The sequence below is a fragment of the Rhea pennata genome, chromosome 3 (assembly GCF_028389875.1).
Source record: "Rhea pennata isolate bPtePen1 chromosome 3, bPtePen1.pri, whole genome shotgun sequence".
NCBI classification, from domain to species: Eukaryota; Metazoa; Chordata; class Aves; order Rheiformes; family Rheidae; genus Rhea; species Rhea pennata.
Genome location: NC_084665.1, coordinates 70217592 through 70361770, shown reverse-complemented (window position 1 = coordinate 70361770; position 144179 = coordinate 70217592). Strand labels below are relative to the sequence as shown.

The 144179-nt window shown below is 40.8% G+C and overlaps 2 protein-coding genes across 6 annotated transcripts in view; both read left to right on the top strand.

The window, feature by feature from the left end:
- The first annotated feature begins 52424 nt into the window (after positions 1-52424).
- RSPO3 (R-spondin 3) lies at positions 52425-115750 on the top strand. Its single transcript, XM_062572577.1, has 6 exons — positions 52425-52676; positions 52932-53077; positions 88885-89076; positions 90109-90255; positions 92678-92875; positions 115276-115750. Exons 2-6 carry the CDS (start codon positions 52981-52983, stop codon positions 115467-115469), a joined length of 828 nt encoding a protein of 275 aa, XP_062428561.1. The 5' UTR covers positions 52425-52676; positions 52932-52980; the 3' UTR covers positions 115470-115750.
- Positions 115751-138730: 22980 nt separating this feature from the next.
- Positions 138731-144179, top strand: part of RNF146 (ring finger protein 146) — a 10303-nt gene continuing 4854 nt past the window's right edge. The window contains exons 1-3 of one of the 5 annotated variants that reach the window (XM_062572572.1): positions 138731-138809; positions 139734-139825; positions 143770-143924. The gene's annotated coding sequence lies outside the window, so the exon portion shown is untranslated. Of the gene's footprint in view, positions 138810-139730; positions 139826-142156; positions 142976-143769; positions 143925-144179 lie in introns of those variants that run through there. The other 4 variants (XR_009957942.1, XM_062572571.1, XM_062572573.1 and 1 more) reach the window with 4 other exon arrangements.

The window sequence follows — 144179 nt, the reverse complement described above, 5'->3', positions numbered from 1 at the left end:
ATCTTACCACTTTGCTAGATCTTTCTTTTTAAAACCTCGAAGGCCAGACCCAAAGTCTACTCAAGGCAATGGGAATTTTTTCAGGGTTTGTGTCAGGACAGCCTAGTCTGATCATGAAGCAAATGCATTTAGGTGAATGTGCAGTAGGGCACCTGTGATGGAAGCCAAGAAACATGAAACACACACCCATTTCTACTAGACAGAAGACAGAATCAGCAAATAAACCGAACTTTAAGGAACCATGATAAAGCATGACTATCACATCATTCAAAGTAAGAAGCTGGCTCTATATTTTCACAGCAGGCTCAGGGAGGAAAAAATATCATGTATGAAGCCATACATCTACAAATCAGATAATCAGCCATATCTTTTCAAAATTCCCTGTCTGAAAAATGAGCAAATTCTGCCTATATAGATTTCCCCATTTGTCTCAGATACAATGTTAGGAAATACTGTTTCAAATTTGTATGTTAGTTGTACATAACAAAGTGTAATAAGATGAAATGTTATTTTAGGAACAGAGACAAGTTCCATGAAATATCTCTGCAGTGATACATGTATTTGCTCAGAAAAATATGGAATAAATCATTTGGGGGGGGGGTCTTTTTGTTTGTTTCCTGCCTGGCTTTCGTATCTCATCCCAGATCCTCTGTGTATATTACCATACTGTTTTTGCTTTAGGTTTTGCTTTGCATCATGGGCAAAGGGAAGGTAGTGTTGATGAGGCCAGAACACATTTTGTGCGGAAAACTTCTCTTCCTTTCCCTTCATGATGAGGGAACATGCTGAATTTTCAGGGAACTTGAATGACTTCAGTGGAGCTAGTCTGAAGGCAGAAGTAAAGTTTATATATAGTAACTAAGAACAGGGAGGGAAAGCAGCATGTGTGCACTGGAAGGACAAGGACAGAGCTACTCAGAAACATCGTAAATCAGAAGAGTGTGATGACATATGAAAAAAAGAAACCTTGTTATGGAACCAGATTGTTATTGCAATGAATGTTTATTTTTAGAGTTACAGGAGGTACATTTTAGAGGCTATTAGTACCCAAAAAAAAAGTGTGGGGGTGATTTTGTTCAACATCTAACCACATGATTCTGCCCTGCAATGCAGGGAAACAAGGAGCGCATTGGATTTCACAGATAGCACCACAGACAGCTATTAAGGTCTAATCCAGTGTCACATTTCTGCCCAGTGCTGGCTAACTACCAGCCCAATTTGCTGGCTTCTCTCCGCCTGTGTTTCTTCATTGTTTCAAGCCATGCAGAGACTTATCCTAACAATGGGTCAACCCTCAGCCAACTGTGTTCAATTGAAGGCCACCATGGGAGAATGGCAGGATATTGTCTTTCCAACAGCAAGTGAATTTCAGGCAGCTTAAGGCAGTATCCATTTCACTATAATGCTGGTTTATGTTACAGCCCTTTTCAAACTTCTAATTGCCCTGTACTGCTGACATTTATAGACATCCCCTATTTTAAATGAAAACACAACACTGAGGTCAGGAGGAGGTTCTGGGACAGCAGAGATCCCAGGTGAGGCCAAGGGAGGAAATTACTTCAAAACTTCCAAATGCCAAACATGTTTGGGGGAGGCATAGGGAGGGAGAGTAGAAGAGAGAGGAAAAAAAAATCCAGAGGTGAAGGAGACCTTAATCACAGCCCCAAAGGTATAGATGAATAATAGTGGTTCTTACTTATCCAAACAGTTGAGGCCTGGAGCCCTGGAGTCCTCTCTCTCCTCAGTTTCCCCTCCCAGATATAAACATTTTTAAATGTTTATTCATCTGGTTATGCGACTCTGTTTTGGGCCAGCTCTTCAGCTGTGTTAAATTGGTGGCACTCCAGAGAAGCCCATGAATTTATGCCAGCCGGGAGTCTGGTCTCACTGGAGTGACAAAGTTCTCTGCCTATTACAGAGCAGAAAAGTCACAGATTTCCTTTCTTCTGTTCAGGCTTTCTCACCTGCGGGAAACTGATTTAACTGCTGCTGGTGGTAGGAGATATTGTTGCATTGGTCTTTGCTTTCCAACATGCTGCACAACCTGTCAACCACAACCATAATGTGAAACCTGAGTTAAAGGGCCAAAAGTGAAGAAATACGACATGCGTTTTATTCATATAGGGATCTGTACAAGTGATGGGTTTTGTCTCTGTGCTTCATGCTATCTCAGTAATGTAAGTGGCTCTATTATTTTGGAGGGAAAATATCTTTTAAGGATAAAAGTGAAGGGGTGCCACTGTGTTTTTACAAAGGTCTATTTGTTCCATCGTACCTGCAGACACTGTTATGCACTTTCTGAGAGCAGAAGCTGGTGCTGTCCTCTGCGACTGCTTGGCACATGGTGGGAGCTGAGCTCCACAGAACAGGCAGCAGAAAGAGAAGGCCCATGCCAAGGTGTGTTTCATTCAAGGGGAAGGAATTGGATACTGAGGGGCTCTCCTGTTCCTTCTCTGCAGGAATATGGACCACAAAAGATCTAGCAAATGGGTTGCATGGGGGATGGCTACAGCCTAAACTGGGTCTGCTAGTTTCCAGTAACAGGAGCCAAAACCCAACAAGTTTGGAGAAAATGAAGAAAGTCTGCCCAGATAGTTATTCACTGAGAGGCAGATGTGCAGGATAAATTGCTAGCCATGGAAATGTACAGGAGGCATAGCCTCTGCTACTGTCTGTTCAAAAGACACTTATACCTTAGAGAATCATCCCATTCTATGCAAAGGAAACTTGGATCAAGACAAAATGGTAGGCAAAAAACTTTGCAGGGCCACACTTTTTGCCATTGAGAGGAGCTGCTGCTCCTGGATGGGGCACAGAAGCAGGGCGTGATACCAGGAAAGCGTGCAGATCTGTGGAGCATGCACAGGGTGAGAAGACACATCTGGAAGGACCCCTTAGCTCCTTCAAGCACAAGTGCCACAGCTCCTTAAGAAATCTTAACATACCATCATTTCATTCCTGAAGGAAGATTTCTTACTGCGTCACCAGAGGAGGAAGCCTTCCTGCTATTGAATGAAAAGTTCCTACGGAAAAGTAATAGGGAAGAGACTTCAAAGAAGATGACTTCTTCATTTGCTCATTGCCACTAAGTAGAACATATACTACTAAATGATGTTGCACTGGGGCTCACATTTAATTTATTTTTTCTGTGTGAAAAATATGAGAAATTTCTATGTTGTTTGATTTGTTGCTTGGTGGTATCCTTGAGCAGACCATTTCCAGGACTGCAACTGATCGAAAAATTTCCCTCTTTGTATCACTGTCAGTTTTTGAAAGGTGAGGTTATGAACTGTGAGGCTGAGATGGAGGTAAACGATATTGGCCTAGAACTTGGACTATAAACTCAGATTAATATTCTAGAACCCTGGACATAGCTAAGATAATTGTATATCAAGTACGTGAAAAAGATTCTAAATGCACACAAAAATATACACAAGAAAGTGTAGATAGATGAAAATCAGAGAAAATATAGCTTATGACTCAAATATGTTGTTGCAAATATCTTTAAATTTTTTATTTATATAATATTTTTGACCTAAAAGTGTGTTTATATATAATTACATATTTCAGTGGTTACAAATTGATATAGCTAATGAATACATTTTTTTTTTTATGTAACAATAGAAAACCTTCTAGACCTAGTCAGCTGTGTGCTGACTGTAAGTCTTGTGTTTTATTGTGCCCACAGATAAACAGAACACCTTTCCTGGTATCTTTCAAATTATCTGGCAGAGTTGCACTAGCTATTACGTAGGATATTCAATAGACCTGAGGTGATGGGTTAGAGTACTCTAGGCCAGTTATTTGGGTTGCCCGTGGTTCAAATGCACCTCCAGCTGACTTTCAGTGGCAGCTAAGTGGCAAAGCTTTTTTGAAAATTCCGTGACAAATGTTTTAGCAATTTTGATTCAGTTGAATGTACATCGGTACTTAATATCACTGCAGAGACTTTATGATATCTGAGATGAGATATCTGTCACATAGGGGTGGCTGATATAAATAGGACCTCCAGGAGATTTATACATTTCTAGACCAACAGCTTGAATAACTCTGTGATAAGTGGGAAGATAATTTCCTATGTTTAGGAGGAGAACCAAAGCCCTGGGTCTCACAGTGCTTATTAATGTGATCTCTTCTGATTGTGGCAAGTTTGAATTTTAAGTTATCTAGCCAAAAGTAATTTTGATAAAGAAAGAGTACTTTCATTGTATAGCACCAATTTTACTAACTTTGTTTAAAAATGGAGTGAGGGAGTCCCTTTCCACTCCCCATGAGAAAGAAGCATGAGGGTTATGTATTCAGCCAGGAAAATTCAGAGGAGATCCACTGACTTTAGAGGAGAGATGTTAATCTGCACCACTCAAGGAAATGGCCCTGCAAGATTCCTCTTTCTAGGTTTTTTGAAGTTAGGCCACTTGATCTGTCAGAGAGATAGAGAATCATGAGCAACTCAGAATCCTTTGGCTTGATGATTGCTTCAATTTTGATAATATTTGATAACAACATTAATAGAATGTTTTAAATAACATCCTTTTAACACATTTTTTTTTTCTTTGTCGGGAGGGGATGTGCAGGAAGAACAGCTAGGTGAAGTTTAGGGCCTCATCCAGCACACTTAGAACTAAAATAGCTCTTCCTCCCTATGTTTGTCTCTGTTCCTATCTCCTGGCATCAGGAGAAGATACTATAATATCTCCTTAGATAGGATAGCCAAGTCCTGTAAAACTGGTTCAGTGTCTTCAAAGGTAGGTGGGGATATAGGTATGAAAGGGACCACTGAGCAGGATGCATGCTGTCATACGCATCTTTCTTCTCCTTCACTCCTGGAGCTGCTTGTCCTGCTTTTCTCTGGGCCTCCCTTCAGTAGGCAGCTCTCCCTTACAGAATCAAGAATTAAAAACCTTGTCCTTCTTTTAGCATCCCATCATTGTGTCAAGGTTAATCCAGTAATATTCAACTATTTCAAGCTTTCAGTAACTTTCCTGCTTATATCTTGGAAGGCTTGTGCCACAACAAACTTATCCAGCTTCCTTTTCTCTCCAAGCCATCTTAGTCCCATACTGTGCAGGAAACTCCACAGAGCTGGAGAGGGGGAATGGAGGAGGAGATATCTTGCTAATGAATTCATGCAATGTCCCATCTTTCACATTTTTTTTTTCCAGAGTGGTGACAACCTGAGTACAGGTTATTAATAGCTACAGAGACTGCAAATAAATCCACACTTTTTTGAGAGAGAGGATATTTCTGTTAAAAATTTTCCAACTCAAATTTATTGCTAGAGTATAGATTACATTTTATATTTCTTCTCTCTCCTCTTAATTTCTGCCAAATGACAATGCTATTTCAGAGAGAAAAATGTCATTCTCCTAATAGGATATGTCAGTACCCTTAAGCTCCAGTAGGTTTTCATTTGATGCTTTTGTTCCTATCTGACTCTAGCTGTTCATGACAAAAAAGTCTCTTCCAAACTATGCTTACCATAAAGATATTTATGAATGGGAAAACCATTTCTAATGCAGTTCCTTGTTCTCACACTATCGTTCTGAGCAGAAACTCTGACCTATGTTTCCACTGTTTTCAGATTTCAGCTTGTTAAAGGGAGTATTCGGTATGCAGCACAACGTTCTGCCAACTTTTCATTACATTTTGGGATCCAATTACTCATGTAGAGTTTTTTTTTTTTTTTTTTTTTTTTTTTTTTTTTTTAGCTTGGTGTAAGTTTCCTTTTCCTGGGGAGGTTTTATTTTAATTCCCTTCAGTCTGCAATCTTCTGCGAGTATTTAGTGATATTTTTTAAATCATGGCAGAGCTACAAAACAAATATCTTTTTTTTCTTTTTCTTTTTCTTTTTCTTTTTTTTTTTCTTTTTTGAGCCATTCTGGAAAAGAATCAAATCCAGATGAAATGCATCTCCAGGATTTTTGAGTGAAAGTAACTTTAAAGGATATTTAGTTAGACCTACAGTAATAACATCACCGTCCTTTTTATGGGATATACATATATATATCTAAAGGTTTGTGATCTGCTGAGTTAGGAAGTTAGCAAGCTGGAGGGTCTACCACAATTTCTGAGGGCCAATCAGCTACACCACATATTACACACACCATGGAAATTATAACCTACTCTATAGCTTTTGTGTAATCAATTTGGAATGACTAGATTTGCTCTCAAAACAAGACTTCCAGGATGCAAAAGCCACAGATCTGAACAAAACCACAACTCCCTATATGCAAACTATCACATTTTTATACAGTACAGTGAATCTAAAGAATTAAAAAAAGAAAGAAAGAAAAAAGATGGAGGAAATCTGAAATGCCAGCAAACTAGTTATACTCATTGCCTATGACCACAGATAATGACCCTGGATGTCCCATACAGCCTACAACTTTTTTTAAGAACATTTAATGAGCATACTGGAATTACTGTCTATGAATGCAGGCATATGGCCTCACCAAATTCTAATATAGTATCTCTTCTGCTTTCTATTGCTTGGCTTCTAAATTCCAAATTAGTGTTTGAATGATAAACTTCCTTACTCTCTTAAATGTTGGTCTGTGCTCATGAATTTTAAGTAACATCTGTTCTTAAGATTTTCAATTACTTTATTCTGCATTGATGTCATTTTTCTAAGCTTTCCTCTTCTACTACATCTATTTTCCATTTTATACAATGTTGAATTTTGATGCCTTTATTAATCTTGGCAAAATCAAGGAAATAAAATATTGTAAGTAAGTAAGTACAGTCAATTTGGAACAGCCTGTGACTGTCATACACTGTAGTAAGCATTATGGACCACTACTGTTCAAATAAAGATAAAAGGTAGCACCTTACCTTATAAAATTCCCATCTATTTTTCCATGTTTCTGTTGCCTTATCCCATATGTCATGAAGCTAGTGACCGAAAGGAAAAAGAAAGCAGAGGATTAATTTATCCCAGGTGTTGCAGAATTTGCATTCAGCTTACATTCTGGACTAAATCTTTTTCTAGACAACCTATTTAATAGCCTTTCCGTGATGATGTTGTAATGGGGAACACTACCTGTTTCCACATCCAGCAAAGTATTTTTACTGATGAATTTCCCCATAAATCTCTCTCACTTTCTTTCTTTCTTTCTTTCTTTCTTTCTTTCTTTTTCTTTTTTTTTTTTTTTTTTGCCAGATTTTTTTTATCCAAATTTTAAGCCATCAAACCTAAAGATCAAGAAACTTGGAGCTAACTACCAGACTCTTAAATAGCCCGCTTGCATAGCCTGGAGACAGTCCCTCAGTCTTTATGGACATGGGCAGAGACAGGAGATGAATGGAAAGCATTGCTTTCTCTCTTCCCTCCCTCACCGCCCCTCCGACTGTCCTCCTCCAAGCATTGAGTTGAACCAGCCAACCATCTCTATTTTAAATATGCAGCCACTGCTGCTGCCTCGGAACATGGACAGATGTGCCTCTTCAGTGCTTGTGAGTGTGGTTAAAGAGCTATAAAGTAGGTCTAACTTAAAGGGCTGGCGAGTCTTTGAGATAGACCAAGAGAGCTTATAGAGGCTGTCATGTCATTTCAGCAAGGGATGTGCTAATTTCTGGTGGACTTGTGATAACAAATTGATAGAGCAGTGAACTGATAAACTACTCTGGCTAGTTAAGTAAAAGCACATCCATGTATATCCTTGGTATCCCATAAAGGGAATTCTAACATTTCCCTCCTTAACACAAATTAAGAATAAAAATGGTGATATTGCAGTCAGAGTATGTACAGATGCAGCGAGGAAAGCTAAGGCCCTGTTGGAACTGAGTCTGGCAAGGGATGTCAAGGACAACAGGAAGGGCTTCTTCAAATACATCAGCAGCAAGAGGAGGACTAGGGAAAATGTGGGCCTGCTACTGAATGGGGCGGGGGCCCTGGTGACAAGGGATACAGAGAAGGCAGAATTACTGAATGCCTTCTTTGCTTCAGTCTTCACTGCTAAGGGCAGCCCTCAGGAATCCTGTAGCCTGGATGTGTGGGAGAAAGTCTGGATAAGGGAAGACTTTCCTTTGGTTGAGGAGGATAGGATTAGAGAGCTTCTGGGCAGGCTAGACATTCACAGCTCCATGGGCCTGGATGGGATGCACCCACGGGTACTGAGGAAGCTGATGGATGCTGTTGCCAAGCTGCTCTCCATCATCTTTGAAAGGTCCTGGAGAACCGGAGAGGTGCCTGAGGACTGGAAGAAAGCCAGTGTCACTCCAGTCTTCAAGAAGGGCAAGAAGGAGGACCCAGGCAACTATAGGCCAGTCAGCCTCACCTCCATCCCTGGAAAGGTGATGGAACACCTCATTCTGGATGTCATCTCCAGACATATGGAGAAGAAGGTGATCAGGAGTAGCCAGCATGGATTCACCAAGCAGAAATCCTGCTTAAGCAACCTGACAGCCTTCTATGATGGAATGACTGGCTGGGTAGATGAGGGGAGAGCAGTGGACATTGTGTACCTGGACTTCAGCAAGGTTTTTGACACTGTCTCCCAGAATATCCTCCTAGAGAAGCTCAGGAAGTGTGGGTTAGACAAGTGGACAGTGCAGTGGATTGAGAACTGGCTGAAAGGCAGAGCTCAGAGGGTCGTCATCAGTGGCGTGGAGTCAAGTTGGAGGTCTGTGGCTAGTGGCATCCCCCAGGGCTCAGGACTGGGTCCCATCCTGTTCAACTTCTTCATCAATGACCTGGATGAGGGGGACAGAGTGCCTCCTCGGCAATTTGCTGATGATACCAAGCTGGGAGGAGTGGCTGACACACCAGAGGGCTGTGCTGCCATTCAGAGAGACCTGGGCAGGCTGGAGGGCTGGGCAGAGAGGAACCTCCTGAGGTTAAACAAGGGCAAGTGCAGAGTCCTGCACCTAGGAAGAAATAACCCTAGGCACCAGTACAAGCTGGGGGCTGACCTGCTGGAGAGCAGCTCTGCAGAGAAGGACCTGAGAGTGCTGGTGGATGACAGATTGACCGTGAGCCAGCAATGTGCCCTTGTGACCAAGAAAGCCAATGGTCTCCTGGGGTGCATTAGGCAGAGTGTTGCCAGCAGGTCAAGGGAGGTGATCCTGCCCCTCTCCTCAGTCCTGCTGAGGCCTCATCTGGAGTGCTGTGTCCAGTTCTGGGCTCCCCAGGACAAGAGAGACATGGAGCTACTGGAGAGAGTCCAGCATAGGGCTACGAAGATGACCAGAGGGCTGGAGCACCTGCCCTATGAGGAACGGCTGCGAGAGCTGGGCCTATTTAGCGTGGGGAAGAGAAAGCTGAGGGGGGATCTTATCAATGTGTACAAGTACCTGAAGGGAGGGTGTCAAGGGGACGGGGACAAACTCTTTCCAGTTGTCCTGTGTGACAGGACAAGAGGCAATGGGCAGAAGTTGAAGCACAGGAAGTTCCGCCTGAGCGTGAGGGGGAATTTCTTCCCTGTGAGAGTGACGGAGCACTGGCACAGGTTGCCCAGAGAGGTTGTGGAGTCTCCTTCCCTGGAGATCTTCAAGGCCTGCCTGGATGCAACCCTGTCTAGCATGCTCTAAGTGACCCTGCTGAGTGGAGAGGTTGGACTAGATGATCTCCAGAGGTCCCTTCCATCCTTACTGATTCTACGATTCTATGATCTGTGGCAGTACTTCTATAATGTAGGAGTGCAGACTATATTGACTTCAGAAGAGGTCTTCATTTTCTTCACAGCAGCTAGTCCTCACATTTTTGAAGCCTTATAAAATTAATCCATACTAATTTAGTCTTGCTAAAAATTAATGAATTCACACCATACTACTACTGTTTACCCTCATTTTCAGGCTATTTTATATTGCTACAGGAATTGGAAGTGACTTAAAGTCAATTAACTCTAAGGTCATTTGACTGTAGACATCTACACAGTAGATGCCAACATTTGAACTGTTCATCTTTGTTTTCTTTCAGAGCCATTCGGGAGGAAAAAAAGTACATTTATGATGGAATTATTATATGACACACTTTAAAATTGCCTATATGCTTCCAGTGAATATAAGGAGAGTCTCCAAAACCTAGCTGGCAATTGTCTTTATTTAGCCAGATGAATCTTACCCATGGAGACAGTTAGACAAAGGCTTTCACAGTGTTCATGGAACAGTGATGTGCTAAGGATTCAGACCAGGGATAACCGCGGCCCTGATCTGTCTGGAGGAGGCACATAGCTATGTGGCCACAACTGCATCATGTAATACAGGAGCAAGTATTACCCTGGATGATGGTTCAGGGAACTAAAGCTCTCTCCTCTCACCTCCGTGATAAATCCATGAATGCAAGTTACAGCTGCCTGAGATCACAGAAACAGAAGGTAGGTAGCAGGAAGTGTCTGGTAAGAGAAACAGTTGAGTAAGTGAATCAACTGGCAACATGGATCTGTCTATTTTGATACGTACTAGCCCAGTATTTATGGCTCCTCTCTAAGCTCCAGGAAAATGTTCTGCTTTTTGTTGTGCTCAGTGAAATAGATCTGGATACTGTGCACCCCTTGTTTTATCCCTCAGGTATTTAAGCACCTAACCCCTTATCCCCATCGTGCCTGGGATGAAAATGACCAAGTGAATCTTCCAAGACTTTAAGCTACTAGGCTGAAGTTGTTCCAAACGCATTTGCAGATAAAGTCCATAAGGAAGAAGATTTACAGTTTTTAGGAAAATTGGATGGAGGGAAGGGGGCAAGGTTTCCTTTAGTGTTTTATCCATACTCACAGAATCACAGAATCACAGGTCAAAATAAATAGTTAAACCCAAATCATCTCATTCTGCAACTATTTAGAGAAACTGATACATTTCTCAAGCAGTAATAGTAGGTTTTGTAAGTTCACTGTTCACAGACAAGACCAGCTGTCCAAGGCTGGAGAATCAATGTTCATGTCTTTGGAGCAGAACCACGAAGAATGAAGAGAACTTGTAGGACTCTTCTTTGTTGTGATGAGAGTTTGATGAGAGGGAACGGAAGGGAAAGGAAGGCAAGGCAAGGCAAGGCAAGGCAGGGGGGAAGAGGAGGCAGAGGAGGAGGGGAAGAAAGAAAAGGAGAAGGAGAACGGGGAAGGAGAAGGATTCCAGCAAATAAGAACGAATGTGTTCAACGTGTAGTTCCCCCTCCCCCCCAACAGAAATCAAGCCCAGGTTACAGATTGTTGCATGCTTATTTGTTCATGATGGTCAGTGTTGCAAATTAACCTAGCAGGTAGTCTTGCGGGGAATTTCATGATCTTCATACCTTGACCATGTATCCTAAGGCTTTTTCCTAGCTTTCACACTGACAGAGTAGCTAATTATAAGAACAAAGTGTAAACCTATCTGTTTGGCCTTGCCTGTTGCCAAGTAATACTTGGTTTGATGTGTGACACTAGCATCAAGATGCTTGAGCCAAGGTTTATATATAATAAGAGAATGATGTTGAAAGAAAACAATTTCAATAAGTAACTTTTTATTCTCCATATAAGGAAAAGAATCAGAAAAGTATGAATTGTCTTTACCTTTTAAATGCTCTGTCACTTTAGTGTTAGGTATTAATATCAGAAATAGGTATGCATATTAATAATGCATATATTAACGTGTATTTATATTTATATGTATGGATGTGTATGTGTATGTATTAATATGCATACTGCATAATATTAAGCTGAATATTTATATTAATATGTATTTATATTAATATGTGTACATATTAGTATTAGAACTCTATATGGATATATATTAATATTAGAACCATAATTGCACTTTACTGGATATTCATAATAAATAAATAAATGTGTAGTTCTCTTTATAGGATTACAGGAAAAAACAATTTATTCAAGGGTAGATATCCAGCCCTGAAAAATCAAGTGAAATGATTTTTTAAAAGAGAAGAAAAAGATGAAGAAGATAATATATATATATAAAGTATCCAAATAAAGTTTTGGATCCTTGATCCCAGAGTTATGTGGCTACTTCATCTGTGTCTCTGCTCCAGCCAACATCTACTGCTATACTGAATTCACATATTTTGACCTATATGCAACAATTGACAAAGAAGATTTATTTTATGTGTAACTTTTTGCAGATTCACTTTCTAATCTTGTATCTCAAAACATGAAGTCAGTATCACACTACAACAAAGATTATTCTTTTCATCTTCATACATCTTTTTGAACTATAATGATTTAACTGAAATTAAGATACTTTCTAAGTCATCAGAGTGTAAACAAAAATGAAGCCTTGCTCAGATATCTGTTAATACAATGCCTTCTAGAGTGCTAGACAACAGCTAAATCCACTGATTCCCCCAATCTGAAATTTTTTACTAGTTGATTGTTTTTGTGTGTTATGTTCAGCTTCATATCCTAAGTAAACAAATTTTGAAATAGAGTCATCTAGAAGCATCTGGGGCACTCGAGCTGATGTTCATATTAATGCGACTCCAGTAGTGACGAGTTCCTGATTTCTACTTTATAAATTTCTCTTGGTTGTCAAAGCTAAGCATAGGTTGCAACAGCCTGTCAATAAATATCCAAAATTCTCATTCAGTAAATAATATTATGATCTTCTGGAAGTCCTAGGATTTTACAATAATTATCATTTTCCCTGCTCAGCAGTAAAGGTAATCTCTATGTCTTCTTGATGGAATGACTGGCTGGGTAGATGAGGGGAGAGCAGTGGACATTGTGTACCTGGACTTCAGCAAGGTTTTTGACACTGTCTCCCAGAACATCCTCCTAGAGAAGCTCAGGAAGTGTGGGTTAGACAAGTGGACAGTGCAGTGGATTGAGAACTGGCTGAAAGGCAGAGCTCAGAGGGTCGTCATCAGTGGCGTGGAGTCTAGTTGGAGGTCTGTGGCTAGTGGCATCCCCCAGGGCTCAGGACTGGGTCCCATCCTGTTCAACTTCTTCATCAATGACCTGGATGAGGGGACAGAGTGCCTCCTCGGCAATTTGCTGATGATACCAAGCTGGGAGGAGTGGCTGACACACCAGAGGGCTGTGCTGCCATTCAGAGAGGCCTGGGCAGGCTGGAGAGCTGGGCAGAGAGAAACATCCTGAGGTTCAACAAGCGCAAGTGCAGAGTCCTGCACCTAGGGAGAAATAACCCTAGGCACCAGTACAAGCTGGGGGCTGACCTGCTGGAGAGCAGCTCTGCAGAGAAGGACCTGAGAGTGCTGGTGGATGACAGATTGACCATGAGCCAGCAATGTGCCCTTGTGACCAAGAAAGCCAATGGTCTCCTGGGGTGCAATAGGCAGAGTGTTGCCAGCAGGTCAAGGGAGGTGATCCTGCCCCTCTCCTCAGTCCTGCTGAGGCCTCATCTGGAGTGCTGTGTCCAGTTCTGGGCTCCCCAGGACAAGAGAGACATGGAGCTACTGGAGAGAGTCCAGCATAGGGCTACGAAGATGACCAGAGGGCTGGAGCACCTGCCCTATGAGGAACGGCTGCGAGAGCTGGGCCTATTTAGCGTGGGGAAGAGAAGGCTGAGGGGGGATCTTATCAATGTGTACAAGTACCTGAAGGGAGGGTGTCAAGGGGACGGGGACAAACTCTTTCCAGTTGTCCTGTGTGACAGGACAAGAGGCAATGGGCAGAAGTTGAAGCACAGGAAGTTCCGCCTGAGCGTGAGGGGGAATTTCTTCCCTGTGAGAGTGACGGAGCACTGGCACAGGTTGCCCAGAGAGGTTGTGGAGTCTCCTTCCCTGGAGATCTTCAAGGCCTGCCTGGATGCAACCCTGTCTAGCATGCTCTAAGTGACCCTGCTGAGTGGAGAGGTTGGACTAGATGATCTCCAGAGGTCCCTTCCATCCTTACTGATTCTACGATTCTATGATTCTACTCAAGTCACTGAAGCACAGAGGAAAAAAAAAAAAGAAGTATCACTGTTCAATATTCATGTACCTTTAAATATCAAGTGACACAAGTGAACTTGCTTTAATGAAAGAGTAGCACTGATATCAAGCTGCTAGGTGTCCATTAATTTCTAACAGAAACAGACTTTGGCTTCAAAAAAAGAGCAGGGAACTAAATCTCTTTTTCATTCACTCCAGTTCATAACTATTCTGGTTGTTCTTTCTCCTCAACCTTCTGGAGGCATGTTTGTTCTTCGTGACTCCCCAGTGCTTTTTCTGGATGCCTCTGCATTTAAAGAAAGAGGTGAAATTGATTGTTGATCGATCTGCTGAGTCACTGATGAGAATGAAAATACTTTCCCTGTTGTGGGTGGAGGAGTAGTCTCAACGGATTGACCTCCCCTCACATCTCTCTAGGCCTCCTAACTTTCTGAAACATTTGTTTCAGGATATCTGCCACTTCACTCATTCCACATGGAAATTGTTAATAGGAAACTACAGGAAAACAACTCTCCACTATAACTATCTTACCTTTAAATAAAATGAAATTGAAAATGAAAATGAAATTCTTTACAACCCAATGGAGAAGACTGAAGTAGAATGATTTATTTTAATATTGTACTCGCTTTATTTATTATTGGGCCCTGCTTAATTACATTTCTAACTTAAATGAAAAATAAAGTTGTTGTTGCATCCAGAAACAGAATATTTTAACTTCCACCATGTTGTGTACATTCAAAAGATATTATGAATTATTTCTGGATGACAAATGTTCTGCGGTGTAGTCTTTATTCTTTGGGCACACGGATTTTCAGGCAGGCTGCCAAACATCTCATGTACCTCTGCTTATTGCCACATTTCTAAAAAGGTAAGTTTTTTAATTGGAAAAGGGAGAGTTCATGTGTGATTTGGTATATAGTTCCTGACAACTAGCTTTCAAAATTAATGCTGTGTTATTTATTCGCATGCACTGAACTTTGGAAAGAATGATATTCTCAACATCCAGACACTAAACTCCTCCATTTGAACACCAGTGCTGAAAAGAAAACAGAAAAACTGTTAACTAATTGCACAGTGGACTGCAGTTCAGGCCCTTGGATGAGTGCACACAAAATGTAACACGTTTCTGCTATAAAGGACAAGCAGTGTATTCGCTAACATGTTCCTTCTCCAAAAGCAAGTGTTCTTACCACTCTTCACCTCTGCATTAACCTACACTGTCATCTATACTTTGTACAGTATGCCGCTGCCATATAGCACTGGATAAAACACAGATCTCCAGGTGAGTCTAATTCCAGGATTTGATGAGCATGGCAAACATATAGTACACACATTCTAGACTCCACCTAAGATTTCACAGCTGTCCAGATCACCACTTTATATCTACAGGCCTTGCTCTGTAGATATGAGAATTATCCCTGTGAGAACAAAATTGTAGGATATTATCTTAGAAGAACTAAAATATGGTGACATGATTAGTGTATTTCTGCACTGCAAATGTGAAAGGCCCAATTTTCACATCTGAGTGTCTAGAACCAATAAATCCATTTCTAGCTTTGGGGTAATTTTAGGCATATAAGAGCTAATTTCAGAACCTCCAGAAGAAAATGTCATCAATATATATACATAGATGTCTTAATAGGCACCTAGTTGGGATTCATCTGACTTCATGTATGTGTCAGAAATGTAAATGTCTACATCTGAACTGATCATGCAAACTCTCCTTGTAGACAATGAGAGGAGCAGCTGCTTGAAAGGTACTTCTTGTCTCTCCCTGAAGTAGATTTCTAAAGGAAATCCATTAACTACACCCTGAAATGCCTATTTTGGGTACTGACTATAAAGAATAGTTGGGACCTACCCCCCACATAGATATCTGCATTGTAACACACCTTGAATACTAGCCCAGAGGACTAATGAAACGCAACTATGCTTGAAAGCTAGAAGCTGGAGGGACTACCGACGAGGAAAGACTAGAAATGCTAACACAATAATACAGCCTGGTTAAGTTGTGTCATGAGCCCTCCTTCATATTCTTCAGCATCACAGATGACAAGTAAGAACAGAAAGTTTCAATGATGTGCTGGAATTGGTCGGTCATGTCTACATCAGTTGACAGGCAATAAAACTGCACTTGCATGCGGACTTCTGGGATAACCTAGTCTCTGAGTGTTGGAGGAAGCAAACTGAAGTTACCAGCCGTCCATTTGCACTGCAAAGAAGCCACACTTAGTGTCTCTGCCATCCTGGTGTGGGTTTGCATCTATCTTGTCTCTCAGCACTGTATAAAGATCTTGTGATACATCCCAGAGGTCAAAGTCTGAACTAAGACATACAGTTTGAAATAATGAAGTAGAAATAAGTACATACAGAATAATTAAAGAGAGAGAAAAAGAGAGAGAGAGAGAGAGAAGCATCCTAACAGTGAACTTTCAACAGGCACAAAAGAGAAGCAGCTCATTACTTACAGACATTTTCTTCAGTGTTGTCAAGCCTGACCATCAAAGACATTACATGGCAGTCAGACACACAGGGCACTCACAGATTCTTGGACCTAATGGAAATCAAAAAGTGTTAGGTTCGCTGACACTTCCAAGCATCTCTCAGGTCATCTGCAGCTTTAACTACTTTAATAGCTTTAGATATCTGACACTTTTCTCCACCTTCTTTAACCATGCTAATGAACCTTCTCAACCCTCTTCACAAGATCTCCTGTGAAGCTCCATTACATCACTTCTTTCCACAAAGTTACCACAATACAGATCATCATCTCTGATGCTCACTCCCTCTTTGACTCATTCTCTTCTTGTAGGAAACCTGTCTGCCTGAAACTCGGTTTAAATTAGGTAGACCAAAACTGCTATGTCTTTCAAGTAGTATTTTATGAGTAGGTGCTTTCCTACCATTTGAAAGACACCACCTTGGTTTTACTCTTACTTTTGCACCATTCTGTTAAGATTAGATGATACTTTAATGGAGATTTTTTTAGACCTTGTAAGAGACCTGTGTGTTGGGAACACTAGGAATGCCAAGCTGCTGCCCCTGCTCCTCAGCTCCACCAGCTAAATAATGTGGCAAGTGGGGCTGAGATTTTTAGGAAGAAAGGAAAGGAGTATCTCCAAATAAAACAGCCTGCAAAATGCTCTCAGATATCAAAGGAGTTCTTGGAAAAAGAAAAAGAAAAAGAAAAAGAAAAAGAAAAAGAAAAAGAAAAAGAAAAAGGAAAAGGAAAAGGGAAAGGGAAAGGGAAAAGGAAAGGGAAAGGGAAAGGGAAAGGGAAAGGGAAAGGGAAAGGGAAAGGGAAAGGGAAAGAGGAAAAGAAAATAAAAGTTTGGAGGTTTTCTGGTCTGGATAATTAAGCAGCTTTTTCCATCTCTAATTTCTATGACTTCATATTTGTGTGTTGAAATCCAGACCTCATTGAAACTTTTGATGTAACTCCCACTGAATTCCAGGAGCCAGGATTTTATCTGTAGTGTCTAAGGAAAACCTTTATTAATTTTAAAAGTCCTAGTTGTTATTTGAGGAATTTCACAGCTGCCATAAAAGCTATTACTGTCTTTCCAGTACTGCAAGACCAGTTTCATTTGAAAATCAATCCATACAAATATAAGTATCGAGGCAAAACACTATACTAATGTCCAGTCAAATTAACAAAGAAAAGCTGAGTATTAAGAATGTCAAAGTTAGAATGAAATGAAAAGCCATGAGTACTGCTCAGCTCAGATAAACTGGGATGCCCTAGGCGTTGTACATTGTTTTCCTGAAGTAAAGTGACCATAAGCATGGGCTGATGCAGAACAATACATCTATTCTAGTTAATCGTGTTGTGATATGTGCTAATACACACAGAAGTTCTGCTACAGGCGGGAGACAGATATTTATCTTTCTTGTGTTCCTGCCTGATTTACAATTGCAGAAGTGAAGCCAGGAGAAAAAACATAAAGTGTGCAGTAATAGAAGAGTTCATATATTAAGTCTGTATCTTTGTCTCCAGACTATGGTCTGCAAAGTTCTAGACATTTGTGTGTGGTCTGCAACTGTTTCAGCAGTTTTTTAAGTACCATAATAAAGGGCACTATGCTAGAGAACACGCTTCATTACTGCAGTCCTTTCTCATCCACAGGACCCCAATGCCCCTGAATATGAAGTGCCTCTCTCCTCCAAACCGCTACCAGGCCTCACTGTGACATGCTCTGTCTTGCTTTTGCAAGGCAGTCTTCAGGAAAAAAAAAAAAAAAAAAAAAAAAAAGATGTTTGAAAAATGATTGAGTTGGAATTTAAATGATCTGCGTAGTTTCCATGGAATACTAGACTCCTCTTACATACAATCTTTGTTCATGGAAAAATGAAAGATTTCCTCTTGCTGCCAACTCTCTCATCACCATTCAGACAAGAAATAGGTCACGGTTCTCTTGACCATTTGGTCTCTTGTCAGGCACTACAGATGTGGTGCTTCCAAGCAGAGGCAGAGCTTGGGAATGCCCTTCTGCAAATGACAGAATAGTTGTCTTAGAGGTATATTCAGTCATAAGAATAGAAAGGAGAATGAGGTCCCATTCAGCTCACAACATTTAAGAAGGGTAGGTGTGACCAAATGGACTATCATAAAATCAGAGAATCAGAGAATAAAGCAGGTTGGAAGGAACCTCCAGAGATCCTCTGGTCCAATCTTCTGTTGAGAACAGGGCATTAGATTAGCTCGAGTATTTCCAGCAAGTGAGATTTCATCACTTCTCTGGGCAGCCTACTCCAATGTTTAATTGTTGTCACGGTAAACAATTTTTCTTATATCCAGACAAACTTTCCCCTGCAACAACTTGTGCAAAGCATTTGGTGGCACTCCACAAGACCCATTGCTGGTTTTCTGTGTCTCCCTTGAATTGGAGGGACCAAAACTGGACACTGTATTCCAGCCAACAAGTTAACAAGCTAAACTGGCCTAACAAGTGCCGAGTAGAGTGGATCTAGGAAATCTTGTACAGATTGGATGCTCTTTGGAATCAAATTCAATAACTACTGTCCTGTATCTTGAAAGCATGCCACGGACTGAGCGACCTACAGGGATTTTTTGAAGGAAGAGAGGAGGTCATATACAATGATGCAAGAAGAGAATAATAGTGGTTTTGTCATTGCACTCTTTTCCTGTGTTCAAGTGTCATGTTTCTAAGTCAATTCACATTAAAAATGTTGATTTCCTAACTAGTTTGATGCCACAGAAAGCACTATGTGTAGATAACGATTTGCTAAATTACTGGCTTATGTTAATGACATGACTTCATTACATTTAAAGGAACGGCAGTATTGATCTTGTGAATTTACAGGGCTCTTCCTGTTTCTCATTGTCTTTAGCAAGAGATGTTTCCAATAATCACTCTGAGACAGTGACTAGTTATCTAAGACCTAATGAGACCGAAACTTGGATCTCTAAAGTTTATATGCTAGCCATCACCTTTTTTATGCTGACTGTTCCTACTATCCACTACTGACAGCCTGAAGTGAAGGACGCAGGCTCGACAGCTCTATTTCTCTGAAGCAAATAAGTGAACTCTGAAGGGATTTGGAGAAGACAGTTTTGTTTCACACACTTGCCTTATGCAGTCAATACAAAACACTGAAGGCAGGAGCAGAGCAGACGGCAGAAGCATATTTCAAATGCTCCTTCTCCCTCCACTTTACACTCCTTCCTCAGCAGCACCATGGCACAATTGTCCTTCTGAGTTTGGTTTCTTTCCCTGTTGGAGGAGGAATCAAAACATACCTCGCACTTTCTAGAAGTGTGCCATTCGAGGAGGAGTGGAGGTAGACAGGAGGCTTCAACATGTCCTTTCCCTTCTGCTGCAGCTCTTCAGTGTTTCATTTTAGGAATGAAACATTCATGAGCACCATGAGAAAGAATCATTGTGTGCAGATCTCAGTGGCTTAGTGGCTCTCCCTTGATGATGGAAAGGTGACTGAGAATCTTCTCTGGTGCAGGATTAAATAAGGCTCTTGCTTGTCAAATGCCGCCACCCACGGCATTTTCTGTAGAACAGGTGAGAGGCACTCTTACTCCTTGCAGTTGTGAAGAGAACTGGCTATCGACGCTGGCACCCTGCGTAGATGGAGTTTGTGTAGGTATGTCCCCACCTTTGGGTGAGAGGAGCAAAGGAACATCTAACCTGCAGACCCCAGAATCCCTTATAGAAACATGCAGGCTTTCTGGCTTTTATAGTTATCATTTTCACAGAATATATTTCATTCTCACTGTCAGTTCATTTTCTGGTATAGAAGCAGACATTGCAGTGTTTCCAATCCACCCTCTGACACCGGCAGTTTGAGTCTGGAAGTACCAGGCTTTTGTGAGGATTAGTAAGCCTCAGCAGGGATGGAAGAAAAACTCCCTGCTTGCTCATCTGTGCCCAGGTTTCTGTTTTCTCTCATGCCACCTGTGTGACTTTGAATAAATTCTCAAGCTTAGCACCCAAGAAAAAGCAAATGCCTTAAGAAGGTCCAAAAGTTAGCTGTTCCAAATGATCTTAGTTTGCAACTAAAGAAAAACAGGAATACATGCATAATGAGGGTCACAGGTTGTTCTAGGGCAGTCCAGCACGGTTGCACTTGCTGTTGGCTTTATTCAGGAATCATAATTTGGCCAGAACTCTCTGCACATCATCTGTTCAGCATATTCAACATTGCTCACTGTCTTTTGTCAATATGCCAGTTTGGGCAATGTCCACATAGTTTTATGTATACAAAATATTTGTGGTTGATCATGTTGCTTCTTTGCAAAACACTTTTCCAGGTTGTTTCATTTTTAATTTATTCTTTTCATTGACCACCTTGAATTTTCCTATGCAGTTATAATTACTTTTAGCAGATCCACACTTGTATAGCTCACAACAGACAGATTGCAAAGATGTTTTCATATTGGTTAAAGTTTCTTTGTCAACTGACAAAACTGGAAAGGGATGTACGAATAGAGCAGAGCTATCTTCAACAAATCATGATGACAATTGTTCCATCCTTCCAATACCAATTTAAAATACCATACAATACTATATTTTCTTCATCTGATGTGTAAAATGGCAAGAGGAATTGGATTTGATCATAGCTATATGCACAGCAATACGAATAACAAATTATATGAATAACATTAAAACTCTTTCAAAAGTTTGTGAATTTTTTTCTTTAGTTTTTCATTTTATATAAATTACCATTTTGCCTGTTCTCTTTTTCTTGTTTTTCTCTGTTTTTGCTTTTTTTTTTTTTTTTTTTTTTTTTTTTTAGAAGTCAGATCTCTCAAAATAAAAGACTTAGATAAGGGTTGAATTTAGTAATCATAAACCAAGGCAGATAACTGTTGGAACTGAAGTAGAAGGAATGTTACTATGCAAAAAATAATCTTGTATGGCAACCAGCCTTCCATCTTCAGTTCCCAAGATAAATAAATATAAGATTACAATTTTTGACACTTACAAATTTGTTCTTGGATCACTGTTATTTAGGTGTTCAACATGATATATATATGAACTGATCAAAATGATGCATACGCATCAACTTCCACAGGCTGTGAACTATTAAACTTAAAAGAGTTAGATTATCACCATGTAAATTAGTAATGTTTCATTATGTTCAATTAATTTATATGTGAGTTTATATGTGAATTTATAAATCTAGACAAAAAGAACCCCAAAAACTCTCTACTCTGGGGAAATTCCTTGGCATCATCACTGCCCATATTCTAAGAATAAACAAATAGCTGCTTGTATTTAAAACAGCAAAGAAAAAAATCATGGAAACAAATAGCTCTTGCTCACAAATACTTACAGAGTATTCTGAGAGAGTGCCTCTTACATGCTTGACAATAAAATAATACAAGACAGATGAGATATTCTTTTACCGGAAAAATCAGCAAGAAGACAACTAAAATGATGCCTTGCGTGTAACAGAAGTAGACGTTTTCTACCATGTAACAGACTGGTTTCCAGGTAGAAGGAATAGCTGAAAAGTGATAGTTTATGAAGCAAGTCAAGAAAATAGTAATAAGTGAAATTGAATTAACATGGAGTATAAATAAATCCTTTGTATTTGAATGCTGCAAAAATGCTGGCACTGCAAATGAAGAGGTAAGATTTTTTCATTGTTATCTATATTACAATACCATGGTAGATTGCTTAGAAAATCATGAATACAAGATAGCAAAACCTATCTGTGCTTTCTGGAATCATATTTACTTGAGAGAGCAGGGGTCACACTATTAAACAGAACTAAAGCTACTGTAGTAAGTTGAAAAGATAAACAGCAGAGAATATATTGGCAATACACAATATGTTTGTCAACTCCACTGTGGTTTTCTGAATACTTCTTAACTATAGATATGGAAAAAAACCTTCCAGGAAATAAGATCTTATTATATTTCCCCTCCAAAAAGCCCAGACAAAATATAAAAAGATATTTATGAAGAGCTTGGATTTCCTCCTTTTACAAATTAGTATTCGGACTCCTAGACCCATAAGAAGTCCCAAAGAATACATAGCTTACAAACTAATATGTCATCTTCATATGCAATGAGTTATGATATGGATAAATTTTGTAAATCTCTGTGTAAGAAAATGTGCTCTTATCTAATCAGTGTTGTCTGGGAGAGCATTTGACTTACTTTCCAACGAGGTCATCTTTTCCCTGCAACCGCTTTCCTTGTTCACCACAACTCATCAAATTCTGCAGCAAAAGAGCCAGGAACCCCAGTGGATAAAAATTGTGTTTGTACCATATGATTCTGTTTCATTCCCAGTGTGGTTATCACTGTCTTTTTAACATCTTCATCTGGTTTAGCAAAAAATGGAAAAAATGAAAGAGAAAAATTCAATGAAATGAAATGAAATGAAATGGAAAAAATGCATTTGTGGATATATTTCTTAATGTTGTCTTAAAGAATAGCTTATGGTAGAAAGCTGTCACATGTCTGTGGGATTTTTTGTTTGTTTCTTTCTTTTCTTATTGAGCTTGATTGTTTTTTTAATTTGAATAACTTCAGTAACTTGGTTTATAATGTGGACACAAACTTATAAACAGCTGCCTTGGCCTATGTAAAGGAGACACGTATAGTATTGCAAGAAGAGAAGGCTGAGGGCAGGAAGGCGAAGCAGAGAGTATTCGTACATTGACTTTGCTATTAAAGATGTTGAACTATGTCTTGATATTCTAACTGTTCATTTCAGAGATCCTTGCAAACAGCTGGAGAGGCTGTTTTTTATGTCACAGTGTCATGATTTTCAACTCCATTCTCCTGGGGATTTCCAAAGCTACGAGCAACTCCATGTAACTTCCTAGAAACCTTGAAGTCTCCTACCCTAAATTATTCCCATTCTTGTCCTAATAAATAAAGCTGAGAGAAAATTGGAATATTCGCCTTATAAGAAATGTGAATATTCTGCTATTTGTTCTCATTTAGAGTTGCAATGAATGCATTCTTTAGTTTCTTAAGAAATGTGATTTTTAGAAAAAAGGTCTGATACTTATCAGCATGACAAAATGTCATATCAGAAGCACAAGAACTTTTCACGTCTTTACTAAAACTTGGGCTTTAGGCAACACAAGACAAAGCTCAGTGGCAGCTGTAATTTGTGTAAAACTAGTAAACACATTGTCCCACACTCAGCAAATAGATACTTCATCAGCCTCAGGAAGACCTCCTATAAGAGTGAGAGCTACTTTACTGATTAAAGGAAAGCTAAGTAGAGTTCTATTTTCAGATATATTAACTCAAATCTGGAATGATGCCAGTAAAAGTCAATCAAATTACTTTAGCCTCACAAAGAAGTTTCACTGTGATGCAATTAATTTCATTATTCTCATTCTTACTTCTGTTGAACATAAGAATATTTTCCACAATCGACAATTGTCTTCTAGAAAATTTGAATGAACCATTACCCAGGATTTAGAGATATATCAGTAATTTTCTTGACTACTCGTGCAAATCTATGCACAAAAGGAAAAGATTTTTATGCAATTTGCATTTAATTCTTTTGCTCTCTGAACTGTAAACTTTTCCTGCCTTATATCACGGCCACACTTTTCATACCAAGAGATAATACTAATGGCCATTAAAGTATCCTGTTCTTTAAAAACACTTTACAAAACAACCACGACATTTGACAGGAATATCTTTTGCAAGAAGTGAATTTCACAAATGCAAGAAGCTGAAAGGGTAGGTGCTTTCTTATATTTCTTCATATTAACTTCACTGGATATTAATTTCTTCCTAGGGTGTTTTCAACACAGGGTTATTCAGGAGGGACTGTCAAAAGTGTTTGTTGTCTGCTAGTAATTTGTTTCTGTTGATGACCACGAATTTAAACATTTACTTTAATAGTAGACTTTGTCCAACATTAAGTATGTTGAAAATTGCTTCTGCAAGCTACAAGTGATTGTGAAAGAATGTTTGCTTCAAATTGAGCCCTTCTTTGGTTGAGAATTTTCTCAAAATAGATCCCACAGTGCAACAAATGTGTTTGTTGTTTAAATATGATCTGCCAATTTTTCATGTGGAATATTTCAATCTGAGGAGAGAGAATGACCTGTTCTATGTAAGTTCTTCATGGGTGTTTATCACCCACAATTTGAAATTCTAGCTCTGTTTATTTTCTCAAATAAAAACCAAGTACATGTTTCTGGGTCCTAGGTTTGGTCTAAACCTTCCTGCCAGTGAGGCCTGGCAGGAATTACTGAATAAGTAACCACTTTTGGTCATGCTAAAGTAACCCCATGTGACTGTCTGGTGATAGCAGCCAGTATTTGCAGTTACTCCTGGTCTGATTGACAACTGAAGCCTGTTGCTACTAGCCTTTCCCCTGAGCTTCAGCTTGTCTTTCAGCTGCTCACTTTGTTTCAGTCCCTGAATCTAGATCTTACCTAAACTTAGGCTTGGACCATGAGCATCCTGTAGCTTAAACAAAGATTATGTGATAGGTTTTTCAGAAATGGTGAGTAAATCTTAAGAGTCCCACATCTTCTCTTAGTGCTTCAGAACATGCCATCCTCAGAGAATGTAACTCAGGTGCTCCCCGATATCCGGGTTAGCTGAGTCTGGATGTGAACAGCTACAGCAGAAAGCCATCCTCTAATTACTGCATCCAGATGTGCACCTCTCATATGAGGTGCTAGGACTCGAAGGACATATCCGGTAACTCACAGTGCTGTATAAAGTGGCACTACTCTGAATTGTTTTCATTATGTGTTAGGAGAGAGAGACTGTTTTTCCAGATGCCTACACTGAAATACTCGCAGCCCACCAACTCAGTAACATTTCCTTTCTATCTGTTATGCTCCATATATCCGTCTAGGATTTTTATTCAAACAGATGGCAAGACACAGACTCAACAGAAGGTGTAGACCTGTTCTAACTGTTGACATTAATCCAGCTTTCTAGTAGCCCAAAGCAGACTAAATGATGTGAGGTATACAGCAGTGTAACATGACATCTGAGGAAGGCAGCTCGACTTTGTTAAGAAGATCACACAGCCTGCAAGTGGATACAGTAGGTTTTAATAACTACAGCATTTTTCTGTGCTGATTGTCATTACTGGAACAGAGTGCCAGGATTATATCACCATGCTTTCTGGATTGCCTTTAAGAAAATGCATGAGGGATATACTCCAACCCAGATAAGACAAACAAACCAGAAAGACCCAATCAAGCTAGTACATCTGTCTAGCAATTGATCCTCTAAACAGCTAAAGATTTCTGATTTATCATGGTTCCTGGGGCTGTAATGAAAGACTTTTTTTCAGGTAAGCTATTGCAGTGGTATTCCTATGGTTGAAGACTTCTAAAATTCCTGAATTCCTCAAACAAATCAAGTATTGGGGTCTCCATCTAGCTTGGTGAGCTGGACTTTGTGAGGGAAGAGTCAAGGAATTTCTTATGAACCTACAGCAATAGCGTTTTTTGAGTCTGTGGTGGCACTGGAAGAGCTGAACTTAGCTAAGGATCTTGGTAGGAGTGTATCTGCCTGAGTTTGTAGGTCTTTTTGAACTCTAGTGGCTGAGCACACTAAAGACTGAGGGAACTTGTGAGTTACAAGGACACTAGAAGTTCATTCTGCCAGCAGATTGTCTTGACATTTCTGCCACTAAGGAAATTTCCCTGCATCACTATGCAGGAGTGGAGAAGGGAGGGGTTGAAATTTGAGCTAACAGGAACAAGATGCTAAAAGAGGATGCAGAAGCTCCTGCTCATTGCAAGCAGCCTTGCGATCTGTGCACTTTGCAAGTGCTCTGGGCTTAAAACAACCTCAGGTTACCCAGCAGATTCATGTTACACACCAGTCTTTGAACCTAAAATTCTGCTGGAAACTCTACTGAGGTAAAAAAAAAAAAAAAAAAAAAAAAAAAAAAAAAATCAGATTAATATTCCTGTGCTTGTGCAGCCTGTACTTGCATCTGAAAAAGTTCTATGTATTTGATTTTTTTTTCCTCTTCTTAGGCTCCATCCTGAATGACATATGCCAGGGAGCAAACATAAAGCAAAGTAAATGGAAGTTCTACTGCCAGCTAAAATTTTATGTGAAAAACCTCACTTAACTCAGTTAACACTCCTTCAGTAGGTGATTTGTCATCAATAGGCAAAATCTAAACTACTTAATGGCCTCACAGGAAGAATAAAGGCAGTGGTCCCTGGGCTGTTGTGTGGCTGGCTCTTATCTGATGTTGTTTCTCATCAGATCTTCTTTCTTATCCTTAAAAAAGCTCAAAAATTCCACTTCAGGATTATTGTGACTGAAAACTGCTTCCTTCCCTCTAGTCCCAAAGCTGTCAGTGACTGATCTGGCTCTTCTTGTTCCCTTGCTCTTAGTTGAGTTTTGGTAGCTCCTACTTCTAAGAACGAAGATGGGCTTTTTCTTAGGGTAATGATAAGCAATTGGTCCAGCTCATCATACTGTAAACTGTTTTTTAACAAGTCACCAGGCTGAAACACTAATTGGGCTTATGGACACTAAAAAGAATATCAGGTGCTACAAATTTGCAGTAACATACCGGGGCAACTTCAAGTGCAAGACAGTGCAGACAGATCACTAGAACAACTCTGAGAAAGTCTTGGATGGATTTCAAATCATTGAAATGACTAATGTATTACAGATTTGGCCAATAAGCAGCACTGAGTCTTCATTTTCAACAGAAAGGTACCTGACATTAAATAACATGTTCTCTCTGGCACATCACTTTTTACCAACTTTAGTGTTGCAGCAATTTAATCTGCAAGCTGTTACGTGAAGCTTGTGTGAAGATAGGATGATTTGTTTCATATGTCCAAAATATATTTGCTTCAGGCTGGGTTTGCTGCTAAGTAGATAAACCACATCTGAAGCACTAATGCTCTCATAAACTGGCTTGTGCTTTCTGATCATTTCTTTTAAACATAGCTTCTACTCAGCATCAAAAAACATTAGCACTTTTCAGAGGAACCAGATCCCTCAGCTTTGACACATGATTTAGCACCCTGATCATTACACAACACGTGGTTTCAAAGCGTCTGCTGCAATTTTAAACATGTGTGATGCTACTTGAACTACACTGTCTTTTTCACAAACTTCCCTGGGGAGTTTATTGAGCTTATTTTCAATCAGGTTTCCTGGCACTTTAAGTATAGTTTTCTCAAATAGCAGGGAACATCACAGTACTACATGAAACAAAATACTGCAGTGTGGACTAAGCAGGTGCAACTTTCATGGCTTGTACTCAGAGGTGCTGCAAATTCCCAAGTGGTTTGCATTATCTGAAGTCAGGTTTGATCTGTCTTACCCCATTTTAGCATTCCAGAGCAGTATAAAGACAAGGATAGCACAAACACCATGACTGCCGGAAAGTAACAAGTTGCTTCCTGCTATTTTTATTTTCATTTTCAGTATCCTGAGCCATTTATGGCAGGCAAACTCCTAGCACAGACACCTCTGAAGTAGCCCTTGCTTTTATTGGTAGAAGGTCTTTCGCACTCAAAGGAGTGGGTGAGCGAGTTCACTTTGCAGTGGGATCCCTTCTTTGATCCAGCTAGACACAGTGGCACATAAGTGCTGGTGACAGCACTAGAGAGGGCTGTGGGAGAGAAATCCTGGGCCTTCAGGGCAGGATGAGATCATTGCTTTCAGCAGCAGAGTAGATTTATACCAGACTCAACTGATCCTGGAAGTACAGCATGAGCTGCTCACAGCCACTGGAAAACTAGATCAGCATAGGCTGGGCTTATTGCTGAATCAACTGCTTTCTTACAGCCTCAGAAAGTACAAGTTTGTGCTGACTGTCAGCAATAGAAAGAGCAAAGTGTGGATGTGAAATGCCAGGTGGACAGACGATGAAGAAACTGAAACTTTCTGCTGTTTCCTGAGCAGCACTAATAGGAGTACGAAGGGAAGAGGAGGCATGATATTAGGGCTGATGGGAGCTGAGCCTCATTGCTGATGGGAACCTGTTGGGCAGAGATTTTGCCTTCATGGTAGACTTCCATACTCACTATACTGACTACTCTTCCCTTCCAGTGGCAGGTTTGGTGAACCCACAGCACTGTGAAACAGGCATCAGGACAAGCTCCCATATCGCAGGCAGCTCAAGGAGAGAGCTTGCACCTCCACTTCAGCAAAAGCAGCTGCCTGGGGAAAGGGCTCCAGGCAGTGGGTCAGTGGCATGTAGTGGCCATTTGAAAGCTGATCAGGTACCTAGCAGCTGTGACTTGTGCTTTTCTAGCAAAGCCCTCTGTTCATGTCAGTCTTACTCCCTTCAGACAGATAAAGGAAATGGCATATGAAGACCACTTTTCCTAGGGAACATATTCAGTCATGATGTGTGCACTGAAAAGAGGCAGAATTTCATCCTGTGTATTCTAATTCAAGTAGATATTATTTCCAGAGCTATTAAAAAAAATAGCATGGTATCTGCCAAAGTAACAGCCCCTTTCACCTTGTGATCACTCACTGATGTGTCCCTGTTTCAGCAGGAGGATGTTAATAAGGAAAGAGTTTGCTACATTACCTTAACCAGCTGAAAGGAGGATATGGTCCCTGGGGGCTAACTCCAGTCATCAGAGTTTTCCCACAGACACTAATACTAATTGGCCGTGAAAGGGAAAGACATACCTATTCTCCCGAAATGTTGCTTAGTGAGATAAGCAAATCATCATGGGTCTCTTCAAACCCACAGTTCCAGATCTGTAGACTGACAAAGGGAAATCTCTTTCCCTGAAAAACAAAGGTAAATCGCATCTCATAGGTAAGTGGATGCAATGGTATCATTATCAATGTTATTTTACTAGACTTGTGTTATGAAGACTTGACTGGAAGACATACGCTTGCTTTTATGGAGACTGAAAAGATCTGGTTTTAAATCACACAAGAAATAGAAGTTGCAGAGAGCCACACAATGAAGAAAATCCAATACTCTTAAATGTAGAAAAAAAGATTTGTTAGTCTGAATGCACAAGTAACATCAATGTCAACGGATTTTACCTTTTCTTAAGGAAGCGTGTTCTGCCTGTCTGTCTTAAGCATGACATATAGCTCAGGGATCTGCCACTGATACACTGACAGAATTTGTATTATGAGTCATGATAGCAAAGGCTCCTAGGCAGAATAAGCTATAGTATTTCCAAAAGGTGATTGCCTGACCTTTGGAAACACTCCTTGTCATGCTGAAATTTGTTATCCCATTCATACTTTTTTATTCTCTTTCACTGTTTTTCAATAAGGGAGGTGTCGCTATCATAAGGATGATGTACAAGGATACATACAAGTTGACCTGGCATTTTCTTTGCCACATAGGAGAGCTGTTTCATTGTAGGCAATCATAGTGATCTAAGACAATGTGTGGTCCAGAAAATAGCAGATAAATCAATGAAATCATCATCTGGTTAAAGTAGAAAGTAAAACATATGTGAAATAAATTTTAGACCAGCAGAAAGAAAATCCAGCGCTGTCATCACTATAGTGCTCTATCACCTGCATAGAGACTGTGGATGTTCTTGCCACCCACTTCCTAAAAATGTGTGCATACTCAACAGTCCTACTTCAATATTATAAAGTGGAACTTACATGTGCTACAACAACTGTGAAAAGAGTGAAAAACACCCTGGTCCAATGTGCTTCCAGTGAATAAGCAGAAAAAATAATCAAAGGCTTTGGAAGTTTTAGGATCAGATTTCTGAGCAAGCAATAAGCCTATGTTCATGAGGAGAGTGTTCTTTGATATAAGTAGCTTTATATCTCTGGAGACTCCTTCCCACCTTTTGTAACCAGTTCCCTGCTATTGAGGATTGTTACTGTTCTATTGGGAATCCAACATCTGGGCACTGGGTTTTAATTATGGGAGAACTACTGCATAATACAGAAACAGCTTTTTTTCCATGCTTTGTGTCATATTTTTTTACAAGTGCTGTTACAGGATGACTGTGTGGCTGGAATTCCCCTGCTAATGTAAAAGTTCTGATCAAGTGAGTTAGGGGACAGCCAGAGAGAGCAGCACTGCAACACTGACCATAGTGTCCACCTGAGACCAAAGCCAGCTCCCAGCTCCCACACAGCCATGTCTCTGTCCCCCTCCGAGGCCTGCCGTGTCTGGCCATGGGTCCAAAATGCTAACACTGGATTGGAGTGCTATCAGATGATCCAGCACATGTTTGATCCAGATAAGATGTGGACATGCAACCCTTCTTCCAATGCATGGACTGGAGCACATTATTTAAAATTTGTTAGTTTAAGGTTTCCGAGGCAATAGCTGCAGGACAAACAACATCTGAGCCACGAAGCATAATTTAAGAAAAGATAGCAATTTGCTCAACAAATAGGTACTAACAAAACTATTTTATTCACTAGCAAGGCCAATCAATACTTTGCCTCATGTTTTCGTGGTACTTCTCCATCTGGTAGGAGGAGCATTTAAGTTGGAGTTGCTACACTGAACTGCAGATTCCATCAGAATACTGCTGTACTCAAGCCACAACAAGCCCTCTGGACCTCAATAAGCTGGAAGTGCAGAGCAGAGACTTTCTTTTTGGCTCTACATTGAATCAGAATAAGCTTGTCAGGGCTCATTATTTGGGACAACGTCAGAAAACGGCTGCATGGCCTTGGAAGTAGTATGGCTAGATTTGCATATAGCCAAGCTTGAATTAATAAATCCTGCTGGTCTTGAACATGAATCTGCTCTGGGTGTTCTCTATCTGTGGTACAGCTAATTAATTGTCTAGATGAACCATCCATAGATAAAGGCTGACAAGGCCAGAAGAACAAGTTCAAACGCCTTCCAGTTCAACCTTCCGATTCATCATTTTCCTGATGTTTCATGCCTCTTCCACAGCACTCCTACATCACTAGAGCACACTTGTGCAGTATGCAGTGCAATTTCTTTGGCATACAAGAAAGAGAGGCTGAGTAGGAAAAGACAGGCAGGCAGCACATGCTTCTTGTCCAGTCATTTCTCTTCCCCAAGGGGGGAAAAAAGAAAAAAAAGAAAAAGAAAAAGAAAGAAGCATGTACTTTGGTACATTTCATTTTGTGTTGGCCTGGTCTACAGTCTTCTGGGAGGTCATATCAAATGTGCGGGCCTGCAAGTCTCTAGGGGGGCACCCCTGCTATAACTGTTAGCAAAATCACAGACTCAAAGTAACAGAATGGTTGAGTTTGGAAGCGACCTCTGGAGATCATCTAATCCAACCCTCTGATCAAACAGATCATCTACAGCAAGCTGCCTAGGACTGTTTCCAGTCAGGTTTTGAATATCTCCAAGAACAGAGATTCCACAGCCTCTCTGGGCAACCTGTTCCAACACTCAGTCACCCTCACAGTAAAGCTTTTTCTTATGTTCAGATGGAAAACCTTACTAAATAAATACTTGGATTTTGCTTAAACAAGGGGAATAAAAGAAGAGAAAGGAAACAAATCCTTCTACATTCTACAGCAAAATGCTGTTTGAAGTAACCCATTGACTTTGCATTGACAGAAATGAAGGTTGTTTCCTCTTGCTTTTTCATCAGTTCTGCCTGGGTATGGTACTTCTAGCAAGGCTTTTTGCCCATATGTTATCTCCGAGCACATTGCTGCATGGTACAGAGCAGTATCGTGCAAAGAGATGAGCGATGATCCTGGAAGCAAGATAAGCAGAGCACCAAAACCTGCACTGAGCAGGTTTTCCCAGCATGGCTGATTTGCTTGGGATCAGCGTCACACTGATGTGATGATGCTGTTTCTGTTTCTGGAGCAAGTTCACTGAGCGTATACCATCGCAGACTTGTGTTAACTGTGAAACTTATGAATGGTAATTACCCACTCACATTTCTAAATCTCTTTGCTATTTATGCATCTACTAAAAAATTAGGAAGGGTTAACCATAGGCCTTCATGGAAGGAGTGAGATTGGACTTATGTCTGAATCTGGAGTGTGGTGAGCACAATGAAGGCTATTAATGTCTCTTTCACACTTCTTTGTCACCCCTTTCTCCTTCTCCCAGTATGTGCTGGGCAGATCTTCATGAAATAGGTCATGAAAGGTGGATCTGGCAGCACTAAAGGTCTGAAAGTTTAAGAAATATGCTTATGACATTCCCCAAGAGCCTCAACATTTTACTGCCTCTCTGAAGAACCCAGCAACAACACAAGCCCAGAGGAAGTAGTGTTCCTGAAGCGCACTCTGTCCTTAGGGCTTTCTTTTTCCTGTTGACAGTAGCAAGGCTCATGTTCTTGAACCTGAAGGCAAACAAGCTTGGAAACATCTGAGAAATTTGGAAGTAGTGGCAGCGTTTTGTGGCACTGAATGTCAGTGCAACAAATTCATCCCTGCAAAAAGTTTCAACTTTGCAATATTTCATCTACACATTACTGGAAAGTATCTAATATTAAGCTATACATCACCAGCAGCCGACTGCTCATTCCTATACTGCAAAGGCAAAACTAGGTAACTTGTGCCTGATTTATAGGGAAAACTAAGTAGGTGAGTGCAATATATACCCTGTGCCAGCAGCAGTAAATCCAAGCCCTCTGTTCTCTCAAGGGACTGTTTCAGGCAAGAAACTAAAAAAGATGTGCAACGCCTTTGAAAATCCTGTGGTTGAGAGTTGGTAGAAAGTTCCTCACTACTGTCCTATGTGACTACTTGTCTGTGCTAAAGCCTGCAACAGCAGCAACTGCAAAAACTGTCTAGTGTCAGGCCTTATATCAGACCACCCCCCCAAATCACTTTTGCATGTACTCAGATGGTTACAAGGCTTATCTTTGTTAAGAAAGTCTGTCTGACTAGCAAAAAGCAAGCAAGCTGATTAAGTTTACCCTTGGAAAGAGGGGCACTTTAATCGCAGGACTTCGGTGTTTAACAGTGTTATTCCAGGACTTTGGAAAAGTGCTGTTCAAATTACTAAGAGGAGAGCAAAACAAGCTCTGAGATAGGTAAAAGACTAACCAAAAACCAACATCAGTAAAACAAATTCTTCAGTACAGTCCTGAGAACGCATGACAAATGAGCTGGCAAAGTGACTGGAGCAGACAGGCTACCTGTATCCAGAAAAAGGAAGGATTCTACTTTCTGTCATCAATTGTGAGCTGTTTGACATTTTTATTTCTGGAAATGACTAAAAGCTCCCTATTAAAACACTGTGCTAAATAACCCACACATACAAAAAGTGGAGCAAAACAGAGGGCATCAGTGACTTGCTCAAAGTCAAGTTACAGATAGCAGAAGAGCTAAAGCGAAAGTAGACCCTCTTGGTGCAGATGGTAATCCCACAAATGCCCTGATTTGGGATTTTCTCTGCCACCTTCCAGGAGGAAGGCTGCAGAAGGGCTGGCCATCCTCGAGGGCAGAGAGGGAACAGGGCAGCTACCTCTCAGGGGCCCTGAAGGAAACATCCCTGGATGCAGCAGTCTTGGCGAATTCAAGGGCTGCCACCTGCCACTTTTGCTCCAGGAACATCGGTTTATTTTTCCTCATACTCTGAACAGAATATTTCATCTACAGTCTCCCAGGAAGTTAAAATAGATGCCATTCTTCAAAGTAGTGGTATCTTTCTCTGCTCTGAGTGATACAACCACCATTACAGAAACAAAGGAAAAACTAAACCACTCTCTTGAAAATTTGGGAGAGAGCAGGTTTTAGCTTTTTTAATAGGAGTAATTAAAAATAATGACCTTTATTAATATCAAGTATCTGATTTCCATTGTTGAACAAGAAAAGTGCAATATCTGCCATTGTTAATTATTCTCTGTCATGTTTTTAGTCCCTCTTTGCCCCCTGGGATTTCAAAAATTTTGATGAAATGTGTATGCAGTCTTTAAATATTTCCTGAGGTCAGTGGGATCCATATGCTCTTTAGAAGAAAATTTTCACTCTGCAGGTCATTCCTGATGACATTTAGATTTTCTGATTGGTATATATCTGCAGCACACTGTGGGAAGATGGCGGGGATTTCCCCTTGCACATATAATACGATATCTGATATACTTGGAGGCAGCACAAAAGTAATACAGTATTTTGCAAAGATTAAGCAGAACAATTCTGTTTGCATTTGTAATCACAGAGATGACTGCTAAATTGGGATGTCATTTTCAAGGTAAGAATGATACTTTATTTCCACTTTTGCGTAACATATGGTGTTATTTATGTATCAGACATCCACAACATAAAAAAATTCTAAGTCTAATTTATGCTTTTAGTGGGTAGCCAGCAAAAAGATGAGACCTCGCTGTTTTCACTAACTAAAGGAGTTCTGTTTTAGATTAAAATAGTTGAGAGGTATTTTTTGAAGGAAAAAAAATCCACACAGATTTGTACAGAAACCATGACTAATGTAAATGCAGATCTCTCTGAATCCTTCCTCTACTGTCAAATCTTGCCCATGACACCATCTTTGCTTGTCCTTAGTCGCCCATTGCACATCGTATCTCATGACCTTCTCCTCAGGCAGCAGTTTTTGATGAAAGTATTATCTGAACAGGTTGGGATATGCGTTGGGGGGGTGGACACATCTGTGTTCATCTCTGTATGCACTGAGAACTATATGACATTGCTCTTTTGCTTATATGGGACATAAGACTGCACTGAAGTCAAATTTCAGCTCATCTTTACTCCAAACTTGTGAAAATATGTAATAGTTATTATGGACAGATGCACTCTGGGGAAAAATTTTAGAAAGTCAGGAAGTGAGAGAGTCCTTTAGGGAAAAGTTTATTCTTTTCTTAGATATTTAAAGATATATCCTTTCTGAGTTTTCTCTCCCTTCCTCATCTCCCCAGTATTGAGGAAAGACCTGAACCTATATTCTTCAGCTTAATGCACTTAATTCAGCTTTGCAGTTGGTCTTCAAAGCTGTTGCCTGCACAATGACATAGGGAAAAGTTTGCTTTATTTAAAGCATGATCCACTGCATTGCTCCTTCCTGTCATTGCCTGCTTCCACCAGATAGATTTCTTTTTTTTTCCTTTTTTTTCTTTTTTCTTTCTTTCCTTTTTTTCTTTTTTTTTTAATATTAGTACTTGGAGTGGTAGATCAGGATCTGCAACACAGCAGAGTATGTTGGAGAAATGTTTGGTACAAAGTTTCAAAAGTAGTCATTCAAAGGGAGCTGCTAAGAGCGCTAACAGGTCGGAAATTAACATAGTGATCTAGTGTTTCAGCCAGCACTGTTAACTTTTGCCTGTTTTACATTTTTTTGTATTTTAGTTATGTGGAAAAACATACTTATACTGAAAAAAGCTTTAATTTAGATTGTCCATTTTACCATTTATTTGCATCATCTAGAGGCTACCCCCTATAAGAGGCACTGTAAAAATGGTGAGTAGAGCATGGGCCCTGTGCTACAACAAGGCCAGCACTGAAACAGAGTGGAGACTGAGGACGAGTCACAGAAGTGAAGGGAGGAAGGCTAGGTCATACATCTGGCAGCAAAACTGTTTGTGTTCCCCCTTCCTCTTTCCCTATCTGCTCATTTTTGCCTCCAGACAGCCCCTCCAAGCCCTGGTGCAGCTGCACGAAGAATTGGATTAGATGCTGATATGGCTGAAAAAATAGCTTGTCAGAAAAAAAAAGAAAAGGAAAAAAAAAAAAGATAAGAAAAAAACCCATCAGGTTTTCAGCAGGAACCTTCCCTTCAGCAGGAAGGTTCCCTGCACAAACAGACAGGCAGCGGTGCTGATGCAGCCCAGTGGGCTGGAAGAGGATGAGAAGCAGAAGCAAAGAGCTCCTTTGCACACTTCTGCTTTAAAATGGGTCCGTGAAACTGGGCTTTATTAGGGCACATATTATGTCAAGGACTGAGTTAGACGTTACTCTCCTCTTACCTGACTGCCAGCTGATGGATGAACCTATCTTCTAGACACAACGGTTTTTAGCCTTTTTCCATCTGCAGATTTTAAGTCTTTTCCAGCAAAAATACAGAACCCTTCCAAAATGTCACACAAGTCGGCTGCTGTGCTGCATACATCAGATTACTTTCCCGTGCCTGCTTTCACAGACTCCTTGCAAGCAGCCCGCCAGCCTCCCCTTCTTCTCGCCAGCAGACGTGAGCGGCCGGACGGCAGCGCACAGCCCCGGGCCCCTGACCCTGCCAGTGCTGAGCCCCACGGGAAACACAACGAAGTACAACGCTGACAACAGGCACCGTGTCGCCTCCTTCCTTGATCAATACAGAAAAAAACGTGAGTGGGGAACAGCCAAAATAACCAGCAGGAGAATTTAACTCAAAGTTTCTAAACTATGTTTTGTCAAGAGAGCTTATTTGTAAAAAATAAGTACAGTTTTTGCCTGTTGTTTAAAGAAAACACACATGTTATTGCCACTTATTTCAGCTAATCTTTGCAAAGTGCTTAAGTTTCTTGTTCAAAGACATTAAACACATGTTTATATCCAGTTCAGCACCATTATTAAGAATTTTCAACAGGATATGAGCAAAGTCAATAAATCTGGAAAGCAGCCGTCTGACAAGTCCTCCTACTTGAAGTAAGGACATCCAGTAATAACACAAAAAGGGGCTGTGATGCTTTTAAAGTCAGTGTACAATAACAGCAGCCTACATATGTAGATAATGTTATTACTCCAACACCCAAGTGGGCCTGCATCGGAATGGCTATGTGCTATCTCTTTCTCACAGCATCCAAAGATAAGGAAATTATTTCTTAAATCATAGCAGTGGATGAAGTGACTTTGGGCTAACTTCTCCAGCCCTTCTCTTAGCAGGCTCCCAGATGCATCAGAGGTGATTCTGCTCAAGTACCAGAATGAACAGAAGACAAGATCTGAAATTCCACCAACTCTGAATCTGACTTCAGCTTCCCCCAGCTCCTTTACCACCATTTTCTGTTTTTTCTCCTATCTTTTAAGTTCTTCTTCAAAGTCTTCTAAAAAGCTCTTTTAATATCTTTAGAAATCATTTGTTCAAAAATCTAATGCATAGGAAATATTCCTTAAGTCATCAGTCCTCAACCCTGTGTATACACATGCATGTGTGAGACAGATGTGTTTCAGTGCCTGAAAGAAACGTGCACCTACAGACTGGCGGAATTCTCTCAAATCAGTATTTCATACATGATGGTTCACATGAAATAAACCCATTTCATCACAATCTGCAGTTTTATTTATGACAAGACTGCTACCTTTAAAAACATTTTATTGTTTTAAACTCTACTAAGTGTATGATTTTAGTTTTACCTCTCACTTAAGTTGATGTAAATCCCAAATTAGCTTCACTGAATGAGACATGCGGGTGCAAGTCTGGAATAGGTCAGATCTGACTCTGACAAAACTCCTTGGCTGAAGAGGCTCTGATAGTTTAATCCTATCATGAGGTGATGGTTTCTCTATTTGCTTCCCTTAGGTTGATGAGTGGGGGTGAATCTGGGGCTTTGTTCTGACAGCGGAGGCCTGATAGTGCTAAAGCCGTTTCCAAACAGCTCTGTCACTGCCACTGACTTATATGCTACAAAACCTCAGACATTCTCATCCTGAACTTCCCTCCAACAGATTCTGCCAATCATGACAAATTGTGTGAAATTTGTGATGTGGAGAAAAGTCCACTAGGGACTAATTTGACACCATCAGATGCAATTTTCCTTTATTACCCTAAGGCAAGATTTAAACTAGTTTCCAGGGGTGAGAGGTTACTCCATTAACCCACTGAGCTCGCCCCAGTAGGCTGCTACGTAGATGCAGTCTTGAGCATTTTTAAGTGAACATATTTTTTTCTCTTGTCTTTTAAATCTTTGAGGGCATTTTTATTTTAGGGTGACACTTTTATTCTTAGTTTTTGAACAAACACCCTCTTTCACAGTAGGACCTATCTCTGCTAGAGCCATTTCTGCAGCCCTTTCTTGCACAAGAAAACTGTCTTCCCCTCGGTTGTTCCAACAGATCCAACAGGTCAACCGTGTGCTGTGTGGAGCAAGGTGTGGGAGGAAAGGACAGTAGGGGGACCAGGGCTAATGATAAAACCTAGACAATACAGAAACACAGAGATGGGCTGGAGTGGGCGCAGCAGTGGCTCCACACAGGGTTAGCTCAGGTCCTGCAACTGGGGTTGGCTCTACACAGATGCACTGCCAGGGGACATCAGTGCCCGGAAGGAGATAAGACCTTTTGCATTGTGTCAGAGCTCAGCTGAGCTCAACCTCTGCATCACCTTGTGCCTGTGGTGCTTTGCCCGCTGCCAATTTGGGCCAGCACAAGGCTACCCAAACAGGCTCTGCACAGTGCCAGTCCAGGCCCAGCAGGGTTTTCTAGCTTGGGGCTCACGCTGAATCAAAGTAACTGCTTTGCTCCTGGACCCTGGCCAGCTGCAAAGCAGTAAAGCCATATTCTGTCAAAATTGTTCTTGAGTTTATAAACTTTCAGCATGGAGTTTGCCCATGTGTCTATATATCCCTGGCACAATTACCTGGCTACTCATACATACTGCACGCCAATAATGAATAACTGTACTGGTGCAAATGCTGAGTAACACCAGATGAGATTGCAAAATCATGCCTAAAACCCATGTTCTGCTTGTACAGGACCTAGTTACATCAAAGTTCACTATAAAAAAATCAACAAGACTATTAAGAGTGGAGTTTGCAAAACAGCTCAGATTGAACATGATATTTTTTCCTTATCCAGATTTTTTCCAGATATACCTCTCCTCATCCCACATATGACTTACGGAGCCCTGAGCTTAGAGTTCATAACTCTAGATGAACCGAATAGGAATATTTACAGAGAGTTATTTTGGCACAGCTAATATGCTTGATTGTGGACAGGAATGTTTTGCTGTGTCAATATTGATTTTAGTCCAAAGAACATTCCCACTGCTCAGTTCCACCAATAAGTAGCAATAATGGTAACACTGCTATGGACTCATTCCTGCCATTTCAATGGTGATGCAGTCCAGTCTTAGCTCAGTGCAGAGATTAGCTGAAATAAGTGGCAACCCATGCTGGTGGTTGTTGGTGGCTTGTCTACACCAACTCTTTCATCATCTTTACTATGAGGGAAGGTTGGCTTGTAGCAAACTTATAAGAAAAAATGTGAGTTTAGACAGGCACTCTGTGTCTCAGCTTTGTTCATGGACATGATGATAAAGGTAATGATATTTCTCTAGGTTACTGTGAAGACTAATGAGTAAATGCTTAGAGATGCTTTGAAGATGAAAAGTGTGAAATATTCTATTCAGTTATAAAAGGGTGGATGCATCAAAGGCAGCAGCCAACCATCTAATTTTAGTAAAGTGTCCTTTTATACTGTTCTACTGATGCTGTTCTTTGGCTATGAGAGAGGCAATCAATCATTGTGTATGTAAGAAAGACATCAAGCTTCTTTGTAGGCTTCAGAAAACCTAATTTATCTCATTTAATAACAAAAAAAGAAAAATATGGAAAGGAGAGAGAGAAAGAAAGAAAGATATAGAGAAGGAAAACATGCTATCTGAGCCATGTGAGATGTAGGGCAGTGTTTCACTTTAACTCCAGCTTCCTCTTCACCCATTTTCTTCATTGATTTCTTTAAAAAACATAGCTATAGTTCACCCACCAGTCCTTTAGCCTATTTTGTTCCTCAGGGAAGCTTGTTGTTGTGGTTAGAAAGCACCAAAAGGAAAATATTACTGAAGAGTATAACTAGATTATTCAATCTAGCTGCTTTGTAAGAAAAGGAGATGCATTGAAACTGAAGTTTCTCATAGAAATAGGTTTTTATTAATGCTATCAAGAAAGGCTGAGGAGTCAGACCCAGAAAGAAACCGCTGCAGTTTCTCTCTAGAATTACAGAAAACTTGTGGATTACGTTAGGTGAGGTTATATTAGGGGAACTCAATCCAGCCTTCTCCTTCTGACACTGTGGAGAACTGGGAATCAACTCCCTGTCCCTCTTGACTGGAAACAGGAAAACCAGCTTGGCTCTTCCCTGCCTTAACCAGTGATTTCTGACCAACGACTTCCTCTTCCTCACATCAGTTGGGACTTTTCCAACAGGGGGGACTATTAAAGAGGGAGAAAGATGTCACAGCTTGCAGCGACCAGGCTGCTCCTCTGCTGCACAGAGACCTGACCTCCCTGGGGCCCATCAGACAGTCAGCGGGAGCTACCTGGGTTGTCCGAGAGACACGGGGCAAGGTGCTGGCTCTGGAGCTTAGAGGCAAGGAAGAACACAAAGTACAAGCTATAGACAAAGGGCTGTAATGTAAAAGCTCCAGTCAACATAATGAGCACTGTTAGGCAAGATATCCCCTTTGGCTTCTTACTGCAGTGTCCACAGCAAACTCACTAGATGCTGGCAAAGAGAGGAGTGAGCACTGTTTTCCCACCACACGTCCTACCCACTCTAGGAGGCAGAGGCATGGGAGGAAAGGCGAGTAGTGCTTTCGAGGGATTTCCTCAAAATGTGTCGGGTCTAAGTGAAACAAAGCCAATGAGAATAATTTTGGAAATCAAAAATATCAACAAAAGTTATTCTCCACACTCTGTCAGTTGTATAAACTTTCCTCTGCATGTACCTTTGCATGTACACAGCAGTGTAGAAGAGAAATGATTTTACCTTACTTTAGACACCTGGATATTTTAGGGCACAATTTTTCTCAACTCTTTTAGACATCTACCATAAGATGAATGTATCAGTCGTAGAAAAACTTGTGTCTTTCTGCTGACTACAAAACTAATCTAGATGACAAGTTCATATGCAAATATTTGGTCAGACTAATTCTACCTGTAGGTGACTACCCTCCCCCTCATGTCCTTCCCATTTCTCTCATCAAAGAAGTACGGATTCCCTCAAAACACAGGGCTCAGCACAAACAGGGCTCTGCTCTCAGAGTCGCTGTGTTCAGGCTGTGTTCATTGATGAGTGAAACCAGGTTGAAATTCAACTGCTAGCTCTGGCCTCCCCCTCATTATCTCTGCTTGATGTTTGGATCTCAGGGAATTTGTGGAGTTTCTGGCTTGCCAGATACCAGACAGTCTTTTCTGCAAAGCAGTAGGTTTAATTCCTTCAACGACTGTGGAGGAATCTCTTGAAGGGAGCTTCATAAGCATTGCACGCTCTCTCTCTCCTCTGAGGGAAGGGCAAATTGAATTCATAGGTATTCTAACAAATGCTTATTTTCTGCTGTTGTCAGAAAGCCAGGAGAGATTTAGCAGCTGCAACAAAGGAAGCTATATAAAAGCAGACAAGTTTCCAGTCTGCTGCTATGCTGGATATGTATGAAAAGTGAGGTTAAAGAGAGGTAGCTTTGCTCCAAAAGACAGACTGTCTCCCAGAACAACTTTTGAGGTGGCATAGCTGTCCCTCACCTCCCATCTCAATATAAGTTTAATTCTTAAAAACAGTCCAGTGACAACCGCACGCAAGAATAGTAGCGTATTTGTATAATAAATCAGTGTTAAGGGTGGATTCATTTTTCTAAATAGGATCTATTCATAGCCTTCATCTAGGAGACTGATGTGTAACTGATGGGATGTTATGGGATGGGATTCAGAGTTACATTTCTAATACCAGCTTACCATGTAGTAGACTTAAATATGTCACCAGATACTGAGGTCATACAAAACACTGTGGAAAATGATCTTCAACACAAGCTGTATTTCCATTTCTTTTGGATGTGAAACTTTTTAAACTTTCTTTCCTACTTTGTTTCCTCGGACTCTATTTCCTTCAAAGCTAAAAATGGCATTAGCTGGTTTCAAGGGCTATCTATTCCTGCAGCAGTGACACATCACTCCAAGTAATGTCTCTTAAGTACTATTAGCACATACCTGATTTGAAAATGTACAAACACAGTCAAACAAAAAGGCTATATTCATAGATATGCCTAAAACAAACAAACAGGAAACAAACAATAATTTTAAAGAAGGAACAGCAGTTGAAATACTTTAAAGATAAATAAACTTTTAGATTTGACTCCCTCTAGAGTATTTTTAAGGAAAAGCTTGATACAGGAGATACGAGTTTTGTTGTTAGGAACTCTCTCACAGCAGTCCCATGGAAATGTGGTTTTCTCTAAATGCAATCTCTTGGTGACTGGCCGGCTCTCCTATGCAGAGCTTTTTGCCCAGTGCCTGGCAGAAGTAGGTGCCCACAGGACTAAGGGTGAAGTGCATCCCTGGAACCAGAGCCCTGAGAAACAAGGAAGATCTTAATTTTTGATAAAAGATAAAGTAGCCGTAATAGTATATATCTATGCTTTCCAGTAAGGGGGATCAAATCCTACCTGTCTTGTTCAACTAAAAGAAATGGCATTGATTTAATTTCATCCAAAGTGACTAGTCAGAGCATAGTGGATCCCTTTCCTTTGGGGGCCTGTTGTAGTGCAGGACTCTTCATTTGCTTCAGCCTTTGGGAATAAGAGTCTCCGGAGATGAGGATTCAGATAAACTCAACATAATGTTGGAACATCTGCAGATCCCAAATGCTTGTCTTTCTAAAAGGGATAAAACCGCTAACTAGGTTATCTGTTTTAAAGCTAACAGTATCAATGAAGTTACTGAAGTCCTCATGATACTTTCAGCTGAACTTCTTCAGTCTAATTCTGCACCACACAACAGCATATAATACCAGTGTCCAGCCACACTCTGTATCTGCTAATGCTCCCACTACTGCTCAGTCTGGGAGAGCAAAAAGGAATTGCAAGTAGTAGTGAGATATTTAGCAGGAGAAAATGTAGCATAGAAAAAGCCACTGAATTTTCCAGAAAGAGCTCTGTGGATTAAAAGAACAGAATCTTTCAAAGCACTTATATCTATGTTCCTACTGTAGAACAAGAAGAACATCAAATAACTTCCATAAGTTTCATACATCATAAAAGAGAGGGGAGCAGAGGGCATATGTATTTTTCCCTCTCTCTTTACAGATCGCTAAGATGGAAAGGTATCTGAAGGAAAAAAAGTGCTTAAATATACTGTAGCTGCCTGGGTTCAATAATGCAGAAACTGTATTTCTTACTAACTCACTCCATCACTTTCCCACATGTGATGGATTCTCAGTTACTAACTATGAGAGAAGGGAGAGGAAGCATCTTTTTAACTGCAAAAATGTGTAGATGAATTCAATCTGACTACAACTCATGTACTGCACTGCAGTCCCTCCAGGAATAAATTTGGATCATTGTGCCATAGAATTCAAAGGGTCAACATGACATATTGCATCATATCCCCCTCCACGAAAAAGAATTCACTAACAAACATCACTTCCAAAAGTGTTCCTTTATTCCCCTTTCACATTATAGTTTCTTATGAAATATTTTAGTGGATGACTTTGGTGCTTTGCCACATTTCTCCAAATCTATTTATAAATGTTTGGTTGGAAAAAAGTAAACATTACAGGACAAACACTTTATAAAATTTAACTGTTTTTGAATAATACTTGAATTGATTTTGCTTAAAAATATAATAAACCTGGACTGCCATAATGAATCTCTCGTGCTTGTTAAAATGCAAACAAAAAGAAATCGAAAGACATAAACCGAAGGATTTACATCTCATCTGAGATGACAGAAATGATGTCTTTTATAAGGAAAAAAAGAGTGCCTGTCAGGCGGATTCCACCCCTTTCCCCAGATAATGGCTTAAACAAATGTTTCACACCTTAAAGCTCTGGCTTCATTTGGCAAAGGAGATCACCACTGCTTTCACACAGGCAGAAATGCGCCAACTAATCTGCATGCTGCTGTAGGAAGGGCTCTGATGGTTGCTAATGCACCCTTCCCACCCCACGAAACTGAGTTACTTGCTTCTTGTTTATTTAAATGACACTGTTGTTTGAAATGATGGAGGCTTCTTATCCTCTTGAGTCATGCATTCTCTGTCTGCGATCCTCTGTTTAGGCACTTTTAGCACCTCATTAATTACTAACTGCAACAAAGTCATGCTGTTTTGCAACTCTATTGCCTTTGTTAAGAAATCTCAATCCTGTGTTAGAATGTGAAAGGGGATTGTTATCTACCATGTGCCCTGCTTGACTCCATATTACAAAATTAGCTTTCTAGTTCCTGAAATACATATACATGTGCTCTTTACATCCGTACCCCACGGTTAAACAGCTTGGCTTTGGTTAAATAGCCTGGCACCAAAGCTGCAGCAGCTACCGTTGTTGATACACAACACTAACTCCATACAATATGACTAAATGTTTTGTCAGGAAGACACAATTTCTTAACAATGATTTTGAAGTCCAGCTATAAAACACACTGTAGATGCTTTTTGTGTGTGTGTGTGTGTGAATCTGTGGATACTAGAGTCTTCTCAAATAGTTAATTATAAAGGTAAATTACTCACAGTTTAAGTAGCTGTAGATTTTATTTCACTTTTAAAAAGCAGATTGGTGGGACAGTCTCATGTAAGGAACCATAAAACTCTTCCCTGATATGTCCTGAGTGTTATTACTGAATATATGCCACACGCACAGTAAGCGGATTGGTATGAGAAGTTTGATCCAAGAGGGGCTTTGATGGCTACATAAAAAGCTGTGATCTAGGAACCATGTCTCAGCAGCAGCTGGAGAAGCCCCTCATTATATTCATAACATCCTTCCTTGTTTGGGGTAAATGTCCCTTTGAGTTCAGTCCCCATGGAGACTCAGAGCCAATGCAGGCGGAGATCCTGGGTGAATAGCTTGCAATCCAAGGCCAACAAAATCTGAGTGTGAATTTTCTGAGAGACTAGACCTAGCCACTAATGGAATAGGACCCCTCTCCACGAGCAGCGCATAATAACTTTATAAAACAGGGACAGAAGACAGAAATGGTAATGATAGCAAAGATGGTAATTTGCTTAGTGGCGAGGATATGCAGTCAGGAGATACCAGTTTTCTGCTCAAAGAACCATTTCTGCTTAATGTGAAATGTGTAAACTATCTTCAGAAAAGAGACAGAAATTAAGACTTCACTTGATGCAGCTTAAAATAGTCTGTTCTTATGTTCTGACCCCACAAATCTGTCCTCCTTTGCACCACGGCAGCATGGAAGTGTCAGGCAGCCTGTGGAGCAACCCCAGCTGAAATATCCCATAGGCTGGAGCCTGGAGTGCAGCGGGGCAGTCCTGAATCATGCTCATGCTGAGGATGCACACAGAGCACACCTCCACCCTCAGCCAAGTTTCATTGCCTTTGGACTATTATACTGAAGGTAACAATCTCCTGTCAGCGGACTTTGAAAGACAAGAAAGTTGACTCTATTCTTTGAAAGAAAGGGCCTGATTTTCCACCGAAATGTGGGCAGGCTAGTAATGGATCAGGCATGGACAGAGATCAGCTCAGTGGAAAAACAGCAGCTCAAATCACACATGGGGCTTCCTTCCAGCCAGCTCCTGGTGACTCTCAGTTCAGGATGAACGTTGGTTGTTATAACCATTTGGAGGGGTGCAGCTGTTCCCATAGATTTTAGGGGGAATTCCAGCATCTGACACTGAGTTCTGGGTGTCAAATGCAAAATCATATGCCTAAACGATGGGAGTTTTCACTCCACGGTAGAAGATGCCTACATCTTCATTAAATCCCATTTGTAAAGTTGTAATTGATGTCTGTTTTGCATTTGGTTCAACATAGATGTTGATATTAGTTTAGCAGAACCTCATCACAAAACCATTGCTGCTCTACAACCAGCCCCCAGCCTCCATATGAAAAAGAACTGTGGCCTGCACTGTCAGATTGGTATTTTATGCCACGTCAAGTGAAATCTTAATTTCTCTCTATATATACATTTCACATTAAACAGAAATAGTCATACAAGCATCTGGTATCTGCTGGCTGCATATCCTAACCACTAAGCAAAGGCATTATCATTATCACCTAAGTGCATATTTCAGTCCAAATGATGTCAGAGCAGCATACACATCTGCTTCAGGCTCTGCAAAATAGGGATTGACATCAGTCTGTGCTTAAATATTCTTCTGAACAGAGGACCAAGCTCTGGCACATCAGAATTAAGTACAGAACATCCTTCTTCTTCTTTCACAGTCTTACAGGACTTTCAGTTTACACTCTGAATTAAACAACAGGCACATTTGGTTACAGAATTGCTGCTTCACTGTGCAGCATTATCTGCCTAATGCAATCATATATCACTGAGATATCTCATAGCATAAATGTCAGAAAAGCATATACTGACTTCTAGTAAAGGACTATCTCTTAAAATTGTTTAATGGTGTACTAGTTGTCTTCACTTGATAAAATTCTAACTAAATACTGCAAAGTATTGCTAGGGGAAGAATTTCTCCTGTTTCCAGGTCATGTTTCCTCTTCTTCAGATGTGTGTGAACTCCTGCAAAACAGTGATGTGGAAAAGGATATGGGTCATACTGGGGCTGGGGAGGGGCTGTGGTGCTCAGCTGCACCAGGTACCTTTGATAACCCACAGGTCTCTACTGAGCATGGTGCCAGGCTGCAGGAGACAGTTTTTGACCGCACAGCAATAAACGAGGCACAACATCTGCCATGGCACATGAGGTTAATAAGCAAGAAAGGTTTCCTGTAGACTATGGTGAGGAAGCTGAGGAAAAATCAGCTACATAAAAGCCACACTTAATGCACATTTTTTGAAAGTCTCGTCCTCCAAGCCGACCTGCCCTCTTTGAGGCTATGGAAAGAGACTAGAGCTACACTTGGTGGTTGCGATGCTAAAGTGATAAAGAAGGATGTCAGGAAGCCGGGATAACGATGGTCAGGCAGGTAGCATAGTCTGCCAACCCTGACATGCTTGTTCAGGAGCAGCAGTGCTGCAGTTGTGTTGCTTTTATTAAGACAGGATCCAAGACCTCTCCCATCTGGCTCAGTCAGGGTTCTTGCTGCTCTTTGCACTGCAGTACAGCCGTGCTAGCCTAGCGCAGGGCACCCCACATTTGCATGCTCTGCGCCTCATTTTGTGACTGCAGCTGCTCGGTTCCTCATCAGAGCAGGGCTACCTCCAGCCCTGTAGCAGCCCGTATGTGTGCCCTTCATGGCAATCAGATGAGGCTCTTCTGGACAGCTGGAATTTCATCACATGAATGGCACATCATACACTGTTGTCCTGTCTTGTGTCTGCCTATTCATCTGTATACATCCAGGGCAACATGCACATCATCCATACCAGGCAAGTAAACAGGACAAACAGACAGAGGCTTCTTCTTTATTCCCTGCCATTCTGAAGGACATCCGTCATTTCGCCTCCAGCAGTGAGATTGTCTAATCAATCCCTTTGAGACACTGTCTGCCCTTATTTTCTGTTTTATGTATCAGGCTTTCCATTCCTGGCTCCTCACAGTGAACTGGATTAGGAAACCAAACCTGCTGAAAAGAAACCAATTTTTTGCAGGATTTCTTTTTTTCAACCAGCTCATTTCCCTAATCCAGCATACTGCTAATGCTTGTGCCAGCACAGGAAACGCAAATGAGCAAATCCCTTGGGCAAGTGTCTGATCTACTTAGGCTGACATTGCCACCAAGTAACTTCACTGGAAACACAGTCAAAGTGAGAAACTGTTTAGACTTCCAACTTAGATGCAGTGAATCATCTTCCTAAGTACTAGAATCATAGAAAAGCCAACACAAAGATGCATGGATGTGCCAGAGTCCTTTGTTTTTCATTACTCATATCCTCCAGTCTTACCTAGTTACGGTTCTACCTTACAGGCTGTCAGCACAGGAAAAGTATATTTGTGCAAACTAATGCATGAATTTAAAAAGGTGCAGTTATTTTGGTATTACTTTCTGCATGGTTAAAGTTATTCTAGACCAAAAGTTTTTTTTTTTTCAACTTAGCATGTATAACTTATTAAAGCACTTACATTAATCACTTCTATTCTAGCCCGAATATTTATACCCAAACTACAGAGATACATCCATGGCAATAATGAGTTTTTTAGTAGTAGATCATAGATACTCCAGGCACAGACTGTGCAAACATAGAACAAAAGGTTGGTCTGCATCCCAAAGGTTTTACAATCTGATAGCAAGTCAAGAGACAACCAACTGATAGATGAGCACAGGGAAAGAGTGACGTAGTAAGGTTTGATTTCCTCCTGTTAACTGCTAAAATTTCCTCTGTGCCAAAACATTCTCAGTTTCATTTTGAAGCCTTCCTCTTGGACCTTCCTAACTGAACTGCATCTGGAGTGTTTGTACTGCAGAATTTGCCTTTGTGTTTTTTTTCCCACAAATATGCTTTTTTTCCTATGCACAATAAAACGAGTCAACTCCCTTCCACTATTATCCAGAAGACCAGATCCAAACCTCTCTCAGACTGATGTCAAGCTGACAGCAGCAGGCTTTGGACTTAACCCAGGCTGAGGGATAGTCCAGGCTGACATACTAATTTAGGGCCCAATCCTGCAGACTTGACAAAGGCAAAACTTTCTTTGATTACACTGAGATTTTATTACAATGATAGAATTGCACAAGGCAGAGATGGGAAAAACCAATTAGGTCATCTAGTCTATTCATTGCCAATGTAGGATTGTTCCCTACTGCATGTTTTATTAACATTCTGCCATCACATCTTTTAAATATCTGGAGCATAAGGACAGATCTTCAGGACTAGATCTTTAGGAACCTGTTTATTAAAAAGAAATGCACAGACAAATTCTCGTAGTTTCAACTTTCTGTGAGTAAAGTGTTTCTCATCACTCATATATTTTGGTTTATTTAGACTATGCAGTCATAATCCTCTGTTTGCGATATTAACGGCTTTTGAGAATGCTCACCATGTTACAGAAGATTAACCTCCTAAATGAATATGACTGAAGAACAAATGAGTTATGTTAGGAAATGGAGAAATGAAACAACTGTCAGATTTAGGAATATGGGAAACAGTCATTGTAGAGATTCACACACACATATATGTATGTATATATATGTATGTATGTACGTATACACACACACATTTATGTGTATTTTTATGTACATATGCAATTTGGCTTATTCTGTCTATATGTGTACTTCTCTGCATGTCTTGCCTACTCTTTGCTTGCCTCTTTCAGTTTGCACGGAAAAAAAATCTGGGGCAAAGACTGTCAGGACTTGGGGTCCTGCATAATGCCAAGAATATTGCTGGCATTTAACAAATAGTAGATGCGTGGGGTTGTGCAACCTTTGCTCAGGATGACTGCTCCAGTCCTCTAACCCTTCTCACATCAGCAGGCGTTACTGACCCGGGCTGACAGGGATGTTGCTGTGGATAACTCTTCAGCAGCAGGCATCTGATCTATGCAATCTACACCATGAATAGCACCCAAAAAATAAGGAAATTGTATTTGACACAGTATGTTTCTTTCCATTTTCAAGTTATGTATCAGAAGCAATCCAAGGCCGTTATTTCTTTTACTGTGTTTCCCAAGTTGAAAAGGCAAATTAATGACCCTTTTGTTCACTTACACAAACTATTTCCAGTCTAGAGAAGAATGACAAAGGGTTAGTATTCAGCTGTCCTGTTCACATGGCTAGTTTTTATGACTGGAGTGCCATTTTAAACAAGCACAGTATCAGCTATTAATTGAATATTATTATCTTAAAGTCTTATTTTGGATATAATCTGAGCATCTCAATCCCACTTCTTTTTTTCCAATTTAATAGTTATTCAGAAAACTGAAATTAGTATTTTTTCACCATGGAAAGTTGCATAGAAAACCACTTGGCAGGAGCTGTAATAGTGAAACCACTGCACACTAATTCTCTTTGATTAGCAGATCCCTTTTTTGGTTTTAAATACAGCACCTAGCTGATTTTACAGTCTCCTGCTGCTGGTTTTAATGACAGTTCAGTAAAACAGAGGGTCCAAAATCCTCGACTTTCCGGAAGCTATATGGACCATCACGCTTTCTCCCCACTCCCCACCCTGTTTAATACGATCAAAAACAGAGCCATGCACAAAAACGCCCTGGGAGCTGTTTCTGATTCATTGGTTTCAGTTGCAAAGAAATATTACAAGCAGCTCTCTCAGCTGTGTGTGCTCCTGGCCCTTCTTTTCCCTGGCGAGAGCGGGGGTTTTTGCAAACCCCGTCCCACCGCCGCTTGCAATCCACCGGCTCTGCCGCTGCAGGCCCGTGCGCAGCTGTGCGGCTCCGAGCGCCCCGGCCCTGCCTGTTGGCTCTGCCTTGCAATAGCTGATGTCAGCGTGAACTTTGCCACCGATATCTCATCATGATGAGCGACATAAACATAAAATTGCACACCAGAGCTTCGCTCTGGAACAAGCTCCTTCCACACATTTCAGCAATATAAATCTTCGCCTTTTATCACAGGCCTGCAGTAACTGTTTATGGGTTTGATTTGTTGTTGCTGTTGGGGTTTCTATCCTAACAGAGCTGTTTCGGACGGGTAACCTGGGTGTCCTCTCGCTCTGCCTGCCTGCCTCTTCTCAGCTCCCATCTCAAGCCAAGGCGCAGCTTTTGTTTTCTGCCTGCTCTGCAGCTCTGCCTCTCGTCCGCAGCGAACAACCGACCCTTTCCCCCCACCGCCGGCTGCTCACGCATGCCGCTGCCCTTCTGCTTGGCCCTCAGTCTGCCCGCTGCAAAAGCTTGTTTCGCTCATACTTTCAGGCGACCTGCGCAGTGCCCAGGTCTGTCTCCCACCGCGTCTGCCCTGTGTGTCCACGCTCCAACCGGGACACGCAGCAGGGAAGGGAAGGGGCTGGAGGCGCAGCGAGCGAGCGGCGTTTCGCAGCCATGCTTTGTCAGGGCAAGGGGAGGGAGCGCACTCCCTGTTTGTTTAATGTTTTCCTTATGTTTCTCGCGGACCGTTTATTTTTTGACATGCTTTCTCTGCCCGCTGGTGCTAGCGCTGCTTGAGCGAGCTGACTGGCTGGCTGCAGGTTGGCTCACACGCGTGTCCCATCTTTTCTCTCCAGCCTTGTTTATTTATGCCACTTGCCTGGCTTGCTCAGAAATTTCCATATGCACTAGGACACGAGAAGCCTCAATCTCCATCAAAGCAAAACAAAACACAGAGGCAAAGGCGCTTTCTTCATGTCAGCATAGCCCCCCAGCTTGTCTGCCGATTTACTTTTTGTTTTATGCCTCTCTGGCAATCCCACCCCATCCGGCTCAAGTATCCTGGATTAGAAAGACTTTCCCCAGAGTCCTTTTCAAAGGGAGCCTCCCACAGACCTTTAAATCCCCCACATTTTATGGTACAGACATTTAACAGCTCTGAGAGGGGCAGCGCGGGGAGAGGCTGAGGAAAACAGTTACAAATAGAGCGGCAGCTCTGCGCATTATAGAGGTTCCTGATGTGATCACGTCGTTTTATCCGGCTTTCTCTCCCTTCCCAGCGATAGCCGCAGAGATAAGGAGCAAAGCAAGAAAGGGCTCGGCGAAGTCTCGCAGTTTCCCCCTGAATCAGTCTCACCTCCCCCCTTCTAGCCCTCCTCTTCCCCTCCACCCCCCCCCCCCCCCCATCCCAAATCCTTGCCGGAGAAAAGAAACGCGATACCCTCCTGTCAAACGGGAGGCTGCGCCTCGCCGAGGTGCAGCCGGAGCTGCGCCTTTGCTGCCGGGCGGCTGCGCGCACCTCTGCGCGCTGCTCCTGTGCTGCAAGGCGGCCCGGAGGGGTCGGGGGGGGGGGGCCCGGCCCCCGACGGGGTTCGTGGCTTCGCTCTGTCCCATCCCTCCTCAGGAGCCACACAGGAAAATCTCTACCACTGCGGGCGGGGGGCAAAGAAACGACGGAGAGGGACAGACTGCCCCCTCTTCCCTCTCCCCATCTCCATTTGAGGGAGAGCAAACTGAGGCAATGGGGGGGGGATGCTTCACTGGCCCCCCCTTCCGCGGGGAATAGCCCAAGCAAGCCATCCTGTCGCCGCTCGCCAAGTCGGGAGCCGCCCCACCGCGGCCCGGCGCGCCCGCTCCGCGCGCACCTCCGCGGGGCCCGGAGGGAAGGCCGGGGCGGCGGAGCGGAGCGGAGCCGGCCGAGAGGGGGCTGCCGGCAAGGCTGCGGGACAACCCCCACCCCCCGCGCGCCGTGCCGTGCCGTGCCGCGCCGCGCCGCGCCGCGCCGCCGGCGGAGGATGCTCCGTGCGCAGCCGCCCGGGCGGCTCGGCCGGGCCGCGGGGAGCCGCCCTGTGCCGGGGGGTTGCGGGGGTGGGGGGTCTGCGGCGGGCAGCTCCCGCAGGCGGCGGCGAGGGGGCCCGACCCACCTGCGCCGGGCGGCTGGCGGTGCCCGAGGTGCGGGGCAGGGCGGCGGCGGCGGCGGCGGCGGGGCTGGGTCCTCCTCCTCCTCCCCCCGGCGCCCCCGCCCTCGCGCACTCCGCCGCCGCCGCCATCCATCCACCCGTGCTGTCGGCACCTCGCCCGCCCGGCGCACACACGGGCGCGCACAAGCCCCCCGCAGCCCGGCACCCCCGCAACATGCTGCCGCCCATCGCCCCGGCATGGACCCCGGCGGCGGCTGCACGGCTCCTTCCCGCTGGTGACTCCCCGCCCTGAGGTCTGCGGCAGGTAGCGGGGCGGACGATTTGAAAGTGCAGTAGGAAGGGGGGGGAACAAACAACAACAAGCAAAAAAAAAAAAAAACTAAGAAGAAAAAGCAAAAAAAGGAAAAAAAAAAAAAAAAAAAAAAAAAAAAAAAAAAAAAAAAAGCTACCAACCAAGTCCAGCCGAGTTTTGGATCTCAGTGCAGGTATTTCTGCTGCCGTGTTCATCCCTTTCCCCCTTCCCCCCATTTTTTTTTTTTTTAAAAAAGGGAAAGAAAAAAAAAGAAAGAAGAGAAGCCGAACTCTCCGAGGGTTACTATGCAATTGCGACTGATTTCTTGGTTTTTTATCATTTTGAACTTTATGGAATACATTGGCAGCCAGCACGCCTCCAGGGTCCGGCGACAGGGAAGAAGTAAGTGCCGAGAGATTTATACTTTGATAACTTCTGCTTCTTCTCGTTCTGCTGTTCACCTGTTCGGGAGCTTCTTGTGCCCCCCGATGCCTTTGCTAGTGAGCTAGGAGGCAAGCCCCACGCCCGCAGGGAGAGTGAACCGGTTTGCAGGGAGTTTCACTGAGTTGGAGGGATGAAGGTGATTTTTGTTCTCATTCTGCTTTTCTCTCTCAACTCACCGGGATGAGCAGACACGGCTCCAGGGAGACCTGCATGTGCTGCTTTTTGTTTTAATGTCTCTTAAGGGGGAACATCCCTTCTTAGCTCATTCCACTTTCTAAGGGTAAAGCATGATGACACGACAGGTAACTTTTAACGGCTTTCTCCACCCCCAGTTACCATTTAGCGATTTAGGGGAGGATGGAGAGAGAACATCCCTCCCCCCACCCCCAAAGTTTATTCCTCGCTATAGATTAATGCTATAGATTAAGCTTCACGGCCGAGCGATGCTCAGTGGTGGGTCGGGGGGCCGCGGCGCTGCCGGGTCCCGCTGGTTTCCAGCCTCTGCTCACGCCTAGCCGCGACGGTGGCCCCGTCTGGGAAGCCCCCGGGTTACCGGCACTGCCTTGGGGGCTGCAGCCCTTGATTTATTCTTTTCATTAGACGCGGCTGGGGTGAAGGGTGTTCTTCTCTTCCGACTTACGCCAGCCCCGGCAACTCACGCAGGCAGCCGCCGCGGTGCGGGGGGCAGCAGGAGGGAGCCGGGAGCGGGGAGCCCCGCAGGACGGCGGCGGCACCGGGGCGAGGAGGTGGCACCGGGCCGCTGGACCGGCCCGGACGTCTGCGGCAGCTCCCCGGGCGCTGCCGCCCGGACCAAGTAATGCGGGAGACTGGTCTGGCCAGCAGCGAGGAGAGTCCTGCGGGACCACCGCCCGGCCTCAGGCAGAGAGGAAAGAGAGGCGACAGCGGATGAACCCCCTTGCAAAGCAATGTGCAAAGAGGTCGCTGCCCAGGTGTGGGGCAGAGGTGTGATGCGCGTGTGGGGCTGGCATGGGGACAGGTTGCCTCCCGGTGCAAAGGAAGGTTTCGCGCGGAGGTCTGGTATGGGTCGGCCGCCGGGGAGCTCCGGACGGGTCCGAGGCCCCTTTGACCGCCGTGCGCTGCGGAGGCAGAGCCCGCCGGTGTCCGGCCAAGGAGCTGTCGAAGGCGGCAGACGATGGGATGCAGCAGCCGGGTGGCACTGGGACGTGCCCCTTCCTCTGGAGTCTCCACCCGCCTGCGTCGGACCCGCCGCCTTTTCTGGGGAGGGGGAGGCCCTTTCTGAGCACCTAGCGTGTGGCAGGGGCTGTTCATTGCTGCCCTCTTTCCCTGACAGCTGCAGATACCGAGGAAATGTTATAAAACACGGCAGTCTGTGTTTAAACAGCAAGAAATGCATTTGGTTATTTCTTCGGGTAGGGGGCGGGGGGTTACCATATATATTTATTATTTTTTTCTTAGTCCTCACTCCCTTCTCCTGCATGGCGTGGTCAGTCCTTGTAAAAAGCCTCCTTTGTATGATTTGCCTCCCGAACACAAGGTCTGATACACCTAAAGTGCCCCTAAAGTGGAGCGGAGTGGGAGAGAAAGACCCGGGGGCTCCAGCCCTCAGACCCCCGCTACCGCTCGGCGCGGCGGCACTGAGGGCTAAGTAAAACATGTCAGGGCATCCGATTTATTACCCTTGGCCAGGCTCAGCGTCGCAGCCTCCATCATTTCCCACCCACTCCTTTCAGCCCTGGCAGCCGCGGGCCCCAAGCTTCTACTGCCCCGCGCCCTCTCACCCCCGCCCCGAGGGGGCACCCCGCTGACCTCCGCCGGGCGGACGGGCTCAGCCGTGGGGTGGGGAGCGGCGCAGAGGGTCGGCCGCGGGGGCCAGAGTAGAGCCGTGGGGCGCGGGACCCCCTGTGACCGCCCTTACTCCGGCCCCGCCGTCGGGGCCGCGCAGTGCGGGGCGGCGGGGCAGCCGCGGCGGCCGGGAGCACCTGGTGCGCGCCGAGCCGAGCCGAGCCGAGCCGCGCCGCGCCGCGCCGGAGCCAGCGCAGGGGCAGCGGCGACCTCTGCTGTCCTGAGCCGCGGCGGGCAGCCCGCGACGGCAGGTGCGGCCGGCACGGCTCGGGTCCGCTCGGCACGGTCTGTCTCGGCTCGGCACGGCACGGTCCGGCCCAGCCCGGGGCAGCCCGAGCGAGCACTGCTGCCGGCAGGGTGCTTCCCAGGCTCTTCGTAGCCGCCTTTCCCAGCAGCGTAATTTTCGGGAAGTCGAGTTGGAAATGCTGACTCCAAATAGTGAAGAAGGTAGCGGGTACCCGTTCAGGATTTTCCATTTCAAATACAAGAGTTACGCTAACTACGCAGCAGAACAAGTGGCTGAAAAGTCAATGCTACGAATAGTCGGACATATGGCTCTTTGCTTTTGGCAGTGAAAACAAACAACCATCAGAACTTCTCACCTACACATGGTGTAGATGCTACACTGGTTGAGGTGCTTAGATAAGGCTGGCTGCAACACATGCTCTAACTACTGGCTATTGGGTGTGAAGCAGAAATTACAACTTGAATGTTTATGAAAGTTACCATAAAAGAGGTCAGGGTCACCATTTAGACTGATTATTTTGGCCTTAAAAACTTATGAATTGCTATTAGTGCATAATGTAACTTGAAAAAACTGACGATGTGATATGATAAGGAAAACACCTGTCAAATTCATCTGTCTATTACATGGAAGATTTTCTCTGGATTTTTGTTTCTTTTACCCAATTAGTCTCCTTTAAGCACAAGTCTTAGATGCATTGCTAGGGAAACACTTCCAAATTTCTATTCTACTTACATTTTTTAAGTACCATACAAACTACTTACCATCAAGCAGTCAGTCAGTGAGCCTGTGTTGCTTCTTTCCATAAAATATCCAAGTCCTTATATTATTAATTACATTGTGGATTTCAACATTTTAAGAGAAAAAATAATAAAGCCTGAACCTACTAGTTCAGAATATGTTGGGCCAGGCTTTCAGCTGGCATAAACTGAAGTTTTCTCTGTTGATTTATCCCAGCAGAAGGACCTAGTCTTGAAGCAAAAGTCTGATCTCTGTTTCTTTCACTTCCCAAACTCTTACTAAAGTTGCTAATTTAAGCATCCTAAATTTCTGCATCGTACTCCATACTAAATTTATCATCATCTGTGTGGAGACAAAACTCAACTATTGACGGAAGTCAATAGGCAAACAGAGGACCGGATCCTAAATCAGACAAGCCGATACAAGCAGTAAAAGTGTAAAAGCGAATGTATGGTTAGCAAAGAGTCTCCGTATTTTTACTATGATAAGCCACTTGAGACTAACAAGTTAAGTTGCTTGTTCAGGTCCTACAAGAGAGATTAATATGCAGCGAGTATAGACTGACACAATAATAAATGAGAAATTCTACAGCTCTGTCAGTGAGTACAGTTCGCTTGTAAGAGAAGTAAGATTAAGTTGATAGTTCCAAAATATTTGGCTCTGCAGATCACTACCAATCCTCAATATTTAGTACAGCCTGAAGTTACTAGTTTAAGGTCATACATCTTTCTCCTTGACCTTTTAATTGACAGAAGTGGAGTATTACTTGATATGACTCTGTGGACCTGCAGACCATTTGCCATGGCCCTGTGGACTACCAGTTGGCCACAAAATAAATTTGGGAATCCCTGGAATAAATAAAATTAGAAAATTCTTCATTTGCATCACAGGCTTTGCATCTGGGAGTAAAACTGTCAGTAGAAGCATGAATTAGAGGAATGGCAATTTGGACGTACGGCTACCATGATGAATATTATTGGTAGCCCATCCATATTTGATGTCGGCTAGTGCCTCGTGCATTTTCCTCACAGTGCTGTACTGCTTGTTCACGCTCCCCAGCAGTTGTTCGTTCAGGCCACACTGCAAATCTTCCAGCCTCTGCTTCTGCTCACGGCCACTGCCTGCGGGCTCCACCCTGCAAACACTCTGCCTCCATGTCTTGGTTTGCCTGGGACTGCTTCTGAATTCAAAATCACAGCACATGCATAACTGCCTGATTATAAATACAGCTACACAAAAATAAACCAGAAGCGAACCAATGTAAGACCTACTGGCAAAATTATGTCTTTTACACCCTTCTGGAGACTGTCATGCACATAGAGATAAAACTTACTTCTTTCTTTTCAACAAGAAGATACAAATTGTGTTATTGATTAAAAGAACACTGCATTTTGGAAGGCTTACTTCTTTTGATAGTTCACCCCCCAGCAGGTATATTTTTAATATCTGTATGTAAGTTCAGGGTTGGCATGGCACAGTTGGCAATACTGCGTGTTCTATACGCAAATAGGTGCTATGACTTTTTTTTAATTTATTTAAGAAATGAGTTAAGATCTGAGTGCACTAATTTAAAGCAGAAGTTAGACAAGCAAGCAGTCATCAAGTAAGCTGAATCTGTCTTTGGATGGGATTAAATTATTCACTGTTATTTCTCTTTCACAGTATTTGCTGATTTTTTTTCTGTGATTACTGCATGTTTATATTGTCTGAGTAAATACTTTGTTGGTGACAAGTGCATCATTTTTGCAATTAAACTATATTTCCCATTTTTGGATGAGTTCCCATTTGTTTCGAAATGGATTGTAAAATTCCTAATACAGTCATTAGAAACAAAAGCAGCCGTAGAACTGTTTCATCATGTTTTCATAAACCGTGAACATGTTCTGTAATAGAGATATTTAAAATAAATAAATATTAGAAAATCACTACCCATTGCTGAAAGCATTAGAGGTATAGGGATATTCTACCTTTTTTTTAACGAATATATATGCTTGTAGATCTGTGCTTGAAGTATATCAGTTATATCTGGGACAATACATATTATTATCCCCAAAGCTTTGGCTATTGAGACTAGAGAACTTTAGAGACCAGTTTGCCTTTTATATCTGACATGTGAATTGGTGATAATTTCAAATTTGTTTCTTCCAGCTGCTGAAGGAATTTCTTATAATGCTTAAAATTACATTAAATTGGAAATACATGTATGGCCACAAATTCTCAAAGCCCTTGATATAGGTTGGTTTATCAAAAAATACATAAAAAGTCATCTATTTCTCTTAGTGCACTGAATAAATTATTATTATTACTGCAGTGGTTTTAGAGCTTGAACCTGCCTCAACGGAGAAAGTCTTATGGACTTCACTGGAGCTGGAGAGAGCTCTTTTTTCTGCGGGACCTCAGGAAAAAATTCTGAGTTGGGAAGAATTTCAGGGCTTGAGAACTTGCAAAATCTCATGATCCAAAATATGTGAGATACCTGTATCGGAGAAAACAATGCTCTGCACCTTTCAGATCTGTGATATATAGTTTTTTTGGAAGGCAATATCTTTCTTAAGCTTATGAAAAGAATAGCTATTTTACTACTTGCACCTATTGTGCCAAATCCATCTGCTGACTGAAGTCAATAAAGTTAACTCTGGGATGAATTTGTTAAGTTTTGCTACTAGTATATCAAGGCTTGGAAAACCTTGGTCTGTTTCTTCTTATTATAAAATTTTCACTAAAGATGGGAAGTTTTGCATAATAAAATTTGAGCTAGGACTTCAAAATCAGCCTTCCTCGTTATCTGTTATTTAGCCTGTTCATTTTGCCTTCCAGTGAATAAAACAAGTGTGCTGCTTTGGCCATTGCTGTTATTCACTAAGATTAATAAGTTGTCTATCATTTCTTATTTAATCATTTATAGACAGTGACTACTGGGAAAACTCATCTCTTAAAACCATGGAGGTTTTTAATAACTTTTTCCCTCTGCAGTAAACAGTCCCATTAGCTCTTGAAAGTAATTTAAAAGTTGTAAAAGCCTGGTGAAAGAGATATATCAGCTAATAAAAAAATAATATTTTTGTCTCATTTTTAATTTTGGAGTCTGAACTATTCAGTATCACTTTGCCAATTTTTTACCAAAATAATTCAGAACAAAGCAATCTTATCAGATGACAAGAGGCTACTGAAACAGTATACATTTTTACACAAAAGTCTGTCTGTCTGCTATTACCACAAACAATGCCACAGATAAAAATATTTGGAGTACTTATTCATGCAAAACAAGTTCTATTTTTCAAAAAAATACCACCAACTTTTTTTTCCCTATAAATAGTTGAATAACTGGGCATCTCACAATGGCAGAACAATTATTTATTAGACATTGTCATAATAAACAGGATTCAACAGGGTCCAGCAGGATTTATTAATGATTACTTTAATTATATTTTTGTTGTTAGTAGTGAACAGTGTAATAAGTAATGCAATTTTTTTAAAAAAGAAAGCAGTTTAACTATGGTTATATGACAGCTGACTAATAAACATTTTCATGCGCTTCGATTTAACGATAACACACTGTGGATCCTGTATTTTTAAACAGGAATATTTACTTGCGCAATTAAAAATAGCACCCATGTAGAAAAGTGGCTACGGAATTTACATTCCTCCAGTGGTCCTAGGCAAGATCGCAGCAGAGGGAACTGGAGCTGAAATGCGAGAGACGTGACTGAGACTCGCGCCTCTGCCTTTGCCTGCGATGGCACTGACCTCCTGCAGCCGTGGAGAGCCCGCTCGGAGCAGGGTCTGCGAGACGCTGGCCCCACAGAACAGAGCAATCTTTGGGAAGAGCGTAAAGGGAGGCACACAGCGATGAAAGTAAACGAAATGAAAGTAAAACCCCGAACCCCAGGTCTACACAGCCATGGTAGCACACGGCTATAAATATTACCCTTTCACGCCTCTTATTGTGTGTCAGTTTTACATCCTGGTTCACTTCATGTTTAAATTTCTGAGGTCCTAGATGGGCTTTGAGATGTTTGATGTTTTCTGCAGGGTAAAACAGGTTTAGGGGCACTGTAAAATAAAACAGGAGCTCATTGATGGGTGCTGGAATTGCAATGATGTGTGATTTCTGTGGCTTCCTGTAAAGTGCCAGGGCAGAAACAATGAGGCTCAGATACAAGAACAGGACTTGGGTGCCTGAGGTGTGACTGGGGCAGGATTTAAACACCAAAATCCCTAACTGCAAGTCTCAAAGCTCTGCTTCATTGCCACCTCACCCGTGAAGCACAAACATTTCTCAGATGTTTCGGTGTTTCCAACATGAGACTTCAGCTTACTGAGTTTGAGCATTCAACTGAGGTGGGAGACTTCTGAGCTGAGGTCTCTTCTACAAAGACTGAGATGTTCTTGTAAAGAAACCCTGTGTAAAAAAAGAAATGCAAAACAAAACAAAGTTCTTCCAAAGCTAGCCAAGGACTGCTAAGCTGGCAGATGATTGCTTATTTGCATTGGAAGATACTCATGCATATGCTTGCTCCCTTACACAAGCCCACCAAGCCCTGGCCTCTTCTGTGCAAAGTGGAGCAGATGCCACTGAAGGAACGAAGATTAAATGCAAATCCAGAATACCAAAAGCCAGTTTATCAGAGTAGATTGACACAGGCTAGAGTCATGCCAGACAGATGAATGAATTTAGTCTAGATTCCTAGGTCCCAGCTGAATATTTTAGCTGCTAAGTTTTGACAAACATTGAGGGTAGCAAGGCTGCTGCCTCCTTCTTGGTGTGCTTCAAAAGAAAACAGTGAGTCCTCTTTTGTTTTATTACAGAACACACTGGCTTGCCAGGCTGCATGATGGTGACAGAATCATGTCCTTGCAGTGCTGAACAGGGATGTACCGTAAGACAACTAGCATTTGAGATACAGTTTGGCCCCGGAATTTTCCTAAGAAATTCCTATGAATTCCTTTCTCAATGTGTTGTTTTCTGTCAATCCCTTTTGGAGGCGCCCAGCTCTTGCCACATACTAAGAGAAAAGTTAAGATGTCAGGGCTGTGAACTGTACTTGCACAGAGGCATCGACTGAGGGCATTGCTACGCAAAGAAGGGCTGCTCGGAAGAGCATAAATCCTCTCTCAGTCACCAGCTCATCCACCCGCTTCTCTCCTCATAATTTGGCAGGGGAGCAGCTTCTTTTGTGGGAGCGTTTTGATGGAAAGGGAGAGCAGAGGTAGGACTTGAGCAATTTTTCCTCAGCATTACCTAATCTCAGCTACAAAATGAGGCTCCCTTTCAAGAGGAAGGCAGAGAAGAAGGCTCTCACATGAATGTGGGAGCAACCAGCTGGTGTGACAAGATTTCCATTGCATTTCTTCACTAACATTTACAAACATCCACATGAACCAGAGCTACTAAAACCTGACACTTTAATATGTTTACAAAGTTTATGTGTGTTATCAGCACATGTAATACTCCCAGAAAGATTTATTACAGGTTCCTTTAGCAACAACATTTTTTATTCATAACAACTCAACTGGTCAGAGAGAGGAAAACGGCCAGTTTCTTCAAAGCAAGCCTCCCACGCACACTTGCCCTGCGTTATTGCATTGCTTATTCACAAAGATTACAAATACCAGTGTCGGCCAGTTTGGTAACCTTGCCTGTATGCTTTCCTAGAATGTTCATAATTAATATCACTGCACTTTTTTATGCCACTGAATAAGGAGTTGCTGCTTATTTTACTTTTATATTTCATTGCTGAATGCAGAATTATCTCTCCAAAACAGAAGCCAGTGGGGTTAAAAGATATTTATTTGATATGCGAGTCAGAAGATATAAGCGCATGTATTTAGCAAATACATGGAGATGAAGACTCTGGAAAGAGTTAGTTTAACATAGAACTGAAACAAAAAATAAACTGAGATGGGACCTTCTTATTCTGGGTTCTGTGTGCACAGACTGCATATGAAGGATTACTGTAAAATCCAACAGACAAGGTCATGAGAGTGGAAAAGAAAAATGTATTACACAGTTTAGTATTCTGCAAAAAATACATTCCATTTTGTGTATTTGCAACACCTCTGTCATTTGTCTGTAAGTTTTACAAAGAGTTGAGCAATTCATGAGTTTCAGAATTAAGAGTATATTAAAAATGAGTATAAAATTCTGTATTGAGAGTGCAGAATCTGTAACTTGTGCGATGTTTTGGACAAGCATTTTTAAGATCAAGGCCCTGAGAACAGTTGCTAAAATATCTTATATGTGCTGTTTCAATGTGCTCAATGGATGTAAGTTATCCATTGAGGGGAAGCTTCAGTGATGTAAGAGTTTAACCAATAGGATTCACTTTTGAGTGTTTATCAGCAAAAGGACATTCATATGGCTGCTTTGGCCATGTATTATTTTCTAAGAAAATTCAGAAGTAATTTTGAGTAATAGGCAAATGCAAAAAATCCTCCAAGTCTCCTGGACACACTATGGACAAAACTACTGCCTTCTATCTGTTGGCATCATGTCTTTCTTACATTTATATCGAACAGCTAGGGCCAAGAACGTGGATTCACTCCTTCCTACAACCCCTGCTCACAAATTCTTGCTCACAGCCAAGATTAGTATGATCTGAGAGTGCTTATTCTCTTCCATAGCTAGGTACCACATTCTTTCATCTGAGTGATTCACAAAGATACAATTCATGTTTTAAAATTCCAGCTTCTTATGAATGTATGTCCTAGAATGAGTAAGTCATTATATTACTAAGTCTGAGTTGAGTATATTTCAGGAAATAATGTAACAAATGGTGAAATACATTACAGTTGTGCAGTCTCTTAAAGGTCAAAATGGGCTTGATCACTCCATAGATATGAAAATTATGGAAGAGATTTCAGATAGGCTTTCAACTTTTTCATATTGGGGCTTCATACTATGGCTGGATGCCCTGATGAACACACATCTCTTTGAGATTTACAGTAGTTAGAAGCACCGAGTATGGAGTGGCAGGAGAGAGGGGGTCTTATTCCTATTTGTGAGGACCTGGCTGGCCACAAAGGCAACTGTAGACTGTACCCTTTCAAGATGAGGACAGGCTGCTATTCACCTCTTTCTGAAATAACATCATTTCTAAGCCTCCCAGTGAGCAAGGAAGTTCGTTTCTTCCTCAGTAAATCACAATCGAGTCCAGATAAAATAGTTGAATCAAAAGAGTTGTCTTCTCTCACATTTCCATGCTTCACTGATTACATAAAAAAGGAGAATTCTAACCATAACTACCACTAAAAGACCACTGAGCATTAAGAAAGTCAATCCATAACTCTTTCTGAAGCCTTGCATAATTTGTTGAAAAATAAGTTATTCATCTATGGAACTGCCTGACTGAGCCTTCAATCCTGGTTCCCTAGTTGTCTGCGGTTGCTGTTGTATGCATCAAAAAGGGTCTGTTATTTATTTATTTATTTATTTGGGAATATGCAGAGGCCTTAAACACATTTCGTCCAAAAGAGATGAGCCACGGAAACTGCAGCTCTCTGTAAGCTCTCTGTAAGAGAGCTTATTCAGAAGGATCTTCCACTCACTGACTCCTAATTCTCTGGCTTATATAATTCATCTCCTAGAATCAAATAAGCCTACAGCTGGAGTCCTAGAATTGGAAAAATTTCTTTACACATTGTATGACTATGATCTGCTGGAAATATCTTTTTCACCATAAGCGTATCACTTGACAAAAGTGTCAGCAAATTGTACACCTACCAAAAATATAGGATCAATGTAAATGATTGTAACCATTTGCAAACATTACCAAAATTCACAATTTTGATGGAAAATATATTTATGTATGTTCACACATTTCATCCTCTCTTTCTCTCCCTCTTCCCATGTACACACTGTCATATCTATATCTATATATAGAGTCACATATATACGTATGTACAAATGCACATATACACAAGCAAGAATTAAAGGTTTTAACTAGTTCTGAAGCTATTTTCATTTCAAAATTGTTTTAAAATGCAGGTGAAAAGGCTATTGATAACCCCAAGCACAAGTAGGTTTTTTCAGGCCAAACAAAACCTTCTGATTTGTCTGAAAACTTACCCTCTTCTTCCACTCTCTTTATGGTCTGTTTGGTCACTCAACTCAAAGAAAAAAAATAATTATCTGCAGAGTTCTAATAAAAAAATTATTTTAAATAATTCTTCCGTGGGATGCTTTGGCAGGGAACCCTTCTGTCTTTGTGGAGCCTGGGATGCTTAAAATCACACCAGAAAGTTCCTGTTGTATGGAACCTTAAATTTTTGGTTGTGTATAGATAAATCTCTTCTCGCTTTTCATAAGATGTTTATCACTAGACTGGAAATTTTAGTCCAGTCAATGGAAGAGGAATATAATCTTACTTAGGATGGACTCTGGGCTGGGGAAATCAGTGATTCTAGAAACGAGTCTTTGCTTTTCCCAGTGATAACCCAGCAGCCTTTCCACTAATGCTGGGGGAGGGGGGACTGTATATGTGTTTCTTTGTGTACATGCATCAGTGCATGTGCTGAGGGAGCAGCAGGAAGCATTAATATTCCAGTGTTTTACTAGAGAATAGAAATGTCATGATCACAAGGCACGTGCCAGATTAACACGAGCTTTTCAGTTAGAGTCTATATTGTTTTTAATGGGAGATGGTTTAGGCAGAATAAACATCTTGCAAAAGTTAAGGGACAGATTCTGCTTCTAGCTACTGCTTGTGCCAGGAAGCAAACAACACACAGAGCTTTGCCAGCATAAAATTTGCGTGTGCTCAGAATCCAGACCAAATGTTTATACAGGCCACTGAAGGAAAAAAAAAAAAAAAAAAAAAAAAAAAAGCATGCAGCATGCTAGTTGGTGGGGGATTTTTCTTCTCTCTCACAAATAAAAGGAGCAGTAGTGCAATGTACTTTTTTCAGAGAGGTGCTGGTAAAGGTCATGAGGGTATTCCAATCATTTTTGTAAGAAAACAGCTGCAATTTGCCATTTAAAAGTGTGGGAGGGATACTTGCACTGTTTTCCTCTTGCTATGTTTTTTTCATCCGGCTCAGCACACCATAGTTACAAGCTTTTTCTTACTCTGCTACCTCCTCAGCTACCATTAGCAAGCTTCTTCATTCTCTGTCTTTTTCCATATATTGAAATTGGACATTGTTTCTCAAAGCAGTGACTGAAGTAGTTCATAAGAACAAGAGCATATACCAAACCTAGCTAAATAAATAAGCACAGGGACAGACCCAAGGGGCTACATTTTCTGGAGTGGGAAGAGGTAGAGGAACTCTAGATCAGCTCCATTAGCTTGCCTGATTAAATGCAGTAATAGTTCATGTCTTCTTCACTGTCCACGACATGTCTGGATCAAACCCAAGCCTACCAGAAACAAGAACTAACAAGTGGACATAGCGATCCGGAGCAGACACACCAGAATTAAAACGTGACAGTGCTATGTAGGGTGTATGATAATGTGCCTTTTGTAATACAAATTTTTGAAATCATTTTCTGAAATGGTCTCATCACTGTCACTTCCTATTCTGCCTTAGTCTCACGCAGAAGAAAATGTCCCTTAAGATTACCACGTTATTTCATACTTAATAGTATCTACAGGCAAGTTTCCTTCTCAGTAGACTTTTCCCTTTTGATGCCAAGCCACAACTTACTGCAACTCATGTTTCTGAGTCCTGGGCTTTGAGGAGAAATGGAGGAAAGAGAATTGATGCCCTTGAGCTGTGGTGTGATGACTTGATGATGGCAGTGGGTTTCCTGGTGTAGGAAAAGAAGCAGTGAACTGCTTCTTCACTTTACAAAGCCACATTGTAAAAACAAGCTATGAATCTTTACATATACAGAAAGAAGTAAGTCCTTGCAACAGTTGTCAGCCACAGCCTGGTAGAAGCAAGAAGGGAGTTGAAAAAGTTTGCATACTTTAATAGAGTTCATAGACATGAAGTCTATCAAACCCAAGAGCAGCGAGGGTGCAGTCTGGAAAGTGGTGAGCTATTCTGAATGTGTCAGTTGATGTCAAACACGACCAGGGCCGTTAACCAGATACACCAAAATATTCACCCCATTTGTCTACTGCTCTCCAAGATCCAAGGGCACAGCAGGCCCTTTCAGGGACTAGGGGAAAAAGTTTACTGATTACAGATCTTTGGGGGGGAGGGAGGAGGGAAAGTCCTCTCAGTAACAGTTTGCATTTTCCTACCACTTTGTCGGGGAGTGCCACAAAACGCTTGGATGCCAGAACAACCGGCTTCAGCTCAGTCAGTGCAGTTCTTTGCAGTACTCTTACAAAACTCTCCTTCTTGGCTGCAGAGTGACACAGAGTCGCAGGAGGGGTTAGCAGCTGGGTTCATCAGTAGAACGGCAATGTGTAGCGCTGTCTGCTGCACTCTATAAGCAATTCCCAGCTTTCATAATGCCTGACTCTCCTACATGTCACGTGCCAAGCCTATTCTCCGACACATTTAATTCCTCAAAGCCCTGCACATCTCTATTCTCTCTTGTGACAGCAGTTGATAATGTCTACAAATGGAAATAACTACTCCTCCTCTTGGCTTGCTATGGAGTAGTAATCCCCCCCCCCCCCCCAAAAAAAAAAAAAAAAAAAAGAAAGAAAAAGAAAATATTCACTGTAATTGGATTTACAGAGTTATTCTGACAGTTTCTGAAACAGAAAACCTCTAGTTAACAACACAGCCCAAGTACTGCTCTCTCTATACGCAGGCCAGTGTTTCTTGCTTCTTTTTAAGATGGACTCCCTCTGATGATGCGGGGATGGTAGAGATACTACACCCCATCCTGCTGTTGGCCTTTTGCTAAGACAGCTATCAAGACGTCAGTTCCTCTAGAAGTTTTTACAATGTAGACGGCTTCAAACAAACATCAGATGAAAGCAATTTTGAGTTTAAACCAAGCAGGGCCAGGTTTGCATTGGTGATTTATTGGTGCAAGTCATCAGCTTCTATTACCTATTTCTTGAGCCATCTAGTTTTTTGGCTTCCAGCCATTTTTAGGGCCTGATTCTGTTCCTATTGAAGTTAATTGGAGGTTTTGTCACTGATTTCAATAGGAGGCCTTTAAATTTCCATTTTTCTGACTATAGGGGCTTGAAGTGTTTCCAGGTTTCCATCATAGTCTGTGGTTCTCCTTTTTAAGTAAATTGGACATTAACAGATTGCCTGGGCCCACACCTTTGGATATAAGAAAGCTATAGATCTGATTCAGCTCTCACTCACACACCAGCTTCATAACTCCTGATTTATACTGGCAGGAGAACGAGGTCCAATGTTACTTATGCCTGGGTCATTGCCAGCAGAACGCTGAGAGAATTCAAGTCACTTGTTATCCCCTTCCCTGCACCTCTCCAACTCAGCATACACGTGTGTGTGTGTGTACATATATGTATGTATATATGTGTGTGTATATATATATATATATATGTGTGTGGATATATTAGAATCATCTGGACTCTTTTAAGTTTTCACCATTGAAACTGACTTCAAATTCAAATTTTAAAGCTGAAATAACAAAGAAGGAAAAAAAGAGCCAGAAGGGAGCCAGCTGCAAGGGTACTCACAATTTTCATCAGTCTACGGGACACTCCTAATAACATATTTTACTACTTTGTAGTGAACTTTCTTTGCTTCTGCCATAAATATATTCCCTATGCTGTAAATGAATAGCTTGCAAGCTCAGTAAAGTTAATATAGAAGAATAAATCTTAACTACCTAATGTCAGGTCAGAAATATAAATCTTATCTAATATGCCAGGCCAGAGGAAAGAACACTTTCAGCTGAAAAAAGCAAATGCTTTTCAATGCAGAGTAGCGACTTATTTTTCTGTTCAAAAAATATGCTGCCCCTAACAAGATGAGTTGAACAGTCTCCTTTTAGAATCTCCAAAAGAAAAATAAACGCATAGAGCCAAGTTAATTTATAAAATGCTCCGAAGTTTATCTTGGCAGAACTGTTTTAGCCAGTGAGATTTCTCTCTCTCGCACATGCATGCATACACATATACACACACATACACGCACACACATCTCAAAATTAGGGCAGGCCTTTACAATAGTAAATATTTCAGAAAGCTTCGATATCTCAGTGAAGCTGTAGATCCGTATTCAGGCAAAACTCCTGTTTTAAGATCAATGAGCACGTTTCCAAAGCAAGACCATGAGCCTACAAACCTTTCTGCGTAGGCGTAGACCTGCTGTGTCACGCTGTGATAAGAAGAGTCACACAAATGCCTTCTGTCTCGTGTCCCCCTCCAGCGCGGCCGACACTTCTGCCAGCCGTGAAGCAGCGATGCAGCCTCCCTCCCGCTCCCCTTCCCTCCCCAGGGCCCCACTTGCCCAGCATAGCTGGACAGCTGGCGGGATCTGCTAGCCAGCTGCCTCTGGCCCACAGGTCCCTCCCAGGAGGTGCTCCTGCTCACCGCTGCCCAGGCGCCTTGCTCCTCCTTCACACCTCCTTCACGCACATCTCCCACATCAAAGCCAAGATGACTTCAGAGGCTGCGGGTGCAAAAAACTACCAAAAGCTTTCTCTCGGTCCCACGGGTTTAGCTTTATGCTCAGGCGTGGTACATCTGACTTCAGTCAGCCTGTGCATGGGAGCAGCAGCAGCGGGGAGCATGGCAGGTGCTGGATCTAATGACCAAGAGACTCCCCAAGCAGAGAGCGCAATGCACCTGACCGCAAACCGTACCTTGCCCTATCTAGACACCCCAAACACTTTGGCATTTCTCTGCTTCTTGTGGAAGCCGCTGTCCTTTCAGACAGTTTATTTACTTCAGCGTCTACAAAACAAACAGTCACTTCCTTCAAGATTAGCAAGAATAAAGGCAACTTTATGAAGCTGAAGCAGAGCAATGGTTCTCCAGCTTGGCATGAGGACAACTCCCTCAAAGTTCTCTTGCTCAGCACCACCCCATTACTGAACACAGACCCTCACATATTAAAAGCCAGCAGAAGAATTCAACAGTGAGTGGGTTTTGTTTCTTCCCTTTTCTAGTTTTCCTTTTTTGCTGCTAGGAACATGCCAATAATTTCTAGCATTTGCTCCGGCAACTGTTTTACTGTAAATATTTAGAAGAATCCATTAGAGATTAAACAAACTGTAAGTAACTGCTGCTAAGTGATAGCTCTTATTAATGTTTGCAACAATAGGCACTGTACAAACTCATATGAAGTCTACCTCTGCACTGCTTGAAGGAAAAGACAAGATAGAAGGCAGCAGCCAGAACACAGTGTAACTTGAGAGTCAGTATGTTATCACTATAAATAACCAGTGCAGAGACAGCATTCTGCAACGCGTGCACCATGCTTGCAAATCTTCTAGACAGCAATGGGTAGACTATGCTAAGGAAATATCCTGACCAGTATATTTTATATGAGCTATATCAAGCTCTAATATGTGACTTCAAAAAAAAGTACTCCAAGTCCCTATTTGGATTTTCTTGCCTTTCTGGTGTTTGCCAAAAAAAAAAAAAAAAAAAAAATCCAAACACTCTCCTGCAAAAAATAGTGTACTTACATCAAGAAAACACTTCACTGTACTTCCATGTGTTACAGGGGAATAAACAAGCACCTTTATGCTGGAATTAGTAACTTCTATTGTATTCTAAAACTCTCCTGACTGCATAATATCTCAAAAGTTTACTGTGCAGTGTGATATTAGTAGTAATGAAAGGGTGAAGAAATAGTTTTCCTGGGCTGACAAACAGATACTTAAGAAGTAATGCTGACGGACGCCACTTCACAGTGGACTCTGTTTTGAGGGAAAAAAAACTGAATTTATACCAAGCTGAGATGAATGAATACCTACAGGCACATCTGCACTCTAGCCAGCCTAGTTGCTGAGAAAATACATGATATTCTAGGAACACAGTAAATAGCAGAAATATTCCTATGCATCTGTGCGCCATAGCAAAATTTTCTATCCCAAGGTAGGTTTGTGATATAGATTTTTTTCATTCTGATTATATTATTTATTGGTGGTTTCCATTGAGTAGGGAGTGCTGATTCTAATACAAAAAAAAATGCATCACAAAATTTGGCCCTGGTGTCCTCCTTTTACAGGTTAGCTCCCACAAGCGAGAAGGGCTGGGGCTCATCCAGGCTACTCCCGATGCTTTCATAGGGTGGTAATGTCTGTTGCTCAAAGTAGTACCTGTAAGTGAGCCTTCTTAGCATTGTGTCTAATTGTCAAAGCTGGCAGCTGCCTTCTACTTTCCTGTCCGCTTTTTAAAAAAAATTCTAGAGAGTCTCAAGGGGTTATCTGTGTTATTGATCCTTTCATTTTTGCCTTATAGTCACTTTCCAAACATATGATCAGTTTAGATATTTATTTTTCTGTATGTCAGTTTAGATACTTACTGATGAAATAAAGAAAAGAAAGCTGGGTAGCAAGGAGAGGCAGATTTAAGCTGCTGAGCAGGAACATGCTGACTGGTGCTCCCATTACTTATTGCTATGGCTTATGGAGTCACTGGCTTTAGTGTCACAGCACTGAAGAAGGATGAAACTTGTTAAGTAACACTCGGTGCTGCAGGTTTCCCAGACAAAGACAAAAAGAAGGTAACAATGCTTGTCATCACCAGAAGCAGGCCTCAGTAAGTTAAACAGAAAGGGAGGGCAGTAAAAAAAGTCATCCCCACCTTCCTCACTAGTTCGGCTATCGGGCTGGCATGAGTGAAGAGGAGTAGAGGAGAGTAACGTGTGCTCCAGCTTCCCTTACTCAAGGTTGACTAGTACCCAGTGCAAAGGAAACAACATGTTGCTCAGAATGGTTCCCAAGCCTGGGTTGCCCTCGAAGCATGGTACTGTGGCCACGTGGAGATATTCCTGGCTCCGGTGGGCTGGGGTGCATTCTTCAAGGTTCTGCTGAGCCAGGGCTCTTTGTGAGGTTTGGCTAAAGTTACTAAGTTATTAGCCATCTGTCAGGAAATGATAGATACAGGCTGGGTCTTGGTGGGACACCTAGCCTTGCATCACATTGTTCATGTGCAAAAATAGGAGATAGAAAGCTATGGAGTCTTCTTTGAGCTTTGGTATCTCTGAAGTTGTTTATAGGCTTGCAAGTGCCTGCTCTCTTCCATCTCTAGATACAATAGTTAATATGAGAGGAGCATGAGAGAGAAGTTTTGAGCATCTTGGCGGTGATCACAAATGTCAGGATGTAAGATGAATTATTTTCTTCTGTACCACTATATGTGCATATCTGGAAGCTTCAGGGAGTCAGGCAGAAGACATAGCCATGCTCTGAAAAAATAGAAAAAGGCAGACGACATGTCTCTTCAAAGAACAGGAATGTTAATAAGGAGTGTTTCTAAGCTAGTAGGCTTGAATAGTTCAAAGGAACAGAAGTTTTTCTGCACAAAACTCCCCTAAGAGACTGCTGATTTGAGTGGCAATTTTTAAAAATTTCTGTTTGAAGAAATAGCTTCTTTTCTGATACGTGTTGATAGTGCTGGACCAAGAAGAGAACCTTTTTTACAAGTACAGAGAGCAACATTTTTAACAGTATAGTCAAATCAGTTGAGGGGCTGCGCGTAGTAACACAAACATCTCCACTACTGCTAGCAGTTTGTAGACATTCTGCTTATAATGGTAACAACAAGAAGCAGGAACAAGAACATACTTTTCAGAACTTGTACAAATATCAGTTTGTTTTTGATATTAATCTCTTGATCTCTTGACAGGTTTGCAAGAGAACATTTTCATTCTTTTTTTAAAAAGTGAATCTGTGTCAGAGAACTTCTTTTCTAAGACTAACCAGCAATAGTAATCTAATTTGGAGAGAGACAGATCACTTACAACTCCTGCAGCAGTCCAGATGATCATACCAGTTACAAAGACAAGGGACAAATTCTTCACTAGATAAATTGGCAGTGCTCTGCTGATTTTTATAGGACTGTGACATTTGACTCAAATAAATAATATGTCCCTATATATAGGGTGAAAGACTCAGACCTTTGGCTGCAGGCTGAAAGCATAAGCAACTGAGCTAGTTGTTAGAGACAAACTGACAGTTCCCTGGTCACCTCTTCCCTAGATAGAAGTTTAAAATAGTTCAGATGGACTGAGCCCTGGAAGTGTCTGCTTGGTGCCACCAAGCCAACAGGACCTCTCTCTCTCCATCCATAGGAGAGTCAAAAACAGAGAGATTCCTGGAGGGTCTTGAGCAGCCTAGACAGCTAGGTCAGCAGTAGATGCCTGCAAGTGAGATCAATCCCAGCATGGGTTTCCTAAGAGCAGGCATCTTGCAGAGGTGGTCTGCTGTAGCTGAGAGGGAACTGAGCCTCCAGCTCCTAATTCCTACTCTGGATCCATGCTTGATTATCAGGGGTGGCAGACAGGTATAAATCATTTCAGTTATACATCATTTTAGGGGTACTGCTGGCATATCATGTTCCTTCATGTTTGTGGCGTTGTGAGGTATTCCTGCTTATCTTACAATGTTGTGATCATGAAAAAAATGAGTATTTCTTAAAATTCACTATTCCATTGGTATATGGTCCATGGCAGCACAAAGGGCATGCAATGCGGATGTGAAAGTGCTGACTGAGAACAGAAGCATTTCACAGCCATGTAGCCCAAATGTGAACAGCTGCACCCGGGTCGGCAAGGGGGGGAATCTGGCTCTACATTTCCAGAGCAGTAGCCGCAGCCTGATAGAAACAAAAGTATAAAGAGAGGCTGCAACGGTGACATTCATTCTTTTCTTTTTTTTTTTTTTTTTTTTCTTTTTTTTTTTTTTTGCTCATAGCTATACAAGCTACAGAGATATGCTGTTTAAGCTAAAACTGTCTCCAAATTTCACGTAAGACAGCACCTCAGACACTCCTAGAAGTGCTAATTAGAAGAAGAAAAGCTGAAAGTATGCCATAATTCAAAAAAGATGGGAGAAGTGAATAACTTAGCTTGTTATTCCTTCTGCTTTTTGAAAGAGACATATTTCACCATTTCATTCCATTTTCACTTGAGCTAGTATTCTTTTTTTACATCTTCTTTAAAATACTAATTTATTACTACCTTCTTAAATTTCTCTGATACAAAGAATAAACAAAGTGAGGAAGAGATCATACTGTTGAAGAATTTTAAATAAATGTTAGATTTTAAAAAATGAAAAGGTACTGTTAATTTTCTTTTGCCAGTAATTTCATATGAATGTTAAACTGCTTTAGAGAAGTGCCTAAGAAACACCAAGAAAAAATTATGTGAAATAAAAAGGATACATTTTTGAGACTCTCCCCTTCTCTATCCTGCATGAATATATTGTGGTAAAATCAACAAGTCTCCTACCATCTGTTTGCTTACACTGATGCCTCATCCAGCAGATATGCTACATTGAAACCCTGTGAGACATAAAAATCCAATTTTGTTCATAAGGCAACAATGTGGAGTTTGTTTTAAGGAAACTAGAGTTTATTTTATTTCTGAAAACTCCTGTGAAGCAAGTAGTTCTCAAATCACAAAGAAAATATTGGATCATCACCCTATATTAAAAGTATGGCATTTTTATTTACTTTTATCCACAATTATTTCATTCTTTCTTTTTTCTTTTCTTTTTTTTTAATGTCTTGAGAATCAGGTTGATGAGCATAATACAACTAACTGTGAGTAAGAGAACTACAATATTGCTGATGCTATCCTAAAGCAAAATGTTAGCAAACCACTGACTCAGCAGTACATACGGCCACTAGCCAGCAATACATCGGCGAGGGATATCTGAAGATGCCATTGGATAATCAGAATCATGTATCTGAGTAGACAGCAGCAATACTGTAGCTTTCAGCATCTTCACTGCATCATGGACTCTGTTACCTGATAGATCTTCCAGCCTTTAAAGCCAGAGGGCCCATTAAGGAGGGCTGGTAATATGACCATGTGCCTAGCAAAGTCTGCAGGATCCACTCAATGGTTCCTTGGTCAAGCACAATAATACACGGTTAAACTACAGCATACTTTTGGAAAGATGTCTGACCTGTTTGGGTTTTTTTTTGAAGCATATATGTGATTGAGATTATATTGGCTCCCCTGAGACTATTGCAATGATTAACTACCAAGGCTATCCGAAATTTGTCTTGGATAATGCAGCTGAGACCCATCAGTTCCCTTTTGCAGCCATTGATCCATTGTATCTGTATTTCCAAGAGCGGATAGCTTTATAGCATCAAATATTTGGGTGTGGGACAATTAGAGACTGAATATTTTATCACTCAGACAAAGAAGTGTTCTAGAATTTGCCTCAAGCCAAAGCTAGTTTTGGAGAAAACACTCTGCTAAGCTAGATACAGCTTTTACAAATCTTTTTTCTCTGTAAAACTAGCCTTGACTGAAGCCTTAACCTTAATGTTATGCCTGTTCTACGCCTGTATAACTATTTTGATGTTAAACTTTATTAGAGCTCTTCCTTGCATATAACAAAAGAACTGGAACAGGTTTGAGTCTATTGCAGCGTTTTTTCCTGTGTTGTGACCAAATAACTGGTCCTGGTGTAAATGCAAATCACCCAGACCAGGGCTGAATACAGGCATGGCAATGCACTGTCTGTAATTGCTGTGCCCCACCTGTCACATGCTGTTCTCATGCACTATGTAGCATCAAGATAACTCAAAGCTTAGGAAAGAGATCTTCAGAAAAAGAAACCAGTGGTGAGATGATTCATCAACCCTTCTGAAATCCTAGGGCCGAACTATTGCTTCAGCATGGTCGCTGCAGTGGCCACGTCTTTCCCCTGCAATAGCTGAGCTTCACAGCAAGAGCTGCAATTTCTGCCTTACAGGTTTTCCAAATTTCTCACTTCAGCCTAGTTACAGTAGTTAGCATATAGGCCGTGTGTCCCCTTTCTTCCCCAAATGTGTGCTGCTAAGCAGCTGCTGCGTTCACCTAAGAGAAAGGTAGTATGATCCTTAGAAGCATTTATTTACACTGTGTTCTGTGATGTAAGTTGTTATATCATGTTCTCAGAGTCTTTAAGGATGGCTGAAATCAAAATATGGTTGCAATAATTATATTTATTCTCTATTTCACATGTCAGTGAAAAATATTGCAATCAGTTTCCCTGATCATTTAGCTTCCTTTTCATTTGGCCTGCATTTGAACACCTCTTTCTAATTTTCTGTGGGAACACCTTTGCTGCAATGGCTTTTTTCCATGTAGAGTGTTACATATGCTGTTGGTATGGAAGGCATTACATAGCAGACAATTGATTTCATTCCAAAAAGATATTTTAAAGATCAATGATCGGGCTTTTAAATCTCTCCTTTTCTAGGACACAAGTTTGGTTTTTACCGAAGCAGTTCATCTTTGTTCCTGTTAGAATATTGTTTAGTAGCCCCTTGATAAAGTTAACTAATAATCTCAAATTCAAAAATCTTTATATTGAAAAAGCACTGAAATTATCTTATGTGTTGCATCTCCTACACGGTCAGAAAAGCAGGATTGCTAAGCACTGTAGGAATATGACTCCCAGCTGTAACGACACTGATTTAAGATGTATGGATGTTAATTTTAAAAAGTTAATAAATTAAAGTAGTACCAAGTCCTTTTTATGAGCCTTTAGAATTCAAATAGCCGTGCTTTTCTCTGCAGATTTAGGGAACAAATCTTCTTTTTTATTTTTTCAATCTTTTAAAAACGAGAAAAGGGTAATTTGTTTGCACTTCTAGAGAACAATGAAAACAGTCATTATGTTACAAATGTTTGATATTAACTTTTTTGTTATAAAATTACCTAAAAATATTAAAAAGTTTAAAAAAAGAAAAATAATTTAATCTGTGGATTAGTTAAAGGATGAGAAGTTCAAGGTATTATTTTTAATGTTTGGGTTAGTATATTAAGAGTTAGGCTTTTGCCTGCTTCAGGAAGATACATGTCTGCTCCAAGCACAAGAGCTTCCATTCAAGAATGTGTCCTTAATTTTAATCAGGTATTTAAGTATAATTGAAGTCAAGGGGTCTGTAACACATCTGTGAAGGTAACCATATGCTGATGTACATTTTTGAATAGGGAGGAATTTAAGCATGAGCTTAGATGGTAATTGTTTGGGGTTTTCTTAATTCGGTCTGCGTGTGCAGAAAGTAGCATTAAAGGGATCAACAAACATTAAAGCTTGTTAACTTCTGCTCCATATAGAGAGCAAAAAGGGTCTTTTATTTCCCTGAAATTTCTGACCTTTTTCATTATTTTTCTTCTCCCTGTTGCTCTTTAGTCAACAACTACATTTCTAGTTTGCTGTGGACAATTCCCGATGGGAACATTCCTTGCTGGAGTAACTTACCCAGCTCTTTTCCTTAATCTGCCGTGAGTACAGCACCCCTTGCAGAATGCATAGCAGACCCTTTGGCTGCAAGCCAGAGCTAATAGTGTGTTCTCCAATAATCTAATCTTTTCAGTTACAGAGCAGAAATCAGAAAGTTAAAAGAACTGTCTTTTCAACTTGCCTCAATCCACCTTTGAAATTTGTGCATGGAAACGTATGAGTGACTAGAATAAATTGTTACCACACTTGCACTCATGATTAGGAAGTTGTGTTCATAATAATGCGATATATATGAGAGGATTCTGTATAAAGCAAGGTTGAGTGTAGTGCCAAGAGCAGAATCACATGTGAAGGCTTGCATGTGCAAAATTAGAAGCCAGAAATTTCATCCAAAACTGAGAAAATATTGTAAACATCCAGGAATTAAACACCTCAACACTGCTATGAGATAAGTATCATTTCTCTTTTGCAGATGAAGAAATTGAAGACTAAAGATGACAAGGCCAAAACTTTTAAGTTTGGCTCTAGAAGTGAATCAATAATCCTTTGATTACACTCCTAAATAGCTGTCTGACCATTTGCGTCTTCTTCAGGCATTCTGAAAATCAGGTTATTTATTTAGGAATCAAGCGAGGGATTAGTTGTCTCACTGGAGGCCCCAGTTTGAAAACATTGGTGCTAATACTTATAACTTTCCCTACTAGAAAACAAAATGTTTCTGAAAGGGGCCATAAGCAGGCAAATTCATCAACCTTCAAATCCAAGAATCCCTAACTTTCAACAAAAAAATGCACAGGTCTGTGGTACTGGTAGAGGGCTTTTTGAATATGGTGAAAGACAAACTTAGCTAAATGTTGAAAGTTCACAGACTGTTTCCATTTTCTGCCTCGCTACCTGTTTGCTCTCTTATATGCATTGGAATGTGTACATGTTTGTGCTGCGGGGGCAGGGAATTGACATCATTCCAATATTTTTTCCATTTTCCAATGTTATGCAGACCTCTGGGGATCTACAAATGACAGGCTAATAACTTGGTCCATCACTCTACTCTAGGACAGAATCATCTATCCGTACAAATCTACTTGCTTTTGCTGTCAGAATGTAGTTGCAGGGAACTGCTACCTCTCTCCAAGGGCAAATTGCATGACTTGCTCCATGCATCTCCATGAAGCCGTGGAGTCAGGCAAGAGGCATGTTTTCATATCAGGGCATAGTTCAACATTTCCTTTCACTTCTTCCTTTTTGGCATTCGAATGTGTCATTTTTTATCACAATTTTGTTGCAGCAGCCCAGCATCTGGAGTGGTGTTGTTGCGGTTATTTCATATTCAAGCCCTGTCTCATGGCAGCCCAACGTGGTGCCGCAAGCCACTAGCCACCAGTAGAGCTGCCAAATATTCGTCATATTGGATGCTTTAAAAATAACTGCTGTGATTTCATGTTTTTCTAATATCTGGGCGACATTTGTTTTTCACTAAAGCCTAACAAATTCCTGGTATAACCGATATTAGATATAGTTCTACTTGCAGTAACAGACTATCATTTATTTGGTATCATCTTAATTATAGTACAGCATAAAAAAAAATGCCATCTTTAATACTGTAGTTATCAGAAAAATGTTCTTCAACAGAATGCTGTTGTAAAGTGCCAAGCATATTTTGCAAGCTGGCTAGGGCATCTGACACCTGAAAAAAGCAGCTATCTCAGGCCATGAAACAGAAAACGGATCATTGTGGTTCAGGAAGAATGTGCCAGAAATCTGTGCTTACCTGCGCAGTGTAAGGTTAAACACGTCTCACCAAGAAACTGCTGTTATTCAGCCTAAATAAAGTGACACCTATGGTTGTTCTTGATTAAATACACCAGCAAAAGTGTTTTCTTAAGATCATTCATTCAATTGCACATGAAAAGTCAGGGATCATATCTGATGTGTTATCAGCAATATTAAATAATATATCAAAAAAGTCATCCCCTAGAAGATTTATAGACTAACCATTAGTCCTTAATTTTTTCAAATATTTTTGTCTTCAGTTTAGATTAAATTGATGTTAAAGACAAGGTTTTTCATACCTTTTTTCCTGTTGCAGAAAAACATTACTGTATTCAAAAACTTTGAAAGTCTTACTGTAAAATATTTTACAAGACTCATAAGATTAACCCTAAATTTCTTATGTATTCAGTTCTTAGTTTTTTATATAATTATAACATACTTTTATTATTGTTTTTTGTCTAGTACTGTCAATAGGTAACCTCAGCTTAATTTTCTTTAGAATTTCCTTTCTCTTTTAAATCAAAATACTGTATCTGACCATTCTACCTTCTGCTGTATTTTGTAAATAGATAAATCACCTTTAAGTGATTTAAGTTACTATTATTATTTCCAAATAAAGCTATTTGGAGACTCATGATAGAACAAAATTCCATTAGAATGTGTCACTCTGTAAAAACAGAAATATTTGGTAAAAGAGTTCTGTCAGTGTTTTGTTTCAGAAGAAAATAAACGTAAGTATTTTTCATAACACTAAAAGAATCTGTAACATATTTTTAGCTGAATTTTTCTGAGATTTCACTGAATTATTTTGTCATCTTGACTCCTTCATTTTTGTATTCCATTTATGTAATATAAACAATCTAAAAGATTAAACTAAAACCAAACATTTCCAGCAGAACAAAATAGCTTATCTTTTAATCCTTTATGGAATATGTCATAACTTCTGCTTCTTATGGTACTTTTAAACGAATCCCAGCTTTGAAAATCCTTGTAGAAAAATTCTCATCATCTGCTATACAGTTAATCATGCAGACATCAGAGCAGAGGCAAACATGCAGAGTCCTTTGACCAACTAAACTGAACTCACAGTTACTACCCATCTTCTCCAGGGCCTCATCAAGAAGCTGAAGCAGAGCGGCATCTTTCAGCTGTAATTTGCAGCTGAGGTTATTGGTCCAGGGCCTTCGTCTAAGGAGCAGTGGGCAGCAGGGACCTGGCTTGAGCCTGAGCTGCTGCAGCAGTGTTGGGGGTGTCACGGTGGCCACGATACCATGTTGTGACATGGGCCCAGAGCTCTTCGCATCACTAGCTGCATCCAGTAAAATCACTGCATGCAAAGTAGCCTCCAACGAGATGCTGTGATGGATTGGCTTACTGACCTCTGAGGTCACCACAGCTTCGCTTAAGATTTACTTGTGCAGCTGACTTGATCTTGCCTATGTTCTCTGTAACAATTAGAGGTAACGCTCATTAATAACATAGTGCAATTTATATTTTCAAATACAGTCCGTGTATAAGTTTTCAATTATTTTTAACTATCTGGAAATTTTAATGGGTCAGCATTATAATATTAATTGGTTTGGGGATAAAGAACATACTTTTACAGAGTTCCTTTTTTTAAAAAAAAAAAAAGTTTTAATTCATTTTAGCTTGCAGATTGGCATGCAGATCCTTGGAGAAGTGGTGGTACACTCAAATTATCTGCAAAAAATGAACTATATCCCTGCTTACACACAAAATGGACTATAGCTTTGATTTTAGCACCAGCACCCCAATAATTCAGCCCAAATATCTCCTAGTATGGTTTTAGTGTGACTGTAAACTGTCTGTTGTGTATCAGTGCAGCAGAGTTGGCTGTATTACGGTTCTAGGGAAGTGAATTGATGCTCAGTGTGTTAAGTTTCTTTCATGTGGATCAGCGTGTGAGGCAGAGAAGGCAATGGGAGGGAATGGCTCAGACTTCAAAGAAAGGGGAGAATGCACAAAGGGTGATGAAACGAGCCCTACCTACGTGCCATTCATATTTACTTCACAAGAAGAGCCAGGCACTTGGAGCTGTTGAACTGACTCAGTTCCACAAGAATCAGATGCCTAGTTAAATCTCACCCATCCTGCAACTTGATCCCAATCAAAACAACCTATCTAATTGCATGAACCTTTAAAAATCAGACAACCATGCTCCAAACCCTAGAACTGTTGTTTAACAAATGAGTGGAATCCTCACCCCTCCTATACTAAGAGGTGTTTTGACACTGACTTTGGTGGGCCAGGACTTCAGCCAGTGAGTTTGAGTTGACTGGTGGTGGAGTCTCATCAGAGCTGGATTTGACTTCATATTGTACTGCTCACGCTTTGCATTCAAAATTCTTTGACTTTTTTTTAAACTTGGACACATTCCAGTAGCATGAAGAAAAGGTGAACCTATCTGGGTCATTGTTTACCGATAGTTGATAGCAGATGTATCACTCTACAGTGCTAGAGCAGAAAAATAGTCAATATACCAAATATTTTTATCATTAATTTAAACATGGAACCTTGAACAGTACCTTGTTTCACTGAAAGATGGATTGTCAGGTCAGCCTGGAGAATTTACCCTTTTGCTCCAGAAAAAAAACAGAGATCAGAGTTTTTCCTTGTGACAAATTGTAGAATTTTCAGTGAACTGTTAGCGGTACGATACTTCTGAGTATCTATAGTCAAGGTTCAGATCTTGATGTGGGACTTGAATTTAAAGAGACAGATTCTGAGTCAATGTTTGCAGGCATCAATCCAGGGAAAACAATATATTTGGGGGCTTTCTGTTAGTTTCAGTATGGTATGAATTTAACCATTACACAGAAAAGAAATATTTCATTCAATGCAAACTTTTGATTAATGCCACTCAGGAAAATATACAAAATTGAGAGGATATTAAGTAATTGACCAAAGGCACATCTTCTGAGTACAGCCAAGGCAGTGGGCTGGCTTGCTGTCTGGCTTATTAATTTTTTAATGTTGTAAACATGGTAGTAGAAAATCATAACTTTAACATGGGATTACAGGCTTTTGCTGTCTAAACCCTTCTCCCTAGTCCCTAGCATGGAAAGTAAAATCTGTTACATCCTGCTGTTCTTTCTGTGGTTTCTGAAACAAAACTTCGAGAGAAAAACGCTGGTCTCAGAAGACCCTGTGGGAAATGGGAAACTTGCAAATGCTACTGTAGTTGTGTAATGTTGACAGTATGAGCTGAGTGATCCTTATACAGCCTGGACGTACGTGAGCATCTGTGCAATGCACAACAAAACGTCTTCAGTATGGTAAAATAACAAAACAGGAAAAGTAAATGAGGGGGACAGATTTTGTTGCCACCACTATACCGTCATTGATCTTTCTTAAAAACATGCTGATGTTAGATGGAACATTCATATCAAATAGAAAATATGAGTGTATATTTCTGAGAATGAGCATATGCAATATATAGATATAACTTTTACTTGATAAAAGTATGCCTCTTTTGTAGAGAAGAGATGAGGGCATCATGGTGACATATGGCAACTATTTTTTAAGGTTTTGTGCCCATAAGAACAGTGTAAAATGAACTAGGAATCTTTATGATAACGTCTTCCAGGATTAGACCATTAAAATACAGTCTGAAAATACCTGCACCAAATATAACCTCTTTCCAAAATTCACATTTCTCTTCTTTTTTTCATCTGAGCATGGATGCCTTCTTTGCAAGTAAATGAGTCTGACACCTTGGTTGTATGTACAACTATTAGCTGTACATTCAGTTTCTCATTCTTAGATAAGATTCATCACGTACAATCCTGAAGGTTGGATACCTGGAAACAACTGCAGTCATCTCTAGAAGTATGAGCTATAGTTGTTTATAGGATTTATAACTTGATGAGAGAAGGTATTGCATTAGCTGGTCTTAGCATCACCCTAAGTTGAAAGGTTGCTTAATATAACTTGCCTCAGGAATCTTGTTTGGTCCCTGTACTGGCTAATCTTCCTAAATCCCTGAGCTTTGGTGGTGCCCCATGGTAACATGGGGGAAAAGATATTCATTTCCCTTCTCCCTCCATGAAAAGAATGTTTTCAACTTATTTACAAAACTCCCTGGAATGAGAAGGAGCCATTTGTGGTTCCTGTGGCTGATCTCTGTTGTGCTGAAGATGCTAGGAGACTGCATTAAACTCTGCACCCATGGTGACATTTTTCAGTCTGTTGATGCTCCTTCTACCCGTATTCAGGGGGAATGTGTTCTGGCAGCCAGTATACTTAATTATCAGGATCATTTTGCCAGACTTGTTTAATATACTGAGGCATTGTGAGATTTTGGCCATTTGTAATGAGCTTCCTTGCTTGAAGATACCACTACTACATGTTTATGGATACTCCTCGAGACTGTGGGACAGTCTCATAGTCATGTTTCTGCTGCTCTTTGCAAGTGTTGACACTTTGGTGAACAAAACAGGTTGGTTTCCTTTTCCTTGGATGGGAAGTGTCTCTTGAGGAAGAAAATATTCGTCAAGCCAGGCAGATGTTTGAGGAAATTTTGTTCAGTTCTTCTGGGATCTTTTTCTTTCAAAACATAGGACACTTGAGAATTATCTTTGTTACATGTTCGTACCACAGAAGGCAACAGTATTCTAAAGTAAAATTGAAGTCAAACAAATCTCTGGAAGAGATCTCATTCCCTTAGAAAGAAATCTTAAAAAGTATTATGAATCACAAGGAAGAAGAGATATTATACTGTTAATGATTGATTTTTAGATTGATTTCCCCGTTTGCTCCTTTTGCAGTGTCTCTCCTTTCAAAGGCCTCTTCATCTAGTGTAAATCCAGTGGAGGCTGATCAGTGATTCCACATTCCTCAAATATCATGACTGGTTGTGTTGTATCTCAGAAAACTTACGGCCAATGAAATGTAACAGTTGCTGTGTATGGGCCTGTCTTCCCTGCAGAGCCCAGCTGCTACCCCATCACAACACTTCAAACCTTTTGTCTCCCTGTGGGTGATTTAAGGCCAAGCCTGTAAGATTGAACTCAGGTTTCATCTCAGCCCAAGCTGGCAATCTATTTAACAGTGATAATACAAACTAATCAAATCCATGTGTAGTTACTCTTCCAGTGCTGTCCCACCAGTTCTGGGCTACACTTTCTTGTCTTTTTCCTTGTTATGCACTGTATGTTACCTACACATAGGTTCAGTGCTTTAGTCCCACAATTTTCTGTTCCATTTTAATGCATTTCCACACAGAGAAATGCTGTCCAAGAAAGAGTATGAGGAAATAAGCTGTGGTTTGCAAACTGAATTCCTTAATGACTTCCCATTAGAAGAGCTCACTGCCAAATGCTGTTTGCTTTTGCCTAAAGGACGGTCCACATGATTAAGAGTAACTCCGCTTTATATGAGGCATTGTTTTCAGGCCACTGCCACAGGCAGCTGTGTCACAGTAGGCAAGAGAGAGTTCATTGAGTGGTAAAGTGATACTAGAAACCATGCGATATCCCATTACAAATCTCCCCCATCACAGGGGCTAGTACCAACCTGGATGCAGCTTCTTAGGGAAAGCAGAGACATTGCTTGGATCGTACACCAAGGAACAGTCCACCCAGGAGAGGTTAAATTCCAGAGTAATCCTGCTGTGAAAATATTTCCTGTGAGAACTCGCAAGTCTGAGAAACCAGGAGTAACAACAGATCTCTAGCAGGGATGGATTTCATTTGTCTAGCACATCCATTTCAAGAGTGAGCCTCCAAGTGGACATCTCGTAGTTGAAGATTAATGATCTTCTTTAGCTGAAACAATGCACCTCAGCTGCAGCAAACGGGAAAAGAATACGTAAGTTCTTTTACTAAGAGCTTTTCCCCTGGCTGTCAGAATATATTCCCACCTGGATACCTCATGTATTTTTCTTCTTCTTTTTTTTTGATCTCATATATTTATAATATACATAAAGTAAAACAGAGCAAAATTTCATTGCCAAGAGCTTTAGAATTTATTTGCTGCATTCCATCAAAATCTCCTACCATTTTGCCATTGAAAATTCAAATTCAACTCTTTGTCCTTAACTTTCTATTTTTAACTGAGAGATCACAACTCATTGTTTCCATAGTAAGGCTTTGGAAAATATTCTGAAAAAGGAAAATCTTCAGAAATTTCATTTGCTAATGAGGCTTAAAACTAATATCTGAACAAACAGCATGCACAAAAAAGGGCTCGAAGGCAAAAAGGGCTTAGAGCCAAGGAGAGGAGGAGACTAGCTCAAGATTAGTTTAGTGTACTCTCTGATCTCCAGTAGTTAGGTTTTATAAAATGAAATAGAGATGGATTCTGGACCTAAATTTAGCCAGGAGTAAGTACACTTGTACTTTTATACCTGATTAAAGTCAGCAGGGTTGGGTTAGGCTTGTGTGAGAAAGGAAGAACTTGTCTATGAGTCTTTGAACTTCCACCATTTGCTTTCCTTATGGATTTGTTGTATTTTCCATCCTTGAGAGCTGTGTTCAAAGAATAGAAGAGGACAGATTGCCATTGCTGTTGGTAGTGTCATCTCTAACTGTGGTAGGGACACCTTTACTGCTCACAACAGCCTCGTCATAGAATACCTCATACTAGAGCATAAAGTCAGTTTTGAGAGTTGTGGACAATTGTTGTATTTTATTTTATTTTATTTTCAGAATGAAGTAGCTTGCCCCAAAGGCCAAGTGGTTACAAGAAAGAACATTTATTGTACCTCTTTTCAATGCTAAAATCCTGACCTCCTAGTTCTCCAGCCAGTGCCTAACCCACTAGCCCACAGTGCCTGCCCTTCTGCCAAGACACTGGACCTCCCTCTTCCCTGGTTACCACATCTAAAACTGGTGGTTAACAGGAGTGGTCTGTGCTCCCCTAGCACTTTTTCACCTGTAGACTTCAAAACATTTCTTAAAGTGGATATAAATTACTTGCCTATTTCTACTATTGACCTAAACAAGTAGAGAAATTTGAAGCTATGCTTATGTCAGGTGTACTGAGATTTGCTTTTACCAGATGAAGATTATATTCCCATCTTATTGTGGTGCATCACTTAAATACTTTCATCTCTCAGTGTGTGTTATGGGGAAAAAGGATTAAAATTTCTGCCTACTTCCTTGTGGTCATGATGTGCAATTGCTCTGTAGGCATGTAACACCATATTGTGCAGATGCCTGATGTTCTGTATGCTCATGTGCTCAAAGGTGCCTCCTTTTTCACTTTTGGTAACAAATTTCTCAGCATGAATCTTTCTCAGGACTCACAGACTGGAGCTCCTAGGAATCAACCCTCTGGAGGCCTTCCCAATGGGGACATTTTTAAGAGTGACAGGCTCAGGACAAAGAACATCATTGTCTGTTCTTCAAAAACATGGCCAACAGTGCACGCACCTCTGCAGGGTGGATGAAGGGCTCCCTTGGGAATGGGCTTCTTCTTCTGCTAACATGGAGGGAACTCAGGTCTCCTTTTTAGAGGCACACCTCTAACTATTAGACTGTGGGAAAGGATTAGATGGGGATGCCCCACAACTGCATAAAGAGACACACTGAGTCACAGAAAGGAGCAGCAAGATGCAGCCTGACTCTTAGCCCAAGATTAAGGGCACTGTCCCCATGTTTTCTTCTCATCACTGCTCTGTCAATTTTTCTTGTTGCACCAGAAGAGAAATCTGTTGGGCCAGTTCTGTACACAACAATGATCAGTTCTCTCCACACAGGAGAAATATGTTTCAGAGCCTAAGTTTGTCTCATTTCCTTCTGCAACCTCTCTGAATCACTAAGCCTGTGTGGCAGGACTGGCCCCGCATGGCTTTCTCCCTTGTAGGAACTGGCAAGTGTATGACCCACGCCTGGACCAGAACTGGAGAGAGAGGAGGCTGCAAGGCAACAGGAATGAGGTCTTTGACTGGAGTTTAGAGATTCCTTTTTCTAAACATGCCAGCTCATTTTCGGTACATAAATATTTTCTTCTATCACTTCGTTTCTCCCAAGTTCAATGACAAAACCTAGCGCTAAGTTTTCAAACAATGCCAGTGTCTGAAGCACTCGTCAGTCCCTGCTTTGCTCCTTGCCTGACCCAGAATAATGTCCTCTCTAGCACTGAAAACAAGCATAATGAAACACAGTTTCATTACACAGTACAGGACTCAAAGAAATGTCAGGTACAATAGAAAAAAAATCAGAAATGATACCTTGAATGGTTTTTATGATAAAAAATGTCATTCTTGAATTAAAATGTCAATACTGACTCTTCAAAAATTCTTCAGCTTCCTGCATTTCCAAGCATAACAACTTGCCTTGCTTCACATGTAGAGTTATAACATGGCATGAAATCAACCTTTGAATGGAGCTTGATTTGCATATTTTAACTTACTGATTGTTACATAACAACAATATAATTGTCCATTTGTGACTACAAGTTTTCTTTTTTGTTGCATTATTTGTATAACATATTTGTATATTTTGAATTTGGGGTTCAAGAAACGAGGAAGAAATTGAGAAAATGTCTGGAAGCATATTATATTTTAATACTTCTGGAGTTAAGGGGAGCTGGAAATTGGCCATATAATGGATTTTAACTATACAGAAATTATCATCTCTCAGTAATAAAGTATCTCTGTCTCAAGGACTCACACACAAAGTTTGACCTCAGAGCAGTTGCACATAATGTTTTCTCTGTCAAGAGAATCTATTCATAATGATCTGTCACAGGTGCTCACACATAATATGTTTCCCGTCAAAAATGATCATCTATATTTTATATAGCAGCTTTGATGACAAATATTTTGTACTTCAGCTGCTTTTTCTTCCCTGTGTCAGACTTAATGAAGGAAAGTCATGGATAGTTTTTAAATAATGTCAGCTTCTTAGATCACATTACTGCGTCTGCCTTTGAAAGCAGCCTCTTACAAGAGCCACAGTACAGGGGAGAAGGAGACAAGGATATTTTCATTTACATCTTTAAAAAGACAGCCAATGTTTCAGGCTTTTAATTTCAAAGGCAATATACTCTGTTTCTCTGGAATCTTCTGGGAAAAGGTGTTCTGTACTTTCTGAATACTCAGTACTTTGAGAGTCTAGCAAAACTACTTTGATAACTGATTTTGGGTTGCAACTTCCAGCTCTGTAGAAATGCAGTTTGTTCTCACAGTAGTGTATGTTAGTGGTAAAAACATTTTCTTCATGATTGCTCTACAAGTCAGTGCCTCAGTGGGAAAAGAGATTTGAGATTTTATGTTCTCACTGAAATGAAAGCAGGGCCAAAGTTTGCTCTTTCTCCTACCTGTTCAGCCCCACTGAGAGAAATAATCCTGATTCCTCATTCTGTTAGTGAAAGGGGAAAAGTGATTTGAACTCCCCTTGAGATTTCTCAGACTGTGGGACTGATCATCTATAATAGTTTTCAAAAGAGGTAGGTGCAGCCTCAGAGAATAGAGGAGCGTTCAGTTCTTTTCCCTTTGCTGGGCCACTTTTCTGCCAAAACTGTACTCGAACAAAGTACAGAAGTATCCCTGAGCTTCCCTGCCACCCAGCAAACTCCCCTGAGCTAGTGGGCAAAGATCCAGATGTCTCCCACTAGCAGGGGCGTGGTTTTCAACTTATAAGCCACAGATTCTAGGCTATCCCCAAGGGATCCATAGAGAGGCACTGACAAAAGCAAGTCCATTATTATGTGAAGTATTTAGTAGTGTCTGCAGAATTTAAATAAAAATCAAACACTCAGATAGGCAGTAACAGTGTGGTACAGGTCATACTTTCAAAAATTTCACTGGCCCAGGGAGAAGGCAGAATAGGAAGACAATAAGATTTACAAATGTAAATGAGGGCTGGATTCCTCTTGACTACAGAATATAATCACATCTCAAGCTGAGAGATGAAAGCTGATGCTTACAAAAATTCCTGGGTTTTCTATATGAAAAGAGGCCAGATTTTCAGGGATGGGAGCTACTTGATGCTTAATTATTTTTCAGATCCATAGCCTATTTAGGAATGCAACCAGGAATGAATCAAAAGTAGGTAAGAATTTCTAAAATACAGAAAGATGTAAAATATTACACTATATGACTGAGAAGTCGTTCACTGATTCATTGATTAAGTAATTCAAATTCATTAATTCATTGAAAAGGTACTCTGCAATAGTTCCCTCTTTTCTGCTACCCTCAGCCCTCAAATACCATAAGATCTGGATACTCTTAAGCAGTGGGTGTAATAAGTTTTCCTTTCGTTGTCTGAAGAATTAGAACAATTCAGCTGAAGGGCAAGTATAATCCTACCTATGCTCCAGGCTGGGATTGGAGCAGGGTAAATGCCATAGTTAAGTCTGAACATCAGGTTGTAATTGTTAGAGATTAAAAACATGCCAGAAAGTACATTCCAGGGAAAGAAGGAGGGTGAGAAGGATGGCTCTCCTGTGTCTTACTATTAAGGCAGATTAGCATCAGATCTAACAAGGACGTATTCTGCGCAGCAGAATTCAATCAAATTACATTTAGTCAATGAAGGAAATTATATACTAGGTTATCTTTTAATAATCCAGCTAGGAAAAGCAATGATAAATGAACATGTATTTATTTTCTGAGTCAAGCATATAGAAGAAGTGGCAGCAAAACTGCTGGTAATAACTAAAGGGAAAATAATTATTCTCTAGATGCTGCTGTTCCATAAAATCAATTTCAAATATAATTTGCTGTTAGTTATTTCTGCAAGATGTGAGCACATCAGCTGAACTTCTCATTTTTATGCAGTTGAAAAGATGACTGAAATGAAATGTCGTGTCGTGAGATACACAAGAAAAAAATGAAGCAATCTTTAATAGCTGTCAGAGAGGAGAGTGGTCCACCCTTCCAAGTACAGATGAATTATTATTATATGGGTTTGTCTAATTTCTTGTTCTCTCCCCCTTCTTTTTTTTTAATACTTGTCTTCTCAGTGCATCCTAACGTGAGCCAAGGTTGCCAAGGAGGGTGTGCTACGTGTTCTGACTACAATGGATGCCTGTCGTGCAAACCCAGACTCTTTTTTGTTCTGGAGAGGATTGGCATGAAGCAGATTGGAGTATGCCTTTCCTCATGTCCAAGCGGATATTATGGGACACGGTATCCTGACATTAATAAGTGTGCAAGTAAGTGCTGGGAAAAGGGGAAACGCATGGATATGTTTGTTCTCTTTTGAACGCTGTGTGTCCTTAGGAGTCAAGTCGACAGATTAGCAGATGGATAGGCCAAGTCTTTGTTTGTTCAGTTCTTTTACACTAGTGTGATAGATATTAACCTGAACAAAAAGTGAAAGTGAAAAATCACAAAACTACAGAAGCTCAGGGATCCCGGCTCTCCATGGTCACCTGTCCAGGACCTGGGAGATGATGTCCTCTTCTACATCCTCATGCAAAAGTGGGTGACACTAAACTCCTGCAGCTGGAGCAGCAGGATGGAGCGGAGGCTGAGGACCACTGAATCTGACTGGAGCAGTTAAAGCTCACTGGCATTTTCCCACTTGTCTCCCATGACAAGGAGAGAAGACGGCACTCTTTGGAGATGTGGTTTGCAGACTATTCGCCCTGGTCTCTTTATAGCTGTGTCCCACGCTCAGCATAGTCCTATAAATGCCTTTACCAGCTGACAGGGTTTCAATTTGATTTGGGGGAAATTACAAATTCTTGTTGCCTCTGGCCTGGGAGATACAGAATGCAACTTTATTCTTTATCATTTGGGTAACATTTTGCCTCTCTTATGTATTTTTCATCATAAACAAACTAGAAAAGACTGTGGTATCATCCCCACTCATTTTTTTATTGTTGAATGCACTGTTCTCAACCCCATAGGTGATATAAACATGTAAGAGTGACAGCCAAATCACTGACCCAATTTTTACCTAGTAATAAAAGTTATTTAATGAATGGACCACAGAGTAAAATCTTACAGAGTAATTTGACGCTGTAAAATGTTTGCTCACTTTTTAGCAATATGCAGCCTTGCATATCAAATATGGTTTGTGTCATATAGAAATTTTTATTTATCTCTTTTAAATATACCTAAGAGTTGGAAAATATCATGTTTATGTGGTTAGTAACATAGAGAATACAGGAAATACTAAAGGACTGCTGACAGAACGTTAGGGAACTATGAAGAAAACCTGTTCACTATTTGCATTTCAGAATGCAAAGCTGACTGTGATACCTGCTTCACCAGAAACTTCTGCACAAAGTGTAAAAGTGGGTTTTACTTATACAGTGGAAAGTGCCTTGAAAAGTGTCCTGATGGTTTGGAAGCCAACAATCACACGATGGAGTGCACCAGCATTGGTAAGTCCGGTCCTCTGGGCGACGGCCCAGCCCTGGCTGGTTTTCGCACATGGAATGGGGGATCTAGTGAGGGCATGAGCTGCAAGAACAGTTGTGAGATTAGGAAAGTGAAACTTAAATTTACTCTGTAAATGCTCTGCTTTACACTATGCATTCTCCGGCACCACGAGCTCAAGACATTTCCTAAGTCTGCCTTTCCACAGAAGGCAAGCTCTATAGTGTCCCATAAACAGAGTCTTGGTGTGAAGGGCAATTCTGCCTCAGGAAATACAGCCTGTTTCATCTTGCGTGTTTGGTCTACCCTCATGTAAAATAATACACATCTCTCACTTGCACTGTTAGGCATTACGCAGGCCCGCTAACATCAAAGGTTCCAAAATCCTGAGCCAGGCCCCAAATTTAATTTAAAGATTAAAATATTAACTGCTTTATTGAAACTACCTTGTATTATCTGAGCCTTCAGAGCACATGTGTGTCAACATTTTGAAGTATACCTGCGCAAAGGTGAAGGCTAGGAACTTTTAAGCAGTAAGAAAAAAGCCAAAAGTAAAACAGAAGTGGTATTTCTTGCATGCTCACGTGACTCTAGAAACTGAAGATTAAAATAAAATACCACATAGTCTGGCACTTAAAAGAATGCGATTGGCAGCATCGATCCTGTGACTCACTGGGTGCAGAGAAGAGAACTGTTTTTGTATCTCCTCAGCCTCTGACTCACAAACTCCAGTTATTCATGCCAGGGCAATTTTGGAGGTCACCACACCTAACTGTCTGCTCCATCCCTCTGCCACCGCTGTAGCTGAAAGCAGAATGAACGAAATATTTGCCTCTGAGCTATGCAGTTCACATCCCACGCCATGAATATGCTGAAACTGTGGCAAGGTTCTGCTTATTTTAGTATGTTGGCTATGAATTGCGGTGACTGAGGGTTGCGAACTGCGGTGGCAGCAGTAACCTCTTCAGCCACCAGCGATCAGGGAGCACTTGGGCACAGTGTGGCCATGATGGAAATCTCCTTCCCCACAGTACCATGCATATAACCCTCCTGGGCATAGCATGTTTTGAAGAAGAAGCAACATAGGAATAAAAATAATGTACAGTAGTTTGGCATTTGCCTTCTGAAATACATATTAACTCAGGTGGTAGCAATGGTTTATATGGTTTTATTTTCAAGCAAAGACTTTCATCTACAAAAGAAATTCAAAGGATCATTTTTGTTTCTTGATGGCTGTTTCCAAGTGCTTTAGACTTAGCTACTTTAACAATGAGTCAGACTCAACTAGAAAAGGTCATTTAAAGCTACAGAGAAAAAACAGACCATTTTTGTGCACGTGAGGGCCAATTATTTTAATGGGAGAGCTCCAGTATAATATGGAAAGTAAAATGATCTGCATGAAAATTTACTGGAGGAAGACTCAGAAATAGCCTGAGGTCAATTATATCTCAAATTTTGAAAAATTTCAAAGTAAATTCTCGAGCTGGAAAAATCTATTGATTTACAAAATCCTCCTTATAGAGGTGCTGGAAATCTTCCCCTCTTTATTGGAGGTATGTAATCTTAAGCATGTACACAAATACAAACTAAATATAAATGTGCACTATCTTTTATCAAGAGGAGGGGACTGAGGAGATGACACAAAAGTAGGATAATTTATCAAGAGCTATGTTAAGCTTCATAGATTACTCACAGTTTTGCCTTTTTTATTAGGACAAGCGTCCAGCTGCACATCTTTGAATTCCCAATAGCATGCATCCTGCATTCAGGTCAATCATTCTGGCTTAGGAACTGCAACTGAGCACTTTTCTGACAAGCTTGCATCCCTCCCCACCCCAGAATATCCTCTGCCTGTTTACACCTTGTATACATTACTGATGATGGCTCTTTCACTGTTTAAGCTGACCATCAAGAAGTAGATCATCAAAGATACTCAAATCTTATTGTAACACCCTTTGACATCAACTGGTTCCTTATAACTCTATTGATTTCCACAAAAATTCAACACCTTTGAGACCAGCTGCAACAGCCTAACCCAATGACTTGACTTTGCTTTCACATAGGCATGAACAAAGTTAGTTCCACTGAAGCTAGAAGGATTTGTATCTCTACAAAACCAAGACATCCTCAGAATAAGTCCCAGTAACTGATTTCATTGAAAACAATTTTGTTGTTGTTGTTCTGTTTTGGGAATGGAATTAAGAAAACAGTACAGATAGAAAGAAATAGTACCTGAAACAATTATTTGACATTTTATGCAGTATATCCTAAGCAGGACAAATTCTCTCAATTCACTGCTACAAATTCTTATTAATTCCCTTCACTTTTGCCACCTTTTGGCTAATGTAGAATGAAATGAATGTACCATATGCATTGTTTATACAAAACGATATTGGCCAGGCTCAGCTTGTCCTATGTTTATTGCAGTGCACTGTGAAGCTAGTGAGTGGAGTCCATGGAGCCCTTGCACAAAGAAAGGAAAAACTTGTGGTTTCAAAAGAGGAAATGAAGTAAGGGTCAGAGAGATCGTACAACATCCGTCAGCAAGGGGCAATCCTTGCCCAGCTACAAGCGAGAGCAGAAAATGTATTGTACAGAGAAAGAGATGTCAGAAGGAAGGAAAAGGTACCACATTATCATCATCATAATATGAGATTGGTATTGTTCTTGTTTAATAACTCACATCTGAATTCTCAGGCCTCCATTGCTGGCTTCACCCAAACTCCATTGACGTGGTGTTTTTGGGGCTGGAGAGAACTGTGCCCTTGCCTGGAGTAAATAAAGACCTAACACTGCTCAAAAAATGTGCTTTGTGTGATCTAGAGAGGATAGGGTGGGCTGGATGGGAAGGTGCATTCTCTCTTGGTTTATTGACAGAGCTGCCAAGATGAAGGGTTGCATACGGAGCTCAGAACAAAATGATCCATCATAAAAAATGTTATATTGTGAGTTGTTTGTCGGATATAAGGCAGACCTATCAAGTTTCGTGTTTCAACTATGGGAGTCCTGCAAAACAATTCTTATTTCATGCTCTCCTCGAGGAGAGCCCTAAGCCCATAATTCTTGCAATTGCAGCACTGTGGCCTCTCTCCCACTCTGAAGCTCTTTGTACTTGCTGTAATTGAACAGCTTGGCCTGATCCTGTCATCTGCATATAATTTATGGAATCCTAGCACAAGAGAAAGGCTATGATACTGCATGGCAGCCATGGGAAATGCCACTTAGCTTGCCTAAAAAGCAAGAGCCCCAGCAGGATTGCCACCTAGGGTCACAACCCATCTATACAAGCCAGTTGTCAGACTCACAGGACCTAAAGATTGGTCTTCCCTGTTAAAATGGGAGATGCCTCCAAAGCCTGTAAAATAATAATTTATATAAATTTCACTCAGCAGAGACTGTTGTTCCATTGTTCATTTTTTCTGCTTCTTGTAGCAGGGAAGTTACTTGCTGTACCCTAGCACAATTACTCTGATTGGTATAGGAGTGTTGATGCCCTTCCCTCCCATTTCGCCTCTGCCTCCCTGGCAGAGCAGGGTTTCACACCTTTTGAGGATAATTCCCCACTAGAGGAGTAGGCAGACCAGCTGCCCCTTGAATATGTGCGAGCCAGCATGAGCGGCATCAGTCACTTACTGCTTCATTAGGTAAACAGTCACTACAGTTGTTATTGATTGCTGATAGAAATGTTAAAGGGTTTTGGAGCTTGTAACCTTTTTGAAGGTTGACTTGTTCTCTAAGGACCTACCTCATGAGAAGGGACATATTACAAGGAGGATCTTACAAACGAGAGCTACACGTCCCTCCTCCTCACTCAGGGACTGGCTAGATCCCCTGATCTGCACAAATCTACGGGGAAGATTTCACTTTCCCAAGCTTGGCTGACCCTCCTTGTGTTGATTATTGCCTTGAAGAGGTACAGCAGTGTGTCCATGTAGCTCCCTGGCTCAGGGCAGCAGTCAAGGTAATGTTTTAATGGATTCCCTTGCGCTTAGACTGAAGGTCCAAAATGTCCATGAGGATTCTCAGTTCTGCTCCTACAGATACACAGCTCAAAACACAGTTTAGTTAGTCCACTGTAACTGGGGGAAAAGAGTCCTCTTCTTTACATCATAGTTAATTTTCCAAGAGCTGAGAATTTAAGACTAAACTTTAATTTCGGAACGGTGAAAACTTTTTTTCTCTGGTTGATGATGTTGTGTGTTTGCTTACGGCAATTTGGCAGCCTCTTCAAATTGGACAACACATTTCTCTTTGAGAAGTGTCTGCTGTTCATGTCTAGTAAGTACTTTAAAAGAAACTCCTCATGCATTTTACTGTCAATTCTTATTTATGGGATCTGAGCCATAAATAAGATGGCTCATATTCAAAAAATATTGCACAGTACAAAAAAGTCCTTTACTTAAGCAATAAATCTTTTTTCTTTCTTTTTTATTTTCCTGGAAAGTGCATAAAGTTTTTTTCTTCCTTTTGGGCATGTTATGGGCTATATTCTGGCCTTTTTAGACTGAGTGGACAATTCATTTGAAACCAATGCAGACAGATGCATATGTTCCAATATTGTCTATACCTTGGGATTTGTATGTGTATGTTTGTGAAAATAAAGCAATTTGGGGTTTATCTTAAATATTCTAAAATCCACCCCCTATACAATCTCCTGTAATAGTAGTCACAAACATGAAAGCCATCCACTTTTGTACATGTTTATAGGGAGATTTTCTTTTTTTTTTAAAAAAAGCTAATCCTTAATAAAACAGGAAATTTACACATAAAATATGAGGTTAAAGTAAACTTAAGCGATGGATTATGGTGTCACAAGCCTGCAAACTGAGAATTAAACTAAAAATTTTCATTCTGTTCTTACTGCAAAGGGAAAATGAAGCTTTCCAGCTTAATCTGCAGGCAACTTAGCTTCCCCACCACCCCTCATTACACAGACAGGCACTTGTGTTCCCCATTGAACAACAGAGTAAATGCATGAGAAGCCAAGAGAGGCTTTGCTGTTATAGAGAACTGTGTTTAGTCAGTGAGAGGAAGAGGGGAAACCAACAAAAACATCTTTGGAAGGGAAAGAAAGTAAATATCTTTGTATTTACTGTTAAAAAAATTTGGAAAATGCCACCTGGTATTGTATGACTCTACCTTGCAACTCAAACATTGCTCTGGAATTTAGCTTCCATTATATTATCCCATTATTATTATTCCATTATTAGCTTCCAACCTGAAATGTAGTGGTAGACTTAGCAGTCAATATCAACAACGTTGTTAATCTTTTCTCTGTGGCCATGAAGAGATAGATAGCTAGTTCAGCTAGCACAGCAAAGACCACACAATGATGGAGTATGATGTTTGTCATAGATGCCTCAATGATTTTGCTCTAGAAACTGAAATTAGAGACAAGATGTCAGTCTGTTAGGTTCCGCTACCTCACATATTGAAATACATGTTTCTGGAATGGCTGTGCAAAATGAGATTAAAAAAATGAAGAGCTGTTTTTGTTTCTATCTGCTAGTGTGTCATTGAGGCTGGCAAGATCTATTACAGCTCCTTTCCTTTCCCCTCACTGGATATAAAATGGGAATTTTAATGTGTAAAGGGGCTAGGCTTTCTTAGGATGAATGCAAGCAAATGGGAATATTTAGATTACAGATAACCCTACTAGCCTAGAAAGGTTCCTTTTACTCATTCTAGCAGTAAATCAGTCAATTCCAATGTGATCTGATGTAGCAATTTACATGTGTTTCACATACATACTACTTTTGTAATTTAGTCCTCTCCAAATCTCACTATAATTTATTTCATAATTCTTCTCTTTTAAACCCATGATGATCAGTTCCTTTCAAGGAACTGATCTAAGACTATATGATTTTAAATTCTAGTTTCTTATTCTTCCTTTCTCTCCATTATACTTTCTGTTTTGTATCTTCAGTAGAGTGTACTATTATTTTCAGCTTTCTGCACTTAGCATCTTCTCAGTTCCTACCTTTCACTGCTAGTCATACCTTGACAGATAACTGTTTGCTGTAGCTAAGTCTACAAACAGCAAATGCATCTTTTGATGCACTGCAAAGGCATAACTTGCAAAGCATGGCAGACATTGCAAATTACAAAATAACATTTATTTATTTGCCTCAAACATGCTCTGGCCAAGCGTATGTCTCTTTGGGCTGCTGTCTACAAATAGATATGAGATTGACTTTTGCTGACCAAAAGACAGATAACAAAATTGCAAAGAAAAGTATTTGTGGGAAAGGAATTGCTTCTTTTTATGCATGAGCAATTCTGCCAAGACTGCATCCAAATGGAAGAGAACTTTACAATATGACTTTCCTGTTCAAGCCTGGTAACCTCTTTCCCCCCAAGAGCAGTCAGTTTTAAATGCTTTCAGAGAGAATTTTCTGATCAGTTGGAAGAGACTGAAAGTGCTCACCAAAAGACCAGTTACAAATAATGAACATGTCTTAAAAAGCTGGATATTATGCAAGCTAATAAACAACCTTGGCTAAATAATTGCATTGCTATAAACCAGCTAGCAATATATTTCAATTTTTTCTTGCTTATATATTTATTCATTTGTATGTCGGTTGTATTTAGATGTTCTAGGGAGAGATCCAGTGCTGATTGTGCTGAGTTCTGTGCAAATGCAGACCAAAGAAAGTTCCTTTTACTAAGGAGCAAAAAGTCAAGCATTAGACATGAAAAGTTATCAGAATGTTATACAAGTGCACATATTTTTTTCACTGTGAGTATAGTGATTATCAGTTTATACAGTCTGAAAGCAGAATACAATAATGAAAGGAAGAGGGACAATTTTACCCCAAATTTTCAAGAGTGATTTTAAACAGTAGAAGAGACCGCAGCTGGTCTGCAGGCAAGCAGCTTGTCTGTTGGTGGGTTGTGCTGTAAGGAGACTACAGATATCTTACTGTAGTAGGCTGTATGAGTAAGAGAGAACACCATGTCTTTGAGATGGGGAACTGCATTCCAGATACAGTTTGGCAGAGACGAGGGAACCAAAGGAGCAGGATTTGGTATTACGCGGTTTTAATGAGCAAAGTGTATATATCTTGGAGAACTATAAAAGCTAAGCTTCTAGCCTGCCAGGCGCTCATACAAATATGAAAACTCAGGTTTGATTTGAATAGCTAGGAAGGCCAAAATTCAGGCCAGCTCTGTTGTTTCTTTGAACTAGTTCCTCTACCCCTTATTGGTATATGTGCACATAATGCTTCCAACATATTAATCAGATCATGCCTGAAAATGTCTTCAGTTGGCTACAGTGTGTTGAAGGGGTCCTGTTAGGGTTTCATTAGATTTCCAAAACCATCACCGAGCTCAAAATCCTGAGCCATTCATCAGGATGTTACTTTAGCTGAAAACAATGTAACTTAATACTAACAAGATTAAAATATTAAGCAATAAACTAATTGAACTCACATAACTTAAACTCACTCTGTAACCCACCCTAATTAAACTCATTCTGATGCCATACAGACATATGTATTAATGGAGCACAGAGGGCTTTTGAGTCTTAACTGAGTTCTCCTTTAGCATTTCTCATGAAGAAAAGGTTCTGCAGTTGATCTTCTGTTTGGGTGCACTGATTTCTTTAATATTCAATTAGGCTGTCCTAAGTAGAACAGAGAAAGAAAAACAAAACTTTAAAAGAAAAGAAGAGAATAGATATAGAAGTTGTATTACATTTTAAAGATATATGTGGAAGTTCAGGCATTGCTGATCTTTATGGGAAAACTTGCATTTGATAAGATTAGGAATTCATTTATAGTAGTGAAAGATGCCATTTGTAATCAGTGGGAGTTTCACCACATCTTTGAACAGGTTTTGAATCATAACACATAAAATCAAGGTTCTGTGATCTTTACAACATAAAAAGCTGTATAGCTACTTAAGACTTACATAAGTTACGTCCCATAACAACACATTTATTCATGTAGTAATAATCATTTCTTCCTACAAATGCTGGGCTGTCGGGTCTTTGGAATAATTACTTGTGCACTTTGTAGAGCTCTGCTGTCACACATTTTGACCTTTGAAAGTCTTTGGACTGTGTTAAAACAAGCTCCCAAGTGCTCCATCAGGATCTTTTCTCTGTCATTCAAAATAAAGATGTATATGCGCTTTTCACAGAGTGAGAGGGTTTTGCTATCTAAGAATTCAGACAAGGCATGAGTAGCTGGGAATTTTCACTCAGCCTCTGTAGGCTTGGCAAGAGCATAGGTGCACTTAAGTCAGACAGCTAAAAATTAGTTGTTTATGTCTAAGCAAGTTCTTGAAGGGTCATGTTAATGGTGGCAAGCTGCGCCTACGATGGGGGATTCATGTCACTGTAAGCCAGATTCTAAGAAGGGCAAAATGATTTGCCTCTTGAAAGTGCCTGCTTCTTTCCAATGACTATTAAGGACAGCCTTGAGAAAGTGGTGTGGACTTTCACTCGCTAACTTTTTGTATGTTTTAGAATTAAATGGTGTATTCCCCTCATCTGCAGAGTAACACTTCATAGCACTGCAAAAGCTAAACCACTGTTTACTCAGGCTGATTCTGTAAACATTACAAGTATGTTCCAGGGAAGACACGGGGCCAGCCAAAGCAAAATGAAAAGTAGAGGTGAAAAATACTCGTTCCCAATTCTCATTCCATTAGATGTTGGCAAAATCAGGATGAGAGCACTGCTTTGTTGAGTTTGTTAATGAATATCTAGTAATGGCTGGACACCTGCTTATTCAGAGGTGAATCATCCTTTACAGAACAGGCTGTAAGTAGGCCATCACTATCCACTCCACACACTAATGATAAAAGTATATTCCCAGAGCAATGGAAGACCAAACTAGGCCTATAATTCCCCAATGTACTATTTTAAGTGATTTTTTCTGATTCAAAAAGGAAAAAAAAAAAAAAAAGGAAAGAAAGAATTGGAGGAAATTTTGGGTATTTTGGGGACTGAGTGTTTTCACTTACCAATATTTAAGTCCTAAGCATAGGTACATGGGAAAGGGAAATAGCTCAATCACAGCTCATTTCAAAAGTTACATCCTTTCCCTAATGTACTGTGGCATTTAAAACAAGGACTGGAACTCATGAACCAGAGAGACATCACAGTGCACAACTCTCCAGTTTAACTGTGAGAGAAGGGGTGCTCTGTGTGAAGGTCACTAGTGTGGTTATGGTTAATGACCTTACTCCATGGTGGGTCATAGAACTCCAGAAGCTTCAAAATGAACATGAAGCTAATTACTGCATCTTTATGTTTACATACTGCATACGCCAATGGGTCATAACTCTGGCCTTTGTGAATCCGAGCTACTATAATTGAGGAATCTGTCTTGCAAAGAGTTTAGCTGTTTATTATCTATTTGTTTCTGCCAAGAGGACCTCTCATTTCCTTCCCTTGTAGGGGTTTTGACTCTTTAACTTTAACACATTTCTAGCCTCCAAGAGTAGTGCTGTTGAGACTTAAGAATCCACTATTAGCAAAATCAACTAAAATGGCTCCTTGGGAATAGCTCAGGCACTGGCAGGGCACAGATCACACAGCGCTATCAGCTCCCACTGGCCTGGAGGAAGAGGCGCAATCTAGAGAAGAGATCTGGGTGGAAAGGTTTAAGAGGGGAAAAAGCAGACCAATATGAGTCAGAGCAATTTGTGAACCCAACATAGTTCATAACAAAGGATGTACTGGTTCTAGAAATCAAAATCTGAAGAGGTAGGAAAAAACTACTTTTAAAACTGTCAGCCATTCAGTCCAACCTTTAAAGGTATTCAAAGCCTAAGGATGCAGATAAATACATACAGCTTTTCAAAATCTAATCATAGTTAGGAACTTTTGAAAGGCTTATTAGGTTCCTGGTTGTACACTGAGAGATTAAAGTCTGAACCATATGGTAAAACTGTGTTTTGCTACAGGTATGTTTTGTTTGGTTGTCGGTGTCAACACTAAATTCTCATCATCTTTCACACTTCTGACAGGCACATACACATTGTGCCAGCAGGTGACACACATACGCTGTGTGCCTCTGCACATATAGCGTGTTCAGCTGTGCACATGTGTAACATGTCTATGTTGTAGTTTCTGAATAAGACACACCTTAACAAAAAAGCAGGTTGAAAATAGCTGTAGCTGCGTACCGACCTGTCAGGTCTTCATACATACAGAAGGTTTTAGCCTAGCACGATGCTGGGATGACTTTGTCTCTGTACTTCTCTGGAGATATTCACCTCTGCTGCTGCCAGCTCCCCTCTTTTCCCATCCTTTCTCCTCCCTGGGAGGCCTGGGAGCAGATGGGAGGTCACTCAGCTGCCCTGAGATCTTCTGGAACACATTCTAAAAAATGTTCTGGACACACTGAGGGTAAACAACATCAACCTCATATTAATGGAAACGGCAATCGTTTTAAAGTTTAGAAAGAAGTGTGTGGTCAATTGCTCCTGAAAGGGAAGTGAATTAGAAAAAGCTTACTGCATTATTTGATTTAAATGTGGACCACATATGAGAGCTGCTCTCCCCACACCACTAAACCAAACATGGGATTGAAATTAGGGACTGAAAATCATGGATTGAAAATTTCTCTTTCTGATCTTCACTTCTGGTACCTCCCTGTGCTCCAGAACTGGCTAGTTGACTATCTTTTAGATGTCCGAGCTCTGCAGGAAAAACAAGAGCACAAACAAACCTCTCTCCCTCTTCCTCCACCCTTCTGCAAGCCCCATCATGTACCCAGTCAATATGAAATTTCTAACACCTTTCTGATTTCACCCTTTCCAAATAAAAGTGTTTAATGATTGAGAGGAGCAGCCCCAGATTTAGAATATGAATTCCACAGCTATGTCTATACTGTGCTATACTGCTAAAGAAAATCAAGCAAAGGTCCAATCCTTGATCACAAGGCCATGGTGCACCAGCTGACTCACAACCCAGCTACTTGGGGCTATTCTTTCTGAGGCAAATTTCTCTGGGGAAACAGAGATAGTTGTTGCAATCTAAGCAGAGCACCAGAATGAACTAACAGTTACACAGTGCAGACGCGCAGGGGTTTGCTTGGTCGCCTTTGCAGTACAAGTGTACCTTAGTAAACCATGGCACCTTTACCTTCAGTGCCATCACTTTGCTGTGTTTCAGGGAGAGGAAAATGCATAACCATGGCTACTCTCTCCTCTCAGATGCAGAGCAGAGACCATGTGTGAAATAGCAGAGTATCATTCTCTCCTATTCTATATCACTTCCTTGGTCTGCTTGTACCTTCTTCATTTATCTATCTTTTTCTCCACACTGACCTTTCTACCACTTCTCCCAGCTGACATTTCCAAAGTCTCTATTCTAACTTTTAGCAAGTAATGGAGCTCTTTCTGAGAGGAAAATTGGTCACAGTTGGAAGAAAAAATTAACCTCTTCCAAGCTGATTGCCATGGCAAGATACCTTGTCAACTTCTCTCTTTTGACTTTCCAGAAGACCACAGCAAGCTATTTTCTCTTCCTTGGGCTGTATTACCACAGTGGAAAGATGAAGAGAAGTGGCTAGCCTAACATCAGGACTCACCTGGCTCTTTCCATCTGGAGAGCTAAAACCCTTACCATTTTGGCCTGTGTGTCCTGGAAAGAAGAACAAACGCAAGAGAAGTTTGCTAGCACATCTATCAAATTTAGTCCAAGAATGCAAAACATTTGGGCTATGTGAGCTACAGAGTAAATCAAGCAGTGGATGTTTCAAGCCTAATAGTGACACATACAGTACTGTTTAATCAGTTAAATCCTGGGTTGTAGAACACTTCCATGTATAGCAATGCTGTTATAACTCTGTAAATCGTGGCCAGCAATGGCACTCATTCACTATTGTATTAGCTGCCATTCTTTTAAAGGGCCTGATCCAAGACCCACTGAAGTCACATTGACTTTTAGAGTACTTTGGATCTAACTTTAAAGATGGATTTTCAGCATTCCTCTATAACAAAGTGGAAACAAAGAAGCACTTTCTAGCTGCTGTTTCTCCTCATCTTACTGGATATTTGTCTGTTCTTCCCCACCCAAGCAGCTCTGTTTGCTTTTCCCCACCCAGGTTTCTGCATCTCTAGTCTCCTTGTCTTCTCTCAGCACACACCCCTGCCAGCTGGGATACCTGAGGTAACCTTTAGTATGCTTGGGCTGCCACCCCCCAATTCTCTTCCAGCCTCATACCTCTGAAAAAGAAAATACTTGCTGCCATAACTTTTCATTATAAAGGTCTAAAGGAGCTTCAGAATGTTTCCAACAAGATGATAACAACCAATGTTATTATCAGAGATCATAAAGACAAGGAGAGAGGTTGTGGGAATCTTCATCATGGAAGATTTTTTAGGAGGTTAGACAAACATCTATCGGAGACAGTGTGAGTATAGTAGTCCTGCTTTGGAGTACAGTAATGGTCTAGATAATGCTTTGATAAGCTACCCCATATTTCTAAAATTGCTACAAAATTTCCATAAAGTTCTTCCATGCCTATTGCTTTCTGTAAGACTTCCCCAGAGAGACAGCATACTGCACAGCTACAGAGCACAGATCCAAGTATTTCTGTCCACAGACATCAGTATAAAGCTTCCTGCTGTCTTTATGAAGCTCAGAGTTTTATTTGGGCTTGAATCAATGAATTGAAACCAACTTGCCTTCCAGTTTGTCCAGTTAAGGCACACTGCATTGCTGAAATGTCTGCCATATTCTTCATGCTTTGCCTTCATCTGCTTTCAGTCATTATCACAGAATGAGTATAGGGCCCGATTTTTTTACAAAAATTTTCAGAGAGGTTGTCATACAAATTCACCAGAGATATAAATTACCACCATTCTGCCATTAAAGCTATATATATTTTAAGAGTAGATGAAGATGTGGACCATTAAGGGCATATTGCTACATGCTTAGACTTGAAAAAAAAAAGATCTAATTTTAAGAACTGCTACAAATAAATATTATTATTCATTAATTTTTGTTGAAACAATTTTACAGTGGCAAGAAATTAAAGGGAAAAAACATAATAAACACTTATTATTTAAAAATTCAGCATCCATGAATGTGATGCAAAATTCAAAAAAATATTTCTTAAAATGTTGATGTTTAGTTCCGTTATACACCAAATGGTAGCAAAAAAATGAACCAGTGATCCATGAGTGAAACATACACAGGTGATATTAAGGCTAGAATTTAACAGTCAACTATGAATTTTTCTTCTACTGATTTTTAGTTTCCAGATGACCCCAGTAGTGAAACTCAATTCTAATCTAATCCTCCTCAATATCTATGGCAAACGGTAGCCCCAGTATAAAGATTTACAACTACAGTTATATCTCTGCTTTGTTCTTAAGCATGTATTTACTTCTACCCATTTGCTTTCTGAAATTCTCTCTCCCATTTGTCATCTGAAGAACTCTATTTAAAAGGAAAACAGGCTTCAGACATGAAACACAGCTACATTCCTGAAACATGAGATGAACAACCTTTAATTCACGCAACCTTTCATTTACAGTAATGTTTAATGGATGACCCAGTGTCATTATGGACAATGCTTCTCCCTGTCATTAGCCTACAGAAAGGTCTAAAACATTTAAACACTTAAAGGAACACTGTTTCAGGCTCTATATTCTTCCCCTTGCTCCCTGCCCCCACTCTCCATCACCCTTTCTGACTGCCCTTGTTCTAAGTTCATAATCCAAATGCTGTACTCTGCAAATTGCACTTATTGCTGGCTTCAAGCTTAGAAGGACCCTTCTGAACACTTTTTATACAAACCCTAACAAGGTCAGTGTTGGAAAAATCTCAGCTGGTGGACTTGGATCCCATGAGCTAGTGACCATTTATAATTAATATTAATGAATGGCAGACAACAGATGTTTATTGCCTAAGTAGAAATGTGAATTGCTAAACCAAAAGGATTTAGCTAAATCCAGAGGAACTGACTTTATTCCTTGTACGGATGTGGGTGGTGGGAGAGAATACCAGTGGGTGAGCCAGTCACTGCTACCTTTAAGGATGAGCAAGAGAACAGGGCCTACAAAGAGGCACCCTGAGCTCTCTATTCCACTGAAGCATGATGGTTGGTTCCTTAAAATGTTAACCAAAGACTACAGGAGTCCTTCTGTTCACTTCAATGGCTTTGATTTGCACCAATAATGCTTTTCATCTGTAGATCCCAGAGCATTTCTCAAAGTTAAGGAAATGTTATCTCCATTTTACAGATATGGAAGCTGGGGAAGTTATATAAAGACTTTATTACAAAGCACCACTAGAAAAAAAAAAATCCACCACTGAGACCAATGATCACTTTTCCATCCGCAATTCATTTTATGTTGTTGGATTTTTTTCTCCAGTGCTCTTAAATCAAACTAAAGTTATGATGAATAAGTCTTTTAAATATCTGATGCATTCCTCAGTCCTGAAATCTCCCTGTAATATGGAGGTGGAGATTGGGGCCTATACTAACGTAAAAGAGTCTCTATGTTAATACAGCATCCCTCTCAACACCATGGTGCATATTCATGTTTAAAGCTGATACAATCTCTGTTTCCTATTTGAAAGCAACTCACACTTTCAGAGTAGACAAATTAACTTTCTGTAATATAGATACCAAGGAAGTGCATGAAAAGTGCATTGTAGGTTGCTTTTTAGAGTTTGTGGTTGGGGTAGGGGGTTTGTTTCCTTTTGCATTCTTTGGACAGAACATCTTGCTCCTTTTAGTATCTTACTACAGTATGTGTGCACCAATTGTCTGCTGTTTTCTTACCCCGGGGTGTCTAAACTTCTGTATGACAGCCTATAAAGTGTTCCCCAGCATGACACAACAGACCCTTGCAATTCTTCACTGGTTTTAGTTTATTGGTTTGGTGCAACAGAGCTGGTCTCAGATGTTATAAAAAAAAGTGTCTAAGAAGTCCCTAGCAAAAGCAGGTGAGATTCAGATTTGAAGAAACAGTGAGTGTGCGTGTGTGGTGGTGGTGGAGGGGGGTTGTGACTAGTCTGAAAGTGCTTGGAGTAGGGAGGAAATTGGTTGGTTAGTTACCTTGTTTTAAAAAGAGCCATGTAACAGTATTTGACTAATGTACAGTGGGCTTCCTCAGGTGGCAACATGAGGGGGGTAGAAAGAGCAGCTGCTGGTCCCCAGAATCCCAGTTTTCAGAGGCTGGAGAAGTCCTGACTTCTTTTTACACATTGTAATATGGCAAATGTCACTCACTTGACTTTTGCTTTGGGTTTCCTCAAACATTTTTGCAGCCCTAGAATTCAGCTCCTGTCACCAACCCCACAATATTTGCTGGGCATACCCAACGGGCATGCTTAGAAGAGGAAAGCCTGGAATTATTATCGTCTTATTGGGATTACTGTAGCACAGTTAGGACTCCACCAAGCACCAAGCAAAAAAATAAAAGTTCTGCTGGGTAGCCATTATACACTGTTGGTAGGAACTGTGTAGAAGACACATGGCAGATCTACTGGTGGAGTGGCCAAGGGGTTATAGACTTAGTGCGTCCTGGTGCTCTAGGTCATGAAAGGCTGCTTTCTCATTGCAGTGGGGGGCTGCATCTCATCTAATCTTTGGGCCATCTAACCTTGCTCATGTCAGATCTAAATGGTAAGGTGGTAGTCAGTTTTGAAAGTATATTGAGTAAAATGGACTCAAGAGTTGCACTGTCACACGGAATACTCATTCTTCACATTCCACTTCAGACTACTCATAAAGTCAACTGGTAATTTCACTGTGCAAAGCCAATGTTACTACAAACAGCTCTAGACTTGCAGATCATTCCCAGAAGGATTTTAAAAGAGTAAACTTTTAACATTGCCTGTACATCCTCAATTGAAAATGAATCACAGATAGAAATTGTGTAAATTTTATCCAGGCTCTTTCATTTTTTTGATTTTTTTTTAATGCATGTCCTCCATGACCTCTTCTTAGAAATCTTTGGTTTTCTTATTTTATAGAGCTGAATTTTCCAAAAGAAGTAAAAATACCAAATTATCAAAGTCATCACATTTCCCAGAAACATGCTGATTTCTATGAAGTCCAGTGGAAAGGAGATAGGTTGTGAAACAACTTTGCCTTTGTGTTAGGTTTCTGACTAGTTTTATTCCAGCTTGTCTGTTGGGTGGGACCCTGGCAATTCTACTGGCAGGCTGAGAAGGGCTCAAGAGTGTGAATGCCCAGAGATTCTTTTCACAAGATCTTGGTCACCTGAGTTCCCAGAGCTTCCTAGGGATAACCTCTCAATCAGTTTGGCATAGAAAGATCATGAGATTTTTTTTCAGAGGCAGCCCATAAGTCCTAGTGGTCCCCTAAGTTGCTGTCTACCAGGTGAACTGTCAGGTATCCTCTGAGTAGGTGAGGGAACCTCTTCAGAAACACAGGGAGATGGCCCAAGTGAAATGTCACATCATTCTTTTCAAAACTTCAGGTCCTCTTTTTTTAAGATGAGTCCCTGTTCTGTAGGACATTTTGAAACCTGACCTATTACTCCACTCAGGATGAAAATGTATTGGGAAATACTGGTAATTCCTAGAGAGGGGAGGAGCAATGCTTTGGCAAACTGATAGAGTATATATATGTTTTGGAGGGGTGAAATAGAAAGAAATGGTTGCTTTTCAACATTTTATTTTGAAAAGCATCCTTGGGAGCAAATTCTTCCTTCATTTACACTGGAGACCAGCCTCAGCAACCTCACTGTGTTTGAGCAAGTACAATCGAGGGCAGAATGTGGCCTCTGACAAATGTAAATAATAACACCCTGGTTCTGGGTTGATGATTTTGCAGAGTGGATCCATCAGGGGCTGCCTTCTCCATGTACATTAGTTACTGACAACTAGCTCATCAATCAGTCAGATTGGACTGGATTACCTGTGCAATGTGCATGGACTTCCATCCACCTGTCAGCACACGTATCACTCCATGTGGGAAAGCAAACAATCTTAGTTTAGAAGAGATGGGATAAGTGAACCATGCAAAGGGGGGGAGGGGCAGTTGTATCCTGTTGCCTTCTCCATCTTCCTTCTGCACCTTTCTGGAACACCAAGAAACTTAAAGAGACATAAGAAAAGGGCCCTGAGTTGAATCAAAGGCCATTATCTATACTAGTAAATGAAACACTGCCAAATTCCCAAGTTCTCTGGCCCTGATGCCAATTAACATGGTCAGGCCACATACATACTTTAAACTTTGTTTCCAAAACAAAGTGGCCACATTCAGAGAGCCTCTCGAGAATCGTTCCTGGCCCATGCTAACTCTCAAACATGTTTGAGACTAGTCCAAGCCAGAGCTGTGCCAGAGACCTTCCTAAGAATTTAACATTATAGATGGCAGGAATAGTCCTTACAACAGTCCTCTTGTAATGTCCTAGTGCAGACAGTTAGGAGTGTTTTTAGACTCTAGGTCCTAAAAACACTTCTGAGCTCTCAGCTACATACGAAAGTGGGATTTGCCCCCTTGCCTCCTCTCAACTTCCTGCCATTCACCTTGGTTTCCTCATAAACAAAACTTAGCACTGCTTCAGGCAGTAAGTGCCGGTCCAGCCAATTCTGCATTGCCCATTCTTGGTCCTGTCTGCAGAGGGGTCATGTTGGGAACAGACTTGCAGTGTTCACAGCATGGAGATTTTGCCTCATACATTAATAACGGTGCTCCATGGGCTACTGCACCCAGACACTGCTCCTTATTTACATCTAGAGCAGAAAAGGTGATGGAAAGCTACCAGATGACAGAAAGACAACTGCCCTTTTCAGGCGTCCAACCCAACACTGCTACGGTTTACCTGAGTCTCTGAGTTGCAAAGTTATATTGGTGTGCCTGTGCATGCATAAAAACGCACACATAAATGTACTCACAAATGCACACACATGGAAGACTAACACCAAATGAAGATCCAGTACTGAGACAGGAACTGCCAATTCAGTCCAAATGTAAAAGTAACCAACATTAGCTATTCCACTTCAGAATCAGTGCTAAAGATGTAGCACAGGCCAGAACCAAGCTACACTCAAAAAAAAAAAAAAAAAGCATTCTCTATTGTCTGTTTATGGATGCATCCAAACATTTGGACAATATTAATATCTTCAAAATGTACAGGTTATGCTAATGCAATTAGTTTAAGTAAAGCCAAAGAAAAGGGCTTTTCTTGTTTATCCCTCCCTTCAAAACACTCTGAGTACAAATTTGCTAATGCTAAAGAACCAAGTTTCTTTGGGACTTTCTCCTTTATACTATTGTACTAGAAAGAGTTCAAATGTCTGCTGAGGCACCAGCATCTGTCTCTTATCATGTATAACTTTTCTTGATTATTTCTAGAGAGGCAGACTAAACATGCAGCTCTGACATAATGCAGCATCCCATTTTTATTTCTGGTTTGCTCAAAAGCCTGCACCAGCTGAATTAAGTCTCTAAAAAGGGCTATATTTATGACTGCAATCTGGCCTAATGGGAGGACTCGGAATACTGATGTCTGAAGGGAGAACAAGCTATTATAGATTTATGCTAATATTCTGAAGCTATAACCACAGGGCAAGGTTTTTTGGTACCTAATCACCACTACCTCTATGAAACATTAGTATTGTCATCTGATTCTGCTAGTCTTAAAAGAAAGTTATACAATGGATCTGAACTCACATCTACCTTTTCCTGTCTTTTAGAAGAGATGTAAAACTCAAATCCCATTCAAATGTCATCAATAATAATCTCAAAACAGACTCAGCATAAAGGTCTGAGAGTAAACACCACCTCCCTAAATTCCAGCATGGTGTATGTCACTTCCTGTCCTACACAACGTGAACTGGTTTTATGCTCTGTTAAATAGTCACCACTTTTCTCTCTTTGGAAACTGGCTTTAGATTTTATAAGCTGTGCATTCTTATAAGATCAAAACTTCCATGTAATTATAAAATTGCTATTGTTAGTGCAACACTAGTCCTGATTAAAACAAGGCTGATAACAAATTCCCTTAGTCCCAGCAGTCAAGTGCACAAGGAAATAAATCCCACGGCTCTATTTTGCACAGACAGCAGTAAATGTCTGTGCAAACAGCAAACAGAACTCATTATAGAAATCTTCTTCCTCTAGCTGCTTCTTTGACCAGAGGATAGTCTTGTATTTTCAAGCACTGGCAATGTATGAAGACACATGGTACAGGAAAGAGAGATCCAACTCATTCTTATTGCAAAGAGGTCATCATAGGACAGTGAAGCCAGGGACTCATCACACACCTTGCTCATGGGCTCAGGAGTATAGTAGTGCCATTTCCCAAGCAGTCTCTGGAAGAAATGATCCCTTCTTACTTCCCATACGCATATCAGGATACAACATTTTATCTGTAATAGCAACAAATTCTGACATCACCTTGGCTCACTTAATCACTTAATCTGCTCAGTCTTGCTTCGACCCTAGTTTGTCGCTTTTTGTAGTAAATGGCTATTGTGTAAGCCTGATCTTTCACTGTATTTAGACAAAATTTTCTCATTTCCCCCTAACATGCCTGCCTCAGCAAGCAAGCACACACCATATAAATAAGAAGCAACATTTTTCAAATGAATGCAGTTTAGGAGCACATATTCTATTTTCAGAGGCAAATGAAGTTCAAGAACCCCAGATCTCATGGAAAGACAATAAGCTTCAGCTCTTACATCACCTAGAGCCTGCATCTATGGAAATATTTCTATTTTCAACAAGAGATATGGACTATAAACACGAGTTAGTCACTAAGGCCCTAATGTGATTGTTTAACCATAGCTGTCTGTACCATTTGAGAAGTCATGAGGTATCTAAGGCAGGTATCACACAGGACTGTGGATATGACACAAGCCTTAAGACTTGTGCCCATCTGAACTGGTATATGGAGGCTAGATAGACTGTCAACATGTATCTCAACAGCAGCAGAACCTATGTTTAGACAACTTAAATGCTCCTTAAACACCCTTTGGCTCCTTTAAAATTGTTACCCAAATCTACTTCAGCAGCTGGTGCACCCTCAGGATGGATAAATAAGGACAGGAAAGGCACTGAGTCATGTAGCACCTGGGAAATTCCGAAATTGTTGACCTTCATCATTCCATTCACCTGCAAATCTAGTGATAATAAAATGGGGCTACCATAACTAGGAAAACAATGCTCACTGATAAGAAAGCTTTGCCACTGAAACTTCAAAAAGCCATATCATATGAATCAGTGGCTAATGGCTTGTGAATGAAAGGATGATGTCCTTTGTGTCACTGGGCTGTTGGGGGTCCTAAGGCTTGTTATCTTCCCAAACTGTGTGAGTACATGTTATTCCTTGTGTTCCAGAAAAAAAAAAGAGTCATGTTTCTTGGAAATGAAGGTTATCTACCCATTTGAATAATATGATATGATTGGATTATAGACAGAGCAGTAGTAAGTGGCTTTGGAGTCTGTGGTATGTCCTTCTTGCTGGTATCTTCACTTGGCACAGCTTTTTCTAGGTCATCATGCTGTTGTTCTCCAGGCAGCATCATGAGGAAGGGGCAGCAACTCTAAGAAGACTAACAGAAGCCTCTAAAAAGGGATGGAGAGTGAAGGTGCAAAGAAGTGGGAACATAGAGTGGTGGCATTTAGCCGCCATGTTTTGTCCACACACCTCACGACCTCCTCTATGCCCTGGTGCTGACAGCGTCCCAGCAGTAGTGAAAGCTCTCAGGGGTCAGCTGAGGCTGTGAGGAGTGTGAAAGAACACTATGGCACATTACAGCTGTGGCTTGTGGTCTTTTATTATAGGTCTTCAGTTTATTACAGTGTAGTGGGGAGGATTTTGTGGTCCGTGGTGACATACACAGTAGAAAGGCCCAGACCCTTCGAGATAGAGGCCTATTACGTAGGTGCCTGCAATCCTGGCAGAAGCACTTCTCTTGAAACTTCTCGTGACTCCTCTTGCCCCTTCTGCTCTCCCAAAGCAAACTTCTTCATGGGAATGATCTCTCCAGCAGAAATACAACCATTCCAAATGCCTGAGGCCAAATTCTCACCCCTGGCGGGCTTCTGTCAGACCCATCATGTGACAGCCCCCACCAAAGCAAAGCAGTTTGCACAATCAGATCCTATGGCTTTCTACCGTGATTAAGGGTTTAGGTGCACATGGAAGGCAAAAGTGAATAGATATGCTGCTCTGAGTTGCCTGTAGTCATTATAGTCAAATATAATAGGGTGGGACTAACTGACAATGCCTAAAATAGATGAATTTTAGAATGTGCAGTGGCTAATTCATGTCAATTATGATTTTTTCAGTGTGTAACTCTCACATGATACTGTTTAAACATCAAATTCTCCCATGACAACCCTTTCCTCCTCCTGCCCCACAAAATATGGCTGTATGGGTAGTGGGAGCCACATCTGACATGACAATGCAAAAGGTTCTCTAAAACACTCTGGTTTACATATATAAAGATGCATTCAAACATGGATTACATAAATGCAAACACAGGGATTTCTTACACCACGGGCTATAAATTAGGTTAACAAGATCTCAGCACCTTTAAATTGATCTGACGTGTAATTATATTGCCCTCTGAATTATTTTCACCATCTGAATTCAATTTGAACTACTACACTTCTCAAAATTATTGCTTGTCTGTAGATTTTGTTCAATATAAAAAGCTGTTATTCTTACAAGCAGTAAAGTATCCCCTATCTACAAGAAAATTGACTGGATAATGCCTATAGACTAAATCTTCTAGTACCATTGCCTGCAAGAATTTTCTGTTCTGAAATAAAATCTATTTTAACTCCAAATAATTACTCCATGGAACTATTTGAATCTGATAAATCTGCATTTTCATCAGCAAAACATTCTCTTGGATGATGTTTGACTAGCTCCTATTTACAAGGATTTATCCTTGTTATTTTTAAGTTTTAAAGAGGTTTATTATAGTCATAAGAAGAAATAAGCTATGTTGTACTAATGCATCGCTAAAGGAGACTTCTGTAACCCACCAGGAAGTAGTGATATTCCTGTGCTGCGGCACAACGCAGTGCCTTCTTTACCTCCTCTTCCTGGCATACTAAAAGAAGTTCATCGTATACGTGGCGTAAAATTTAAAAAAAAAAAATTAATTAATTTAAAAAAGGGAAATCTAACCGTACGGCAAATGTGGAGGAAAGGAATTGGACTGAAAGCACTCTCTGCTAAACCCCCCGAAATAATGCAAGCCCGGGGAGCAGGAAGCCTCCTCCGTGCACGCTGCGCTGTTCGTTTCGGCCCTGCCTTGCAGGCGGCGGATCTGCTCCCGACGGGAAACCGCTCGCCGCGCCTCTCCGCCCCGCGCACGGTCTCCGCGGCGGCGGCGCCCCCGCGCGGGCGGCGGCGGGCGGCGGCGGCGCCCCCCGCCCCAGGGACCCCCGGCAGGGGTGACCGCAGCTTGGGAAGCCAGGCGGCTTCCACCCGAGCGAAAGGCGGGTGTAAAGCGGGTCAAAAGTACCGCTCAGCTCCGAATGGGAGACTAACGCTTGGGGAAAAAACGAGCTTTCCCTACTTTACCTAAGGATTTTTTTTTTCTTTTCTTTTCTTTTCATAAGCGTGTCTTTTATGAGCTCTGCCCCGCATTTTCACACTGGTAGGTGGAGATGGACGCCCCGTCCCCTCTCATTATTTTTCCCATCAGAATTTCTTTATAACTTGAGAGTCATTCTAAACAGATAATTGAATTCTAAAAGAATTTCCAAATTTTTAAAGGGGGGGGGGTGTATTTTAATATAATATAGCCACATGAAAAGGCATTTTATATACATATGTATACATATAATGTTACATACACAAGCACAGAGGGGTTTCCTACCTAACAACAAAATTCTTCATAGGAGAAATTGAAATTTCTTGAGAATATTTTCTTCTAAGTTTCATTATTGCATCATGTTTACTCCTTTGATCAGTTTCATCTTTAATCCTTTCCTTGCCTTTTCTTCTTCTTCAGATGCAGAGTAGTTCAAACAGAAACTTGTAACAGCCTATGTCGCATTTACCACTTACCATTTTACAGATAGTCATGGTTCCATTGAAATCCCACCACTTCTGGACTGTACTTCAATGTGCTCTTCAGAAGAGAGGTTTAGCAAGTGTTGGGAAGAAAAAAAAAGACATATATATATATATATATATATATATATATATATATATACACACATACATATTTATTTATTTATATTCAGGAACAAACATCAGGGAAGAAGAGAGCAAGGATATGAGCAGAAAGAGGCACACAAGAATACTGTTCAAGCTACATCCCAATGCTGGCAGATAAGGGAAACCATTAAGTATCTTTCCAACATACTCAAAGTATTGTGGCTGAGAAGTCACAGCCGAAGGATTTTGGCCAATCACCAAGTGAATAATGTCAAACCTGGAATACCTGGATGGTGATCACCCAAATAACGTTACATTTCAAACTTTACTACATGTCTCAGAAGCAACATATGAGGAAGTCATGTGTTGTCCCAGCTTTACTTAATGAGTGTATCTAAACTGTACCCTGCTCTGCATTCTCAGGCAGAGATGGTGAGGAATGGAGAAGTTGTAAAATAAGCCACAGAACTACATAGCAAGAGCATACGGCATATCCTCATTTCTTAGTCTTACTCCTTGCTTTCCTCCCTTTCTTCACCTTCTCTCTCTGTCTGACCTACTCTGTTCTTCTGGAGCAAAGCCACTGCCCCTGCCCCTACTCCCCTTGTTACCTACTCCCACAAAGCCCATCAAGTTTCAAAAACTCCCAGCTCTGATTTTGACTTTGGAATGACCATAACTCCCTGTATTCAGCACCCCAAAACACCAAAATTTATTGTCACCCAACAGTCCAGGAAAGATGGGATTATTTCTGCTGGTATTTATCAGCAAAAAGTACTTTTCCTGTAATAAACAAGGATAGTTTCTTTTCAGTAGTGATGTTACCATGATATCATAAAACAAGAGTTTGGCCAGATGCTTGCCCAGAAACCTCTCCATTTAGGGAGGCATTATGCACACTACAGGTCAGTGTGACACTGATATGATGTAAGCCTCAATCAAAGTTGCTTTTAAAGACTTCACTGGGACTCTTCTGTACAAAGGAGAATTTCAGCCGTACAGCTCAGTAGATGAACAGGTTCCACAAAGAAAAAGTCAAATTTGTTTTAAGTTTGGGCATATATACGTTTGAGTCAATATATCATATCTGCATCTGTTTCTAATGTAAATGGAAAAAATGGAAGCATGAATGCACTTTACAAATACCATCCACAGCCAATATGCAAAGTTTTAACGTTTTGAAGGGACAAGAAGCTTTACTGGAGAGGTCCAAAACAGTAACAATAGCCTCTATATCCTGCTCTAAGAACTACATAAGGCAACAAAAAAGTTTAAATATCTAGTTTTGTAATGATGGTTTTAGAACTTGACTTGAGATTGGAACACAACTTTTTATTTTGATGAAAACCTGGGGCCAACTCCACCTGTGCTGGCATTGGCCCTTGTTGTGGAATTAATGTGCAGTGCCCCAAATCCTCAGGGAAATGGGTGGGGTGGGGGTTAAGAGAAGGAAGGGGGGATTTTAAAAGAATTAGATGCTGAGCAGCAGCAATGATAGAAGAGTAACAAGAGGGCTAATTTCTTCCCATACTCTCACCCTATTTGCTCTGGTTCCTAGCCCAAGTTAAAGTTAGAGCAGTTGATAGTTAAATCTATCAGGTTTAGGCTACAGAAATCGCCAAATCAGTTGGGTTTTGGTAGAGTACATGAGCTGGCTGTGGGAGAGAGGCAATTAGTGTGCGAGGTATTTATACCCGCTCTAAAACACCCACACTGCCCAGAGAGAACTGAACTATTTGCTTAGAGTCAGACTGACAAGGTGCTAGTCCAGTGGTCATATTTTGCAGTCTGATGAAGAGTTGGACACTACCAAACACTGGCACTAGTGTTTGGTTTCTAACAGGAGGTGTTAATCCAGGGTAGGTTTTACAGGCTGCAGCAAAGCAAGACAGTCAGACATTTCAACAGCCTGAGCAACATCTTCTAACATGCCACCATTTCTATTGCAGGGAAAAAAAATAGGGAGGAGAAAAGAAAAAAGTCCAATAACGAAGAAAGTAAGGAAACAAAACAGGAAAACAAAGGACGAGCAGCCCGAAGACAAAACCGAGAACAGAGGGAAAACAAAAACAAAACGCAGTCGAAGAAAAGAAAAGCCCCAAATAAAGACCCAAACGTGGCACCCGTCGACACTGCACATTAACAGCCTTCCACGATTGTTTGAGTCTTATGATGCTGCTATCTCTCCCAGATTGCCCTGACAGGTGCTCCAACCATTCAGGCCGCAAATGGACAATGCTACCAGTTATTATTAAACTTTAAAACAACATTCCAAATACTTCCTATATTCTCCAAACAACCATAGTTTATTAAAGAGATTGACATGAGCCAAGAAAAAAAATCTAAATATGGGATACTTTAAAACTGTTATATTATATGCTTCCATGCATCTGTAAAAGGCAATTAAGAAATTTTGTATATATTAATAATAGGGTATAAAATATAGCAATATAATAATGAATGACATTCAGATGAACAATGTTCTTTTTCTTTGTAAAATATTTTTCAAGTTATTGTTTAAGTATGAGGCAAGAGATATGTCTAAATCAAAGACGCAGTATCCCTTCATATATTGTATATAAATACTAAGAGAAGGAGGAAAACATTTCTCAAGAGCCAGTAGGAATCCAAGGTTTTATAACCTGTGGTGAATCAGAATGGAATTGCCCTGCGGCTCCCTGGTTCACGTTCCAGACCTGGGTGAGAAAAACCAGGGGAAAGCCTGCAGGGCTTCAAAAGCTGAGGGGAAAGAAGCAGAAACATCTGCAGCTTTGAAGACTGAATCCCCGAGGTAGAAAGAGTGATGGTGCTGAGCCTGTATACGCCCTTATGGGTGGGACAATGTTTTCTGGTCTAAACAGTGGTACAGTGTGTGCTGTTCTATGCTTTTTATACTTATGTGTAACTTAAGTCTACATTTCAAATTTTCTGGTGAATGACAAATCGTATTTGTAGGAGACAATGTTGAGTTAATAAAAAACAGATAAAAGATCGTGCTTGTGTTTTTCATTTTTTTTTTCTCCTTTTTTCAGCGGGGAAAAAAGCACTGTTCTTACCAGCTTCCCAAAGACCACAGAGAGAAATGGAAACAACTTTATTCACAATGTGTTTCTAGTGAAAGAGAATTCACATTAATAAAATACTTCATAAATAGAATTTACAAACTTTTGTCCAACTTTATTTAAATTCTTGTCTTAGTTCTTTTCTCACACACATTAGAGGTGAAAATTCCCATCCTTCAGAAGCTAGAAAAAAAACCTCTGGTACCATTCTAGCTATTTTAGTGACTCACAAGTGATGCACAGGCAGCACGGATATATGCTGCCTCTCTGCTCAGAAATGGATTTCACCTTTACAGAAAAATGCTGAGAAACCAGCTCACAGCATTTGCTTTGTTGCCATTTGATGTTACATTTATGCTATGACATAGACATGCCATTTGTTGCTATGTCACATCAGGATAAAATGGAGGCTTTTTGCTTCTGTTTGCCGAAAATAGATTTAAGAATATGTCTATGTTATCAGCTTTACTTTTTTATAGTAGGCTTTACAGCTCACTTCCCTGGTGTCCAGCTCACTTCCCTGGTGTCCAAACTGCATACATCTTAGTTTGTTCCCATCTGGAGAGATAAATAGCTCCCACCATGGGAATTTAGCACCCACCCAGAGGATATCTAGGCTAGAGGGTACTTTAGGACAGGTTATGCTCCATATGGACAATATAAATGGAGGCCGAGGGGCCAAGATAGCTCCACAGTAAAGGTGAACACTTGGATCACTCAGAGCAGGAATTGGAGCTTTATTTTACCAGTGTTTGTGGCAAACACCCACATTTTTGGCTTATTCTATGACTTGTCAAAGCATTTCCCAACTGTAGATTTCGTAGGGAATAAGAGCCTGCCTAGCGTGGCATGTGGTTCAGACTACGTACCAGACAAATGTTTCTAGCCAGCTCCTGTCCCTGTTCTCAACTTTGGATTCCCACAATGCTTTTGACTAGGCAGTCTATCTTGGACCTTAAAAAAGAGTCCACCCAACACTGAAGCCTGAGGTGCAAGCTTCCGTGACTTTTGGACGTAGAACCTAATCATCTAGCTGGTGATGCAGGATAGTTTCCTACATCTTTGTAGGATTCCTTAAATTCCTTATATCTTTGTAAGAACTTTTTCTCTTAATGATATGTGTATAGATATAACAATCTAATAACATGAATGTCCAAGGTTCCCATTGTGCTTGACTCCATCTTTCAAGAGAATTAGTCAAAACTTTGAACAATCAGTCCCAATGTGCATGTGTTGTATTTTTGCTAGTGAGAAGAACTAAATGCTAAAGGCTGAATTTTACAGAGATGAATGTCATGCACATGCAATACTCATCACATACAGTGGCATCTGAATAGGTGACAGAGAAAAGGAGGGTGTGCTGAATGCCTGTAAGAGGTACCTAGGCAGTGGGAAACTTGAGTGGGGGTGGCAGTCTGTGGCTTCCCAGCTCTATCCCCATTCAAGCAAATTACCAACACCTTTCTGCACAGTTAACTGGTTTGTCTCCCACTACCTTTCCTTAGCAGCATTAGTCACCTTCCTCCACCAGTACCTTCCCTCGTGGCAGCACCAGTCATGGAGATGTTGGTGTCAGAGAAGCAGAGGGATAGGACACATGCTCAGCCCTGAGGTTGCAGATGATGCTGAGGAGAGGTGGAGAGGGGAAATCCTGCTGTTGCCTGACTCAGATGTTGCCACCAAAAGATGAAGTGCAAGTGCTGGTCCTGGGAGGACTTGGCAGCACAAGAGAAAGAGTCATTCAGTGCTATAAACTCCCCCCACAGCTGCAGTAATCCACCTCTGGGGTTCTGGTGGGCAGAAGGAGGAATATTCAGCTTCTCAGGAAGAATTTACTTCTCAAGCAGCCATTCCTCCTGGAAGTTGTCCCTAGTTGGATTCAGCAAATTAGACCACCAGTTGGACTATATGTATAGCTGAAACTAGGGAGAACTTTGTCTGCACTGGATGCAACGCTTAATGACCAGTAGGATTGTGTGTTTTCCCTTTCTTAATTAAATATAGAAGTTAAATGGCAAGGGGGTACAGATGGGAGAACGGCTCTTGATAATAGCACAAGCCTAAACTATAAAAATAAACAAGAGCATTCAGAGGGGAATTATAAAGAGGAAACAGAGCAAAACAAGGAGCTAAACTAAAAATGTCCCTGATCTCAGTAATTCCTTGCTACATTGTTTGGAGGAGTCAAGGTAATGCCATTTATCTGGCAAAAACAGCAGGTTGGAAAAGCAGGATCTCAGGAGTAACAGATTGAAAAGAGAGTGAAGTGAAAACAAGAGGATTCAGAAAACAAATGGGAGCTTTGTTATACACTGCCATATAAACCTTTATTAGAAACTCCAGTAGTGCCTCTCCCTTCTTACGCAAGTGGTAGTGACAAGAAAGATGGTCTGTCTACCAAGAACAGGACTTGGAATACTACAACCTTTCACCAAGGGATAAAAATGTAAAAGAAATTTGGCTTGTAGCAATTACAACTCATAGCAGTAGTACCTGAAAAACATGATACAACTTTTCCTGGAGATGATCAAGGAAGCTGCTGTCATGTTTTTCCCTCCTACACAGGATAATGTTTGATAATATTTCTTGTATCCACGGTGAAGCAGTAAAAAGCAAACCCAACTCATCTGGGCAACTAGCATAACCTCTTGTCCTGGCACTGAAAGTAGACTATACTGATTGTAAGTAAACTAGTCCACTGGAACTCCCAAGAAACTGAAGAAGAATATGGATCTTCATAGGTCAAATATATTGCAATAACACTTATTGCCCCTCAAGCAATAAATATGTAAAATGAGAGTCAATGATGTTCCAAGCTGACTAAGACCTAATGATGAGTCATACAACTTTAATGGAGAAGATCTAATTAAGTACTGCAAGTAACTCTGGATAAATCTGTGTGAAACTCCTTTACTGACGATTGTTTCCCAGTTACAAAATACCATAAATCCTTTTAGTAATCCTTTTAAAGTAATTTCCAGGGTAGTACCCTAAAAATGATTATGAACAACTTTTTTTCAAAATAGAAGCTAAGTTAAACAGGTGTTAATTGTCAGTAACTAATTCACAGTATGTTAAATACTACAGGATAATTCTGGAAATAATATACTAAGTTATGTTTAGTAGATAAACACAAATGAGGTGCTATTTCTGACAGTTAAGTTGGTCAGGGAATTATAACCCATAACAAGGAGGCAGAAAAATGCAAAGAGGCAAGTGCTGTGGCCCAAATAACAGAATTTCAGATTTATCTAACCAACCTGTAACTGGTTCCCTCACTGGATCTATGTTAGTGAAGACCTGGGAAAGGGAATCTAATGTTAAGGTAGCATACACAGTTGAAGCTCTGACTGCCGAACGAAGCCTTCATCAGATTGTCCCAACCGCTCTATTCAGAGCCGTCCCATAGCAAACCGAGTTGTCCAGCTGATCTATGCAGTCAACAAACAACACTCCACTTAGCCAGATTTTGATATATCCTGTAGCAAAGTGGCAGTAGAAAGTCTGCTTGTTCCATCAGCAGCAAGGAATCAGTCATCTCTCACAATGAAGTCTGGGGTTATACAGTTGCCTCTGGATATTTGTGGTTATTATGCTAATGGAAAACCTGCACACGAATATTCTTATTGATTCAGAATTATTCCTCTGTAGCCCTCATGAGTCACAACGCCGTTGATTTTAGCCAGTCTTGATTCTGTGGTTTTAGGTTCGAAGACCTTTGGAAGGCTTAACTTTATGATGCAGCATGAATGTACAATGACTAGTGTACTTAATTGCTATGCATTGGTAGCACTTTTAGAGGTGGCACTGGGTTTTGTTTACACAGTTTGCATGAAATTACACAAATTAAAAAAAATCTGCATAACATGATCTGACAGCTGACTATGGGAGTCACTCTTTACAGTGATATTCCACAAGAAGCAATTAAAACTATAGTTTTAGGATGGCCTAAACGCAACAGGGAAAGCTTGGGTAGTACTGTCAAATTTTCAGGCTCAGATCTATTCTTTTATTGCCATTACTTAGCACAAAGCTCACAGAGTAGAGAGCTTGCATTTTCATGCAGCAAGTGTACTCTGCAACTACACATCTTCAAACAATCCTCCTATACGGCCTGTTGTGAAAGGAGGATTAGATCATTCCTGGTATTTTGCAATAAATTGGCATCATTTAAACAGGAATTAAGTCAGCATGTTTGTTCACCACCACAATAAGCTGTCTCTCCCTTACATCTTTCTCTGCTAATTTAGCTGTTATAGTCCTAGTGGAATTAGGTCTGTTTTTTTCAGATCTAGAAAGTTAATTGCATTTGCTTTTGAGAAATACTAGTAGATATTGATCAGTTTGCCAGAGAAATTTGTTTTTCACGGGTGAATGAAGTTTGTTGATACCATTCTCTAGCACGTTTCAATTTGCTAGTTACATTCATATCCATCCCTTATACTCAAGGCAGTCTTTCAAAGTCTTAAAAATAAACTCCCTGTACTTCTGCAGAAGACTATTTGGATGTGCATCTTGCCAGAGGACATTTGTTAACTCTCTTGCCTTTTTAGATGTAAAGCTGAGAATGACCATGCATAAGTCAGCAACAAATTAGACCGTTAAGGATCTTTGAATTTTGCCACATGGAGTTCCCTTTTAGAATTTAGTAAATATTTCTTAGTAGTCTAAAATGTATTTTAGTTCCTTGTGGTTGTTTCAGCCTCAGCCTTACCACATCCAGCCTGAGCTGTTCTTGGAAAGGATAATATAAAAGGCATAGTCCTTTCAGCCTTGCTTTCTCCATATATATGGAGGTCTCCATTTACACTGTGCATGCATCTAAATTACTCCATCCTGCTTAAGTCACATATCCCCTGTAAACAGATTTGTTTTGGGTTTGGGTTTAATTATTCTCCTAGCTTTTTTTTTTTTTTTTTTTTTTTTTTTTTTTTTCCCAGGTTATATATGAATGCCTTATGATTTTCCTGTCTCCAACTGAATTTTGTAGCTCTGGTAATTGTGGTCACACACACAAAAAAATGGAAAGAGCAGTCTCGCCTTCACCTCTGTTCTTATTCCTTCCTCTCCTATTTTCCTCTTACGTGTCCTTTGCTTCGTCCTTCTTCTTCACTACCTGAAGCTTCCCTCCTTCTAATCCATCTTCTTTTCTGGGTATACTCATGGACAAATCTAACTGGTATCTTGAATGAGAAATCTATCCACATCTGGCTCCTGAGTGACCTCATTCTTTTTCCTTCTTTTCACTTCTCTCTTTTGCTTACATTGTTTCAGCTTTTTTCTCCTTGTGAAGGCTACAAGGCAGAGTGAAATGAAACAGTTTTCTACCAAACACTTGCAATCAAGGAGTCTCAGCCTGAGGGAAGGAAGGTAGGGTAATAACCTTTCTTGGATAAAATTGCTGGGACAACTGTTTCAGTAATCAGCAATATGGAGGCAAAAAAAAGATCTACAGGTACCACAAGAAAAGATACAAAAAGACAAAGAGAAGAGGGAAAAGAGTTGTCAGTGGACTTCTAAAAGGATGATGTGAACAAAATTAAAATAGCAACAGTAACTATTTTTTCCTATATAAATTGAATAAAGGGAATGATCTCAGAACAAAACCAACAGGTTCCAATTAATTTAGTTTTTGATCTGCTTACAGGAGGAGACCAGAGAAGAGATAAAATAATGAAAAGATGGGAATAGAAGGATGGCTGGCTACAGACAAACAAATATCTGAAAAAATACTGTCACTATTATTTATTCTCTGCAAGCAGTAAAAGCATTTTTGGTTAATGGTCTATGCCAACTTACCCCTGGCTAAGCATGTTAACAAAGATCTATAATGCTGGTACACCCATTTTCCTAGGGACCTAGTACAGCAACCAGTATCTTGTGTACTAACAAAACACATATCCTCCTAGAGCGTGAGATGAAGAAACTGCTTTTCTGATTTGTTTTTTGTAACTGAAAAATAGGAGGGCAGATCTTGTTTCTACCTTATGCTACATCATAAAATGTAGTAGTTAGCTTCACAAATGATTTGATCCTTACCATATTACCAATCCACTGTATAAGTGCATATCAGTGCATAAAATAAGCTTCTAAGAATAAGGAAAATGTGGATAAAATTTCATAGTCAAACATTCATAACCTGCTTATGGCTATGTTTCTTTCTTATAAGAAACAGCATATTGTTTGATTCTGTTGCTGAGGCTGCAATGGTACAAACTTCCAAAAATACTTTACAGCAAAAGCATAATTCAAAATGATAAAGGTATTTATTTTGTACTGTGACACTTTGTTCATAAGAGACACATCCAGCGAGTAAATGACAACAAAATTTGTCATAAAGCTACTCCAGTAATTCTGTTCGCTGGAAACTAGATGAATAGTTTCAGACAGTGGGAGGGAACCAAAAATTGGCAAATTAGATCCAAATGACACTGACATATATCAGCGTAAAACTGCTATGTCAGTGTCCATGTCAGTTGTCATGTCCAAAACAACACCCAAAACAAAAGTCACTCTTTTACCACCCCTTCCTCCCCACTGTTAGTTCTGAATTAGTCTTCTAGATAGCAAAGGAACTGTTAAGTGACGCTACATTCATCTTCAGGACTTCCACTTCTTTACTAGGAGTGGTAGCTAGCAAGGTGGCACTTGAGCAGATTTCCGTTGCCTTACAAGCAGAACACAGCTGCAAGCAAACACTGCGTACACACCTATTTTATTCCTTCACATCTCTCTGCTAGGTGCTAATGAAAGCATCTCATTCTGCCAGCAAGAGATCCAACAGCTGGGCAACGGCCTGTCATTCAACCTCTTCTTAAACAAGGAGAGAACTTGAACAGCAGCCAAAGTTCACAGTTCTGTTACATTTGGTGATGATGCCTTTGTCAGATGCCTTGTGTCTTCCTATCATGCTATTCACCAACAGTACCCAAGATATTACTACTTTTCCACTACTACTCTCCCCTCTTCTCAAGGGCAAAACTTTGACTATTCCCCAAGTATGATGAGCTTGCATTTTTCCCAGATTCTAATTAATTCTTTCCAAAAAAGAAAAAAGGAAGAAAATCTATTTTTACCCACTTACCCCACCCCTAACACCTTCTGTTCAGTAGATGAGCCGTATGTTTAATGACCAACTCAGTTTTACTGAGAATACAACTGCATGATTTGGAAACCTCATGTGCATATAGGTGTGTATGTGCATGAGGAGAGGGAAGGAAGGACTAGGAAGAACTGGAGTTTTGGATCACACTCTTCTAAAAAAGGAAACACATTAGATGAGGGACCATTAGAGCTCCAAACAGCCTGAAAGCCTGGGAGGGGGCATTCCATCTTGGATGCTTGTTATTCCCCAAATGAAAACCAAAAGCACAGCCTGACCTCTCAGGCTACATGCTCAGCCCATTGATATATGTATGTAATATACTACGTTATTTCCGTTTCATTCTCCTCCCCACTGATGGTAAGCTAATTTCCTAACGGGATCTGTAATAACTGACCATTCTTCCTGAATGTTAATGAAGTTGTTTACATTATTGTTAATGAAAACAGTGAGGACTGAGCCATTCCTCACAAATCCTCTTTGTAGTATCTTTTACTGATAGCGCTCCAGACGATTTTAGTGCAAGGCAATATTCTACTTTACATGAGCTTTTTACATTCCTTATTATTGGTGTATCTGAGCTCCAGTAGTACATCAAAATGATGTAATTAGCATCTCAAAAAGCACAGACGAGAGACACTAATTACATGTTTTTTTCTCATATCCTGATTCCTACAGCCTTTTATTTGCTGTTTCTAATGCATTACTCAAGTCTAGACATACTGGATCTGCTGCTTAGGTGGAAAGAGAAAAGAAAACAAAGTATACTCATGCTAGTGGAAATCTTGAGAGATCAATTTCTTGGTTTGGTTAGTTTTGCTCTTTTTATAAAATGGAGAATTGTCAACATAAGAAAAGTTCTGAGGAAAATGCTCTCTGAGACTTACATATTCAAAATTAATCCCAGGGGAAAGAAAAGAATGATAATTAAAAGTAAGTATTTAAAAGTCAGCCGGGCGCCTTAAGCTGAGATTTTGGTGCACCATTGGGGGGCATCTTATATTAAGATCTTAAGAATGAAGTTTAGAATTTTAATTCAACTAAGAAACACTTGCTCAGGGATAAGCAAGAATTCTTTGCAATTTTCTCATGGGTCTAGCAGAATCCTAGGAGCAATTTCATACACTAGAAAATGCAGGCCCACTGCACTTCAGTTACTGTCAGTAGGTGGTTAAAGAGCACAATGTCCACATTGTACCTAAGCTGTAATTAAAGAGGTACCAACTATTTTTCAATATAGTAAGTTTTGTTTTCTGACTATGAGAATAAATAAGTCATTGGAGAGGAATGCAGGATAGTCATAATTTCAGGTCTATAAATCCTACTTAGTGTGTTTTGTAACCAGCTTTTACCAAAACGTTACTTAATAAAAAATCACACTAACAGCATCATGCATTGTATTATTTATTACCAAGAACTGGAGCTGCAAAAACATCTTCATCATCCTTCAACTATCTCCCCATGGGGGAGAGCAATAACTGCCACATTTTGAAAAATGGTCAACTGTATCATGAGGAATTTCAATATTAATTTGAAAAGTGCACATTCTTTGCACATTATAAGGCAATAGGCAGTGCAAAGCATCTAGATATAGAGGCTTACTTAGAGGATGCATTGCACGATTTCTTAAATATCTTTTGATTTTTTAATATAGTAACACAGAGATCTGTGGTTAATGTTACTTTGAGTACCATTTTTTGTGTAAGCAATAATGATTCCACATGAAGCTGTCAGCACAAACACATGTTCTCTTGTGTGAGCTCTGCTGCAAGCCGTGAAAAGATACCAAGAATACTTTACCACTTCCACAGTGTTTGGCAGGTCTGAAGCATACACTGTCTCTTTGCTCAGCTAAGCAAAAGTCTGTGAAGTCTCCAACCAAAGCCTGAGAAGGTTCTCATGGGCTTCCGTGAAGCAGCAAGATGAAATTTAAAAGGGAGAATGCAGAGCACTACATTCATGCGGGACTATCCAAATACATAGAAGAATGAGAAAAGGTCTCTTAGGCAGCAATGGTAAATCACAGATGAACTAGAAGAAATAGCGTCATGATGTTGGGAAGAAAGTAAACATCATACTGAGACACACAAGCAGGGATATAGCCTGCAAGGTATGTGACACACTTCTGGTCAGCATGCTAAAGGTCTCAGCTGAAGCACTGTGTCCTGCTAAGCCACTACAGTTCAAGAAAGAAAGAGGAGGTCCAACTGGAAATAGCTCAGATAAGAGCAAAGAGAATAGTCAGATATTCAGAAAAATGATCAGTGAGGAAGTTAGTCAAGAGAAGATGGCACATTAACATTCTTCAAGTATATAACAGTGGTTGTTCATCAGGTATAAGATGAACAGGATCAAAATTATGCTTTTAAACTGTAAGAAGGGATATCCAGGTAAGACATTAGAAAAAGTATCTAATGGCAAATTAGATAAGCCAGTGGAAATGACTGCATAAGAAAACTGTGGAGCCTCTGTCAATAAACCTCTATAAACCCAAGTTAGAAAAACAGCTATTAAACAGTAGAGGTATAGGTGGTCCTCCATCAGATTAGAGGGATAGACTACAATATCTCTTAATGTTTCTTCTATACATATTTTGTTAAGATTTTCCCACATCTACCTACACCTATAAAGAAGATAACAGATATAGCAGCATTAAGGATGAGAGGGATATGACCATGAATTGCAATCATTTAGAGGACAGCTGAAGGAAAAAGAACTAAAGATTCCTTCCTTATATATACAAATCCTACCTATCTCCTTTTTGACCATAATAAACAGTAGTGCTCACTGGAGGCAGGAAGTGATGAAAAATCTAACACATGACAAACACACACAGTAATTTAGGTAGGTAAAACTAAATTTTCACTTCCATCCGATCTGCAGCTAGCTTATAATTTTAACCTGTCTCAGAATATGCAGTGCTTGCATTTGTAGCTCCCATATTCATCTTTAGATAGCAATCACAGCTTTCCTGCCTTTTCCAAACAAAATTAACCCTCTTTGTTTCCCAGTCACTCAATGAACATTAAAGACTCCAAATTCAGAAGAGAAATTTTTAAGAAAAGCAAACATAACCTTTATATAACCCCTTTTCTTATGGGAACAAAATTTATGCTGTCATGATAGCCATCTGTCAGTTAGTTGCTCTAATAACTTTTCAGCTTGCAGGCCAGTTTCACCCTGATTTGAAGAAGTCCCCCCAAAATTAGGTTTGTGTAGCTAAGCATTTGACAGACACATCCTTGTCTGCCAGTCAGGGCACACAGCATTATACGTCTGCTTGGAAGGGGGTGTTGTGGGGAACATTCAGCAGAAGAAGGGTCACTGGGGACAAGGGAAGGGCTGGGGTCGAAATACATGAATCCAAAGGAAAACAGGCTTTCTTATTTTCGGTGTTCATGAGTGTTTTGTTTTGCTTTCTGAACTTATAATTTTTAATTCTGCATCATGACCTGGGTGAGGGGGGAAGGGCATAGAAACAGATTTATGATTTTTTAATTCTTTGGTAGGACAATATTATTTCCCTACTGAAAACTTACCTTGGGATCAGTGATACCTGTTAGCAGCCAGGATTGCAGCCTTATACTGCACCTGAAAGCCACTGCTGAGAAGAACAGGGCCCTCCCAAACAGCACACATGAACTGATCCCCTTTTGTTAGAAACACCACGTTCAGCAACAGATCAGTCTTTGAAGGACCCCATAAATTCCCGAATCACCATAACTCTACTTCACTTGCGGGCTAAAAGCATTGCAACCCTGTCTGTCTCGGGCCCAGCTTCTCCGATGTGCATGCACTGGAGCGCAGCCGCACATGCAGCCATAAGAGATGGTATAGCAGTTGTGCCTGCCAGGAAAGAGCCAGCAGAGGGAGCCCAAATCATTGCTCAAGAAGACAGATGAAATTTTAAGAACTGTTGATTTTGCCATCTTAAGATATATATGCATGCATTATATCTAAAAGTAGTGAAAATGAAGGACTGTTCTGGATTTCTGAAAGCCTGTAGGCTAGGTTACAACTTCCAACTCCTTGCACCCCTGCCATGCTTTCAATGCCAAGCTAGTCCCCTCCCACCGTGCATCATGAAAGCTGGGTCCCTACAGGGATCCTCAGAAAGCAAGGCAATGAGCTGCCTAATGCAGTCAGAATTAAAAAGCAGAGGAAATTTTGGGATTAAGTCCCTAGCTGGGTGCATCAATATCTGTATCGATCCAAGTAGGTTTGTCATTTCATTCATATCTTGTGACCTGGAAATCAAAAAAAAAAAAAAAAAAAAAGACATGCAAAGGGAGAGCGAAAGGCATCTTCTTCAAATACCAAGATCCTAGAGAGTGGCTTTTCACTGGATTACTGGAAAGCAAGGTTCACAGCTGGGTGGCCCAGTTCAGAGCGGAGGTCTGAGCAGATCAGAGCTCCTACTAAAGGAATTAAGATCACATGGCTGGAAAGTAAAGAACATTTAATTAAAAAAAAAGTTTCAGGGTCTCTTGGATGGCCTCTGAGCTAAAGCAGTGTTACATGTGCTTATCAGCAGAAGCATAGATGTGCAGCACAGAAATTGATGTGGCTGGAGAACCAGTGACATCTAGGCACAAGGAAGGGAGTAATTTTGAAGAAGTCAGTGGTTAAAGCTGCTTCAAAAGAGCCACAGGAGGCAGAAAAGGGCCTAGTTACATTTAGGAAGCTGGCCCTTGGTTTCAAGGTTGTATTCTTTAAAACTCACTGTGAAGGCTCACAGATTTTGGCAACGAACAGTGTTAGTCTGAGACAGCAGAGCTGAAGGATGGATGAGTTTACACATTTGAGCAATAGCTGACTTCATAGCACTCTGAAAAGATTACAACTTCCCCCTGAAAGTTTCCATTGCAAAGAAAAATCTATTCAGCTTCCTTTCTTCTGATCCTACCATCCAGTGTGTTCTAGACTCTTTGCTCAGTTTCAGCCTTAAAAATGGGGTAAGACCTGTATGAGTCATGTTAAATTGGTTGCTCTCTGTACTTTTTCTAACTCATTGCAGTTTTATTTCAAAACTCAAAATTCTTTTTGCATTCAGCCATCTTGGATAACATAGCAAGCTCCTTAGCTATGGAGTGCTTTCACTCTGATTTATTTTCCATGGAAGCATCTTAACAGATACTAAGGACCTACTAAGGGATTTTTTACTTTTACTATTTGCCACTATGTCCAGATGATATCAATAAAGTCGTCATTTTAAATTTAATGACATATTTAATTACATGTATAAAATGTAAGATTTATGATGATCTTGGTCTTCACATCTGACAGTAAAGATACAGATAAACACACATATATCTATATATTCTCAACTGTAATTTAGAGGGCCTGCTTTGTGGTAGAGACCTTGAAAGATCATCTAGACTCTTTTTACTCTATTTTCCACAATTCTATTTGACACAATTCAGACTGCAACCAAAGGAGAATAAAATGCAATCCTGAAAAAGAGCATTAAGAAGTGATTTCAATCTACTTTTAGCTCAAAAAAACCCCAAACAAAACAAAAACTGTGACCACTTTTCAGCTGTCAGGGGGCTGCTGTATAGTCGGGTTCCAGTAACAAACAGAGTCTATATGATATACCAAAATATTTGAGGAGTCATGACCAGACTTTGTCTGTTCTGGCAATGCCTTGCTTGGTAGGTGGGTGATAAGAGAAGTGATACAGGGACTCTGTGCCAGTTGGTTCATGGGATGATACCTCTATAACCAATACAGCTATGCAAAATTATCCTTGTGGAGAAAAATATGAACCACTGGTTCAGTGGATGCTGACTGGGAATCTGAGAGTCAGAAGGACCTAACAGTATCATTTTCCTCATTTTTGTTTTGTGGACTCGCAGTAATAGTTAATTACAGTTTCAATTTTGGAAATACAGATTATTGTTGTTCAAGGCACAGTCCGGACAGATAATGTTTTCTTTGTTGTAAGCCTGGCAGAACACAATGCCTCTTGTTTGTAACAGAAACTGGATAATTTATTGGCGTGCAGGAGGCAGCTCGTTCCACTGGCTACTCTTTAGGCCTCAGTCTTCTATTGTTCAGAAATAACCCAGCATAGATATTACAATAAGCCTTCATTATTAGGTAAATCAGTTTAATCAGACAAGAGCATAGTCCATACCTAACTGCAATTACCTGGTAAGTTATGGGTACTGGCAGTTAACAATCCTGTCTTTCACTGCATCTCAAGAAATGGAATTTTCTAATTTAAATGTTCGACTGTCAACAAGACTTCCATTGTTAAAGAGTATTATGGTCACTGCTCTGTTACTGTGTTATTGCACTTTTAGACTTTCAGTATCCCTTGTATAAGTTGCACAATCCATTCACTGCCACCACACAACAGGAATTTTTAAGCATAGTTCATTATATATGATAAACAGGTCACAAGTGCAAGCTCACGTGATGCAGTGCTTCAAGATCCGCTGTCAGAACAAGAAAGCTTTTGCAGCTCTGAGTAATGCAGCTGTTATCAACCCTGTGAGCCACAGCCTCTCTTCTGAAGCCCTCTCTTTTGCTCTTTAAGCTACCTTTAAGATCACTGGCTTCTATCAGCATGCACAAGCTTGGGGATGGAGAAGTATAATTCCTGCTACAAAATGACGGTCTTGGACACACGGTCGGGTGATTTGCCAAGCCACGACATGTCAGCTGAGCCACAGTGATGGTTAGTCACAGTCTCTCCACATGACCTATGTTGGTTTCAGCTCTGAGAGAAAGGACGAGGTTTTAGTTTGAGAAAAAAATGCCTAAGCATCTCCATGGAGGTTGCTGCCAGGTTAGGTATTTAAACTCATGTTACAGTCAATGAAGAACTGGGAAATACAGCTACTGAAGCCTGGAAGATGATTCAGTTGTCTAAACAAATGTGACCAGTGCCACTATACATTCCCTATCGCATCCCATTGGACTTCCAGGCACCACTTGAAAGAGTCTCCTGTAGGGGCTGTTTCACATCCACAAGTCTGATGCATGATTCTTAACCTCTCACACAATGTCTTAAATGGCATTACATGTCACAGCAGCTGTGTCCCACCTTCGGTGTCTACTTCAGGGTGAGCTGATTGGTTCCAGAGACAATTACTTCATCAACACAACTAACCTATGTCCCATCAAGCTGAAACAAAAAAAATCAGTGATAATTTAAGTGAACCTACACAATATTTCTAATATGCCAGGCCTGAGCACCACAGAAACTTTGCTACAGCATAAAGAGCATGAAGCATCCAGCTTTTTCACCACTCTGTATTTGAGAATGTATACTACCACACACATTCCTTAAAAATATAGGAATAGCATGGGAAAGTACAAGTCTGTTCATCATTTTTTTTCAGACCAACAGCACCATGCCTTCTATAAGGTGTACTGCTACAAAAATTTGAAATTTTTAGCCTTATGGAGTTTGCAATATAAATCAGAAATGAGTAAATGAATTCATACATATCTGACCACTTTTTTTAGCCTAACTGCTCACTGTAAGACATTAAAATCTTACTCAGATTTGCTTCACTATTCAATTGTGTTGATTCTAAAGGAACCTTGGATTAAATCATAGGGAGCAATTTGCAGCAGGTGTAATTCAGTGCCATTTCACTGGAACGCAAGGAGTTATATGTTCTAACAACAGCAGTCAACTTAATCCATGCTAAGTGGAACAATATAGTTGTAGCATATTGCTCAACATGAATAATTAATGAGGGCAGCTTTGAGCCTCCAGGTAAACAGATGCCATAAATTCAGCCCTGGTATAAATCCAGGAATTTACATTGGGGATGGATGTAGCCCAGACATCTTGCCATTCACCTGCTTGGCAATTTAAAAGCTGTATATTATTCATTGCTGACATAAGTAGCTGGAAGTCTGCTAAATTCCCTGGAACCGCACTGAGTTATTCTAGCTGTGAATGTGTCCCTACGGCATTATCCACTGCACAGTTAAAGTCAGCACACCAAATGGTGACACAGAATGGAGACATGCAAAATGAGATTTTCAGAGCAAATTTCAAAGTTAATGGATATTGTGTAGCCATTTCCATTATCTGAATTTAAAGAACCCTATCACAACTACCCTGGAGAGAGAAAAACAGCAATGGAAGAAGTGATCATCATATATCTGAATGAATTAATTGAACTCAGTGAAACTAATGCTGGAGGAAAGCGCTAGCCAGTATGAACAAGGGCCAGAATTGAAGTCAAAGTAACATCTTCTTCAGAAATACAAAGTATACTGATCTGAGGCTCCTTATCTGTTTCTAATACCTCCCACTCATCACTTTTATGAGCATTGCCAGAAATCAAGAAATTAGAACACCTTATTTCATCCCTCTTTTCCCCCAGCTTTCAATGATCCATATAATTAGAATACTTTTTAAAAATGCAGCTCCTGTGAGAACTTGGAATAAAGCAGAAAAATGCATGGTCTATTTGCCTTAGCCATTTAGAAGAATATACAGATCATTAATACATCACAAAGCTTTAAGGATTATTAAAACAGATCTAAAAACCCAAACTTCAAGCTAATGACACAGATGCACCGAGAGATCTAATTCATACAACAAACCCTGGAATAGAACTCTTTATCTCACTTTAATTCCACTGGGACCAACAATTATGAACTGATGCACTCAAAAGCTAAGGCTCATATGTAGCAATTCCCAGGGTATAATCACCACAAACGAATTTCAGGTTGTGCTTCTGTCAACTAAACTAAAAAGAAAAAAAGCAGTAAAGAAAATCAAAGCAGACATAAATTCATGAATATATAGTAGACAATAAATGGCAAGAAACTGCCATTTAGAAAGAACTGTTTTCCTCAGAGAGTCCCCTGATGACACTTACATTCCCAGAGAGGATTATGGCATCAGCAGAATACTACCACTTTGCACTTTCCCTCTTCAAATTATTTTAGCTAATGAATCCTCACAAGGCCCCTGTTATATAGGTAAGTATTATAACTCATCTCATAAAAAGATAAACTGACTACTGATTTGGTAACGTTTATACCACAGCAGAGATTAGAAAGCTGTATTTTCTGCGCTCTGGGTCCCAAAAGTATTGTAATCCTTTTCTGAACTTTCCTTCCCCAATTTCTGCCTTCTTCTGCTTGTCTCTTCCTCATAGTCCAGAGAGAAAAGACAGTGTTGTTATATCTAATTCTTGTCATTCTATGAAATCCACAGAACTGATTTGCACCCTGCTCATCAGAAGAATCATGACCACCAGAGGTAAAATGATGCACAGGAAATGCCCTAAGCTAAGGCATTAAGCATACAAAAGGAAAGGCTCTTACACCCTAGGCTGCAGGAAAATACATCCCTTTACTCGAGATTCAAAGTCATTTATCTTCTACTAGAGTTAGCCATGTACTCTACCTCTTCCTGATAAATGCTGCCGGCAGGGGAATGTGCTCATACCACTTCTAAACTAGTTGGTCAGAGAACTCAAACAGAATGCAGACTTGTCCCTCTTCTCGCGGGAGATCTATACAGGGTTTAATAGCAGTCAAATGTTCTTGACCCTTTCTTGTTCCCTTTTTTTGGGAGGAAGCATAAAAACCTTCATCTCTGCTTTGGACCAATCTAACAAGATTGCAAGGCAATAGGCAGTTATATATATAGATATTTACATGGGCAGTGCTAGATCCAGTGAAACTACTTGCAAAACGAAGTAAATAAACAGAAGGTTGTGTATAACTACATACTGGGTCAGGGCTGTGTGTAACCAGATCATTAACTTTTCACTTCTTTTTTAATGTTCAAATAGTTATTTTGCATGCTATGCTGAACATCCCATTATCAGTGCTTATGGTTGCTATTTTTCTTCAGTGAATTTGTTAATTAAACTCTAAGATATGGAGGCAGTGTAGCACTACTGATTAATATATGCCTCAAATGCTCAGTGAAATCCTGTCAACTCAGAATTCATGCCATTAAGAAATGCATTATTCTGTCCTGTACTGCCATATTGTCTGAAAATATTTTAGAAAATGGATGTCAAAGCAGGTGACACTGCATTGTTCCCACCTGCAGTATCATCCCTGTGTTAACTGTCCCACCCTGTGTGAGCTTAAGGGCAAGAGTTATTAAAATAGTAATTACAATATTTAAGGAGGTGTGCCTATTTTAAGCTTTAACTGACATTTCTTTCTAAGATTTTGTACTAACTCTCTCTTCTTTTCTTTCTTTATGGAGAAAAGGCTGATGAAGCCACAAAAAGAAAATCCTTCTCATAGACATTTATTTAGTCTGTTATTGGCATTTAAAGATTCAAAAAACATTAACAGGCACTACTGCATGATAGTTTACAAAGAATGAGAGACTAGACTTCAAACAAGAACGTTTAACCCAATTATTTTCTTTATACTATTATTTTCTTAATACTCTGTTGTTATTCCTTACTCAAGAGACAAGAGACAAAGAGATGCTGTCACTCTACATGGTTACCTGTTGTAGCCAACATTTACACTTCTGCATGATTTAGCTACTTACTCTCACAGTCCTCATTAATTCTATACGATAGCTCTATACATTGTTAAAAAAACATGTTTCATTATTTTAAGTACTACAAAAACCGATCTGTTCCTGAGGCTGATCTTCTCAGGGCACTGAAACCTGCTTCTGGGCAACTCAATTCTGCTGTGGAGAAGAGATGAGACTCTCTCCTCTTCTATCCTCTTCTGTGCTCTTCCTGATCGATACAATGCTAGGGGATTGCACACAACACAGCGAGGCCCCGCTCCTCACTCCCTTCCCTCCCAAGATCTGCTTCATGTCTTTCTTTCTCCCCACTGCTGATGTAGAAAGGACACCCTGTCAGAGAGCACTACCCTGCCAAACTCTGGGGAGGAGACTGGAGGAAGCAAAGGCACAGCAAGGTTAGGCTGTGCAGAGCAGAGCCCAGTACTGTAGTCCTTACACGTTGAATCCTTCTGCAAAATGTTTAATGCTGTTACAGTAACTGGTGACACCGTGAAAAACTATTATGAAAGATTCAGATGATATTGTCCATCACAGTGAAAGGGTTTCTCACCAAAAAAGCCAGAATCAAAGCATAGAAGGGTGCAAGGAATGCAAAACAAAACAAAACAGAGCAAAACAAAGCCGCAAACCCCAGGAAAGTAGTATCTGAAAATAACTGGGTTTTGTGCTAAAAAGCACGAAGAAAAATTTGATTTCTGCAGGCAACAAGAGAAATAAGAAAATTAACTGTGAAATGGTGTCTGGAAATCTTGCTCATGTGAGCCTTCTCATACAAGTAAAGCCTAAAGGACAGATTCATCCAGAGATGTTTTAATTTTTAATTGAAAAATTCCAGACTAAAGCATTATTATCTTAATTGGAAAGTGGAAATACCTCCACTTAAGTTGTTGACCTGTTTCACTGCATAGGGTGAAATGCTCTTGGTTCTTTTATAAAATAATAACAAAACAATTTGACTTGTAGATCAAGACACTTCGGTGCTCGCTAGCTGATATGTGCTTTGCTAGAACACTTTTATGTCCTAAAGTTGTAACGCTACCAGATCCTAACAAGAGCTCCAGAGAGGAAGCTTTCTTGAATTGCATCAGCTTTTTAAAGGATTCAGAGGCAGAATTTCTCTGAGATGTGAAAATTCACATCAATTTCTAAGTAAAAATATTTTTATGGAGTTTTTTTTGCCTGTTCTTTGTTAGTCTGCTCTATTATTTTCTTACTTTATTTTTTATTTTGCTATTTTACCTATTTTCATTCCTTTTGTTTGCTATAGGAGATGCTATTGTAATTGGTGCTATTGTAGCATTCAAAAACAGCAACTGTAAAAAGAATAACATGCCCTCTAGTGTAAAAGAAGGTGCATGCACAGCTATTACAATATGTCATGTGGGCATAACAAAAATTACAGGCCTGTACTTCCACTTCTTCTGTCTCTTCACAGACTCTCATGTTCTACTAAGAACTCATGAGCTCAGAGGGTCTAACATGCAAAGTCTGAGGACTTTGCTAACTTTCCAACACATGGTGGATGTCTTAAAGACCATCAGTATAAAGTTTCTCTTTTTAAATGTCATCCTGCGCTACAGACCTCACTAGTGAGCAATTTCCCAGGAAACATTAGAATAGAAGCACTCAATAATTTTTGCTATTGATTACAATAGGACTAGGATTTGGAGTGCAACAACTACTAGTTTTAATTGTCAGGAATAATATTGCACACATTTCCTCTGTGAGCCAGGAGTCTGATCAGCGCACACCTGGATCACAAGGGACAGCAGTACCTTCATGCTCCATCAAAAGCATTTTGATGAGCTCAGCTTCCCACCATATACCATTTAATGATACCAAAGGAAACCATAATTTGTAATTCATTAATCTGTAAATGAAACATATAAAATATATTTTGCATTCTTTTCACTAAAATAAAATGTAGTCATGTGTGCTATCTTCTCTCCATGACTAATATTTTACATTTCTCAAGAATCCTGACACTTACTAGTTTTGAAAGGATTCAGCTTCCAAAGATGTATGATTATACAAGAATATCAGCTTTAATTAAAGTTAAAACAAAGTTTCTGCCTTATAGCTAGAGAATTACATACAAAATCATAAACCTACAGATGTAAAACTCAGGGACTAAATTCAAAAGAAAGCCAAAATCTAACCTTACCATTTTTAAAACATCAAGATTTTAAAGATTCTGTATTTTTTTTTTTTAATATTAGGTTAAAAGCCTCTGTTGATGGGGAGGGAATCAGAGAGAGATTTCAGTGGTCTTGAGACTAAGGCACAAGATTTGCTATTGGGAACTGTAGATTTTAATTCCGGAAAGTCTCTTCATAGAAAACTAAAAGATTTAAATACACTGTATTGCAAAGCAGTAATTTGTTTTAGCAGGGTGGGGAGATGTTCTGCTTGTCTGCATCACCATATGGATGACTTCAATTCAACAGCAACATGCACTGTGATACAATTCTGACAGCTGGGATAATGACAGAAGTCAATGTTTACTTACTAGCAGAACAAAATTTTACCTTGCCTGCCAACTGGAGCAACAAATAAATTTGTTTTGTATGCTATGTAGAATTTTACTGTCACTAAGTGAAAGAAAACTATCAAGATTTCTCCCTGGGAGTTCACAGACAGAAAAGGGCAAAGATCCAGTGAAAGACACAGATTAAGAGAACTGAGAAACACGGCTCACCCTTAGCTTTTCTCTTTTCCCATTTCTCCTCAGCACCATTTGACTTTTTGTTTGTAAAGCAAAATGGGATTGTTCTCACCACTAAACAGCGCAGTCCTCCCAAAACTGTTGCACAGAAGTGTATTTGGCGCAGGTTGCTATATGTCTAGGTTAGGTAAGCAAAATACAGATATTGCATGAGGTATATTAGTTGGATTTTCATAGGCCAGTTCTGACCCTTAGTACTCTGTTCTCAACCTACAAATAGTGACCAGAAATCAGTTTAGCTACAATGCAGCAAGACTGCAAGTGTCAGTTGCTGAGATAGACATGAATTTGTATAGTTTTAGTCAAAGCGAAAAACTACTTGTAAACCCAAGACTATGCTTTGGGCTCCTGTTGATCAACATACAATTAGGCCAGGCTCTTTTGCACATCACCAGAACAACTACAATTGCAATTTAAACCAAACGTAATTTTTGTCTCACTGATACCACCTTGGGCACTGCTTTTACGCTATTTGCCAGTGAATGCTCTAGGGAGCCAGGACTGTCAGGTGCCAGGGAGAGCAAATGACAAAGACAGTCTAAAACAGGCTTCACACAAGAGGATTTTCTGCCTAGCTGAACTGGCTGCCAGGCCACTTTGTACTTTTAGCATGCTCAAAACTTGTAGCACAAGGGATAAGCTTGTGTCATGGGCTGTCAATACTATATATAAAATAACACTAATAATAACAAAAATAATTCCAGATTTTTTCCATGTATTAGTTAATCTTCTATGCCACAAAAATATATCACTTTAATGAAAACGTAACATGGGAGGATTCCACAGTATGCAATAGCTTAGAGGAAAGGAATGCACTGAATGATAAGCAATGGCAGTTCATAAAGTAAATATGCCATTTAAACAAGACCAGGATTTGCTTTTAATATAATTACAGCTTTGGAGCTCAACCCTCTACCTCTCTACTGGCTGCTAGCATAAAACGGCCAAAGGTACATTTTGATTTCAGTGGCACGTTGCCAACGTTGCATCCTTTTCTGCTCAGTGCAGACGATGCACTGAAGGTGCAGAAAGGGGGAATGACACCACACATCATGCACTCCTTTACTGCTAGTTAATTTGGAGCAATTCTGACTACAGCAGAAAGAAACTGTTTTCTCCTGTCTCTGCTAAACTGTGGAAGTGCAGCAAGAATTGAAACCTTAGCGAATATAATACACTGTCGTATCAGCGTTATGCCGTATCACGTACTTTCGAAGAAGCAGAAAAAATGCTGTATAAATAGAAACACTGAAATAGGAATCAACATTTTTCCGCTGTCAGAGTATCTTCAGAAGATTGGTGGTGGAACCTTGTAAATTTAACAGGGGAAATGCTGCCTGGTCAGTCTTTACTTTTCAATCCACTGCATTCGTTAATACTTTAGTGTCAAGCACTAGACATAAATTGCAGCTTGATTACGTTGTAGACGACATAAAAAAAAGTGTAGAAACGTGAGAGAACTGCAGCACAAGCGGTAGACAGATGCAACTGCAGTGGTTTCGGTTATGGCAGGCAGGCGGGAAAACATCTTCGGAATACGCGGGCTGTTCTCGGGCCAGAAGCAGCAGCACGGTAACGGACAGGCGAACACCGGGCACCGCGACCGCACCGCACGCCGCTCACAGCCCCTGACAGACCGCAGCGCCGCTAACACCCCTCCGACCCCGCACACCCCTCACTGCCCTCCCCAATGCGCTCACGCCACGTCACAGGCGCCCTCCCGTGACGCGCCGCGCGCTCCCCATGCGCTCACGCCACGTCACAAACGCCCTCCCCCGCCGCGCCCCGCGCCCTTGCCCCGGCCAAGGAGCCGCCGCGGGGGCGGGGCGACGCCGGCGGGGCGGTGTCACGGAGCGGCGTCACGGGAGCGCGCACCGCCCCCTCCCACCCCGCCGCCCGCGCTCCGCGGGACGCGCGGCCCGCCCCCTCCCCCCGCGGCGTCACAGTGGCGCGTTCCGCGCTTCCCCCCCGCTCCCCCCCCCCCCGACGCGTGACGTCGGTGCGTCCCGCTCTCCCGGCGGCGGGGGCCGGAGGCGGCGGCAGGTGGCGGCGGCGGCGGCGCCTGGGAGCGGGCTGAGCGGCGCGAGCCGGCCCGGCGGGTGAGTCCGTGGCGCCGCCGCGTTCCGACGCCAACGGCCGCGCGCGCGCGCGCGCCGGGCAGGAGGGCGCCAGCGGCCGCCCCGCGGCCGATAGCCCGGAGCTGGGGGGCGGCGCTGGCCCCCCCCCCCCGGCTCCTCCGCCGGCGGCGGCGCTCCCCGCTCCGGCGTGGGGAAGGGCGGGCGGGGGCGGATGGCGCTTCCCTCCGCGGGTGGGGAGGCGCCGGCCCTGAACAAAAGGCCCGGGAGCGCGGCGCGGGGGGGGGGGGGGGGGCGGCGGCGGCGCTGAGGAGCCGGCGCCGCCCGCGGGGGCGAGTCGGGGGGGGGGGGGGCGCGTGTTATTGTTTGGGCGCGAGCAGGAGCCGCTCCCGCCCACCCCCCCCCTTGCCCCGGTCACGTGACGGGTGTTCTCGGCCGCGCAGGGCGCCCGGCGCGGCCCCGGGCTCCCCCGTCCGCCCGAGCAGAGCCGGGCCGGGCCGGGCCCGGCGGCGGCGGATCCGCCTCCCCGCGGCGGCGCGCTGTGAGGAGCCGGGAGCCGGCCCCGCTGGGCGCCATGGGGCCGCTCCGCGGCTGCCGAGGAGAGCCTGCCTGCCCTCGCGTGAGCCCCCCGCGTCCCTCGAGCTGCCGCTTGGCCGGGCTCTGGCAGCGAGCGGGGGCGGGGAGGAAGGGCTTGTCCAGGAGACGCTTTTTGGCTGTGACTTTGCTCCAAGAGGGATGACACCCGTAAATCTGTGTAAAATTCCGTACGTGATGTGTGCCGCAGCAAGGCCTTAATTCCCAGGCTTCGTTTTGCTCAATAATAAATAGGTCAGGAGCTCTAGCTCTTAACGTGTTGCAGGATCCTTTCACTAAAATAGCTATGTGCGGTGTTTAAAATAATTTTGCGGCATGTGTTCTCACTCTTGCAAAATGTCATTGCTTTAGCAGGGTTGCTTTCATTATCGTAATGAGCTTTGTTTAACTAGAAGAGAAATCATATGAATATTCTTAAGAGCACAGTAGGAAGCGCATAAAAGGAGGTAAGAGGTGTTTTTTAATGGAAGTGCTTTTGTTTCTTTGTGCTTGATGGTCTGGGCCCTAGTATTTTAATTGCATCCTTTTAGAATATTTAAATGAGACATGAAATAAGTCCCACTTTTGGTGCAATACATATTGTCACCATTGAGAAATTATTATAAAATATTATGTAAATAAGAGTTTTCATACAAACAAGGTAGTGGTGTGTATCACAATGTTCCAAGCTGTGGAATTTCACAATTAATTTTTTTTTTAATCTTAGGATAAGCTTTCTTTTACATGGGCTAGAACTACTGTATGATTTGGTATTGTAGTATGCAAGTATACACAAAATATTTATATGGAGGAGTAGGGAGCAGAGCTTTAAACTGTCTTGCTCATTGGGTTTGTAATACTAACACAATCTTACTACTTTGTTAGCTGCTGTTTCTGTTCTCAGTTGACTACTTACTGTGTTTTTAGAGACTTCCGGGACTAGTTTTATCAAAAACAACCTGTTGTATTGAATATACACTGAAATTGGAATTTTATTCCAGTCTTGATTTATAGTCTTGTGTGGTTAATACTGTGGTTCCTTTCCAGCTGAATTAAAGCACCATTTTTTTTTAGGTGCTGTGATACGGAATTTGTGCTAAGTGAAAGGAAAAGTTACATTCTTTTTGTTTCCTTAAAAATAGGGTGCATCAATTTAGGTGTAATTGAATTGTTGTTTACTTAGAGATGGAACTGCAGTATTCACTAATAGTATGCAGTGTTAAACAATGAACCCCTGGAATTGGTTGGAAAAAAGTCTTTTTATTGGAATTTCCCCCCCACACACACATCCTGTGCATGTAAATCAAGTCTAAAGATGTTCTTTCTTTACTTACCTCTTCTACTTATCTTCTGTTCGTGAAGCATTGATAAGTTGAGACAGATCTATTTCTGTTTGCTTTTCCTACAGGTATTTTGATACACTATCATTTTATTTGAGTGGTAAACTCAGGTTTTGATCTATTACATATATTGAAATATGATATATGATCAAAATTCAGATCCAGTGTTCTAATTGTAGCATAGGAGAAGAAATTCATTTAGAATAAATATGTAGCAATTTTATACCAAAATAATTGACTGTTCTGCACTTCATTTTTTTGTAATTCAATTTCAAATGCATATATAAGGTTTTTTTTAGTTAGCAGATCATGGGCAACTTAATCTCATCACATTCGTAATTTGTGAAGATTTTCTTTGACTGTTTCCTGTTCACTTTTCTGTATCTGTGGAAACTTAATGAGGTTATTTATCTGTTGTGCTATCAAATACCCAGTAACACATTTAAAAAATATCTGATAGGCTCAGGAGCTTAAGCTGATACTATGTTGACAGTAACAGATTTTTCTGATGGCAGGATGATTTCCCTTTTTTAAAAAAATCATTTTCATTCTCTCCTTCTACAGTATTTGTCTGGCTTGTGGTGGCTTGTAAGGAGGGGGGCAGTATTCTGTGATTCTCTTCCTCTGCTGTTGCCTCCACTCTGCCTCCAAGTATTGACGTATGAGTTAGAGAGCTTGCTAAAAAAATAAAAATTATTTATTTACAGATGCTGCTTCACTTTTCTGAACTAATGCTGCAGCTTTGGGGTTTTCAACTCATGGGGAAAAGTAATGAATTTGTGGCAACTATTCTAGAATCATCTGTACAGAGTTGCAGAATTTGAGAAGCTGTCTGTCATTTACTCTAGGATTTAAATAATTATCTTTGGCAAGTAAGAAGCTGTTCTTGTTCGAGTTTACCGGTGTATGTTATGAGGGACTAATTGAGCATTAGTTTGGGAGCAGTTGTTGCCCAGTGATACCAAATTTAATTTCTTGGATGTTGGAGTGGGGTTCTCCTTAGTCTGTTTGTTGAATGAACCTCTTTCAAAAGCAGTGTGTGTGAGGATTCAGGATTTAGCAAGTGTGCATGAAGAAGGGGTTCTTGTGGACTGCTGCAGATAGCATAGCTGCTCATGCGGCATGCTTTTCTTGACACAGAGAAGGCCATTTGCTAAGGATAGCACAACTCTTTACCACTTAACTTTAAAGGAGTAGGAGTTCAGGAAGGGGTGTGTGTATATAGCCACAAGTGTCTTTTATCCTGTTTAGTAAACTTTTCAAGACTGGTTTATTAAATAAATAACAATCTAATGAAATGTAGAGGTTACTTGAAGTCGGTTTGTGAACTAGTTCTTTTTAAGAGCTATACAGCAATTAGAAAGTTTCCGTACTGTAATCCTGTAGTTATACACTAATTGGATTCTTGTAGGTATAATTACATACCTTGAATATGTGCATGCATTTTTATTTCATAAGAAATCTACCAGAGCTGACCCAACTTCATTCTCACATAACACTTGGTTGGGTGATGTGCCACCTCTAATAGTGGATTCTAAGAGACAGTAGATAAAAGGCTTCAAGCAATACCTACAGAAGTAAAAGAAGGCCAGCTTCTAAGATGAAGTAATGAACGCCACACCCAAAACATCAAGCTTGTTGCAACAGTCTCTTTGATCATAGCATACGCAACATCCGGTCTGAATGGATTAGTAAAACCAAAATTCTAAAGTGCTTGCAGCTCTTAATTTTAGAATGATGTGTGAAGAAAGAGAAAGTCACGAGAATAAAGGGGTAAGATTCTTCCCTCATCAAAAAGGTGTTATGACAAATGGATAGGCATGTTAATTTTGCATTTCTTCCTTAGGAACTCTTTTTAAAAATAGCTATGCTGAATGCTACATGGAAGTGAGCTATATAAAAATACTTTGAGCAATGCATCTTACACTGAAGCCATCTGAAAAAGTTTTGTCTGCTGTTATCAGTGATAAATGTTCAATCATTTTATGAACTAGTACAGTACAGAATACTATCATTGTAAATGCTTCATGTTCTCTGAGAGTTATCGTTCCTTGACTTTGCTCTGCTCTGTATGTAAGTCTGAACTATGCACTGTGTTTGTGGTGAAATGATGTAAGTTGAGCAAATTGAAGACTAATAATATAACATTCCCAGATCTGCTTCAGAGCTTTTGTATATGTAACATTTTGCAGCAGTTGGAATTTGTAGTTCAAATTCCTTAAGAATTATCTTGAAAGCTACAGCTCAGAAAAGAGGGAAATACAGATATGACTCATAAGCCCCCCCCCCCCCCCCCCGAGAATTTCTAAATTGCAACTAAGGGTGGCTTTTTTAGGTCACGACTTCCCACTTAAAATGTGAGAATGCAACACTGAAATTTCAGTGGTCCCCTTGCTCTCCTTGACTTCGCAGATTCCTGTTTCCCTCCATTAGATTTATTTAGATATTTGTTAAATTCTTACAAAGTTTCCAGTAATCATTTTGTATTTGTGAAATGAATTAGTTCAGATTCTGGTTGGTAAGAGACATACTGCAAAATGTACAGTGACTGACATTAACTGGTAGTCTGAAGAGGGGTGTAAAATACCACAGTGTGTGTGGAGGCTGAATTGCATCCTTGCCTTCTTATTCAGAGGGTTCTGTTTGAGGCAAGAAACAAGGCTAGATTGGAATGATGTGATATGGACACTTTTATATACAGCTCTAGAAAGCTGTGGTGACTTCTTAAACTCTCTGAATTTAAGAAGCAACTTATCAGAAGTTAAACTAGCATAAACATAACATGCTCCAAACTTGTTTCTCCTTCATTTACATAGTTGTTTTATGAAAATGAGTCATTAACTTACTAATGGGCATCAAAGTGAGGGCCACAACTGGTCATTGTAAAAAAAAAAAAAAAAAGTAAAATCGGAAGTCTGATGGTAATGGTTTTATGCATTGAATATAGACTGCATCAGGTAGATTAAATGATACTAATTTCTCTTCTGTAATAGGAACATGGTATTGTATTTTGCTCACTGCTACCTCTGTTCAACATTGTTGTAATAGTGATATTATTTGCTTTCCATTAGTTTGCAGGGAAGCTGAAACACTGTAGTGTTCCTTTGAGCAGGACAAATAAGGAATGAGCCTGCTGTGGGAAACAGGACCTGCCATCCTAGCTGAATACATCTGAAGAGAGGACACTAGTCCTGTGGCATGCATCAGTAGAAATTATTCAGAAAAAGTAAGCTGCTGCTGTTTTGTTAATGGACTCACGTGTGTCAGCTCCTTGCAAGACTGCATACTTGCAGTTCAGAATTTGACTTGGAGTTTGAAAAATTATTCTCATCTGGAGTGATTTTATGATAATTTACTTTTCTTTCTGAGAGATCTCTTCGAAGTATACTTTGTATGTTGATGAAGGCACTCTAGGCTATACATCTTCAGCATACAAAATGAAATGTTGGAATTAATTAACATTAATTCGTACAAAAATAGA

What these genes read in the sequence shown, in the direction of transcription:
- RSPO3 (XM_062572577.1), top strand. Translation starts at nt 52,981, where the DNA reads ATGCAATTGCGACTGATTTCTTGGTTTTTTATCATTTTGAACTTTATG. An exon ending in GGTCCGGCGACAGGGAAGAA is followed by an intron (nt 53,078 to 88,884) that starts GTAAGTGCCGAG and finishes TTGTCTTCTCAG; the next exon opens with TGCATCCTAACGTGAGCCAA. An exon ending in TGACATTAATAAGTGTGCAA is followed by an intron (nt 89,077 to 90,108) that starts GTAAGTGCTGGG and finishes TTTGCATTTCAG; the next exon opens with AATGCAAAGCTGACTGTGAT.